This window comes from Euleptes europaea, chromosome 6 (genome assembly GCF_029931775.1).
Source record: "Euleptes europaea isolate rEulEur1 chromosome 6, rEulEur1.hap1, whole genome shotgun sequence".
NCBI lineage: Eukaryota > Metazoa > Chordata > Lepidosauria > Squamata > Sphaerodactylidae > Euleptes > Euleptes europaea.
In genome coordinates this window covers 6,739,675-6,882,877 of record NC_079317.1, presented here as the reverse complement: position 1 = coordinate 6,882,877, position 143,203 = coordinate 6,739,675, and the positions used below count along the sequence as shown (strand labels likewise).

The 143,203-nt window shown below is 46.9% G+C and overlaps 3 protein-coding genes across 3 annotated transcripts; 2 read left to right on the top strand and 1 right to left on the bottom strand.

Annotated features, from left to right (window-relative positions):
* Positions 1-26,785: 26,785 nt before the first annotated feature.
* SOCS4 (suppressor of cytokine signaling 4) lies at positions 26,786-28,121 on the bottom strand. The gene has a single exon (XM_056851374.1). It carries the CDS (start codon positions 28,091-28,093, stop codon positions 26,795-26,797), a length of 1,299 nt encoding a protein of 432 aa, XP_056707352.1. The 5' UTR covers positions 28,094-28,121; the 3' UTR covers positions 26,786-26,794.
* Positions 28,122-47,592: 19,471 nt separating this feature from the next.
* Positions 47,593-99,385, top strand: WDHD1 (WD repeat and HMG-box DNA binding protein 1). The gene is made up of 26 exons (XM_056850915.1): positions 47,593-47,674; positions 53,453-53,564; positions 57,436-57,587; positions 60,481-60,592; positions 63,531-63,581; positions 64,723-64,818; positions 66,463-66,555; positions 68,626-68,732; positions 74,181-74,322; positions 75,127-75,328; positions 75,506-75,693; positions 77,422-77,606; positions 79,485-79,726; positions 80,697-80,834; positions 82,482-82,638; positions 85,803-85,917; positions 86,990-87,121; positions 87,964-88,184; positions 89,079-89,218; positions 90,417-90,425; positions 90,775-90,816; positions 92,505-92,548; positions 93,314-93,475; positions 94,556-94,686; positions 95,961-96,096; positions 99,182-99,385. Exons 1-26 carry the CDS (start codon positions 47,598-47,600, stop codon positions 99,383-99,385), a joined length of 3,390 nt encoding a protein of 1,129 aa, XP_056706893.1. The 5' UTR covers positions 47,593-47,597.
* A 14,007-nt stretch (positions 99,386-113,392) lies between these two features.
* On the top strand, positions 113,393-141,150 carry GCH1 (GTP cyclohydrolase 1). Its single transcript, XM_056851160.1, has 6 exons — positions 113,393-113,666; positions 126,415-126,524; positions 130,123-130,178; positions 136,648-136,679; positions 138,298-138,382; positions 140,999-141,150. Exons 1-6 carry the CDS (start codon positions 113,393-113,395, stop codon positions 141,123-141,125), a joined length of 684 nt encoding a protein of 227 aa, XP_056707138.1. The 3' UTR covers positions 141,126-141,150.
* Positions 141,151-143,203: the final 2,053 nt, after the last annotated feature.

The window sequence follows — 143,203 nt, the reverse complement described above, 5'->3', positions numbered from 1 at the left end:
CATCAACAGAAGTATATTGTCCAGATCACGCGAAGTGATGGTATCGCTATACTCTGCTCTGGTTAGATCTCGCCTAGAATATTGTGTTCAGTTTTGGGCACCACAGTTTAAGGATGTAGACAAGCTGGAACATATCCAGAGGAGGGCAACCAAGATGGTGAGGGGTCTAGAGATCAAGTCCTATGAGGAAAGGTTGAAGGAGCTGGGGATGTTTAGTCTGGAGATGAGAAGACTGAGCGGGGATATGATAACCATCTTCAAGTACTTGAAGGGGTGTCATATAGAGGATGGTGCCGAGTTGTTTTCTGTTGCCCCAGAAGGTTGGACCAGAACCAACTGGTTGAAATTAAATCAAAAGAGTTTCTGTCTAGACATCAGAAAGAATTTTCTAACAGTGAGAGCGGTTCCTCAGGGGAACAGGCTTCCTCAGGAGGTGGTAAGCTTCCCTGGAGGTTTTTAAGCAGAGGCTAGATGGCCATCTGTCAGCCAGGCTGATTCTATTATTTTAGGCAGATGATGAGAGGGAGGAAATCTTGGCCATCTTCCAGGCATGGAGTAGGGGTCACTGGGGGTAGGGAGGAGGTAGCTGTGAATTTCCTGCTTTGTGCAGGGGGTTGGACTAGATGACCCTGGTGGTCCCTTCCAACTCTGATTCTATGATTCTATGAACAATTCATCTGCCATAGAACAACCCCCGAAGAAGAAAACAGCGGTTACCCAGACCTTGTTGCTGGTTGCGAAGGGGCCCCCATAATAGTCCGCCACTGAATGCCATAGAGTCTGCCCTTCCAAAGCTCCCACTTCCTCCAGGGAACTGATTTGTGTCGTCTGATCTCCAGGCCTCACCCAGAGGTTGGCAACCTTACTTTTAGGTAACGTCACGGACTGTGAACTGATTTGACTCTCCATGGTGTGTTTTCCAAATAGACTTTTGCTAAGGTGATATAAATAACCGCAAATCTTCTATTTTCCTTTTCCCCTTTCCCTCTTTTGGGGGATATTAATGACGACAGCTACAAATCCACTGAATTCCACGGAAATTGCCTAATTCTTCCGAGTCGCGGGGCTATTAACGTAATACCAGTCCCCATTTACCAAAAGAGGAAGAGATTATACCGGAGAGGATCTTTTTGTACGATTACAGCCAATCTCCCTCGGGGAGTTTTATAGATGTTTCAGTGATAAATTAAAAGATGAGTCTCTCTCTCTCTCTCTCTCTCTCTCTGCACGCAAGCCCCCATTCAATGAAAGGGGCCAAGATCAGGTTGGAAATTGCTGCTGGCTGTGGCCAGAGAGTGGATTCCTGCCGCCTCTTGAGCATTGGTTCGTCCTGGCCTGCCCTGCCCTGCATCCTGCCCACCCCTGTCTTGGACGCTGACCATAACGGAGGATTTGCCAACACTGAAGTGGGGAGCCGCGGAAACGCTCTACCGGCCGTGGGCGACATTTGAGGAAGTCAGATTGTATAATTGAAGCAATCAATCTCTTCTTCAGCTCTGGAAGGGAGCTGACGGCACCGCTAAGTTCATTTCCATCATCGCTCGCCAAGCCCATTTTCATCATTATTCTTCTCCGGCGCTTTCTCCCCGTTGGATGATAGATGTGGAGGACTTTCCTCCCTGACCCAAGTGTTTTATGTCTCTTCCTCTTTTGGCACCAATGAAAGTTTCCGGCTTTGTGCTCGGTTTTGTTTAAAGATATTTATTCGGAAGCACCTTATTGCATTGTCCCACTGGCGGCAATTTCCGGCTTTCCAAACATTCTGGAGGTCCCTGTGACCATACCCACAGCTGGGGGTGGGAGTGACAAAGAGCAAACCTGGCCAGAGCGTGTTTGCATAGACTACGCCAGAGCTTTCCACGTTTCTGGTCAGTGAATGACAATTTTGTTTCCAGATTTCCAAATTATTTATTTGTTTATTCATTTAATTTATGCACTTTGGAGCGGTGGACTCTGATCTGGAGAACCGGCTTGGATTCCCCACTCCTCCACATGAGCTGTGGAGGCTAATCTGGTGAACTGGATTTGTTTCTCCACTCCTACACATGAAGCCAGCTGGGTGACCTTGGGCCAGTCACAGCTCTCTCAGCCTCACCTACCCCACAGGGTGTCTGTTGTGGGGAGGGGAAGGGAAGGTGATTGTAAGCTGGTTTGATTCTGCCTTAAGTGGTAGAGAAAGTCGGCATATAAAACCAACTCTCCTCCTCCTCCTCCTCCTCCTCCTCCTCCCCCCCCCCCAATGGGGGCAAAACATGGTTCACATCATTATGGCGGGGCAAGGCTCAGTTTGTAGAGCATCTGCTTGGCATGCAGAAGGTCCCAGGTTCAATCCCCGACATCTCCAGTTAAAGCAGTGGTTCCCAACCTTTTTGACCAGGGACCACTAGGACTTTTTTGTTCGGTGCAGGGACCCCAAGGTTCAAAATAAAAAATTCAGAGAATTTGAAAATAAACTTTAATCATAACTGTTAGTTAAACGTTAAACTTAGAATAATATTTGAATATATATTTTTATAATAGAGAACTTTTAATTGAAAATATTAATTTATTATGGGTTTATAACTTTGTTTAGCGGACCTTAATTTAGTTCTCGCGGACCCCTGGGGGTCCACGGACCCCTGGTTGGGAACCAGTGAGTTAAAGGGACCAGGCAAGTAGGTGATGCGAAAGACCTCTGCCTGAGACCCTGGAGAGCCGCTGCCAGTCTGAGTAGACAATACTGACTTTCATGGACCAAGGGTCTGATACAGTATGAGGCAGCTTCTTCAGTTTATCCTCACAACAACCCTGTGAGGTAATGATGTCGGTCTCCAGTAGAACAGCTAGAATCCAGCTGCACCTTAGAAGAAGAAGAGTTGGTTTTTATACTCCGCTTTTCTCTACCTTTTTAAGAAGTCTCAAAGCGGCTTACAAATTGCCTTCCTTTCCTCTCCCCTCAACAGACACCCTGTGAGGTCGGTGGGGCTGAGAGAGTTCAGAGAGAACTGTGACTAGCTCAAGGTCACCAAGCCGGCTTCATGTGGAGGAGTGGGGAAACCAACCCGGTTCTCCAGATCAGAGTCTGCCGCTCATGTGGAGGAGTGGGGAATCGAACCCAGTTCTCCAGATTAGAGTCCACTGCTCCAAACCGCCTCTCTTAACCACGACACCACACTGGCTCTCTACACCACACTGGCCCTCCACTCATTTAGGGAGTGGCGGGACCTCGGTAGGGTATAATGCCATATGCGGTCCACCTTCCAAAGCAGCCGTTTTCTTCAGGAGACGTGGAATAAATGTTTTAAACAATGAATGAATGAATGAATGAATGAATGAATGAATGAATGAATGTATGTATGAATGAATGAATGAATGAATGAATGATGTAGTCTGGAAATCAGTTGTAATTCCAGAACATCTCCAGCCCCCACCACAGCGAAACGTGTCAAAACGATCTAGACAACGCGTTCCAATGCATTTCGTGCCTTCAATCCCAAGCGCAAAAAAACCTTTTTTTGCCTGGTTGCCATTGTGCCAGAGGAATTTGTATCTATGCTCTTTCATGTATTTACATGATATTTCTTATGTAACACTGCTGATGCATTTTCTATTTCGCATTGCTGTACTGAGATTTTGTATCTAGCTGTTAGGATTTAGGCACCGGGGTTACACTGGTTAGCGTCCCTGATGATTTATTTTCCTTGCCTATAGGTGTTCATCGTTTGTTCGTCTGTCTTTTCACGTTTTCACCATTGTGCCTAGTTGTATAGCACTTTTGTTTATATATTAATACATTTTGTGTACATTGCTATATTTGGATACTGTTTCTTTGTTTCCCACCTGGAGGTCGGCAACCATTCGTGCTGCCATTTACCTATCGTTACATATGAGCAAGTTACAGCTCCACCAGGAAGCAGCCTAATCTAATTGTGTCCCCAATTACAAACCAAAATTGGATTAGTTTGTGGGCAGAGATCTTTTGTGTCATTTTCTTTCTTTTTTTCTTCCTCTTTTTATTTTTTATTTTTGTGGCCTGTCACAAACCGCCCGCTCAAAACAGAACGGCATCAAAGAGCCAGCGGTGACCCGCGGTGATCAAAATAATACATTTGCCGAAGATCAAACGGGGGTAATAAAGCCTTGCTGCAACCCCCTTGTTAGGCTAGATAATTTGAAATTGCCTCTTGGGCATTAAACAGTTCATTATTTGTGTGGGGGACGCCGGGCGGGGGAAAGAAGGGAGCAAACAGTCCACGGTGGGGGGAAAAGCGTGGTTCTTTTAATTGATATTTAAACCCTGACAAATGGAGGCAGCCCGCTACAGCCGGTTGAAAAATCAATCGGGCTCCGTGGGTTGCCGTGGTAGGTTGCCGTCACACACACACACACAAAAAAAAAACCCCGGACTTTCGGTTCAGTTGCCATGAGAGATGAACATGTTCGTCCATCCATCAGGACATCTGACTTTGCGCATTGCCAAGAGGCAAAATGGGGGTCGAGATGTGGCACATTTTACCCATCTTTCACATTTTAATCCCATTTTCCTTCCTAGAGAGCCCGCGTGGCGTAGTGGTTAAGAGCAGTGGACTCTAATCTGGAGAACCGGGTTTGATTCCCCACTCCTCCACATAAATGGCAGACTGCAATCTGAAGAATCATGAAGCCAGCTGGGTGACCCTGGGCTAGTCACAGTTCTCTTAGAGCTCTCTCAGTCCCGCCTACCTCACAGTGTGTCTGTTGTGAGGAGGAGAAGGGAAGGTGATTGTAAGCCGCTTTGATTCTCCCTTAAGTGGCAGAGAAAGTCCGCATATAAAAAACCATCTCTTCTTCTTCTAGGACGGTTATCCTCACAACCACCCTGTGAGGTAGGTGAGAGTCTGGATTGGGAAACTGCTGGAGATTTGGGGGTAGAACCTGGGGAGGACAGGGTTTGGAGAGTTAAGTTACTCCTCTAAAATTGGTATTTCTGCTAGAATTGCACACTTACCTGCATGGGACTTATAGAAGAATGCAGCACCTTGCCAAAGACCTTGCATTTTTGTGAATGTTGTTAGTGTCTGTGTCACCATCCATGTGGACTTGTTTGGTTGTGCTTGTTATTTTTGTATGCTTGTACATAACACTGTATGTTTATATGTATAGTTGTATTTAGACACCATAGGACAGTGATGGCGAACCTTTTAGAGACCGGGTGCCCAAACTGCAACCCAAAACCCACTTATTTATCGCCAAGTGCCAATACGGCAATTTAACCTGAATTTAACCTGAATTCTGAGGTTTTAGTTTAGAAAAAACTACTCATACATTCACATATTTTGCGTTAAAAGAAAAACACAATAACAGAGCTTTCAATGATGCAAACTTTTACCTTTCAATAAAAAGTTGTTTGTATTTGGCATGCATCTCTCCAGGACTCGTCCTATGCTCAGCCACCGGACATTATTGCTAGGGTTGCCAGGTCTCCAGCCACCACCTGGAGGTTGGCAGCCCTAGTAGAGGAAGGGAAGGGGGAGGGATGGAGAAAGGAAGGAACTGAGAAAGGAAAGAGATTGAAGGAACTGGGGAAGGAAGGAAGGAAGGAAGGAAGGAAGGAAGGAAGGAAGGAAGGAAGGAAGGAAGGAAGAAAGGGGGAGGGATGGAGGAAGGAAGGAAGGAAGGAAGGAAGGAAGGAAGGAAGGAAGGAAGGAAGGAAGGAACTGGGAAAGGAAAGAGAAGGAAGGAACTGGGGAAGAAAGGATGGAAGGGAGGAAATATGGAAGGAAGGAAGGAAGGAAGGAAGGAAGGAAGGAAGAAAGAAAGAAAGAAAGAAAGAAAGAAAGAAAGAAAGAAAGAAAGAAAGAAAGAAAGAAAGAAGAAAGAATCAAACCTGCTTACAAACCTGCTTTAACCACTACACCATGCTGGGGAAGGAAGGAAGGAAGGAAGGAAGGAAGGAAGGAAGGAAGGAAGGAAGGGGGAGGGATGGAGGAAGGAAGGAAGGAAGGAAGGAAGGAAGGAAGGAAGGAAGGAAGGAAGGAAGGAAGGAACTGGGAAAGGAAAGAGAAGGAAGGAACTGGGGAAGAAAGGATGGAAGGGAGGAAATATGGAAGGAAGAAAGGAAGGAAGGAAGAAAGAAAGAAAGAAAGAAAGAAAGAAAGAAAGAAAGAAAGAAAGAAAGAAAGAAAGAAAGAAAGAAAGAAAGAAAGAAAGAAAGAGTCCTGGGTCGGGCCTCAAGCCCCACCCAGGACTTGCTCCAGGGCACACATCCGAGGTTCTCCCCCCTTACCGGTAGCTCTGGGGAGGCGATGGTGCGGGACGGCGGAGACGTTGGGCCCCGGCGCAGTGGCATCGGGTGCCTCCCAGCTGGCTGTCAGGGGCGGCGAGAGAGAGGGCGAGCGCGCCAACACTCGCGACCCGCCAGCCTGCGGGCGACCTTAGGGGCCGGGGAGGGAGAAGGCAGAGGCCACGCAGCCACTCCCGAGCCAGAGGACTTGAGGGTGGCTCCGGCTACCCCACAAGCTTACTGCAGGAGTCATGGATGAGCGGGAGAGGGGGAGGACGGCGGGAGACGGCAGCCCTTTCTCTGGCGGATACGCGGCTGTTGAGGGGCCGCCTGGCCCTCCGCAATCGCCCTGAGAAGGAGGAGGCGGCGGGCGAAAACGGCAGGGGGAGAGGCACCTGAGGAGGAGGTCGATGGCGGCGGCAGCCTGGAGCTGGACCTTTGGGAGCTGCTGAGGGGGACGAGGAGGAGGAAGGCGGCGAGGAGGAGCTGCTGCTGGAGCCTGGAGGAGGAGGCCCGGCCTCATTGCTGCTGGCCTCCCCGCCACCTATTGTCGCCCCTGTACTGATTTCCTAATCTCCTGATAGTAGTACAGTGGTGTCTTTTTCTCCTACCACCTGGAGGCTGGCAACCCTAGCTCAGGGTCACCCAGCATGCTTTATGGCTAGGATTGCCAACCTCCAGGTGGTGGCTGGAGATCTCCTGCTATTACAACTGATTTACAGGTGACAGATCAGTTCACCTGGAGAAAATGGCCACTTTGGAAGATGGACTCAATGGCATTATATCTCACTGAAGTCCCTCCCGACCCCTCCCCAAACCCTGCCCTCTTCAGGCTCCACCCTCAGTCTCCAGGTATTTCCCAAGAGGGAGATATTTATCGTAAACCATATTTATGGCTTATGGGGGATCTGAATACAGATTGAATACAGACACCCTGTGTGGCAGGTGGGGCTGAGAGAGCTGTGACTAGCCCAAGGTCACCAAGCTGGCTTCATGTGTAGGAGTGGGCAAGCAAATCCAGTCCACCAGATTAGCGTCCACCACTCATGTGGAGGAGTGGGGAATCAAACCCGGTTCTCCAGGTTAAACTCCACCGCTCCAAACCACTATACCATGCTGGCTCTCTCAGCCCCACCCAGCTCAAGGGTGCCTGTTGTGGGGAGGGGAAGGGAAGGGGATTGTAAGCCAGTTTGATTCTCCCTTAAGTGGTAGAGAAAGTCGGCATATAAAAACCAACTCCTCCTCCTCCTCTTCCTCTTCTTCTTCTAAAATAACCAACGTAAAAGAAAGGCTATGAGAAGAACCACAGGTTTGCACTCTTCCTTTTTAAAATATAGCAAAATAAATAATAAAATCAACTATACAAAAGGATCCTGCATTGAACAGGGGGGTTGGACTATATGGCCTTTATGGCCCCTTCCAACTCTATGATTCTAAGTAGGCCCAGCTAAGCCTGCATCTGATGCCAATGGACTTTTAATCTTACCTGCTGGATTTCCCAGGGACAAATTTACTCAGTCTTCCCTTTTTCGTACATTTAAAGAAAACCTTGAGGGGAAAATAGCAGAAGTCTCTTATTAGTATTATATATCCAAAAGGTTAAAAAGCCCCCAGATTTCATGGGTAATTTTGCTCCATTGAATCAATGTCTAGGTTCCTTATTGGATTTTTATTACGGCTCGAATGGACCAAGAAAACGACTTGGGAGAGACTTAAAAAATGGGAAGGAAATGCAGGTTCCTAATAAATAGGTCATCGCGGGTCTCCCGTTTCATAGGAAGGAAGCTGTCTCTTGTATTACGCAAGCGATAAAAAATGATTAAAACTGGAGCGAGACAGGAAGCTGATAATTTGATTTATCGTCTTAATGGCTGCGGTTCATGAATAAATAATCGGATGGGTTATGTTATCCCTCGCAAAATAAAGGAAGGGCGGGGAGGAGGGGGAAGGAGAGCGGAGGGGAAGGAAAAACCGTTTCTCATAAATGGCAACAGGGTCTTGGCTTGCCACATTTATTCTGTTTAAAAAGGTTAAAAGGTGGGGGGACACCTGTTTTCTCATTATTTAGTAGATTGTCCCCTGGCTTTATTTCTGGGGGTCCAGAAAGCGTAACTAAAAGCCATGCGCCTCCCATTAGCAAGCATCCAGGAAAGAACATGGGATTGATCACAAGGTCATCAATAAACCTGCCCAAAGGCTGGACTAAAAGCTTCCTTTCTTCCCCCCCTTCCTACCTCTTCCCTCCCGTCCACCCCCAGGGCACCTTTTTCCAAACGGCCTCCCTCCCCCTTCTAAATTATTTAAAAGCATGTTAGCTTTACAGTAAGGTCATGTATGAATGCATCATATAAGGATTACGCCTTTGAACTGGAAAGGGGATCGATTTATTTAAAGAGGCAAACCGCAGATTTCGTTTTAGATTGTGCTTGAGTCATTTTATGTATGTATACACGCACACACAACCACTGTGAGTAAATATATATGTGGGTGTACATCTATTTACAGTGGTTGTCCGAAAATGATCTGACATCTATGAACAAAGATGATCTGACATCTAGCAAAGATCGATCTGCATTCCCCCCTTCATTTTCAAACAACACTTGTGGATGCTTTGGGCGTTGGATAGTAGGGGTAGGGTTGCTAACCTCCAGGTGGGGCCTGGAGATCTCCCAGAAATACAATTGATCTCCAGATAGGGTTGCCAACTTCCAGGTACTAGCTGGAGATCTCCTGCTATTACAGCTGATCTCCAGCCAACTGAAATACGTTCACCTGGAGAAAATGACCGCTTTGGCAATTGGACTCTATGGCATTGAAGTCCCTCCCCTCCCCAAACCCTGCCCTCCTCAGGCTCAACCCAAAAAACCCTCCCACCGGTGGTGAAGAGGGAGCTGCCAACCCTATCTCCAGATGACAGAGATCAGTTCCTCTGGAGAAAATAGCTGCGTTGGATGGTGGACCCTGGCATTATACCCAGCGGAGGTCCGTCTTCTTCCCAAATCCCTGCCCTCTCCAGGCTCCATCCCCCCAAATCTCCAGGAATTTCCCAACCCAGAGTTGGCAACCCTACGAGTGGGGCATTATTGAGCGTTCACAAAACATTTTCTGGGCTTGGCAATGTTCACATGGGAATGTCGGCATACAACAAATTTCAGACATTCGCTATAACAAATCTGAAAATGAAGCACTGGTTTGATTTGCCTTTTGGTTACAGTTGTGCAGAAGGATAGTAAGGTTGAGAGCTCAGTAATGTATTGACATATATTACAGATCCCCCTGAAGAAGCCTGTTGGTGAAACGCGTAGGGAATTTTAACTGAGTAATAAAACATATTTTTACTTTACTTACACCATTGGCCATGGCCTTATTTTTTTTATCTTTTATACTGAATTAGCCCTGACCTGGATAGCGCAAGCTAGCCCGACCGATGGTTGCCAACCTCCAGGTAATAGCTGGAGATCTGCTGCTATTATAACTGATCTCCAGCTGATAGAGATCAGTTCACCTGGAGAAAAATGGCCACTATGGCAACTGGACTCTATGGCATTGAAGTCCCTCCCATCCCCAAACCCTGCCCTCCTCAGGCTCCGCCCCAAAAACATTCCACTGGTGACAAAGAGGGACCTGGCAACCCTAGCCTGACCAGATCTTGTCAAATCTCAGAAGCTAAGCAGGATCAGCCCTGGTCAGTATTTGGATGGGAGACCACCAAGGAATACCAGGTTTGCTAAGCAGAGGCAGGCAATGGCAAACCACCTCTGAATGTCTCTTGCCTTGAAAACCCTACAGGGTTACCATAATGGGAGAAAAAACCTGAATCAGAACATCAATATAGCCTACTCAGACTGGTAGCAGCTAGGGGTTTGCACCATTTTTTCCCAGTCTTTTTCTAGTTCAAGTTTAATAGACCTGGAAATTTTCAAAAAAAATCCGAAAAAGCCAATCCCCATACTGGCTTTTTTCGGATATTCAAATTTTTTTGGGTCTATTAAACCCAGACCCGAAAAATTCCAGCTGCCTCCAAACACGTTGGTCTCAGAGGCGGCAGGTGGTGCAGAAAATTCAGCATTATTTGGGACCCACTTTTTTGGCTTTCTTAAATCGCTCCCATTTTTCTGGATAAAAACCCCCTGAAAAATACCAATAAGGTACTTTTCTGGGGTTTTTTTCGGTTTGGCTTTGCCGAATGCACACCCCTATCAGCAGCTCTCCAGCCTCTCAGGTGGAGGCCTTTCATACCACCTACTACTACTTTTTAATTGAAGATGCCGGGGATTGAACCTGGAACTTTCTGCATGCCAAGCAGATGCTCTGTCACTGAGCCGTAGCCCCTCTACGGCACCTGTCTCTATGGACTACGAGTGAGTAGTTTCTCTGATAGGCAGGGCCCAGTTCAGAAAGAGTTTTGTAGGTAACCACTTGGTTGAGACACAAGCAAGTGACGAGCACAATTTCTGAAATGCGAGTCAAAATAAATTATCTCGTCTCTACACCTGCCAGAAAACATGCGGTACGATTCTGCTGCCGCTCAAGCTCCCAAGCTGTTTTCAAGGGCAATCCCCCATCGAGCGCATTACAGTGATCAATCGCCGAGGTTACAAATGCACGGATGACGGCCGGGAGCGTCCTCGTTTTCCAGGAAAGGATGCAGACAACAGAATTGAAGCCGCTGAGAAAATGCCCTTTTAGTCTGTTACCGGATAGGAGAGCTTTGCTCCTCCGCAGACTACGGGCAGAATTAATTCGCCCGGAACATTTCCTGCACGAGCCGCTACGAAAGTGAATGGGGTTTGTGCACAAGCATGAATGAATGCTTTCGCAATTCCCCTGTTCAATTCGGTGGGCTTTGTGCGAATGGCCGAGGGGCATCTTGCTCAGTTGCTGACCCCATTTGTGGGTGCTTCCGCACTAGCAAAAACTCACGAGTCTGGTTTTGGGTTATGCGCACCAGGCTGCAATTTGGCCTGTTTGAATGGCGTCAGTGGCATCGGGTGCAGCTGCTGCATGGTTTCATGCAGGGTTGTTGTTTTGTTATGCGCAGCCAGACAAAAAAAAGGTACTACTCCAAAAGAACATTAGCGCTCTTTGTGTGTGTGTTAAATGCTGTCAAGTCACTTCCGACCTATGACAACCCTATGAATCAATGTCCTCCAAAACATCCTCTCATTAAAAGGTTGAAAGATCTGGGTATGTTTAGCTCGAAGAGGAGAAGACTGAAAGGTGATATGATAACCGTCTTCAAGAACTTGAAGGGCTGTCATATAGAGGAGGGTGCCGAGTTGTTTTCTGTTGCCCCAGAAGCTCAGACCAGAACCAATGGGTTGACATTAAACCAAAAGAGTTTCTGTCTAGACATTAGGAAGAACTTTCTAACAGTTACAGTGGTTCCTTGGTGGAACAGGCCTCCTCGGGAGGTGATAAGTGCTCCTTCCCTGGAGGTTTTTAAGCAGATGCTAGATGGCCATCTGTCAGCAATGCTGATTCTATGACCTTAGACAGATGATGAGAGGGAGGGCATCTTGGCCATCTTCTGGGCATGGAGTAGGGGTCACTGGGTGTATGTGTGGGAGGTAGTTGTGAATTTCCTGCATTGTGCAGAGGGTTGGACTAGATGACCCTGGTGGTCCCTTCCAACTCTATGATTTTATGCTTCTAATAGACTTGCTCAGGCCTTGCAAACTGAGGGCCATGGCTTCCTTGATTGAGTCCACCCATCTTAAATTGTGCCTTCCTCTTTTCCTGCTGCCTTCGACCTTTCCCAGCATTGTTGTCTTTTCTATTGACTCTTGTCTTCTCATAATGTGACCAAAGTACGACAGCCTCAGTTTGGTCATTTTAGCTTCTAGGGAGAGTTCAGGCTTGATTTGATCTAGAACCCACTAATTTGTCTTTTTGGTTGTCTATGGTATCTATAAAACTCTCCTCTAAGCTTAGCTTAGTTCCCAAGTAGTGTCCAAACTGGTGTGAAGAGGAAAGGCTGTGCTACTGCAGAAGCCAAAAAATCAGAGAAACCCAATCTGGAAAGGCCAGAGCCAGGAATCTGTAGAACCACATGCGGTGGGTGTTTGGTTGCACAGACAAAGCCTGCTTTCAGGCAGGAGCTGTTTACAGAGGAACAGGAAAAGGTGACGCAAATCTGCAAGAGAGACACTATTAAATAATACATAATTGTTATCTGACTCCGTGCAAAATTGTAAGAGACACTGTCACTCACAAAATACTCAAAATGCAAAATGCCCTTTGCCGTTTTACCATATGTGGTGGACATGTCCTATTATGGAAATGTAATGAAAGCATTTTGGGGGCCTCATGAACACATGAAGCTGCCTTATACTGCGTCAGACTCTTGGCCCATCCAAGTCAGTATCGTCTACTCTGGCAGCAGCTCTCCAGGGTCTCAGGCAAAGGTCTTTCACATCACCTACTGCCAAATCCTCTTAGATGGAGCTGCTGGGGATTGAATCTGGGACCTTCTGCATGCCAAGTAGATGATCTACCACTGACCCACAGCCCTTCCCTAAATTATGGGGGGGGGCACACACTAGGGAAACCCCTCTCCATAGGGCTGTCCAGGGAGGGGTTGTGGCTCAGAACACGGGGGTTCCATCCTTGGCATCTCCAGTTAAAGAATAGCAGTTGTAGGAAAAGATCTTTCTCTGCCTGAGATCCTGGAGAGTGCTGCTAGTCATGAGAACATAAGAAAAATCAATGCTGGATCAAGGTCCATTGAGTCCAGCAGTCTGTTCACACAATGGCCAACCAGGTGCTTCTAGGAAGCCCACAAAAAAGACAACTGCAGCATTATCCTGCCTGTGTTCCACAGCACCTAATATATTAGGCCTGCTCCTCTGATCCTGGAGAGAATAGGTATGCATCATGACTAGTATCCACTTTGACTAGTAGCCATGGATAGCCCTCTTCTCCATGAACATATCCACTCTCCACTTCCAGGTTGGCAGCCATCACCACATCCTGGGCAGTGGTGGACCCACATTTTTGGGGCCCTGAAGCTTGAACTGTTATGGGGGCCCCTTCGTAACCAGCAACAACAGGGCAATGTCCAGCAAGGTCCTAAGGGCCTTGCTGCCCTTGCAAGGACCTTGAGGCCCAAATGGTGGAGAACAGGGTGGTGTGGTGGAGTCCTTGAAAATGGGCCATACAGGGATGAAATAAAACTATAGAACTATTAAGCTGTGCACCAATAAAGGATTCGAGGATCCAGCTGCCAAAATGTAGGCAATGAATAGATTCTGGGGAGCTCAGGGAGCCCTTACAGCTGGGGGGTCGAGCGCTGCAAGCCCCCGAGAAAATGGTGAAATCTGACCAATTGCAGGGACATTTTCAGGCCGTATGAAATGGGTATTAGAGCATATTCTAAAGTCAATATTAAGTACTTCAACCCATTGGCTTATTATTCTGTCGCTAAAAAACTCGGTCAATTTTGTTGAGAAATTCACTCATTAAAAAAGCTGCTTCAGGGGGGCCCCCTCTGGGGTTAGGGGCCCTGAAGCTTAAGCTTCATTAGCTTAATGGTAGATCCGCCTCTGATCTTGGGGCAGGGAGTTCCACAATTTAACTGTGTTGTGTGAAGAAATACATCCTTTTATCTGTTCTGAATCTCTCACCCTCCAGCTTCAGCAGATGACCCCGTGTTCTAGTAATATGAGAGATGGAGAAAAGCTTCTTCCTGTCCACTGTCTCCAAACCATGCATAACGTTACAGACCTCTATCATGTCTCCCCTTAACCTCCTTCTTTCCAAGCTAAACAGCCCTAAGCGTTTTAACCGCTCCTCATTGGGCAGTTGCTCTGGTCCTCTGATCATTTTGGTTGCTCTTTTCTGCACCTTCTCATGCTCTGCAGTCGGAAGCGACAACACCAGGTCTGTTAGATTAGAGTCTAGTAGCACCTTAGAGATCAACAAGATTTTCGGGGTATGAGCTTTCGGAGTCAACGCTCCGTGAGATACCAGTCTGTGTTCATCTAGGTCTGTGCATCTGGAAAGTAACTGATCAAACTCCAAACTGGGCATGTGTTGTTTGTGGAGACAGTGTGGTGCAGCTGTTAAGAGTTTCGCTCTAGGATCTGGGAGACCCGGGTTCAAATCCTTTGCCATGGATCAAACAGAAAAATGATGTACACCATTTTTGGTCCCCATTGGGGTGAAAGGTGGGGCATCAAGGTAGTAAACAAGTGAAACCTTACAAGGGTGACTAATCTAAATGAAATGGTCTTCAGTTTGGGGAGGGGGTGTCTCAATTTTGGGGTCATTTTTTCCCCTAGTGGTACACATTCTGTAAGTGTAAGGATGTGTCACTGGCCACCAAGATCAAGTTAATTCATGCCGTCGTATTCCCTATTACTATGTATGGGTGTGAGAGCTGGACAATGAAGAAAGCTGATAGGAAGAAAGTAGATTCCTTTGAAATATGGTGTTGGAGGAGAGGGTTATGGATACCGTGGACTGCCAAAAAAACTGATCAGTGGGTTATAGATCAAATCAAGCCTGAACTGACCCTAGAAGCTCACATTACTAAACTGAAGCTATCATATTTTGGTCACATTATGAAAATACAAGAGTCACTGGAAAAGACAATCATGCTAGGAAAAGTTGAGGGCAGCAGGAAAAGAGGAAGACCCAACAAGAGATGGACTAACTCAATAAAGGAAGCCATGGCCCTCAATTTGCGAGATCTGAGCAAGGCTGTTAAGGATAGGACACTTTGGAGGACTTTGATTCACAGGGTCACCATGAGTCGCAAGCGACTTGATGGCACTTAACACACACACACATTCTGAATGGCCACATCCTGGTGCCCCCATATCCCAGGCAGCAAGATGCAAGAGAGGAGGAGTGTTGAAAAAGAGTGATTCATCAGATCTGTACCTGACAGATGCACCATCCAACCAGAGCACTTAGCCCATGCTCACACCACACAGCATCATCCTTAATTGGTGGTTTTGTACATAGCATTTCCCTAATCCTTTTGCTGGCTCACTGAGTTGGGAAAGGCTCTCATTATATATAATAATCAGGAATACTCTTCACTGGAGCCATTCTAACTGCTGGTCAGACTGGAGGAGCATACACATGTTTTGATTGCACACGCTGGGAGAAGGTAGGGTGGAGGGATAGAGGCAGCTTTGTCCATTTCCCTCCCTAAGCTGGCATCTTCAGTGTAATCTTCAGACAGGCCAAGGCTTTGGTTGTATTCTAAGAACATAAGAACACAAGAAAGGCCCTGCTGGATCAGACCAAGGCCCATCAAGTCCAGCAGTCTGTTCACACAGTGGACAACCAGGAAGCCCACAAACAAGACGACTGCAGCAGCGTTATCCTGCCTGTGTTCCACTGCACCCAATATAATAGGGATGCTCCTCTGATCCTGGAGAGAATGGGTATGCATCATGACTAGTATTCATTTTGACTAGTAGCCATGGTTAGCCCTACTAGCCAAAATGGATACTAGTCATGAAGCACACCCATTCTCTCCAGGATCAGAGGAGCATCCCTATTATATCATGTGCTGTGAAACACAGGCAGGATGCTGCTGCTGCAGTCGTCTTGCTTGTGGGCTTCCTAGAGTCACCTGGTTGGCCACTGTGCGAACAGTCGGCTGGACTCGATGGGCCTTGGTCTGATCCAGCAGGGCTTTTCTTATGTTTCTTATGCTCTTAACACAGGCAGGATAATGCTGCTGCAGTAATCTTGCTTGTGGGCTTCCTAGAGGCACCTGGTTGGCCACATGGTGAACAGACTGCTGGACTTGATGAGCCTTGGTCCGATCCATCGTGGCCTTTCTTATGTTCTTATGACATGGAGGCAGGAGATGGGAAGCCACCTCTGAACGTCTCTAGTCTTGAAAACCCTACGGGGTCTCCATAAGTCAGCTGTGACTTGGCGTTACTTTCCACCACTCGCTGTGTACTAGCATTTTGCTTGCCACCCCCAGCTGCAAACTGAAACTGCTGCGTGGGATGATAATGAGGTTTAATGACCATTAGGCATTAGTGACCTAATTTGCCGCTCTGCGTTTACTAATTAAAACAAAAGGATGTTACTAGATGTCCATTATTAGACTCAGATGCAATCAGCCTCACTGGAACTTGTTTCCTTTGCCCTACTAACAGGCTGGGCTGACCACAAATTGCCAGGTTAATAAATTACAAGCCTGGCCCAGCTGGACTGGACGGCCATCAGATGATCTTCCTGGCATTTCTAACATGGAAACAGCTGCCAGGTGAGGCCCTGATTCAGTTCAAGGCCACAATTATGGTTGTCAGCGCTAGGCTGGGAAATTCCTGGAGATTTGGGGGTGGACCCTGGTGAAAGATGGGGTTTGGGGAGAGGGAGGGATCTCAATGGGGTATACTGCCTCAGAGTTCAATCTCCAGAGCAGCTGTTCTCCAGGGGAACTGATCCATGTAGTCTGGAGATTAGTTATAATTCTGGGAGATCTCCAGTCCCCAACTGGAGGTTGGCAACCCTAACAGCCTCTGCTCAAATTCTTTTTAAAAAACCTCAGACACACACAGATGGCCAACAGCCTAGCAAACATCTAAAAATTGCAAGGGAAATGCATATGAGCAACCAAGTTAAGTGAAGAATGTCTGAAACCTTGGCTACAGCTATTACAAAGTCCTAAAACAATACACCCTCAATCAATGTGATTCTCATCTCCTTCAATCTTTCACACAGTTTTCCCTTTGGACTTTTAATTAATAATAATAATTATTATTGCTCAAGCAGTCGGCTTCTCCTGTAGTTTGTTTTTCATTTCAAAGTATCTTCTTGGTCCACAATTGCATTTTTATCTGTATCTATATATACCACGTCAAGATGCAGTGAATAATTAACTTATGGAATTATCCGCTGCAGGATGTAATGATGGAGGCCAATTTAACTGGATTTAAGAGACAATTAGAAGGGAAGGTGGCATGGTGTAGCCCGATCACGTCAGATCTCAGAAGCTAAGCAAGGTCGGTACTTGGAAGGGAGAGCACCAAGGAAGACTCTGCGGAGGAAGGCAATGGCCAACCACCTCTGCTTTCTCACTGAGTTTGCTGTTGCTTGCTTCTGCGTCGCGACCCTGGTACTCCTTGGTGGTCTCCTATCCAAAGACTAACCAAGGTCAACCCTGCTTAGCTTCTGAGATCCGGCTAGCCTGGGCTTTCTAGGTCAGAGCTAGTACATACTATACACTGTAGCATAGTCCACAGTCTCTCTTAGGGTTGCCAACCTCCAGGCACTAGCTGGAGATCGCCTGCTATTATAACTGATCTCCAGCTGACAGAGAACGGTTCCCCTGGAGAAAACGGCCGCTTTGGCAATTGGACTCTATGGCATTGAAGTCCTTCCCCTCCCCAAACCTTCCCCTCCTCAGTCTCCGCCCAAAAAACCTCCCGCCAGTGGCGAAGAGGGACCTGGCAACCCTAGTCCCTCTGCCTTTATTAAAGCATTCTCCCTGAATCATACCATTATAATAACCCCCTATTAAAAGGTAAAGGTCCCCTGTGCAAGCACCGGGTCATTCCTGACCCGTGGGGTTACGTGACATCCCCAACATTTGTTTACGGGGTGGTTTGCCAGTGCCTTCCCCAGTCATCTTCCCTTTACCCCCAGCAAGCTGGGTCCTCATTTGACCGACTTCAGAAGGATGGAGGGCTGAGTCAACCTTGAGCCGGCTACCTGAAACCGACTTCCGTCAGGATCGAACTCAGGTCGTGAGCAGAGCTTGGACTGCAGGACCGCAGCTTCCCACTCTGCGCCACGGGGTTCCTAACCCCCTATTACCTTTGTACAAATGCCCCCCCCCCGAACAGTTCTGCTTTGCAAAATGCCAGGAGGCTGGTGGGAGCCTTCCTGACCTCATCAGGCAGGCCATTTCATAAGGCAGGGGCCACAACAGAGTAAGGCCCTGCTCAGAGAAGCGAAGCTGTTGCGGCGGAGCGTGGAAGGAGAGGCAGTCCCTGAGACTAATATAAAAGAGGGGTCTTTCTTGGTGACATGATTAAAGGGAATGGGTTAAAGGGACTGGTTTAAATGGAAAGAGAATCATAATTGATATTGATTTATTAGAATATTAATGCTTAAAATAAAGAATGGGCAAATCTTGTTGGAAATTATATACTTCTTTTAATGAATGGAAAGAGATGTTAGGTGTTTATATAATAATAATAATTTAAAAATTACCCAACGATAATCTATAATTTTTTGGGGGTAAGGAGGCGTTTTGATGGATCAATTTAAAGGATAAATTTTGATTTAATCCCATGCATGTATTTTGTACAATGGCTAACTAGGATACCATAAGATTTGTATTAGATAAAACAGGGAAAGGATGCATTTTTTATATAGATGGGGATTACGCTGTTAGCAAAAATACTGACAATTTATTTTCAGACGGAAGAAAGTGAAGGGGGAGTCATTTTTATTTGTATTAGACATTTTATTAGACTTTAATTTACATTTACTATTTTGTTTAATACCGGGTAGTGATGTATGTATGAGGTATTAAATGAGAAAATAATAAAAATTCTTTATTAAAAAAAAAAAAAAGGAGAGGCAGTCCCGCAGATATAAGGGCCCAAGGCCATGGCAGGCTTTGTACGTGGGCAGCAGGAGAGTCGCTGTCTTCCCCCGCACCATTGCCGGTGACCTGTTGGTCTGCTGAGATGGGTACCGTGTGATGGGGCGGCTGTCTGCCGTCGGCCGCTGTTGTGGAAACAGTCGCCCCGGCAGAGGATGCGGCCTGAAAATGCGCAAATATTGTAGTGAGCTGGAGGTCTATCCCGTGCATGGTCGCTTTTAAGAAAACAGTCGTGCTTTCCCTCCCTTGCAGTGAAAAACAACATTAGCAGGTTGTTTGAAGAGGCGGGCAGCCAAGCATGAATCATGCAATAGCCGTGGCCCCAGGATAATCGTGGGGGATTTCCATACCTGGCTTTTGTTCTAGAGGTCACATCGTCTATTCAGGCAAAAACTAGAAATGGCCAGGGGGTGGGTAGAAGAACAAGAAGAGAGTTGGTGTTTATGTGCTGACTTTCTCTACCACTTAAGGGAGAATCAAACCGGCTTGCAATCACTTTCCCTTCCCCAAAACAGACACCCTCAGAGGTAGGTGGGGCTGAGAGAGCTGTGACTAGCCCAAGGTCACCCAGCTGGCTTCATGTGGAGGAGCGGGGAAACCAGCCCGGCTCATCAGATTAGCGTCCGCCGCTCACGTGGAAGAGTGGGGAATCGAACCCGGTTCTCCAGATCAGACTCCACCGCTCTTAACCACTATACCACGCTGTGTATCATAGACAGCCCTTCTGTGTGTGTGTGTGTGGGGGGGACTATCAGAAACAAGGGCCCATTGGGAAAAGGCCTAGTTATCTTGGGGTTGTCTCTTATACCCAGCAGCTGGGAGGAGAACTGTTTGGTCATGAATGTTTGTTCTGACATAAATAAAAGTTATCATTGTATTTATTTACTTCGTGTATACCCTGCCTTTCTTCCCCAAAGTGACTGAAATCATTTTCTTCTCCATTTTATCCTTACAGCAACCCTGTGAGGTAGGCTAGGCTGAGAGTGCATGACTGGCCCAAAGCTCACCTATAGAGCTTCCATGGCAGAGCGGGCCTTCGAACCTGGGTCTCCCAGATGCTAGTCCAGCTCTCTAATTGTGGCACCACACTGGGTCTATTCAGATTTAATTGAAGAAGAAGAGTTGGTTTTTATATGCTGACTTGCTCTACTTTTTAAGGAGAATCAAACTGGCTTTCAATCGCCTCCCCCTCCCCACAACAGGCACCTTGTGAGGTAGGTGGGGCTGAGAGAGTTCAGAGAGAACTGTGACTGGCCCGAAATCACCCAGCAGGCTTCATGTGGAGGAGCGGGGAATCGAACCCGGTTCTCCAGATTAGAGTCCACCGCTCTTAACCACTACACCACGCTGGCTCTCAAATATGTGAGCGTATATGTACAAGGGAAAAAATGGTTATGGCAAGCTTGAAAGACCTTAGCCAAAATCCCCGTGTCCCTATCTGTGAAATCCATTGTCTCCTGTTCTTTTCAGATCCACCCCCCCCTAATATACAAGCAGTTGCTCCAAAATCGGTGTGTACCAATGGTGGAATGGTGGAGGAAACAGGACTTTTAAATATTAAAAATATGCTCCTAAAAACTCACTAAAGGCTCCTGAGCAGGTGTTTTGATTACTTGCCCGTGGCACCTACACGTCTCCCTTTCCGACATGCCCTCTATGTCTCCACTGTGGACACACTGGAAACATTTTCCTTGCAATGTTTGAACTAGCCTTTCTGTTTCAGGAGTGGGTAGCTTTTTCAGCATGGCTCTCAACCCACTACTATTGCCTATGAGCGGGATGCTGGCTCTGACCCATAGAATCATAAGAGTAGGAAGGGACCACCAGGGTCATCTAGTCCAACCCTCTGCACAATGCAGGAAACCCCCAGTGACCCCTACTCCATGCCCAGATGATGGCCAAAAAAAATCCTCCAGGATCCCTGAGCAATCTGACCTGAAGGAAAGTTGCTTCCTGATCCCAAAGTGGCGATTGTCATTTCCCTGAGCATGGAAGAAAGGGCCACGAGAGCCAAACACTGACGCAACACTTCCTGCCCTCCCTCTCATGATCTACCCAAATTCACAGATTCAGCATTGCTGACAGATGGCCATCTAGCCTCTGCTTAAAAACCTCCAGGGAAGGAGCGCTTACCACCTCCTGAGGAAGCCTGTTCCACTGAGGAACCGCTCTAAGTGTTAGAAAGTTCTCCCTAATGTCTAGACGGAAACTCTTTGGATTTAATTTCAACCCGTTGGTTCTGGTCCGAAATGGTTCCCTCTGTCTCTCTTGAGCACAGGAAGTTGCCTGATTCTGAATCAGATCCTTGGTTCATCAAGGTCAGTATTGTCTACTCAGACTGGCAGCGACTCTCCAGGATCTCAGGCAGAGGTCTTTCACATCACCCACTTGCCTAGTCCCTTTAACTGGAGATGCCGGGGATTGAACCTGGCACCAAGCATGCCAAGCAGAAACTCTACCACTGAGCCATAGCCCCTTCCCTGACCATCTTGAACACATGAAGCTTTTTCTTCTGAATTAGATCTTTGGTCTATCAAGGTCAGTGTTGTCTACTCAGACTGGCAGCGGCTCTCCAGGGTCTCCGGTAGAGGTCTTTCACATCACCTCCTACTTGATCCTTTCAGATGGAAATGCCGGGGATTGAACCTGGGACCTTCTGCATGCCAAGCAGATGAGCTACCACTGAGCCAAGTCCTCGCCTTCCTCTTCATAGCCCTCAACCTGCTTAACAAATTTCTGGGAGTATTGGCCCATGAGCCGGTGCTCTAGCATAGCAAGTCAGTGCTCCCGCACACTATAAAGCAGCTTGAGGATCAGATGAAAAACTCCAGTGGGCCAGAGGTGGTTCCCCCCCAGCCATAATTTGCCACCTCTCTTCTATTGCTTCCGGGAGAGGCTCTGCTCAAGCCGACCTGGGAGTAAAAAGCCCAGAGACAGACGCCGCTACTGAGAATATCTTCCTGCCCAGACTTCTTGTTCACACTGCATCGCGTCCTCTTGGGACCAGAAAATGAGAGCTGTTAAGTGGGGAGCAGATTTCCGAGAAGACGGTCCTTTCTTCTTATAAAAAATTAAGCCCTTTGGGAGTGGCTAAAACAATGCTTTGAACAGAAAGAGGATTAGAGCATCTTCCTCAAATGCAGCAGAAGATCTTCCTTTCTCATCAGGGGGAAATAAGCAGCTGTCACCTTCCCTTTGTATCCCCTGTGCAAACAGCATATGAGGAGAAGCCAATGTAAAGAGAAAGTAGTTATGAGGTCAGAAATCATGACAGCGTACAAAAGAATAAGAAGAGTTGGTTTTCATACCGATTTTCCTTACCAAAAGGAGTCTCAAACTGGCTTACAATCACCTTCCCTTCCTCTCCCCACAACAGACACCTTGTGAGGTAGGTGGGTCTGAGAGAGTTAGGAGAGAACTGTGACTAGCCCAAGGTCACCCAGCTGGCTCAGTGTGTAGGAGTGGGGAAACCAACCCAGTTCACCAGATTAGCGTCCGTCACTCATGTAGAGGAGTGGGGAATCGAACCCGGTCCTCCAGGTTAGAGTCCATCGCTCAAAATCACCACTTTTAACCACTGCACCACAGGGCTAGAACCAGATCTGTTTTCTCAGGGGCAGGGGAAAGAAGTGGACATAAGAGAGACACAATTAAGATCTGGAATCTGTTAAGAGCTGGATTAAAAAATAAATTCCTTCCCATTCCTACCGTTAAAACTAGGAAGATTAGCCTTTTTATGAATAAAACAGTGACTGAAATGGAAGGAAGTGATCAATAAGAACATAAGAACATAAGAAAGGCCATGCTAGATCAGACCAAGGCCCATCAAGTCCAGCAGTCTGTTCACACAGTGGGCAACCAGGTGCCTCTAGGAAGCCCACAAACAAGACGACTGCAGCAGCATTATCCTGCCTGTGTTCCAGCATCAGAGAGTTGGAAGGGACCACCAGGGTCATTTAGTCCAATCCCCTGCACAATGCAGGAAATTCACAACTACCTCCCCCCCACACCCCCAGTGACCCCTACTCCATGCCCAGAAGTTGGCCAAGATGCCCTCCCTCTCATCATCTGCTTAAGGTATAGAAACATGGGAACACTTGCTCTCACCAATCTAGCATTCTACAGTAAAACATACAACCAAAAATGTGGTGTTACAGTTGGTATTTCAACATTTGGTTCCCAAAAAAAATTAATAAGCTCTTATTAGCATGGCCAATAGGAAATAAAATGCTGCCATTCAGAAGAAGAGTTGGTTTATATATGCCGATTTTCTCTACCTTTTAAGGAAGATCAAACCGGCTTACAATCTCCTTCCCTTCCTATCCCCAAAACAGACACCTTGTGAGGTAGGTGGGGCTGAATTTGGAGACAACTGTGACTAGCCCAAGGTCACCCAGCTGGCTTCATGTGTAAGAGGGGGAAAACCAATCCGGTTCACCAGATTAGAGTCCGCCGCTCATGTGGAGGAGTGAGGAATCAAACTTGGTTCTCCAGATTAGAGTCCACACACTCCTAACCACTATACCACGCTGGTTCTAAGTAGTTTATCGCCACTCTTTAGCCAATTCAACCATGAAACGTTTCGGGCTGTTCTTCAGTGTGGTTTATGTATTAAATAAAGCATTAGGCAATTAACAGGGAATGAATGCTGGAACAGAAACTTCAGTAATGAATTTCAGATCTTTCTATAAAGATTTCAGAAATTAAGCCAAGACTGTGCTGAAAAGTACAAGCGAACAATGAAAAGCCAAGTGCTGAAAAGTACGAGCGAACAATGGACAATCCACCAAGAGCTATTCATAAAATTCTACATATGGAGTGCAGAGTCTCATATAAGCAGCAGCAATGTCCTACAAGCCTATCCCGGGGAGATCTTCCGAGCAATTCTAAAGCAATTTTAAAATAGAAAGCGAGGGGAAAAGCCTGCATTTCAGTCCTCAGGGCGCTCATCCTTTACCACAAGGACAGCACTTTGTGTATATCTATGTAGCTGAATGTAATTCTTTTTGTTCAGAGCCTCATGCCTGAGAGGATGGGTTCCTCCCGCTGTAACTTTGGTCTTGACAATAGGCATCTCCTTTATTCATCAAGAGTAATGGAACTGTCCTCCAGCACAATTATATAATGAGATATACGTATATAATGTGTATATGGGTATGTATCTGCACACAAGGATATAATGTGAATACACACAAAGCTGCCTTCTGTTGAATCAGACTATCGGTCCATCAAGGTTTGTATTGTGCACTCAGACTAGCAGCGGCTCTCCAGGGTCTCAGGCAGAGGTCTTTCACATCAAATACTACCTGGTCCTTTCAACTGGAGGAGAAGAATAAGAAGAGTTGTTTTTTATATGCCGGCTTTCTCTCCCACTTAAGGAAGAATCAAACCGGCTTACAATCACCTTCCCTTCCCCTCAACTGATACCCTGTGAGTTAGGTAGGGCTGAGAGAGCTCTACAAGAGCTGTGACTAGCCCAAGGTCACCCAGCTGACTAGGCAAGTAGGTGATGTGAAAGACCCCTACCTGAGACCCTGGAGAGCCGCTGCTGGTCTGAGTAGACAATACTGACTTTGATGGACCAAGGGTCTGATTCAGTAGATGGCAGCTTCATGTGTTCATGTGTTGTGGAACCTCATATGTGGACCACTCTTTCCCTGGTTGGCACCAAATACTTTTAGCACCAGGTTAAAACTTCTTTGTTTTGCCTAGGCCTTTGTGGTTTGTTGAAGTTTGCATAATTTAGTTGTTTGAATTGGAATGTGTTCCCCTTCAATATTTCTTTGGCAGCCCTGGATTTCCTTGATTGTACTGCTGTCGTTAATTGTTTTAAAACTTTTTTTATGGTTGCATCTTCTGAGCTGAGTTGTTTTTTAGCCTAATCTGAATAAGCAAATAGGGGCTTGATAAAATAGCCCTGACAGGCACCGTGCGTGCCTTCGGAGTACATTTTAATTGGTGCTTTTCTTTGGGATTTTAATAGCTTTTTTAAGCCATTAGAGAATTTTTTGGACTGGGGGACAAATTTCAACAAACTGTAAGGGGTGAGCAACAAGATTTAATTTGGGGTGTGATGAATAAGAAGGGCATAATTTAGGGGAGAAAGGTTACCTCTGGGGGAAGACTTGTCTTACTTGAATAGGAAAAGTGTGTGTGGGAGGGGACAACATAGGATCTATGAAAGTCATGCTACAGAATTTATGGTCAGGACTACTGCAATAACTACAGATTCCGCTGAAGAAGTCCCTTGGGTGAACCGTGTAGGGAATTTTTATTCTGAGTAATAAAAAAAATATTTTTACCAATTTTGCACCATTAGCCTTGGCCTTATTTTTATTTCCTGTTACCAGTGAGGCCCTTTTTATTTTCACGTTATGAGAAGACAACACCCCCTGGAAAAGACAATCATGCTAGGGAAAGTTGAGGGCAGCAGGAAAAGTGGAAGACCCAACAAGAGATGGATTGACTCTATAAGCCACGGCTCTCAATTTGCAATACCTGAGCATAGGTTGGAAGAAACTTGACAGCACTTTACACACACACATACAATCATGGGCAGGTTCACATACGGCTTCCCCAGTTGATTTGAATATTTGTTACAGTAGCGTATGTGGCAATTGGATTGTGCAGACCGCATGTTCAACTTCAATTCCTATCTTGTCTAAAGAAGAAGAGGAGTTGGTTTTTATATGCTGACTTTCTCTCCCACTTAAGGAAGAATCAAACCGGCTCACAATCACCTTCCCTTCCCCTCCCCACAACAGACACCCTGTGAGGTAGGTGGGGCTGAGAGAGCTCTAAGAGAGCTGTGACTAGCCTGAGGTCACCCAGCTGGGTTCATATGGAAGAGTGGAGAAACAAATCCAGTTCACCAGATTAGCCTCCACAGCTCTTGTGGAGAAGTGGGGAATCAAACCTGGTTCTCCAGATCAGAGTCCACCGCTCTTAACCACTACACCACGCTGGCTCCAGGTCTTGTAGTATAATCCTAAACAGCTCACTGACTTCAACAGATGTAACTCTGTTTTGGATTGCACTGTTAGTTCCTTGCAAAACAAGTACTAACTTAACTGTGCCCTGACCTGGATAGCCCAGGCTAGCCTGATCTTGTCAGATCTCAGAAGCTAATTAGGGTGGGCCCTGGTTAGTACTTGGATGGGAGACCACCAAGTAAGTCCAGGGTTCTCTATGCAGAGGCAGGCAATGGCAAACCACCTCTGAACATCTCTTGCCCTGAAAACCCTATGGGATAGCCATAAATCAGCAATGACTTGATAGCAAAAATTCAAAACTTCACTGTGATATCCCTTGATACAGTTAAATGATCACTTTGGGATTCTCAGTAGATATTCCCAAACTAAGGACATGCACACATTTAAATGCAAAAGAAAAATGCTCCAGAGCCAGATTGTCACATGGACTCTCAAAAGACAGGCAGCCCTCAGTCATAATAAAATGGAAAGATCTTTTCAAAATGTATCAGGGAGATTAAGAACTCACAAGGTTGCAGCCAGCATCATAAATAGACATTAATTTTACTTCTTATACAGAGGACAAAGTACTCATTTTCAAAGAAAGGTATAAAATACTAATTGGTCACTCTTGAGTAGCCATTGCATACAGTGTTTCAAACATGCCTGTACCATATTATAAATCACAGCATATAAAAGACAAATTCCATTTTGAATTGAGCTGAAAATCTAAAAGATTAGTCTTGAGTGAAAAGGTTAAAAAAAACTACTTGAAATTCCATAAAACCCTACAGGGTATTATCATCAATAAATCCACAGGTTTTGTGTCTTCACTAATAAACTGCCTGGAGGAGTCCATTTTGGTCATAAGGCTGGCACGGAGATCTGTTTGGACTATAAATACCTTTCCAGAAAAAAATGGTAGAGAGAAAAGACAGACCTTCTAATTTTCCAATGTGCTAATGAACAAAAATAAAACCCTCAAACTAATTTTTAGGTTTGTTGCTCTGGTACATCGATCCTGAGGACTCTAACTTTCGACTTGTAGTGATATTCCTTCAGATACAACTTCACAGACGGAGGAACGGGAAGGGCATCTATGCCGTCGTAAGTCGTATAGTTACAAATCACAGTCCGGCATATATGCTGGAGAGAAAAGGGGAAAGTCCTGTTCAAGGGAGTCGACAGCAGCGGTTCGAAGAACATACAGGAGCTGGGGTCTTTGTAATGTTCCAAGAGCCCAGTGATGTCAGGGGAATGGAAGACGCATGGGTCATGGGCGTCAAAGCTGAAGTTGTGATTCCACTGCTCAATCCTGGCGTGCAGGGAGCGACTGTAACGTCTAAAGCTCACCGAGAACAAGTAATCTTCCTGGGCAGAGTCTCGCAGCAAAAAAGTCCCTTCCGGCTTTCCGTCCAAAAGCGCTTCCGCCGCGTATTTATCCATCACTCCCCAGTAGCATGGATTGTTATTGATCCGAAGGAGGTCAGGGACGAGGCAATGGACGTAGTCGATCTGGGTGTGATATTTAGGAGGCGATTCCAGTTGCAGCAGCTCGTCGTCGGGATCCCACCGCGGCTTGTTCCGCTTCCTGGAGCTGGCGCAAAGCGTCACCACTTCGTCATCGGAGTCCATGTCGCTCTCATCTCTGCTCTTCACCGGCCGACCCGCGGCGGATTCACCTGGGGGGTCGCATCGGCAGGAAGCGCCGTCGCTGAAATCGCATGCCTGCAGAACCGCCGACCCGTCTCCGTCCACGCTCTCGACCTCCCCGTCCTTCCCTTCGACATGGGAAGACGCCACGCTGAGCCAGCTTTCCGACTTTTGTTTTATGGGGGCGGTGTGCCGTTTGATTAAGTGCCAGCGGAAAGCGAGCTCGGATCGGGGAGGGAAGGGACACTTGTCCAGCATTAGCTCGCTGATATGGATTTTTCGCTTGGATGGAAGCACCGAAGAATGGCGGCTGCTACAGTTCTTGATAGGGAAACACTGGCCCACGGCATCCTGAAGTTTCTGTTTCAGAGACCGGCCTAAGAATCTGTGGCCACACGAACGTTCCAGGTCTAGCTCTGACGAGGAACAGCTGTGCTTCCGCTCCTGGTTCCTCAAACTAAACGTAGACTTCCCTGAAGTACTTGCTGTTTCCGCATCAGAACCGCTGTCACTCCTTTTTGACCAGGAAAGCTTTTTTCTGCTCCACACATAACCATCCTTCCTGTCTGCACTTCTACTCCGGCTGGTTTTTGGTCTCACGTCTGTATTCTTACTATTCCTTTCTTTATTCTCTGCCATTTTTTGATGTGGCCGGCTTCTCAAAAGTCCCAGGACTACTGACGGCAAGTGTTAGTGTCTTGGTTCTCACCAAAGGAAGCTTCTGTTAGGCACTTTTGTGATGGATCTACAAAAAACAGAAATGGACAGGACTCCTATTAGTTATCAAGCACACATTTAGCAGATTAAAAGGATCTTTCTACTTGCCTTGTGTGTATAGCCCCGCCCTTGACAATTTTCTTTGGCTATCGGAGCTAGCCCAAAAATTGAGGAGCCACACTCCCAAAAGCTTTGCATTTTAATGACTGGATGTTCCAATTTCTGCTACCATGAAATCTAATCCTAACCTCTTCACAGTTTCTCGCAATTTTATTAAAACTATGGCAAAAGTGTTGTAATACTTAAATAAATATAGTGGTAATCTTGGTTGTCTTCACCACAATAAAAAGCCAACCTCTATCCTTAGTCTACCTTCTCCCCAATTTTTCCTAATTTCATTATTGCCTTGAAAAGCACCGTTTTTAATGGAATATTACAGCCAGTATAGGAAGCAATTGGTTAAGAAGTGGATTCATCCTCCACCACTGAATGGTGGAAAGTTAAACAAACAGTGAAAAGAACTTCATGCACTGAGAATTGCAGAACAGATGTGAGGCGCTTCCTTCTCTCCCCCGCCCGTCTGCCCTCTGCCATGGTGAAGGCCCCAACAGCTGCTACCCCCAAGTCTGCAGAAAGGGTCAGGTTGCTTCTCAGTCAAGGAGAGAATAGGTATGCATCACGACTAGTATCCATTTTGACTAGCAGCCATGGTTGCCCCTCTCCTCCACAAACATGTCCATCCCCTCTTAAAGCCTTCCAAGTTGGCAGCCATCACCACATCCTGGGGCAGGGAGTTCAACAATTTAACTTGGCTGCTCGGTTCTACCCCCAACAAATCTGCTCAGTCCTCTTCCTCCTCAGCCGTCTGGGCAGCGCAAGCATTTTAAAGGGTTAGCTCCTTCTGGCCCACCCAGAATTAGGTATTGATTTCATAATGTTGGATATGATAAGAATAGATAAATTAAAATAATATTGGGATTAGTTCTGTTAGCAAAAGATTATACAATTTAATTTTAGATGGAAGAGGGAGAGGGGGAAGTCATTTAATTGTTAATTGTTAAATTAGAATAATATTTGTTTTTTACTTTATTATTATTATTATTATTATTATTATTATATTGTTTTTTATGGATATATTGAATGAAGAAAAATAAAAATTATTAAAAAACACACACACACACATACATAAAGGCCAAAATTAATACTAAGTACAAATGATGTTCTGCAATTATTTATAATGAATTTATTACTTACAAAAATCAACAGCTTGTATATAGCCCTGTTATGGCCTCTATATTTATATTATAAATATGGACATAGAACACAGAATAACAACCAGACATAGGACCAAAACTGAGACCAAACGCGTTTCGGCCATGTGGCCTTCTTCAGTGGCCTAAATCAATTAAAATCCATAATACAATTATACCATTATACTGATATACAAATATATGCCAGTACAACAATCTTTATGACTGAGTAAAAGTGGTGTTTATAAAACATAAGGTTAAATACAAGGCTAGACGGCCATCTGACAGCAACGCGGATTCTGTGAGCTTAGGAAGATCATAAGAGGGAGGGCAGGAAGGGATGAGTCCGTGCTTGGCTCTCGTGGCCCTTTCTTGCACACCCAGGGTAATGCTGACTGCCACTTTGGGGTCAGGAAGCAATTTTCCTCCAGGCCAGATTGGCCAGGGACCCTGGAGGGTTCCCCCTCCCCTTCCTCTGGGCATACAGCAGGGGTCACTGGGGGAGTGGAGGGGAAGGTAGTTGTGAATTTCCTGTGTTGTGCAGGGGGTTGGAGCAGAAGAGTCTGGAGGTCCCTTCCAGCTCTATGTTTCTATATAATGCAAAAAAAAAAAAAAAAAAAAAACAACCAACCCTAGCTTTGCTAGCAAACAGAAGATAAAAGGCCTTAGAATAGGCCCGTCTGTCTGCCTTTAGACACTCTTTGGAAGAGTGCGCATCCCCATATAAAAGATAAGGTCAATGACAGGAAACCTCAGACAAGTACTAAAGTTCATACCATTATATTTTTTCTGCTCTTGAACCAAGGTACTCCTCCCCACACATTTTATTCTTACAACAACTCTTTTGAAGTTTCAACAGCGATGTGTTAATGAGAGCCAGCGTGGTGTCGTGGTGAAGAGCGGTGGATTCTAATCTGGAGAACTGGGTTTGATTCCCCACTCCTCCACATGAGCAGCAGACTCTAATCTGGTGAACCGGGTTCGATTCTCCACTCCTCCACATGAAGCCTGCGGGGTGACCTTGGGCTGCTGACCTGTCAAAACTCTCCAAAAATTTTTTTTATCTAACCCCACCTACCTCTCAAGGTGTCTGCTGCAGGGAGGGGAAGGGAAGGCGACTAAGCCAGTTTGAGATGCCGGAAGATCAGGGCCATGATAGAAAGCCGGCAGGAAAGTGCAAGGCTACAGGCTCTGCATAGAACACAAAGCAATGATGAAATCGGGTATGCCTGAATGCCTAATGAGCGACAGCTGGTCTGCATTAAGATAAGGCCTATTTAGGCAGGCAACGAGCTCAGCGTTACGTGGAAGCAACTTGTTCGCTTAGAGCCAACTTGTGTCTCTGTTATCCACTGGACTCCTGGACCTCTGTTACCGTGACCTTGGAACTGAACTTGACCTTGAATTCGGATTGAACATAAGAACATAAGATTGCCCCTCTGCTTAGAAGCTGGACTTGAACAGCACAGTACCTGACCTCAGACTGTTTCCCTGATGACGCTACCTGCCTCTGGCCCTTGTCTCTGCCAGCATTCCAGACATTATCCTTGCTTTCAGCTCTGTTCAGAGATCTGCTTGGTTCCAGATTTCTGCAATCCAAATCCTACTGCACTCCCATCCTGTTGACTATATGGACATACTGTGTGATCCTCCTTGAGTCTCAATGAGAAAAGCGGACAACAAATAATGTAAATAAATAAATAGAGCACTCTACTGGATCTGGCCCTGACCTGGATGGCCCAGGCTAGCCTGATCTCGTCAGCTCTCAGAAGCTAAGCAGGGTCAGCCCTGGTTAGTATTCGGATGGGAGACCACCAAGAAATTCCAGGGTTGCTGTGCAGAGAAAGGCACTGGCAAACCACCTCTGATAGTCTCTTGCCATGAAAACCCCCAAAGGGGTCGCCATAAGTCGGCTGCGACTTGACGGCACTTTACACCCACACATACACACACACACTGGATCTGACCCATGGTTGATTTTGTTCAGCATCCTGTTTCACACATAGGGTTACAGGGTCCCTCTCTGCCACCAGCAGGAGGTTTTTTGGGCGGAGCCTGTGGAGGGAAGGGTTTGGGGAGGGACTTCAGTGCCACAGAGTCCAATGGCCCAAGCGACCATTTTCTCCAGGTGAACTGATCTCTATCGGCTGGAGATCAGCTGTGATAGCAGGAGATCTCCAGCTAGTACCTGGAGGTTGGCAACTCTATTCACACAGTAGCCACAACAGTTACCCTGGAGGGCCAACGAACAGGACATACAGGTTTCCCCGACGTTGCCTCCTGGCACTGGGATCCAGAGGCCTGCTGCCTCTTTAGATGTGGGTTCCCTTTGCTTGCCATGGCTAGTAGACATTATTGGCCCTCTCCTTCATGAATCTGTGTAACACCCCCCCCTTTAATGCTATCTATGTTCATGGCCATCACTACGTCCACTGCCAATGAAATCCTCGATTTAATTACTGGGCGATTAAGGAAATATAACCTTTTGTATTTCCTGAAAATTAACAGCACTCAGGTTGAGTATTACTGGCAGAAAATAGCCAAGACTTGAAACGACTACTGCTGAAAGTTAAAAGGGAAAGTGCCAAAGCAGGACTACAGCTGAACATCAAGGAGACCAAAGTAATGACTACTGGAGAATTACACAACTTTAAGGTTGACAATGAGGAAATTGACATTGTTCAAGACTTTCTATTCCTTGGCTCCATCATCAACCAAAAGGGAGACTGTGGCCAAGAAATCAGAAGGAGACTGAGACTGGAAAGGGCAGCCATGAAGGAGCTAGAAAAGATTCTGAAGTGTAAGGATGTGTCGCTGGCAACCAAGATCAAGTGAATTCCTCCCATAGTATTCCCTAGTACTATGTAGGGGTGTGAAAGCTGGACAATGAAGAAAGCTGATGGGAAGAAAGTAGATTCCTTTGAAATGTGTGTTGGATGAGAGTGTTACAGATACAATGGACTGCCCCCCCCCCAAAAAAAACAAATCCTACTCCATGCCCAGAGGAAGGGAAAAAAAACTTCCAGGATCCCTGGCCAATCTGGTCCAGAGGAAAATTCCTTCCTGACCCCAAAGTGGCAATCGGCATTACTCTGGGCATGCAAGAAAGGGCCACAAGAGCCAAGCCCTGATGCAAACCTTCCTGCCCTCCCTCTCATGATCTGCCAAAGTTCACAGAATCAGCATTGCTGACAGATGGCCATCTAGCCTCTGCTTCAAAACCTCCAGGGAAGGAGAGCCCACCACCTCCCAAGGAAGCCTGTTCCACTGATGAGCCGCTCTGCCAGAAGTTCTTCCTAATCTTTAGCCGAAAACTCTTTTGATTTAACAGAGAAATCTTACATTTTAAAAACTAAATTAATGTTAGCATTTATAATAACAGTTGAAGGCTGTAATTGGTTTTTGTAATTAGCTCAAGTATCCGATAAAGTACAGTATCTCTTTGATCTAACAGAAGCTCAGTAATTTAAAAACACTTGACTAATACGTGACTGGGTCACATATTAGATTTGTCTATCTGACCACCCCACTATTCACAGAAGGAACCCCATCAGAAGTTATAACTAGCCTGAATTCATGGAGGAAAGGGGTATTCATGGCTGCTAGTCAAAATGGATACTAGTCATGATGCATACCCATTCTCTCCAGGATCAGAGGAACATGCCTATTATCTTAGGTGCCATGGTTAGCCCTACTAGTCAAAATGGATACTAGTCATGAAGCACACCCATTCTCTCCAGGATCAGAGGAGCATGCCTATTATCTTAGGTGCTGTAGAACACAGGCAGGATAATGCTGCTGCAGTCGTCTTATTTGTGGGCTTCCTGGAGGCCCCTGGTTGGCCACTGTGTGAACAGACTGCTGGACTTGATGGGCCTTGGTCTGATCCAGCAGGGCCTTTCTTAGGTTCTTATGAAATGACGGGGGCGGGGAGGGTTCATGAAGCATCTGGGTGTCCTATGGATCTATCAATGTTGTCACTGAGCCCTCACTGCCATTTTATTTCCCACATTTTTAAAACAAACAAACCCTGAAGGGCTCCTTGAAGCAGTTCTCCCCCTTTCTTTCCTCCACACATAGATTTTGGGGGTAGAATCATAGAGTTGGAAGGGAACACCAGGGTAATCTAGTCCAACCCCCTGCACAATGCAGGAAATTTACAACTACTCCCCCCCCACACACACCCAGTGACCCCTACTCCATGCCCAGAAGATGGCAAAACAAACAAACAAACAAACAAAAAAAAACACAACCCTCCAGGATCCCTGGCCAATCTGGGCTGGAGGGAGATTGCTTCTTGACCCCAAAGTGGCAATTGGCACTACCCTGGGCATGCAAGAAAGGGCCCCAAGAGCCAAACCCTGACACACCCCTTCCTGCCCTCCCTCTCATGATCTGCCTAAGTTCACACTGTTTTACTAGGTTGATACTTGCACACAGCTTATGTGGGAGACATATACAGCCCAGCATAAAAACCTAACACAATCTTACCAGATGTTGGTGTAATTGGTAATATATACAACCTATTACATGTCTGGTCTGTTTTATATTGCCTGTATATGTAAATATATTTGTAATGTGTGTGCATATTTTACGTGTGTTTCAAATAGACCACTGAGGAAGGCCATATAGGCCAAAACGCGTTTGGCTTGTGGTGACAGACATCAACCTTAGGAAATGCCATTGTGCTATTTTAATGATTTTTAAATCATTTTAATCTTGATATAGCGCTTCTAATAAATTATATATTTTCATTATTTATATTTTTTTCATCCCACCCAACCTTGAGTTCCCAACTTAAGTTCACAGAATCAGCATTGCTAACTGATGGCCATTTAGCATCTGCTTTTAAACCTCCAAGGAAGGAGAGCCCACCATCTCCCGAGGAAGCCTATTCCACTGAGGAACAGCTCTAACTGTTAGAAAGTTCTTTCTAATGTTTAGCCGGAAACTCTTTTGATTTAATTTTAAACCCATTGGCTCTGGTCCGACCTTCTGGGGCAACAGAAAACAACACATGAAGCTGCCTCATACTGAATCAGACCCTTGGTCCATCAGAGTCAATATTGTCTATTCAGACTGGCAGTGGCTCTCCAGGGTCTCAGGGCAGGGGTCTTTCACATCACCTACTTGCCTGGTCCCTTTAACTGGAGATGCCGGGGACTGAACCTGGGACCTTCTGAATGCCAAGCAGACGCTCTACCACTGAGCCACCATCCTCTATATGACAGCCCTTCAAGTACTTGAAAATGGTTATCATATCACCTCTCCGTCATCTCCTCTCCAGGCTAAACATACCCAGCTCCTTCAACCTTTCCTCATAGGACTTGGTCTCCAGACCCCTCACCATCTTTGTTGCCCTCCTCTGGAGCTCTGAATTGCACAAGGCAATTGTGCCTATTATAAATGTTGTAACAGTGCCTATTATAAATGTTGTAAATAAACGAAATAACCTACTTAACTTACAAGGGCTTCTTTCATTGTTGTCTGAATCAAACTGCAGATGAAACTCAACCCCATGCCCCTCCCAGAAACATCTTTCCCCCTTCAATTAAAAAAAAAAAAAGAACCTTAAATTTCTGTATGACTTGAAAACTCTCTCATTACCTTGTGAACACATGAAGCTGCCTTCTACTGAATCAGACCCTTGGTCCATCAAAGTCAGTATTGTCTACTCAGACCGGCAGCGGCTCTTCAGGGTCTCAGGCAGGGGTCTTTCACATCGCCTACTGGCCTAGTCCCTTGAACTGGAGATGCCGGGGATTGAACCTGGGACCTTCTCTATGCCGAGCAGATGCTCTACCACTGAGCCACAGCCCCTTGATGGGTCCTAATAAACGTATTGTTTTGCTGGCTGTACACTGGAGGGGTTTTTGCTCTGCCTCTCCCTGGAACAAATGCTACAGATTCATGTCAGTGAGGCGCTTGAGAGCAAAACCCCCAGAAGTGATCAAAAGTAGGTCAAGAAACATCACATGCTCAAAGATCCATGTAATCCTTGTTCAATATTAGTTCATATAAGCATGATCTTGAGAGATGCTATATTGCACTGACACTTTTAGGTCACTCTCAAGATGGGAATTAATTGAAAATACATAAGTCACAGACGGGGAATGTCTTGACGCTGTTGTCACTGGCTTATCAAAATGGAGTTGAGGGGAAAAAATCTTCCCCAAAGGCGTTTGAACTATCTAGGGCTTCACATACTGAAGAGGATTATATAAAACCCAGTTCCTTTACTAAGGGCAATTTTCAAAGTCTGTGATGGATGGAAATGCTTTTTTTATCTCCTGCAAGGGCGGGGGGGGGGGGGGAGAGAATCAAGAAGAAATTAAGCCTTTTCCCAAGATTTAACATATGTTCAGTGGATGCCAGGGTTTGCTTTACATAGCCTTTACTCAGAGACCCGTCAACTTATTGGTTCCAGATAATTATATTAAGAAGATACAATAAAAACAGTACCATCCTAATTGTGTATCTGCACTTTTGAGCTATCTTTAAACAAACATATTGTACTATTTACTATTAAGATGCTGCTGCACAAAAAAAATGTTAGTCCAAAACAGGGGCCCCCAACCTTTTCGAGCCTGTGGGAACCTTTAAAAATCTGACACAGGGTGGAGGGCGCAGCAACAAAATGGCTGCCACAGGAGGCAGAGCCAACCACAAAATGTCAAGGAGTGAGGTTAAGTATTGTAGCTCTTCTACAATACAGATTTTCTCTACATCTAAGGAGTCTCAAACCGGCTTACAATCACATTCCCTTCCTCTCCCCACAACAGACACCTTGTGAGGTAGGTAGGACTGAGAGTTCAGAGAGAACTGTGACTAGCCCAAGGTCACCTAGCCGGCTTCATGTGGAGAAGTAGGGAATTGAACCCAGTTCACCAGATTAGAGTCCACCTCTCATGTGGAGGAGTGGGGAATCAAACTTGGTTCTCTAGATTAGAGTCCCCCCCTCCTAATCACTACACCATGCTGGCTCCTAACCACTATGCCACATTGGGGACCCCTGGTCTAAACAGTATGTGTTAACTGCCGTCAAGTCACTTCCAACTCATGGCGACCCTATGAATCAAAGTCCTCCAAAATGCCCTATCTTTGACAGCCTTGCTCAGATCTTGCAAACTGAGAGTTGTGGCTTCCTTTAGTGAGTCAATCCCTCTCTTGTCGGGTCTTCCTCTTTTCCTGCTGCCCTCAACTTTTCCCAGCATGACTGTCTTTTCCAGTGACTCTTGTCTCCTCATAATGTGACCAAAATACAATAGCCTCATTTTAGTCATTTGAGCTTCTAGGGTCAGTTCAGTCTTGATTTGATCTATAACCCACAGATTTGTTTTTTTGGCAGTCCATGGTATCCGTAACACTATATTTTTTAAAAGAAGAAATACATGATGTAAAAACAAACAAACCCAGAAAGGCTTCATTTTAACTGTCTTTTAAAAAGACAGCAGAGTTGGTGTTAGCCAAGCTTCACTAAAGAAGACTGCAATGGAAAAAGCTGGGCTTCTTGCACAGTTCTCAAGAGATGCTGGAACTCTGTAAGTTGAACTTGGCAGTCAGTCTAGGACTTCAGCAGTCAAAATCTGACGGGTCTGGAAGCCAATTGGCAGGCAACACATTTTAGGGCGAGATGAGTGTCCTATGAGCAAAACAAGGCAGACCACTTAATTGTGTGTCGGCATTCTTTGGGGGTGGGGGTGGCCCCACATAGAGAGTCAAGCTTAACAATTGCTAAAAAGTACAGGATGGCTGCCAAATCCCCCCCCCCCTACTGGAAGGATGAATGGATGGGATCTGCTCTTGGCCAGTACTGCCAGCAGGACTTCTGACAATATGCCCAGATCCAGAAACACAACAGGGATTTGCACTTGGATCACTAATGAAGAAGAAGAGCTGGTTTTTATATGCCAACTTTCTCTACCACTTAAGGGAGAATCAGACCGGCTTACAATCACCTTCCCTTCCCCTCCCCACAACTGATACCTTGTGAGTTAGGTGGGGCTGAGAGAGCTCTAAGAGAGCTGTGACTAGCCCAAGGTCATCCCCACTCTGACACATGAAGCCAGCTTGGTGGCCTTAAGCTAGTCACAGCTGTCTTAGCCCCATCTACTTCACAGGGTGTCTGTTGTGGGGTGGGGAGGGGAAGGTAATTGTGAGCCAGTCTGATTCTCCCTTAAGCGGCAGAGAAAGTCGGCATATAAAAACCACCTCTTCTTCTTGAATAAATGAAAAAAACAACTCTTCTTCTTCTTCTTCTTGAACAAATGAAAAAACAGAGCTGGGGATCACCTGCACCTTTAGACACTGGATACTACCTCTCCAGATGAGTTCATCTAGCAGCTTCATTTAGATATTGAATACTTGAGGAAAGAAAGAGCTGTCCTGAGGGGTTCAAATCCCCAACTTGCCTGCCTAGAAAGGAACAAAACTTCCACAAGCAGTCCTGTTCAGTCTGTCGGATTCCCACGGGAAGTCCAAAAGATGTCATGATCTACCACAGGGCCCCCAATGTGGTGCCCGTCACAGCACCTGCCAGTACTTCCCTTGATGCCCGCCAAGCTTTTCAGGAAGTGGGAGGGGCCACTGTAAGGCAGGGCTTGTTATTGGCTGCCCTCGTTCCAACAAAAGGGGTTTTCCTCTGGAGGATCAAGAGGACTGGTAAACACCTGGGCCTTTTCTTAATCAATGTGTGGTTCCTTTCCTCCTTCAGGTTCCTTCTTCCCAGAAAGAGGGACGTATTCTATCTGGCTTTGGCTCCGCCTCTAGTGACAGCCATTTTCAGGGTGGCACTCACCAACCTGTCAAAATTCTAATGGTGCCCGCAGGACCAAAAAAGGTCAGGGACCGCTGATCCACCACGTTAAACTCCACTAAGGCCCAGGCATCTCCAAAATGGGATATCCAGGAATGTATTTAATAAACACCCCACTTTCCTTTGGGATAGGATGGACCATAAATGAAAATTAATTTTAAAACATCTTATGCTCCAAGAAGGTTGCTCAATGGAAAGTTGTTACATAACTCTGAAAGGTCTGGAGTCTGAAGAGACGGCATAAAATATCCTACAAGTAAACGCCCTTTTTTTGCAGATTTTTGGAGAAATTTAAGAAAACCAATTCCTTCCCCAAATGTATAATGTAAGCCTCAAATTTTAAAAAACACTCCCCGGAAATAAGAAGGAACTTGTCTAATTTTTAGATCCTAGAGATGACCAAAAACACTAGGGCTTTCTGAATGACTTTTAGAAAGATCTTAATCAAAAGCGTACATTGTTTCTTCTCCTAGCAATCTTTTTCATTCTTATTAAACCAGCAATGGAGATAAAAGAACGAGGCTCTTGGTTCTTCTCTCATTTAATTAGTCCACTCTCATTATTACAGTCACTACCGTAATACTGCTACAGCACGGCACCCGTTCTCTCTGCCCCATTCCCCCGAGGGCAGATAATACTGATTTCTCAGACATTCTCTCTTCCTTTTCAATCAGTGAACGAGCAAAAAAAGGGGACTGTTTATTCAAAGTGACGTCTAACATGCCCTGTTCTGAGTGCTGGCGGGAGGGCAAATAATAAACTGAAACAAAAGAAAAACAAGTCCATGATACAGAGTTATGAAAATATAAAGATACCTACAAATATGATTGCCAAGACTATCTTAGCTACTTAAAGCAAGTCCGTTTATGTTTTGAGAACACAGTTGGGAGACAGATAATTCCCAGACAAGTTTGGCTTAGGGGAAACATGCACACAAATTGGATTTATGCCAGCTGTACAGACTTGCTTAATACAATGCCTTAGTTTGTTCCCCTTCTCTTGGTGTTAGTGTGTATGTCTGTCTGTCTGTCTATATCTCTTAAAGTTCACTAATGCCAATGATACAGATAAAAATTAAAGGCAGCATAGATAGTATGTATATTTTTACCCAGAGGGAAACGTTAATGGAGGAGCGATTTGGTAAGTCAGTTCATGAAATCAGCTACGTGAGCTTTATTTTCACAGAAATGGAGCAGATGTGGCCGAGGCTGATCGCTCTAGCAAAAAGGATACTCAGCGTTTCACGTACCACTTACATGCTAGCGAGTACACTGAAGGCATTTTGAAAGCATTTTGCATTTGACAAAACATTTAAAACATGCAGCCAGCTTCCACACACTGACAATAAAACACAAGGGTTTTTGAGCCCTATAATTCTGCCACAAGTCATTGCCGCAAAAAAGCTGCTGTGGAGGAGTCTGATGGCACAGTCATCCATTGTTGCTTAACACAGGATTGTCTCTTCCGCTTCCTACACCTTTCATAAATGTCACTGAACTCTCCTCTTAGGGAGGGTGCACAACATTGGTCCCTTTCGTCACACTTAAAAATGACTGATTCTACACTTTCTCCTATGGGGATGACATAGGGTATTGACTCCCTTAGTTCATATAGGGTTGATCCTTCATCACACCAAACCCTGAAAAAACAGAAGATCGGTGAAGACTGAAATCTGTACTTTGGCCTGTGTAAAATATCTGAACTTTAAGGGGTTCAGGCCAATACTCTTCTTCTGAGCTAAAGTGGATGTTAGAAGAAGAAGAGTTGGTTTTTATATGCAGACTTTCTCTACCCCTTAAGGAAGAATCAAACCGGCTTACAATCACCTTCCCTTCCCCTCCCCACAACAGACACCCTGTGAGGTAGGTGGGGCTGAGAGAGTGTGACTAGCCCAAGGTCACCCAGCTGGCTTCATGTGTAGGAGTGGGGAAACAAATCCAGTTCACCAGATTAGCGTCTGCCACTCATGTGGAGGAGTGGGGAATCAAACCCGGTTCTCCAGATCAGAGCCCACTGTTCCAAACCAACCTACACCACACTGGCTCTCTATCAAATCTTTAATAATCCAGTTTCCTGAAGGCAGACCTGCCCTTACCAGTAATATGTCCGTTACAGTGATGAAGACAATTTCTTGCTCCCCAAAGACATAATAAGAGACTTGCTGGATCAGACCAGTCATCTACCTGGTCCAGCATCCTGCCTCACACAGTGGCCAACCAGTTCCTCTGGCTATAGGAATGCTTCAGATGATATTCCCCATCCCAGACTGATTTAGTAACACTTCAAAGACCAAACCATCACAAATGGGGCGCCACTGTTCTTCTGTGGCCTCTGCCAACATTTCCTCCCTCCACAATCCAGGGCTATTTCTCAGATGTCCTTACAAAGTCACAAGCAATCACCAGAAGATTACCTGTTACAAAAGCTTCCAGTCTATGAAGCATCTTATGCAAATTCTATTAATGGTACTGTGCATACCATAAACTAAGTAACTGTGAAAACTGGTTGCAAGTATCTTTTCTTTGTTTAAAAAAAAGTTTATTAAAAATTAGCCCCAGTAGCAGAAAGGGTAATAGAATATTCTTCTCTGTTGAGATATTTTGTATCTTTGTGCCAAAGTTCCCAGTTCTTATAAGAACAGTAAAATAGATTCTGTTTAAAATCTTGCTTATATTTTGAAACTGAACAGGACCTCCTTCAATGGTCCCAATTCTGCAAAGAACTAAATAGTCTCTTGCACAGGGAATTACACAGGAGAGAAAATTAACCAGCAAGCAACAGTCTGCCCTTGGAAAGTACAGTTTCCTTTGACGAATGGAAACTAGGTAAATGGAGTCTAGCAAAATCCAGGTGCTACAGCAAAGAAGACTTAGGGACTATTTACAGAACATATTTGTTGAAGGTTATTCACGTTGTGCGAATGATTCAAATGCAACAAACTGAGTTCTAGGGATCTTCAAACAGCAGTTAATCATGTTTGAGACATCACATTTGCAGACATAGCCACCTAAGGAAAACCAATATAGGACAGCCCTCAATGGGGTGGTGGTGGGGGAATCACATAATGCACACGTGCTTTGTGACTATTATTTTTGCCGAAAGAATATCAGCTTCTGTCCTGTGGAAACAGCTGCTATAGGTATAAAGTAGAAGAACTAAAAAAAAAAAAAGCTGGTGCATTCCTAGAAACAAGAGTAACTTGGGTTTTTTTTTTTTAAAGGGTATGTTGGTGTATCCTGAAACATAATGCCAAAATAAAAAGGAGAAAAATTCCACGAAAGTCAACATGAGATCTGAAGTATTTTCTTATGTACTGTAAACACTGCCAACAGACCATCCAGAGTTATTTTATGTTTTCGTAGGCCTCATTCTCAACAGCAACAAAAACAGGATTGAAAGTGAAAACTAGGCAGGTAAAAAAAAATTTTGTTTTGAGGACTGTTTAAAATTAGTTTTGTTTACCGGCATACCTCTCAAGACCCGTGCTTGCACAAATGGCATCTGGAATATTTTTAAACGCTCATTATTCCAGCGAAATAGTCCCAGGTTTTTATTACTCTTTGCACATATCTTTTAAGACGAGACACAGGGAGCAGTCCTAAGCAGTCTACTCAGAGGCAAATCTCATGTTATTCAATGAGGCTTTCTCCCAGGAAAATGCCCTTCGGATTGCAGCTCTACAAAGTGCAACTATAAGAAGCAGTGCTCGAAGCAGACTACATTTGGAAGCCTTATTTGGAAGCAAAAGGAATCTTGTTTAAAATTTGCAAAAAAAAGTGCAGCTAAAGTTGGATTTTTCTGTTGAACACAAGACACTTATGGAACTAGCAAAACAGCCAAATACTCGTACTGTCCTCCCTAAATACATCAGGTCAACAGTTGGGCTATCCAACAAAACCTGACCTCACAGCACAGTCAAGGATCTAAAATATTTAACCGGCCCCAGAATCTATGCACCGCATAATCAACCTGCAGAACTTCTTAAGGAAGCAAGAACATCCAGAAAAAGCTAAAGTGCCAGTTCGTCTCTGTTAAGATATTTTGTATTTTTGTGCCAAAGTTCCCAGTTTTTATAAGAACAGTATAAAAGATCCTGTTTAAGATCTTGTTTATATTTTGAAACTGGAACTCACCAGGATTGTCTTCAATGGTCCCAATTCTGCAAAGAACTAAATAATCTCTTGCACAGGGAATTACACAGGAGAGAAAATTAACCAGCAAGCAACAGTCCGCCCTTGGACTGTTTATTTGGCCCCAGAATCTACGCACCGCATAGTCAACCTGCAGAACTTCTTATGGACGCAAGAACATCCTGAATGAACCTAAAGCGCCAGTTCCAACGTTCAAGATACAGACCTACCCAAAAAGTTTTCCCTTCAGCTATTTTTTTAAAGTGAAAATGACTCTGAAGTCTAAGAATCTGAAAGCAAAGCAATCTATGAAGGGATGTTTCCCTCACACCACAAATGTAACAAACAAATACAGCTTAACGCCTCCAGCTCCAATTTTTCTCACCCCCAACTTTTAAGAAATCTGCACAAGAAGGTGTGACTTGTTAAAGCTGAATCCCTTTTCAGGGTAAAAAAAAAAGACATAGGTGTTATAAAAGGCTGCCACAATCTCCCCAAAGGTGAACACTTACCTGCTGCTTACCAGAAGGGGCGTTTTGAGGGCATCCTCCCAAAACAGGGTACCCAAAAGAGGCATCATCCCATGCAGCGGCCGGAGCAGCACGTTCCCCATCAGACACAAAGGCAGACTAGATGCATCGCACAGCTGGAGGAGAAAGGAGATGGACAGTGGTGGGCTGGGTTGAGGAAGCAAGTGATGGGGGGGGGGTAAAAGGGGAAGTGGAGAAAGGAAGATGTCATAATGGGGGGGGGAGGAGAATTTTAAAAGGGGGGCACTAAGACCTGATAAAGGGAAGAGAAGGAACTGGTGGGGAAGTTTTGTCTCTTTAAAAAACAGACTTTAAACAAGGATGACCAAAGGAGGGGAGGGAGGACAGGGAAAGAAGGATTTGTCTGAGTCAGAGCATTGAGAGGGTGGGGAGAGGATTTGGAGGGAGGGAAGCTAAGCCTGCTTGCTTGGAAGTCAACCCCATCGCAATGCAACTGACTTCTGATTAAACAGGATTAGGCTCCAGCTGCAAGAGAAGATGGGAGGGTGGGGAGGGAGGTTGAGTGGGACAGGCAGGAAAGGGGCTATTAAAGTGTTATGTGGGGGGAGGGAATCGGGATTAATGGGATAGGATGCAATTGAATGGGATGAGAAGAGAGAATTGTGCAAGGAGCTTCTGAGTGGGAGATGAGATGGGAAAGAAGAACTGTACAAGGAAAATCTCAACAGGAGACGCAATGGGATGGAAGAGGAAAACGGCAAGGGAATTCTGAATAGGAGAGGCAACGGGACGGGAAAGGAAAATTGTACACGGAAATTCTGAATAGGAGATGCAATGCAATGGGACTGGAGAGGAAAACTGAACGAGGAGATTCTGAATAGGAGATGGGATGGGAGAGAAGAATTGTACAAGGAAAATCTGAATGGGAGATGCAATGGGATGGGAGAGAGAAATTGTACAAGGAGATTCAGAATAGGAGATGGGATGGGAGAGAAGAATTGTAAAAGGAAAATCTGAATATGAGATGCAATGCAATGGGATTGGAGAGGAAAATTGTACAAGGAGATTCTGAATAGGAGATGCAATGCAATGGGATTGGAGAGGAAAATTGAACGAGGAAATGCTGAATAGGAGATGGGATGGGAGGGAAGAATTGTAGAAGGAAAATCTGAATGGGAGATGCAATGCAATGGGATGGGAGAGAATAACTGTACAAGGAGATTCTGAATACGAAATGCAATGGGATGGGAGAGGAGGACAGGGTAAGGAAAATCCGAATAGGAGATGCAATGGGATGGGAGAGAGAAACTCTACAAGGAGATTCTGAACCGGGGATGCAACGGGATGGGAAAGGAGAACCGTGCAAGGGAAATCTGAACAGGGAATGCAATGAGATGGGATCGGAGAGGAAAACTGCACGAGGAAATTCTGGTTAGGGGATGGGGCGGGAGAGGATTATCGTGCCGGGGAAAGTGGGGCGGAAGGGGTCCGAGGGAGAAAAGTGGGGTGGGCCTGGGGGCCCCCGAAGAGGAGGGGGAGAAATGTCGGGAGAGGCGAGGCCGAAGGACGGGGGGGGGGATGGCGGCGTCGGCGGCGTCTCCTCCTCTCTCCCTCCTCAGCCGCCGGGGCGAAGGCGCTTCTCCTCCTCCTCCTCCTCCTCCCCGCGGCCCGGCCTCCGACGCCGGCATCGCCCGGCCCCCCTTTCGTGGCTGGCGGTGACAGGATCCGGCCGAGGCGGAGGAAGGGAGGAGCGGGGGCTGCGGCCTAGCAGGCCCGGCCCGGCCTCCGACGCCGCCCGCTTTCCCGGCTCCGCCTCGGGCCTAGAGCGCGGGAAGCCTCGAAGCCGGGGGAAAGGGAGGCCGCGGCTGGTGAGGGCCGCGCGAGGGGGCGCGTGTGGAGAGGGGGGGGAGGGGGGATAATGGGGGGGGGGATAATGGGGGGGGCGCTGCACCCACACGTTTGAGACCCCCTCCTCAAGTTTTTTTTTGGGGGGGGGCTCGGCACCCACACGTTTGAGACCCCCTCCTCAAATGGGACCTCCCCCCCCCACTGGTCCCCAAATTCTTTCTCAAAGGAGGGGGGATTTTATCCTTTTATCTCCCACAGAAGGGACTCCGTTTGCCCCCCCCTCAACTTTCTCAATTTACTGGGAAAACTTTTTTTGGTGGGGGGGCTCTCAGCAGTCTTCACCCCCCATTTTACTACTGTGCGGGGGATGGGTCTTTTTTAAAACCTCAGGCTCCCTAATTCTTTTTTTGGGGGGGGGGGCTCTCAGCAATCTTCACCCCTCCCTCATTTTACTACTGTGGGGGGGGGAATGGGTCTTTTTTTAAACCTCAGGCTCCCTAATTCGTTGAGGGGGGGGTTTCCTTTTATCTCCCACAGAAGGGACTTTGTTTCCCCCCCCCTCAACTTTCCCCACTTACTGGGAAAACTACTGTGGGGGGGGGGAAATGGGACCTTTTTTTTTTACCTCAGGTTCCCTAATTTTTTCTGGGGGGGGGAGATTTTATCCTTTTATCTTCCACAGGAGGAACTTTGTTTGCCCTTCTATTTATTTCCTTCCTTGCCCCCCCTCAGCTTTCCCCACTTACTGGGGGGCAGTGCAGCAATCTTCACCCCCCCCCATTTTACTACTGTGGGGGGGGGAAATGGGACTGTTTAAACCTCAGGTTCCCTAATTCTCGGGGTGGGGGGAGATTTCCCTTTATCTCCCACAGATGGAATTTTGTTTGACCCACCCCATTTTCCCCACTTACTGGGGAAAAGTTTTTTCTGGGGGAGGGGCTCTCAGCAATTTTCACCCCCCATGTTACTGCTGTGGAGTAAAAATGGGACTTTTTAACCTCAGGTTCCCTAATTCATTGGGGGGGGGGATTTCCGTTTATCTCCCGCAGAAGAAACTTTGTTTGACACCCCCCCACACTTTCCTCACTGGGAAAAAGTTTCTTTGGGGGGGGGGCTCAGCAGTCTTCACCCTTCATTTTATTACTGGGTGGGGAATGGGACACTTTTTTTTAAAACCTCAGGCTCCCAAATTCTTTCTCAAGGGGGGGGGGAGATTTTGTCCTCTTATCTCCCACAAAAGGAACTTCCTTTACCCTTCTTTTTATTCTTTTATTCTTTTTATTCCCTTCCTTAGCCCCCCTCAACTTTCCCCAAAGTTTTTTGGGGGGTTTCGGCAATCTTCACCTCCCCACTTTACTGTTGTGGGGGAGAAAATGAGACTCTTTTTTTTTGTAACCTCAGGTCCCCAAATTTTTTCTCAGAGGGAGGGGAGAGATTTCCTTTTATCTACTATAGAACCAATGTTTTTTTTATGTGTTGTATGTATTTTAACCCCGGTGTGCAAGTATTTTAACTTTTTTTTTTAACTCTCCTTTGAAAAATTGTTTTAATTATGTGTGTTTGGGAGGGGTCTTTAATGGTCTTAAAATGTAATTTTATCATCATAATCTTTATTAGGCATTTCATAGAATCATAGAGTTGGAAGGGACCACCAGGGTCATCTAGACCCCCTGCACAATGCAGGAAAGTCACAACTGCCTCCCCCACGCATTTGTCACATCATGTTTATCATGCATGGTTTAAATTGTTAGCTGCCTTAGTGGCTCTTGCGAGTGCAGAAAGACTAGATGCAAATTTTATAAATAATTTTTGTCTCCCTCCCTTTTTATTCCCCACCCTCACCCCAACTTAATCTCTCCTCAGCTTCTGGATCCTTCCCTGAAAAAAACGGAGGCGAAAAAATACCTTTTTTTACTTAATCTGATTTTCACAGATGCAAAGAATTTGTGGTTCTCTAGGTAAGCTTTAACAGCCCGTTCAGACGTTGTGGGGCTGTAAGCCTGGGTTGCCCATGAGTGCAAAGCCCCACAAGGAACTGCAGCCAACCTGGTTGCCTGTGTTTCATTTCAGGCACACACCTTAATGTGTGAATTAGTCCTAAGTTTTAAAATGTTTGAATGTGTTTTATTTACACTGTAATCTGCCTTGAGCTCTTCAGAAAGAACGGTGGCTAATCAATATTCTAAATAAAGGAAATAAATAAGGGGCGTAGCGGGTTAGAGGTACTTTAAGGTGTACACCTGAAACAAATTGTTTGTTTTTATATCCCACTTTTTGCTACCTCTAAGGAGTGTCAAACATTCTTACAATGGCCTTCCCTTCCTCTTCCCACAACAGACACCTTGTGAGGTAGGTGGGGCTGAAAGAGTTCGGAGAAAGCGGTGACTAGCCCAAGGTCACCCAGCAGGATTCATGTGGAGGAGTGGGGAATCAAACCTGGTTCACCCGATTAGAGTCTGCCGCTCATGTGGAGGAGTGAGGAATCAAACCTGGTTCTCCAGATTAGAGTCTGCAGCTCTTAACCACTACACCAGGAGTAGTGGTTAGGAGACCCAGGCTTGAATCCCCAGTCTGCCATGTAAGCTTGACAGGAGACCTTGGGCCGGTCACACACACTCAGCCTAACCTACCTCACAGGGTTGTTGTGAGGATACAGTGGAGGAGAGGAGAATGATGTGAGCCTCTGAGTCCACAGTGGGATATAAGTGAAGTACTATAAATAAAAAAGTAAAATGTTTGTGACGCAAAACTGTGTGTCCAAGAAACAATAATCTGTCATTGTGCAATTGTGCCACCTTTCCTGCTTGGGATATGCACTCGTTTTTTTTGTCAAATCTCTTGTACTTGCTTGGTAAATTTCAACTTTTTTTTTTTTAACATAGCTAGAGAAAAATGCCTTTGTCCCAAAAGCCAATGAGGTATGGCCATACTGAAGGTCACACAGATGTCTGCTTTGACGACACTGGAAGGTAAGTGACTGAAGACCGCATTGCTCAACACAAATCCTTCAAAGAGAAGATGCGTATGTGTTAGAAAGGCATTGCTGATGCTGGCTTTCCACTGCATTTGTGATGCGCGGGTCCAGGAGAGGAATTCACAGAGTTTCCTACGTGGAAATGATCTGTGTCAGGAGTTTGAAATGACTGTGAGAGGTGGTGTTGCATAGTGGCTAAGAAAGCAATCCGAAGCAGGACTAATCAGAATCTGACTCAAGTTTATTCAATGGGGCTTACTCCCTGGAAAGTGTTGTTGGGACTGTATTGCAAAGAACAAGATTCCAGTTAAGACACTAGTTCACATCTCAGCCACTGGTTCAGGCAAGTTTCAGCGGGGGGTGGGGTGGGGCTGTTCATCTGCTGTAGAACAGCTAGATTAGAATCTAGTAGCACCTTAGAGACCAACAAGATTTTTTGGGGGTATCAGCTTTTGAGAGTCAAAGCTCACTTTGTCAGGTAGGTTTCGGCACGTCACTCTTCTTCAGCGCTCCCCGTCAGTGGTAATGAATATAATATTTGTCTCCCTTGCAGGTCTGTTGTAAGGAATTGTTTGGGTGATCTATGTTTACAAATGATAAATTACTGTTGTTATGGTTTACTGTTGTCCTGCCAGTGCTACAGCTCAAACTGGTGCTGTGCTAGTTTTGAGGGCCTTCAGTAAGGGCCAAACTACATGTTGGTTTGGTTTTTTTAAAGAGTTAGATAAGGGTTCTCCGCAACCACACAGCAGCTGGTTTTTTTTTTTTAAAAAAAGGGAGAACACAGCTCAGAATGCCGCTGTGTGGGACAGTGAAGATCCTGCTTCCCCCCACTCCCAAGCTGTTTTCCCATATGGAAACAGTGCTGGGTGGGAGTTATTTCCCCATTTTGCTGCTTTGTGTGCACAGAATACTCCACAAGGAGCAACAGAAATGGGGGGGGGAACTCCCCTCTCCAGTGCTGCTTCTGTGTGGGGAAGACTGCTTGAGTGGAAGGCAGGGGTGGTGTGTTCTAAACTCATTGGAGCTGTCTGTTTTTTTAAAAAAAATTAGAAGCTGCTGTCTGGCTGCGGAGAACCTGAGTTGGGGGCCAGGGAACCCAGACTCAGCTCTCAAAAAACCCGAACATGTTCTTTGGCCTTAGCTGCTGCCATTGTGTTGAATTTTTCCATGTCTACAACCCCCCCTTCTCAGCATAGTGAGCTAGGCTACCTATTTGCCATTTTCCAATTTGTCTATTTATTTGAGAATTATATTTTTCTATTTAAAAATTGAGAGCCAGTGCGGTGTAGTGGTTAAGGTGTTGGACTAGGACCCGAGAAACCCGGGTTCGAATCCCCACTCTGCCATGGAAACTTGCTGGGTGACTTTGGGCCAGTCACACACTCTCAGCCTTGACCCTGGCAGGTATTTGGGTGGGATACCTCCAAGGAATACCAGGGGTGTGATGCTGTGGCAGGCAATGGCAAACTACCTGTGAACGTCTTTTGCCTGGAAAACCCTACGGGATCGCCATATGTCTGCTGTGACTGGACGGCAGATTTTTAAAAATTATTTAGAGCAGACTACAAGATGATCTGCGTGTATGTTAAGTGCTGTCAAGTCGCTTCTGATGTATGGCAACCCTATGAATCAGTGTCCTCCAAAATGTCCTGTCATTAACAGCTTTGCTCAGGTCTTGCAAACTGAGGACCGTGGCTTCGTTTATAACAGCGGTTCCCAAACTGTGCTCCACGGAGCACTTGGTGCTCCACGAAACATCTCATAGCGCTCCGTGAAGAGATTGGAAATAAAAATACTACTGCCATTCGGTTTAGTATATAATTGCTAGGTGAAAATTAGTGCTCTGTGACAAATTTCTCTCCTGAAAAATGCTCCATGACTCAAAAGGTTTGGGAACCACTGCTTTATAGAGTCAAGATGATCTGTAAAATAAGATAAACCGTAAGCAGCAGGATAAAAATGAAACAGCAAAATGAACGCAGTAAGCAGCTGCAGTGAAAATTATACCCTGGGACGAGAGATGCCAGGCCACCAGCTGGCATCCTGAGAGCTGTGGGGGCAGGGCAAGCATGATGTTTCATGACGTGTTGACATCATGTGTGGGCAGAAACCTGGATGTGAAGTCAGTGCTTCGTCTGAAACTATGGTATTACCATAGAGTATCTAGTATCAGAGGAGTATGCCTATTATATTAGGTGCTGTGGAACACAGGCAGGATAATGCTGCTGCACTCGTCTGTGGGCTTCCTAGAGGCACCTGGTTAGCCACCGTGTGAACAGACTGCTGGACTTGATGGGTCTTGGTCTGATCCAGCAGGGCCTTTCTTATGTTCTTAGTTTTCAGAGCATCAGTTGATGCACTGACATGTTGAGGTTTCCCCCTGGAAGTGGCATTAACACTTGAGCAGCATCCTTTCCGCCCCCTACTGTCCTTCCACTGGTCCAGAGCCAAAGGCAGGTGGGAGGGCCCAGCTGGCAGGAGAATGCCCACCAGAAGTGGGAAAATGGCATGCCTGCCTGAGACCCATCCATACCTAATTTAGAACTTTAAACTGGTTGAAAGGGAAAGATAAAAATCAACAATATCAACAACCTCAAAGCATGTTAGAAAACAGTCAGCTTTTGAGGAGATGGTTTATTTAGGCCCTATTAAGCACCCAAAGAAATCAGAAGGAGGTTGAGACTGGGAAGGGCAGCCATGAAGGAGCTAGAAAAGATTCTTAAGTGTAAGGATGTGTCACTGGCCACGAAGATCAGGTTAATTCATGCCATCGTATTCCCCATTACTATGTATGGGTGCGAGAGCTGGACAATGAATAAAGCTGATAGGAAGAAAGTAGATTCCTTTGAAATGTTGTGTTGGAGGAGAGTGTTAGAGATACACTGGACCGCCAAAATAACAAATCAGTGGGTTTTAGATCAAATCAAGCCTGAACTGACCCTAGAAGCTAAAATGACTAAACTGAGGCTGTCGTACTTTGGAGACATTATGAGAACACAAGAGTCACTGGAAAAGACAATCTTGCTAGGAAAGGTTGAGGGCAGCAGGAAAAGAGGAAGACCCAACAAGAGATGGATTGATTCTATGAAGGAAGCCACGGCCCTCAGCTTGCAAGATCTGAGCAAGGCTGTTAAGGATAGGACACTTTGGAGGACATTGATTCATAGGGTCACCATGAGTCGGAAGCGACTTGACGGCACTTAACACACACACACACAAGCACCCAAAAGGTCAAGAAAGAAGAAACATACAAGGCCAAAAGTTATACAATTAAAAGTCGAACAATTAAAAGGTTATGACAGTCACAATTATATAAATTTATTACAGGTTAAAATCTAGTCATGCTCATATACGGCCCTGCAAAAGCCTACCAAATAAATATACTCATATAACACAATTAGACATAGAATCATACAATCAAACTCAGACCATACGCGTCTCGGCCATACGGCCTTCTTTAGTGGTCTAAACAATCACCACTACAGACTGCAAAATACACATCAAATTAATAAAAATCTTTGTGACTGTATGTGCGTTGTGTTTGCAGGATCACAATTAATATTTAAATTTGCAAAATATCTTCCTTTGTTTAAGGGTTCCTTACAAATGAAAATTACAGCCATGAATAAAACGTCGACATCTCACAGTCACAAAGTAGTCTTAAAGTCTGGAGTAGTTATCCAGTGTTATTGTTTAGGCCCTGGCCGGAAAAGAATTGTCTTGAGCGGTTCGCACAGTTGTGTCTGAGCCAAATGGAAACTACCGTTGGGGGTGGCTTCCTGCTGTGCCAGGTGGGACAGTGAGAAGCTTCAGACGGCAGGCAGGCAAAGAAGTTTGGCCCACCCATGAGGGCCATGGGAGCCAAAGGAGGAGCTAACTAGTAAGGCGTCCCCCCCTCTTTCCAAAGCAATGCAGCTGAGTCCTGCAAAAATAGATTTCAGTAGTGGCAAAGTCACTTCCCCAGTTGCTGGCTTAGACTGCAACAGCTGCAGTATACACACTGGCTTCCTGTCGTCCATTGGATACAGTTCAAGATTCTGCTATTGATCTATGAAATTCTCAGAAGCTTGGACTGTTTTCAATGTAACTCAAGAGAACTGGCTCTTTACGCACTGTTATGATCTCCTTGATCTACAAGTTGGCGTTTTGAGGTAACCAGCTGTATGCCGGTTGGGCTGCTTAACCGCCTCTCCTGATATGCCCCTCAGAGAGTGTTACAGTCGGCAAATAATAACCTGGTGGTCCCTGGCCCAAAGAGTGTCCGGCTGTCCTCGACCAGAGCCAGGGCTTTTTCGGCTCTGGTCTGGTGGAACTCCCTTACTAACGAGGCCAGGGCCCTGCGGGACCTCAAGCGGTTCCGCAGGACCTGCAGGATGGAGTTATTCCACCAGGCCTATGGTTGTGGGCAGCTATAGTTTTATAATCTGAGCTGTCCCCCCTACGTTTCCCCCCCTTGTAGAAGAAGAAGGAGAAGAGTTGGTTTTTATATGCTGACTTTCTCTACCACTTAAGGAAGAATCAAACCAGCTTATAATCACCTTCCCCTTCCCACAACTGACACCTTGTGAGGTAGGTGGGGTTGTGAGAGCTCTAAGAGAGTTGTGACTAGCCCAAGGTCACCCAGCTGGCTTCACGTGTAGGAGCGGGGAAACCAACCCAGTTCACCAGATTAGCCTCTGTCGCTCATGTGGAGGAGTGGGGAATCAAACCCAGTTCTCCAGATTAGAGTTCACCACTCCAACCAATGCTCTTAACCACTACACCACGCTACTATTCAGATTATGGGTGTAATTTATTTGGCGGTCCTGGCTTCTGGAAAACCGTGGCAGTTTTTGTCTTCATGAGCACCATCTGCTTTTATCTGCCCATTGTTTTTGGAACACTGCATATGGTTTTATGGTTTTATAATCAATCAAATTTTATTTTGATACAATATAAGCTCTGAATAAAAATCAAAGTTAGGTTAAAATAAGATTTTATAAGGACTGTATAGCATTTTAACAGATTTATTGTATGGATTGTTGTTGTGAACTGCCCTGAGCCCGGCTGTGGCTGGGGTGTGAGGGTGGGGTATACAACTAAATAAATAATAAAATAATAAGCTATTATTGAGAGCCCTTCCCAGCCACTCCAAAGTTGGGGTCTGCTGGGGAAGGCGATGCATGCGCTGGGCTTGCCAGCCGAGGCAGATACTCCTCAGTGCCAATCTGGGCTGGTGAGGTCGCTGCGGTACACATGGCCCAGCTCAACCAAATGACATTAATGTCATATCCAGCCCTCATAACAAATGAGTTCAGCATCACTGGTCTATATTGGCCACTCTGACTGGCAGCGCCTCTCCAGGGTCTCAAGCGGAGGCTTTTCGACCCCCTATTACCTGATCCTTTTAATTGGAGATGCCAGCGATTGAACCCGGGACCTCCCGCATACCAAGCAGACGCTCTACCTCTGAGCCACAATGCCTCCCTGCCTCTGACTTTATTCTACTGCTTAGAATAATCCATATGGTTTCATTCTGTAAACAGCCTTGATTCCGCGTTGAGGAAAAGGCAGTCTAAATATATAACAAATAAATAAATTCATTAGCTATTTTTGTGTGTGTGGGGATGACGACGAAGCACAGATCCTGCCAGCTCATTTACAGGTTGCTGCTGTGTTTGAACGGAAACATTATTTACCGTAATGAAAACTTAATAAATGTGAGGCTCAAAAATTTGGGTCTAGTTTTGCATGTGCAATGTCTAATGATGATTTTGTTTGGTTTTGATAGCTGCATCGTAACTTGTGGCAGTGACGGAGATGTCAGGATTTGGGAAAGTCTGGATGATGACGACCCCAAGTCCATCAATGTGGGAGAAAAGGCTTATTCGTTTGCTCTGAAGGTACCGTTGCTGTACTCATTGGTAAAAGTAGATGTATACTGAACAAGTCTGCATGTTAGGCAAGCGTTTTTCAAGGGCTGATTGGTTGCTGATGGACTGAGGTTACTATATTTTCTGAGCCACTTGCTTTCTAACTGGAAAGTTTGTTTTATCGTGTTTGTAATCTGCCTTCAGGACCCCAAAGTGGCACAGAGTGGTAAGCTGCAGTACTGCAGTCAAAAGCTCTGCTCGACGGAAGTCGGTTTCAGGCAGCCGGCTCAAGGTTGACTCAGCCTTCCATCCTTCCGAGGTCGGTAAAATGAGTACCCAGCTTGCTGGGGGTAAAGGGAAGATGACTGGGGAAGGCACTGGCAAACCACCCCATAAAAAAGTCTGCCTAGTAAACATCGGGATGTGACATCACCCCATGGGTCAATAATGCCCTGGTGCTTGCACCTTTATCTTTTAATCTGCCTTCAGTCCCAGTGAGAAAGGTGGACTAGAAATGAAATTATTATTATTATATGCTATAGTGGTTCAGCTGTGACTAGGCCGATCTCCTCAGATCTTGGAAGCTAAGCAGGGTGGGCCCTGGTTATTATTTGGATGGGAGATGACCAAGGAAGACCAGGGTTGCTTTGCAGAGATAGGTAACAGCAAGCCACCTCTGCTCAGCTCTTGCTTTGAAAACTCCGTGGCCCAGGGGTAGTTGGTTGCAACTTGATGGTGCACAATTATTATTAGAGCGGTTCAGAAATTTTTAGTACTGTGATGCTCTTGCTGCACAAGCTAGTATCTCAACCTTTAAACCTGAGTGGATTGTTTTATTTTAGCAACTTTATAACTTTTAATCCGTTCTTTGCTTTTGGGCGGAGTGGAAAAGCAGAATTGCAGCATTGACCAATGAAATAGGCATCGGCAGCTCTTTTCTGCAAATAATACTAATACTGGCACTGTGTTAAAGTGTTGCAATCTGATTTAAGAGGTGCTATCTTCAGACCTCAACACAATGTTCTTGTCTGCAAACGAGCGTTTTCGAAGTTAAAATTGGAGTTTTTCATAATGGCATTTTATCTGTGAAGCTTGGACTATGTCTGCCCTCTTGTGGCTATAGCAAGTGAAGACAAGCCTAACTGAAACTGCTTTCTGAAGAAAAGTTCCTCCTGGATCAGTAGTACTCAGAGAACCTCATTCGCAATTGGTGGTGGTGGTGCAAAGTGGTGTCAAGGAGTGGTGTCAAGTTGCAGCCGACGTATGGTGACCCTGTAGATTTTTCAAGGCAAGAGAAATTCAGAGGTGGTTTGCCATCGGCTGCCTCTGTGTTGCAACCCTGGACTTCCTTGGGGTGTCTCATCCAAATGCTAACCAGGACCAAATTGAAGACCAGCGGTCAGAAGGGCTTCAGGTGACATGCTGAAAGAGTCACATGTAGCTCCTGAGCCACTGAGTATCTCATTGCTGGCCCAAATGTAAACAACTTACCAGTGCATACCGGTTCTCTCCAGGATCAGAGGAGCATGCCTATTATCTTGGGAGCTGTGGAACACAGGCAGGATGGTGCTGCTGCAGTCGTCTTGTTTGGGGGCTTTCTAGAGGCACCTGGTTGGCCTCTGTGTGAACAGACTGCTGGACTTGATGGCCCTTGGTTTGATCCAGCATGGCCTTTCTTATGTTCTTTTAACTGTTCACCTTTTACTAAAGGTTTAGTTCAGGGGTTTCAAGCGTACGGCCTGCAGACAACCCCTTGAGAGCTCTTATCTGGCCCCCGAGGCAGCCACCCCCCCAAGGTGTCAATGATCAAAGACAGTTAAATAAAAGAAAATACTGTAAGAGTTATTGTTTTAAGCATGTTTGTATTTTAAGTAATTAACAATATGGGGAGGGGCAGTGGCTCAGTGGTAGAGCATCTGCTTGGCATGCAGAAGGTCCCAGGTTCAATCCCCGGCATCTCCAGTTGAAGGAACCAGGCAAGTAGGTGATGTGAAAGACCTCTGCCTGAGACCCTGGAGAGCAGCTGCCGGTCTGAGTAGACAATACTGACTTTGAGGGACCAAGGGTCTGATTCAGAATAAGGCAGCTTCATGTGTTCATATCATTAATTGACTTTGCCTATGTCTTCTATAAAGTGAATCTCTGGTACCTGGCATTAAATTTTATGGTACATGTGGCTTGGCCCAACCAAGTGACATTTATATCATATCTGGCCCTTGTAACAAATGAGTTTGGTGCCCCTGGTTTAGTGACTTCTGTTGTGTTTGTAGATTTCCCTGGAAGCCTGTAGCATCGAGAACTCATGCACGCTTGCACATTATTTTCTTTGTGCTCTTGTGTGTTCACTGCAATCATGCCGCCATTTTTCCCATCTCTTTTTAACTCTTGGTCTTATATTGTTTCATTCATTTCCCCCCACAGCAGTCCCCTGTTGAAACTGCGGGTTAGATGTTGGCAGGATTTATCCATGCATTTGCTACTGTGCATCTATATTCACACTATTGTTGTTCAGTAGCTTTGCGGGAGCAAATTGCCCTGTGGTGGTTGTTATACAAAAAACATGCCTGTGCATTTTTGTGGAGATAGGATTTTTTATGACTTGTAGGATAGTAGGGCTGGTAAGCCAGTATGGAATACTGACTTGAGCGATAGACTAGTACGTGGGAAACCCTGTTTCAAATCCACACTTAGTTCATTAGGTCATCTTGGGCTAGTTACTTTCTCTGTCAGCCTTACCTACCTCGCAGGATTGTTAAGAGGAAGGAGGAGACAACAGGAGGGAAAAGGGGATGATTAGCCCTGAAAATGTGTTCCACACTGTTTCCTCCATCCAGTGTCCCTTTTGATCTTAACATAAAAAGAGCCCTGCTCATAAAAAGAGCCCAGTGGTCAATCTACTCCAGCATCCTGTCTCACACAGTGGCTGACCAGTTCCTCTGGAGGTCCAACAACAGGGCATAGAGGCTGAAGATTTCCTCTGGTGTTGCCTCCTGGCACTGGTGTTCAGAGGTTGACTGCCTCTGAGTGTGGAGGTTCCCTTTAGTCAACATGGCTAGTAGTCCCTGATAGACCTCTCCTCCAAGAGTTTTCTGAACCCCTTTTAAAGCTGTCTATGCCTGTGGCCATCACCACGTCCTCTGGCAGCAAATTCCACATTTTAATCACTCCTTGAGTAAAGACATTTCCTTTTGTTCGTCCTGAATCTTTTGCCCAGATTCCCATCTTAGAGCTCAGATGATGAAAACATGAGCAAAAATTGTGTGTGTGTGTATGGGGGAGGCATTTGTGGTGGGGCAGAGGAAGGACTAAGTACTTCTCCTGTCTGCCAGTTTTTTCCCTTCAGAGCCCCCTCCCTTGAATTGACATTATGGGGCAAACAAAAGAGTGGGTTTCTTTGTGTTTGTTGTATAAGGTTGTTCTGCCTCCAGATTGCCTTGTATATTGACATAAATCACTTCATCTTATTTCATGCAGACCAGCAGCCTATCTAGTTTGTCTCTCCTACAGTAACCATCCAAATGCTCCAGAGCACAGGCACAGAGGCCAAAATTGTTTACACTGTTGCCTCTGCCCCTGGCAACTGGCATTCAGAGGTAGATTGCTTCTGAACATGGAGGTCCCATTTAACCGTTGTGGCTAAGAACCAGTGATAGGCCTGTCCTCTCTGAATTTGCCTACCCCGCTTTTGAAGCCATCTAAATAAGTAGCTGTTGCCACATTCTGTGGCAGAAAGTTCCACAAGTTAAAAATATTGTCGAAGGCTTTCACGGTCAGAGTTCATTGGTTCTTGTAGGTTATCCGGGCTGTGTAACCGTGGTCTTGGACCACGGTTACACAGCCCGGATAACCTACAAGAACCAATTCCACAAGTTAATTTGACTAAGTATTATTTTATCTGCAGAATGGAAGGTTGATTACTGCGGTATCGAACAATGCGGTCCAGATCCACACTTTCCCAGAGGGCGTTCCAGATGGTATCCTGACTCGCTTCACGATGAATGCCAACCACGTGGTTTTCAATGCTGATGGGAGCAAAGTCGCTGCTGGGTCCAGGTAGTTTGACCCAGAAGTGTGAGGGGGAAGTCCATAAACGCTTTGCATTGTGAACTTTGGATGCTGGCGAGGTGTAGTGGTTAAGAGCGGCAGGCTCTAATCTGGAGAACCGGGTTTTAGTCCCCACTCCTCCACTCCTTTAGTCCTCCACGCAGCCTGCTGGGTGACCTTGGGCCAGTCACAGCTCTCTCCAAACTCTCTCAGCCCCACCTACTTCACAGGGTGTCTGGTGTGGGGAGGGGAAGGGAAGGTGATTGTAAGCCAGTTTGAGACTTCTTAGAGGTAGGGAAAAGCAGGGTATAAAAACCAACTCCTCCTCCTCCTCCTCCTCCTGTTGAAAGCAATGATGAGGAGTGAAAATTTTTCCAGATTTCCCCCCCTTGATGCTAGATGTTTTCCTATAGAAAATTATCTGCCCCACATATGTAAATATAATCTGTGTTTTTATATATGTGTATTGTATAAGATATATATCTTATACAATATATATGATAAATACACATATATATGCATGTGACTACAACTGTATATATAGTTATATATTTATTTGTAGTAGACTATATACATATAGCCCTGACCTGGATGGCCCAGGCTAGCCTGATCTCGTCAGATCTCAGAAACTAAGCAGGGTCATCCCTGGTTAGTATTTGGATGGGAGACCACCAAGGAATACCAGGGTTGCTGTGCAGAGGAAGGCACTGGCAAACCACCTCTGTTAGTCTCTTGCCATGAAAACCCCATAAGGGGTCGCCATAAGTCAGCTGTGACTTGACAGCACTTAACACACACACACATATACATATAACTATATATAGTAGACTATTTACATATAATTATATATGTGTGTGTATATATATGTAGGAGCTGGAGCCCTGGGGTGTGGGTTCCCCTGCTCCTCTATTGCCTCTCCCCGGCGAGCCAACGGGGCTTCATCGGCCTCAGAACATGCGGAGGGAGAATCAGAGTCACTTTCTCCCCCCGATGCAGCCAGAGTCTCTCTACTGCCGGCAGACAGTCAAGGAGACCACTGACCTCTCTCCTCCCTGGCCTCCACTCTTCTGCCCTTTATAAAGGCCTGGCTGCGCTCCACCCCCTTCTAGGCCCCGCCCCCGAGACCTTATAAGGGATGAAGGGCCCTCCTCCGGAAGCAGGTCGCCATACCGGCTCTGCTTCCGGTCCTACCTCCCGGCCGGTGCCTCTCTTCCCCTCCCCCTTGTGAGGGCTGAGGGGAACCTGCCGGCCCGGGGGGCCTCGGGACTGCCGCGGCCTCGCCCAGGCCGCGCCCGCCCGCCTGTCAGCTGCTCGGAGGGCTGGTCTTCCCGGTGGCCCGCTGGGGCGGCAAGACCCCTGTGTGCTCCGTGGCCGCCCGGGGTTCCAACGCCGTCCCCCGTCCGTCGGCCCCCCCCTCCCTCTCTCGGGGGTCGGCCGTCTCTTCCCTCCCGGCCCGCCCCCCGGGCCGGGTCTTCCTTGCGGGCGGCTCCCTTGCCAGCTGCGGAGCCTGTGGGAATAAACACACGGACAGGTAAGGCGTCGGCTCCTTGGGTGTCCCCCACCCCCTCCTGAGTCCTCCCCTCCTGTGGGGTCCTAGAGGCATCGGGGCCCCGTAGTCCCGGACGGACCGAGCGAGGGGCCGTCTCGGGACAATATATATATAGTTATAGGTATATAGTTATATATGTATAGTTATGTATATAGTTATATACAGGTTGAGTATCCCATATTCGAAATGCTTACATAACCTGGAAAAAACTTGCATGCCCTTGAGGGATGGCACTAAACTTTGGGGGAAATGTGGGCACACGGTGAGTGAGCTCTGTCACCTAGCAGGCTTCTACGGCGGAGTGAGGGATTCGAACCCAGTCCTCCCAGGTCCTAGTCCAACACTAAACACTACGCCACGCCAATCTTCCATCTGCAAATGTTAAAAAAATATGGAGGGGGCATATGACCTTCAGTAACCTTGTGTTGGTAAGAATATGCAAGAGTTGAAATATTGCCCTATTCCACATATGCAGCAGCAGGATCCACTCTCGGGATGGTGGTGTGGGGCATTTAAAAATGGCTTAGCTGTACTTTCATCACACAGCAAGCAGAATTAATGTTAGGAACAGATATGGTTGTTCCTTCCGATTCTCCAAACCTGCATTCTACGCTACCTTGGTTTAATGTACCCCTAACATTAAATTTCATCACTGGCTGGAAAGTAACTCTCCACTTAACAGGACAGTGTGTTTAACCCTTGACTACTTCCATTAGCGCTGTTGTTCTCAAAAATTTGGCAAATCCTTCTTTAAACGTCCTACCTTGCTCTCAGTTGTATTCTGAAGACAGAGAACAGTCTAGGTGGTGTTTCTTTGACATTCCATCAGTCTTCCTCTTTCCTCCTCTGCTGTGCTCTTTGGCTAGTTCCTCATCTTCTACGTTTTCCTTGTGTCCTAGGTTGTGCTTTTCCATTCAGAAGTGAATTTGCCATTTCTCTTGCTGGTATCTCAGTTTGCCGCAATAGCCACATTGCCCCGGTTTTTAGCAGCTATGTTAGGAGAAGCCTTTCACGTTAGTTCATTGTGATCAACAAATAAAATGCACATTAAAAGGCTTAAGCTTATAATAACACACATTATATAAATAAACTATTTATATTTAGGAATAACACACATTAATATTTGCAGTGCACATGTTTGAAACAGAACTGGCATGCCCTTTGACCTCTGTGCTTTGTCTTTGGGAGAATGCCTTGATTGTGTAGATCTGGCCACATGTAACTTTTTAAAAGCGTCACCCTGTCTGGTACCTTTTGTTGTGTAATATTTTATATGGAGGGAATGCAAATTCAATAAAATGAGATTGTTCCACGGTGTAATACTGTTGTTTACATGGTCACGTTTCTTTCTAGTGACTTTTTGGTGAAGATTGTGGAGGTGGCCGACAGCAGCAAGCAAAAGACCTTTCGAGGGCACGACGCGCCAATTTTAAGCGTGTCATTTGATCCAAAGGATGCTTTTCTGGTAATAGGTTTTCCTTTAATGATTTCTCTTCACCTTTTTCCTGGCGCTCCGGTAATTGTGCGTTCAAAAAGCCGCAATTTTAAACATTTACATTTCCATACTTGCATGTAGCATCAAACGGCATGGCTTTTGAGGATACGCTGGCATACCAGTTGATACGTTCTGACCAGTTAACTTAAGCTTTACCGCATTAGTTTTTCATAGCAGGTATTTTGTTTGAATACATGGGAAGAAAGTAGGAGGCTGGAGCTCTTGAACAGTTCCAATCCGCTCAAAAGACTACACTTCACAGGATTCTTTTCAGGCAGCCATGACAATTAAAGTTTGTGTGTGTGTTAATTGCCGTCAAGTTGCTTCTGACTCATGACGACCCTATGAATCAGGTCTTGCAAATTGAGGGCTGTGGCTTCCTTTATAGAGTCAATCTTTTTTCATTTTGGATTGTTTCATCATAGGGTTTTCAAGGTAAGGGTTGGTAAGAAGTGGTTTACCATTGCCTTCTTCTGTGTAGTACTAACCAGGGTTAGCTGTAGTGGCACTGCCGTTGTCTACAAAAGATCCTCCGCCAGTGTCCCCTTCCACTACTGCTGCTGCCCAGTAGCTAACCTTCAAGGATTCCTCTGCCCCCCATCACCATTGGAACTGCCTGTTCTCTTCTGTGGATGTGGCCCTTGATCCCTGAAGTGGGTGGGCGCATCTTCATCGGGCGTCTCAGCTGTGACCATTCCGTCTTGAGTGACTCTGCTAGGAGTTTAGTCTCTTGATAGAGTCTGGACCCCATACACTACAGCATTGCTCCTAGCTTAGTTGACACACACAAAACCCCTTACCACGTTAAGGTGTGTATCCAGAAGGGGGAATTAAAACTTACAAAGCTGTTTGTAGTGTAGAGGTGCCCCCTTGAAAACAAGATTCCGCTTGCCAGGTTGTTGACTGGACCAACACTGTCAGCTCATACTACTCCAGTTTTGCAGTAGCTGCACTGGCTGTCAGTTATTGTCTCCAGATCCAATTCAAGGTGTTGGTGTTAACCTTTAAAGCCCTTAATGGTCTGGGACCCTCATACCTATGGGGGCCACCTCTCCTGTTACAACCCCCCCACTCTCCCTTCGGTCATCCTCTAGGGGCCTCTTTAAGGTTCCCGGCCCCAGGATGGCTCAGTTAGCTGTCCCCAGGGGAAGGGCCTTCTCAGTCATGGTCCCTACCCTGCGGAAATCACTCTCTGATGACACTCGTGCCCTGCCGGACTTCTTTAGTTTCCACGGGGCATGCAAGGCCCAATTGTTTAGGTTGGCCTTTGGCGTGTAATCCGTGTGTTTGGGTTGTTTTGTTAGTGGCATGGTTCTAGCCACATATTTCAATAGTTTAACATTTTGATGTTAATATTTTATATTATTTGCTTTTACATTGTTTTTAACTCATTCATACCGTTTTAATGTTGTAGGTCGCCATGAGACCCTTTGGGTGAGCGGCAGCTAAAAAATCGAACAAAAATATAAATAAATATGGGACAGCTTTCAAATGAAATACTTCATCGCTGCACAAAAGTGGTGTGGTGAAGTCACCCCATAAAAAAGTAATGTGTCAAGAAGCATTAGAATTTACGTGGGAATCGGACCTGATCTACTTGCTCAACAGTGAACTGAGTCTTTTGAACGGATTTAACACTCATTCAGCTGCCAGGGCCACATATGCCTACTGCAGTTCAAGAATCTGAATAGTTGAATACGCTTCGTGTATCACAGTGTCTGGGGAAAGACAGTTTCTGTCAGGAGCAGAGCTGTTGATTCCTGCTCTCTCCCCCTTCCCACCCTCCGGATTAGTCTGCTGATGGCAGGTTGATTAGTTGTTAGAATCTAAGAGTTGGAAGGGACTTCCAGGGTCATCTAGTCAACCCCCTGCACAATGCAGGAAATTCACAATTACCCCCTCCCCCCAGTGACCCCTACTCCATGCCCAGAAAATGGCAAAAAAAAACCCAAACCCAGGATCCAAGAAGGAGAGTCCATTTCCTGCCAAGGAAGCCTGTTCCACTGAGGAGCCACTCTAACTGTCAGAAAGATCTTCCTAATGTTTACCCGAAAACTCCTTTGATTTAATTTCAACCCTTTGGTTCTGGTCTGACCTTCTGGGACAACAGAATTAAACTGTTAATTAAACTGGCTTTAAATATTTGTGGTATTTGAAGATTTTCTGTTGTTGATTTCGTAAGCCACTGGAGCCTGCAGTGAGTGGAGAAAAGTGGGTGCCTCATTCATTCATTCATTCATTCATTCATTCATTCATTCATTCATTCATTCATTCATAAGAGATACCGTTTTGTAGATGTAAATGAATGAATGAATTCTATCTACAAAACTATCTCTTCTGTCAGTTTATATCTACAAAACTGTATCTCTTCTGTGAAATGACTACTCAAAAATACTTATTAACCATTTCACTGATTTTGGCAGTGCACAAAGGCAACCTGCAGTGGGGAGGGTATGGCCATTTCCATCAACTATGGCAATCAGGCCAAAATTTCTTCTCCAATTCCATAGTTTTGTTAATGGAGGAGGATATTTCAAGGTCTTTCCCCCCCTAATCCCCTTGCAGAAAGAATAATGTCTGAAAAGGCACATGTATTGACCCAAACCGTAGTTTAAAGACGCACATTCTTTTGAGATTTAGTGAGCTCTTCGTTAAGAAGATTCAAAGCACAAAAAGGGGCATAGATTCCTGCGTGTCTGCTTCGGCATTCGCCTCTGATGGTTTTTATAGGCAACATCCTGCTGTGTTTGTTAGATTTTTCTCTTGACCAGTGAGGCATGTTTCAAGATAAACATCTGCCGACATTTGGAGTATTTAGCAAATGTCAAAAGATACCAACTGCTGTGCTTTTTTAAACAAGCAATGCCATTGTAATTATGGGCTCTCTGAAAATGTTCCCCTTCTGCAGGCATCAGCAAGCTGTGATGGATCTGTCAGAGTGTGGAAAATTGCCAAGCAGGTAAAGTGCCATGTTCTTGGAATCAGACCTCGAAGTTTTGCGTTGAGAAATGCTTCGTTAGCTTTTTAAGTTTCCCATGTCTCAGCAGTGAACTGGTACCAATCTGCTAACGTCTTTGCGCTCTTACAAAGAGGACCCCCCTGCTCTTTTATAGCGCAATCGGGACTTTGCCACCAGCAGGATAGAGTTCCTTTATGGCAAAACAATGACAGGAATCCAGTAATGAGCATCTTGAATACCACATGCTCGTAGGTGTGCGCATTAACCAGATGGTCCAGATTAAGCAGTCCCATTTCTTAGAATTACTGTTTGATATGAAAATGGCTGTCCCTTGTTTTCAGTAGCTTGCACGTTCATAACTTCTTGAGAAGCTACTGAGATAAGGAGAATATGCTCCTTCATTCTACTAAGTGAAGTGTCTGATGTTTTGGAGTTCTCGTATTAGTGTCTGGTTAGTAAATGGAAATTTGATAACTTTTTCTGCATCTTCAGGTGAGGGAGCCCCAGTGCGCAGGTGTGGGTGGAGTAGCCAGCATGGTACAGTGGTTAATAGCAGTGTTTTGGAGCAGAGGACTCAGGTCTGGAGAACCGGGTTTGATTCCCCATTCCTCCATATGAAGCCAGCTGGGTGACCTTGGGCTCTCTTAGAGCTCTCTCAGCCCCACCTACCTCACAGGGTGTCTGTTGTGGGGTGAGGTGGGGGAAGGGAAGGTGATTGTAAGCCGGTTTGATTCTCCTTAAAAAGGTAGAGAAAGTCAGCATGTAAAAACCAACTCTTCTTTCTCTTTCTCTTCCTTCCTCCTCCTCCTCCTCTTTCTTTTCCTCTTCTTGATTCAGCATTCCTCCAGTCAAGGATTTTTGTGTTCGTGTGGATCTGTGAACACTTATATAAGGACCATTAAACTGCATTTTATAAGCAACAGTAGACCGAGGTCCGGTATTCCTCCCTAAAATTGTGCGGGTTAAGTGCCATCAAGCTCCCATTATTGTGAAAGCACTGCTATTAGCATGCTTTTGCTTCCAGATCTGTGAGAAAAGTGTTTTTGTTTTGTTTTTTGCTTCTAGATCTGAGAGAAAAGCTTTTTTTGTTTTTTGCTTGCTTGTAGAGATGTGAGAAAAGCGTTTTTGTTTTTGCTTCTAGATCTGTGAAAAAAGCTGGCCACTGCTCCAGAAGTGTAATGACGTGATAGATGCAAAATCAATATGTAGACTCTCCTGGCAGCCAAATAAAGGAAAGGCATGTAACAAGTTCTCTATTTTTTATCTTGTGATCACATTTTTTAATTGTAAATTTCTTCCAATGAGTTCAGGGCAGCACATTAAATCCACCCCCCACCGGTGAGATAGCCTGGCAGGGCGCAGGCCCTTAGGCCCAGCAGCAAGACTCACCTGGGTGGAGCAGGGTGGGACCAGGGGCAGACAGGTGTTCAGTCAGGATAGCCTGTGCAACAGGGCGGCCTTGGCCATCTCGCCCAGGGAAGCTGAAAGGGTGTGGAGGCAGTGAGCAGGCCTGGGAGGGAGGACCATGGCTCTCTGGGCCCAGGAGTTTCAAGGCAGGACAAGGACCAGGTTGATAATTGCACACATCTTATATGGGAGAGATGTACAGCCCACATCTTATATGGGAGAGATGTACAGCCCAGCATAACAATTTGAGACAATCATACCAGATGTTTATGTAATTGGTAATATATTATACAACCTATTACATGCCTGGTCTGTTTTATATTGTCTGTATATGTATATATATAGATCTGTGAATGTGTGCATGTTTTACATGGGTTTCAAATACACCACTGAGGACGGCCATATAGGCCGAAACGCGTCTGGCATGTGGTTATAGATATCAACCCTAAGAAATGCCATTGTGCTGCTTTAACATTTTAAAATAATTTTAATCTTGCTTCTAATAAATTATATTTTCATTATTTATATATTTTTTCTTCCCACCCAATCTTGGGTACCCAGCTGGAGAATAGAGCTTCCAGCTCCGGGTTGGGAAATACCTGGAAATTTTGGGGGTGGAGCCTGAGGAGGGCGGGGTTTGGAGAGGGGACTTCAACAACATAGAGTCCAATTGCCAAAGCGACCATTTTCTCCAGGTCAACTATTGGCTGGAGATCAGTTGTAATAGCCGGAGATCTCCAGCCACCACTTGCAGGTTGGCAGCCCTACCTTGGGCCCAGCAGCAATACTCACCTGGGTGGAGCAGGGTGGGGCCAGGGGCAGATAGGTGTACAGTCAGGATAGCCTCTGCAATAGGGCGGCCTTGGCCGTCTGGCCCAGGGAAGCTCAAAAGGCGTGGAGGCAGTGAGCCAGCCTGGGTGGAGGACAGTGGCTCTCTGGGCTCATGATTACAAGGCCCCATAGACTCCAGGTACGATGTTCCCCTGCCCCCTGAGAGCACTTTTAACTGGTTATGCTGGGCCAGAGGTGCCCGGCCTTTTTGAGCCTGTGGGCACATTTGGAATTCTGGGCATATCAACAAGATGGCTGCTGCAGGAGGCGGAGCCAGCCACAAACCGATCGCCGCCGTTTAACAACAGTATCACAGTGCTCTGGTGGCAGCTGCTGCACCCAGGTTCAAATCCCCACTGCCACGGAAGCTTGCTGGGAGATCTTAGGCCAGCGCTCAGCCTCACCTTCCTCATGGGGTTGTTTGCCCAGATGAAATGTTTGAAGGGAGACTGGTTTTTGTAAACCGCTTTGGATCCCCGTTGGGAGGAAAAGCAGGGTATAACTGTCTCAATAAAATAAATAAATGTTTCGTGTCCGCTCCTTGACCTGTTGGGGGTTCACAGCTGAATAGAATGAAGTATTGAAGCTTGTTTGTTATTTTAAAAACTTATTTTTAAAAAAATGTGGTTTCTCCTCTGAACAGATGCTGGCCATCCCAGTAGAGAAAGTTGTTAAGCTGTATGGGAGGGAAACATGGGAGCACCAGTTTGATCTGTCAGATGACTTCATCACCCAGGTAAGCATCTGTCAGATGGTTGTTAAGTTCAATCTTTATGTGTGGTAAAGTGAGCAGTAGTCTGGTGTGTGTGTGTTAAGTGCCGTCAAGTCGCTTCTGACTCATGGCGACCCTATGAATTAATGTCCTCCAAAAAGTCTTCTCGTTAACAGCCTTGCTCAGGGCTTGAAAACTGAGGGCTGTGGCTTCCTTTATAGAGCCTATCCATCTCATGTTGGGTCTTTCTCTTTTCCTGCTTCCTTCAAGTTTTCCTAGCATGATACTCTTTTCCAGTGACTCTTTGCCTTCTCATAATGTGACCAATGTACAACAGCCTCAGTATAGTCCAGGGGTGGGAAACTTTTTTCCGCCAAGGGCCATTTGGATATTTATAACATCATTCGCTGGTCATACAAAATTATCAACTTAAAAATTAGCCAACCAAGCCCCAAGCAGGCAGCTGCCCCAGATAACCCCCCCGGGGGCACGAGCAGGCAGGCAGGCATCCAACCGGTGGCGCACTCGCCCACCTGGTGGCACAGGATGGTCTGTTGCACCAGCCGGGCATAGCCGTCCAGCCACACGCTGGAGTTGCTCCTTCTCCTCATGGTCAGGGCTGGATTCTACAGCCTGCTCCTGCTACCTCCGCCTGCAGGGATGAAATGAGGACACATTGGCTAAGAACTCCCCCCCCCCGCGCATTCTGGCCCTGCCCCCTTTAACCCCTCCATTGTTTCCACTTCCGCCCCCAACCCTCTTGTAGTACATAGGGAATACGTTTCTCCATGGCCAGGGTAAGAAAGGGTTAATACAGTTTTTTGGGCGGTCCTAGCAGCTCCGTAGCTAACGACTCTTCTATAAGGGGGGGAAAAGGTTCCTTTTCTCGGCAAAACAAACTCACATCTGCCTTGAATAGAGGCTATTCCTGTCCGCGGGAGGGGGCGGATTGCCAGTCTTAGATCCTTCTGAGCTAGAGATCTGCCATGACCCACGAAGGGCCAGACCAAATGATTTTGCGGGCCTTAAACAGGCCCCGGGCCTGACGTTCCCCACCCCTGGTATAGTCATTTCAACTTCTAGGGACAGTTCAGGCTTGATTTGATCTAGAACCCGCTGACCGTGGGTGCCATGGTTCCTGCAGACACCTTTCCAGGTACCTGCCATTTTTTTTTTACAAAGGGGGTTGGGCCAGGTGGAGCTTTTGCCCAGCAAGGCTTCTGATTTGAAATTGGAGACTTGATCGGCTGTGCAGGTTTTGAAAACGTTGCTTCAGCAGTAGCTGCCACCACAGCACAAAAGTCTTCACTGTGGACTGAAGACAAAAGAAGACAAATTGAGGACAGGGAGAAGCTTTTCTCCCTCATAATACTAGAACACAGGGTCATCTGCTGGTGGGTGAGAGATTCAAAATAAATAAAAGGAAGGATTTCTTCACACAATATGTGGTTAAATTGTGCAACTCCCTGCCCCAGGTTGTGGTGATGGCTGCCAACTTGGAAGGCTTTAAGAGGGAAGTGAATATGTTCATGGAGGAGAGGGGTATCCATGGCTACTAGTCAAAATGGATGCTAGTCATGATGCACACCTATTCTCTCCAGGATCAGAGGAGCATGCCGAATATATTAGGTGCTGTGGAGTACAGGCAGGATGGTGCTGCTGCAGTTGTCTTGTTTGTGGGCTTCCTAGAGGCACCTGGTTGGCCACTGTGTGAACAGACTCCTGGACTCGATGGGCCTTGGTCTGATTTAGCAGGGCCTTTCTTATGTTCTTAAGATAAGCTATGTGTATGCAAGAAAATATTTTTAAACAATATGTTCATTGTAAAAGTCATCCTGTTAAACAGAGCTTCTGCCTGAAATGCTGACGAGTTACTCTTAAGAGTTTTTGCATGATCGTACTCCCTGAGATTTTGTGTTTGGCTCTGCCTCTTGTGGCCGTCATTTTGTCACTAGCTCTGCCTCCTGTGTCAGCCATTTTGTGGCTGCACCCACCATACAGTGTCAGAGTTCCAAAGGGTGCCCACAGGTTCAAAGAGGTTGGGGACCCCAGTTCAAAGAGTCCCACGGCTAACGATGTCTCTCTTCCTTGCAGCCCCTCAACGTCGTAGCCTGGTCTTCCTGCGGACGATTTGTGGCAGCTGGAAGTGTCGGTGGCTATATAGTCATTTGGAACATGGAGACCCGGGAGTGCCTGGAGAGGTGCCGGTTGTTTCGTGGTGTTTTTTATATCGATAGCGACCCCAGATTAGAAAATGCGTGGGATCCACTGGTCTTCGAAATGAACATTTGGCAGCTTTGTTGGTTTTATATGCAGTTGCCCGCAGTGATTTGTCTGTAGTAGCCCCCAGATAGAACAGTCAACTGGGTCTGGAGGAGGTTGAGGGCGGACATGATTGCTCTCTTTAAGTATTTGAGGGGCTGTCATTTAGAGGAGGGCAGGGAGCTGTTCCTGTTGGCAGCAGAGGATAGGACTCACAATAATGGGTTTAAATTGCAGTTGGAGTGGTACCGGCTGGATATTAGGGGGGTGGGAATTTAAAGTAGTTCGACAGTGGAATGGGCTACCAAGAGAGGTGGTGAGCTCCCCCTCACTGGCAGCCTTTAAGCCAGGAGTGGGGAACCTCCGGCCCGTGACATCATTGGATGCGGCCCGCAGACTCTCCCACGGAAGCTGCCGCCATTGCTGCCGCAGGGCTGCCCACCTGTGTGTGTGTGTGTGTGTGTGTGTGTGTCGGGGGAAGCCGGGAAGGCTTCACCCAGATCACGCTCGGCTGCTTGTGAAGCCAGGTGCGTGCGTACCTGAGTACTTCCTTAGGGTGGGGGAGAAGCCGGGGAGACTTTCCCCCATATCGTGCCCAGCCGCCACAGTGGCCGGGTGACCGCATGTGTGTGTATGGGGGTGCGGGAGAAGCCAGGGAGAAGCCGGAAGAGTTCTCCCCAGATTGCACCCAGCCGCCACAGCAGCCAGGTGCTTGTGTGTGCGTGCACGTGTGTGTGTGTGTGAGAAGCTGGGGAGACTTCTCCCCGGATTGCACCTGGCCGCCCCAGCAGCCTGGTGCTTGCGTGTGTGTGGGGGGGAGGGAGAAGCCATGCAGACTTCTCCCCGGATTGCGCCCTGCCGCCCCAGCAGCTGGGTGCTTGCGTGTGTGTGTGGGGGGGGGGGAGAAGCCATGGAGACTTCTCCCCGGATTGCGCCCGGCCGCCCCAGCAGCCGGGTGCTTGCGTGTGTGTGTAGGGGTGGGGAAGCCATGGAGACTTCTCCCCGGATTGCGCCCGGCCGCCCCAGCAGCCGGGTGCTTGCGTGTGTGTGTGTAGGGGTGGGGGGAGAAGCCATGGAGACTTCTCCCCGGATTGCGCCCGGTGTAAGCTCTAGCCCTGTGATCATTCCATGAATAAAGTCCATGAGATGCAAAGTCCAGTAAATCAGGTTTATTCAGAAAATTCAACAGGTTACAGAAGCCTAACAGTCCAATGGACTCTAATGCAGGCAATAAGCAGTTACAGAACATAAGTAGCTAAACTGAGATAAACGGTCAGGGCAACCATCGCCCCTTTCCGGAGACCAAAGGAGATCAAAAGGGGCATTGGTGTGAAGCCTAAACAGAACGAGGCAAGAGACCTTGAATGGGGAACAACAGCAGCTGCTTCCAACCACAACATACCATTCTCAAAACCTGTTCCTGACACCCGGCCGCCCCAGCAGCCGGGTGCTTGCATGTGTGTGTAGGGGGGTGGGAAGAAGCCATGGAGACTTCTCCCCGGATTGCGCCCGGCCGCCCCAGCAGCCAGGTGCTTGCGTGTGTGTGTGTGGGGGGGAGAAGCCATGGAGACTTCTCCCCGGATTGCGCCTGGCAGCCCCAGCAGCTGGGTGCTTGCGTGTGTGTGTATGGGGGGAGGGAGATGCCGGGGAGACTTCTCCCTGCATCGTGCCTGGGTGCTTGCGTGTGTGTGTGAGGGGGGGAGAAGCCATGGAGACTTCTCCCCGGATTGCGCCCGGCCACCCCAACAGCCGGGTGCTTGCGTGTGTGTGTGTGGGGGGGGGGAGAAGCCATGAAGACTTCTCCCCGGATTGTGCCCGGCCGCCCCAGCAGCCAGGTGCTTGTGTGTGTGTGTGTGTGGGGAGAAGCCATGGAGACTTCTCCCCGAATTGCGCCTGGCCGCCCCAGCAGCCAGGTGCTTGCGTGTGTGTGTGGGGGGGAGAAGCCATAGAGACTTCTCCTCGGATAGTGCCCGGCCACGCCATCAGCCGGGTGCTTGCGTTTTTTTGTATGGGGGAGGAAGCCATGGAGACTTCTCCCCGGATCGTGCCCCGCCCCCCCAGCGGGAATGCTGGAGAATTCCTTCTGAATCCTGCTATAGAAACCTAAGTGTAGGTCTACAGAAAGTGACACTGATGAAAGCTGGGCTGATGAAGCCGATTGGCGAAAGCGTTTCCGGATAGAACGTTCCCTTTGTTGATCTTCGGATCGCGGCTCTCCACAGCCGCGCCGGGACCTCCCAGTCTCCTGGTCTCTCCTCCACGGTGGAGGTGAAGACTTCGGGTAGCCTTTGAGCACATTCGGGATTCCGCTGTGATCTTTACTGACGCAGCCGCTCTTGCCTTTTGCGTCCTGTTTGAACTCATACTCACCAACTCGCTTTGGGACTTGTATTCTGTGGTCTCTTTCGTCTCATGGACATTTCCACAGCTTGAGAAATTTTGTGTTTGTAGTTTCATGAATAAGGCATATTATAGAAAGTATTTATTGCATTAAGAAACTTACCTTATAAAAGATAAGTGATCTGTTTGTAAAATATTGAGCTTGTGTGCTGTTTATTTCCTAACTACTGTATTACAACATTTTGGTTTATTTACTTGGTTGTAACCTCCAGGTGGTGGCTGAAGACCTGGCAACCCTAGCCTCTCCCCAAGATCTAGGCCTGGTATGGCCCCTGAGTGATGTTATAAATATGTAAATGGCCCTTGGCAGGAAAAAAGTTCCCCACCCCTGCTTTAAGCAGAGGCTGGACGAACACTTGTCAGGCATGCTCTAGGCTGATCCTGCATTGAGCAGGGGGTTGGACTAGACGGCCTCTATGGCCCCCTCCAACTCTTATGATGCTATGACCTCAGCAATCCTAATTCCCCTAATAATAACTGAGAAGTAGTGCTCTTAGCCACATTTGGTTTAAAAGAGTGATTGAATGCACTGATTGAATTTGATATGTTTAGATGAATCTTGTTGGATCTGGCAACGGTCTGCCCTCACGTAAATGAAAAATAATTGCTTTATTAAAATATATGATTACACAGCTGTATTAGGACTGATATTTAGCCTCAGTGTAATGATTCTGCAGTTGTTTAGTTTTCACCCTAATAGTTAAATTTAAAACCGGCTCTTCAAAGAAAGTGATACTTCTATTGCCGTCTACCCTTTGGGCTGGCCCTACTTGGTCTCTCCAAAACAGAAAGGGGAAGAAAATAAAACTTCAACCCAGAAAAACCAGGTAACCAAGATGGTTGTCAAAAGCCTAATAACAGAATAAATACTAATGAGTTACATGTGATAAAGTAACAAAACTTTAATATATTTTAAAAACGTCATGAAAACCAAAAGCGTTTTGGTCAGTAGGCCTTCCTCAGTGGTACAAATTGTTAAAATACATACCACAAAGTAAAATTTATTCATAATACAAAATACAGCATTCCTGACCACGCTTTAAAACACACACAAGAATTAGGGACAGTTGGTTAACTAGATAATCCCTTTTCATTACTGGAATAGATTAGTTCCATCAAGAATCAGATTGTTATATCTGGTCCAAATATCTCAATAAGCCAGGTTAGAGTGAATCGTACCTCTATGGTGTGTATTTCCATATTCAAGATATTTGTTTCCTGAATGCGGATATACACACCATAGAGATATAATAACAATCTGAAAAATGATTCTTGATGATCCTAATCTATTCCAACAATGAAGGAGGATGATCTAGTTAACGACCTGGCCCTACTTCTTGTGTGTGTGTGTGTGTGTTAATGCTTGGTCAGAAATGCTGTATTTTGAATAATTTTGAACACATGAAGCTGCCTTATACTGCATCAGACCCTGGGGCCATCCAAGTCAGTACTGTCTACTTTGACTGGCAGCTGCTCTCCAGGGTCTCAGGCAGATGTCTTCCACATCACCTACTTGCCTGGTCCCTTTAACTGGAGATGTCGTGGATTGAACCTGTGGCCTTCTGCCTGCCAAGCAGATGCTCTACCACTGAGCCACAACCCCTCCCCTCCATTTTACTTTATGGTGTGTATTTTAACAATTTGTGGGGTTGAGCTGAAAACTAACAATTCTTATAAAGTAATATGTTTATTTGGTGCACACAATAAAATAGATAAAAACACTGGGCCTGGAATACAGGCTACATATGAAACCACCAGTATGAACTGTTCTTAAAAATAATCAACACCTTTGATGATATACATAATATAAATGACCAATAGACCATACACGTTTTGGCCTCTGGGACATTCCTCGGTGGTCAAATTATAAAGGTAAAGGTCCCCTGTGCAAGCACCGGGTCATTCCTGACCCATGGGGAGACGTCACATCTTGACGTTTTCTAGGCAGACTTTGTTTGCGGGGTGGATTGTCAGTGCCTTCCCCAGTCATCTTCCCTTTACCCCCAGCAAGCTGGGTACTCATTTGACCGACCTCGGAAGGATGGAAGGCTGAGTCGACCTTGAGCCGGCTACCTGAAACCGACTTCCGTCGGGATCGAACTCAGGTCGTGAGCAGAGCTTTTGACTGCAGTACTGCAGTTTAACACTCTGCGCCACGGGGCTCCTTGATGATCCTAATCTATTCAAATTATACAAAGCATGTAATTAGAAAACACATCTGGAAGAGCACTTTACAAGGTATTATATCAGAAATATATAAAGCTTTTATCCTGTGTGGCTAGATGTAAATTAATAACCCCAATCATAGGTCTTTCAGCATTATAATTTGCTTACACAAGTATCTGGTGCAAAAAAAATTTATGTTTCTGGATGTAACATTAACAAGTGACGAAATATATTAGTAACAATTTGTGCCATTGAGGAAGGTCTATTAGCTGAAACACATTTGGTTTTAATGATTTTTTTTACTATTTCTAATGTATTAAAGTTTTGTTAATTTATTGCATGTAACCCATTAGTAAGAGCCCCGTGGCACAGAGTGGTAAGCTGCAGTACTGCAGTCCAAGCTCTGCTCACGACCTGAGTTCAATCCCGACGGAAGTTGGTTTCAGGTAGCCGGCTCAAGGTTGACTCAGCTTTCCATCCTTCCGAGGTCAGTCAAATGAGTACCCAGCTTGCTGGGGGTAAAGGGAAGATGACTGGGGAAGGCACTGGCAAACCACCCCGTAAACAAAGTCTGTCTAGGAAACGTCGGGATGTGACATCACCCCATGGTTCAGGAATGACCCAGTGCTTGCGCAGGGAACCTTTACCTTTAACCCATTAGTATTCATTCTGTTATTAGGCTTTTTGTCTTGGTGACTTTCTTGTCTCCCTCAGAAATTTTATCTTATTGAAGCAAGAATTTGCCAGAGTTCACTTTTTTTTTAAGTACACCTTGACTGTGTGGAAAACATACATTTGTGCTTTTTTGTTTGCCTGCTAAGGGTGAAGCATGAAAAAGGTTACACCATCTGTGGGTTGGCCTGGCACCCGAAAGCCAGTCACGTAGCTTATACAGATGCAGAAGGCAATCTGGGACTGCTCGAGAACGTCTGTGGTGCAGAAGGAAAGAAATCAAACCCCAAGGTAGTACAAATCCGAAGCTTTTGGGGCTTTTTCTGTGTATCCTTTTCGAGCACTGGCAGTATTGCTCAACCAGTTGCACAACGTTTGGTGTTTTGGAGAGCTCCGTGGCTTCTCGATGCTCATTGAAAGATATCCAGGAAAGATACTCATTGAGAGCCAGTGTGGTGTAGTGGTTAAGAGCGGTGGACTCTGATCTGGAAGGCCGGGTTTGATCCCCTGCTCCTCCACATGAGCGGCGGACTCTAATCTGGTGGACCGGGTGGGTTTTCCCCACTCCTCCGCATGAAGCCAGCTGGGTGACCTTGGGCTAGCCACGACTCTCTCCGAACACACTCAGCCCCACCTACAAAGTGTTGGTTGTCAGGAGAGGAAGGGAAGGAGATTGTAAGCTGGTTTGATTCTCCTTAAAAGGTTGGCATATAAAAACCAACTCTTCTTCTCATTGAGAGCCAGCATGGTTAAGAGTGGTGGACTCTGATCTGGAGAACCAGGTTTGATTCCCCACTCCTCCACATGAGCGGCAGAGGCTAATCTAGTGAACTGGATTTGTTTCCCCACTCCTCCACATAAAGCCAGCTGAGTGACCAAGCACCAAGCTGGCTTCATGTGTCGGAGGGGGGATGACCTTGGGCTAGTCACAGCTCTCTTAGAGCTCTCTCAGTCCCACCTAACTCCCAGGGTATCAGTTGTGGGGAGGGGAAGGGAAGGTGATTGTAAGTCGGTTTGATTCTCTACCTTAAGTGGTAGAGAAAGTCGACATACAAAAACCAACTCTTCTTCTGATTTGATAAACCTTGGCCTCAGGTATCTGCTCCTGCTCCCAAAGACTACGATGCCCTTTTCGATGGGGATGACAATGAGGACTTTCTGGACGGAGACTTCATTGAGCCCCAGTCGTCCCTGAAGGCAGTAACAAATTATGAAGATGAGGATGACGACCTGATGGTAGCATTGGGACGGCCCAGAAACCGAGGAGCAATAATAGAAGATGACGAGAACTCCATAGGTTCGCATTTCCCAAAATGAAAGTTTTTATTTATTTTATTGTACAACATTGATGTCCCACTTTTCTACCCTTACATGGGAAATTGAGTAACTGCGGGCACATCTGGGGTGGGGAAGGGGTTTCAAGACGGGCTGCTGTTTGCGATCCTCTGATAGTCAGTTGATCTGTCTCTCGCAGATCTTGGATTGCTGAAGGCTAATGCCGCTCTGGATAAGCAGGGTGAAGAGGATGACCAGGAGAGCCTTCCTCCTGTCCCGCCACGGTCCCCCGCGCAGAGGCCTTTCTATGACTGGCCAATGCCAACTCCTCGGCAGAAACCATTCCAGTCGGGCTCCACCCCGGTACATCTCACACACCGTTTCATGGTGAGTTCCGTGGTTTCTTTGCTTCAGTGTCTGACGCTTTTTTTAAAAAAAATCGTATGATTATTATCTTTTCTTGTTCCCTTGCCATCTGACATTACAACCTTTGGGTTTTTGGAGAAAAGGAGAGCGGGTCTATAAAAGAGGTTTATAAAATTATGCATGGCATGGAGAGAGTGTTTCATAATACCAGAACGCGGGGTCATCTGCTGAAGCTGGAGGGGTGAGAGATTCAAAACAGACAAAAGGAAGTATTTCTTCACACAACACGTAGTTAAATTGTGGAACTCCCTGCCCCAGGATGTGGTGATAGCTGCCAACTTGAAGACTTCAAGAGGGGAGTGGACATGTTCATGGAGGAGAAGGCTATTCATGACTGCTAGTAAAATTGGATACTAGTCATGATGCATACCTATTCTCTCCAGGACCAGAGGAGCATGCCCATTAGATTAGTGCTGTGGAAAACAGGCAGGATAATGCTGCTGCAGTTGTTTTGCTTGTGGGCTTCCTAGAGGCGCCTGGTCAGCCACTGTGTGAACAGACTGCTGGACTTACTTGATGGACCTTGGTCTGATCCGGCATGGTCTTTCTTATGTTCTTAGGATAATTTGAGTGTTAGAGAATTGTTATTTTTCTTGTCATAGTGTTGTAAATTTCTCTTGAATGCAGCTAGCATAACACTGAGAAGCTGCCAGAGACTTCAGTATTGATCATATTGATCTCAACGTTGATCATGCTTGAAAGAGTTTGAAGTATTGCACTAACATTACATTACGAGAGGGAATTACTTTAGGTCGTATGTAAATAGTTGCCCAGCAAATACGAGCCCTTCCATTTCCCAAGAGTCCTTCCGTAAGGGTGTTAAAGCATTTTTATGCGTACTGTAAAAATTAAATATTAATTTCAGTCCAGCCATTTTGAATCTTAATACCTTAATGAGCCTAAGCACTTAACAGTGCAACCCTAAGCAGAGATAACACAGTTCTAAGCCCATTGAAGTCAATGGGCTTAGAAGGGTGTAACTGTTTTTAGGTTTGTACTGTAACATACTTTGGGTTTTTTTATGGATACTGCTATATTGACCATGAGAACTGAACAGGCCTTCCTCGCTGTAAGCTTCCTATTATTGTCCTTCGTTCATCTCAACTTAGAGGAGGTGCCGTGGCTCAGTGGTAGAGCATCTTTGCATGCAGAATGGTCCCGGGTCCAGTCCACAGCATCTTGAGGATACTCCCAGTCGCAGTAGATCATACGGACCTTGATATCTGTATAAGGCAGCTTCATGTGTTCATTTTCTATATAACATCATCTACCGTAAAATATGATTAAAAAGTTGCCCACTTGTGATGTTAACCCATTCAGATGTACCATTTGCACTCATTAATGAGAGCCATTAATGAGAGCCAGCTCATTAATGAGAGCCAGTATGGTGTAGTAGTTAAGAGTGGTGGTTTGGATCGGTGGACTCTGATCTGGAGAACCAGTTTTGATTCCCTGCTCCTCCACATGAGCTGCATACTCTAAATCTGGTGAACCGGGTTGGTTTCCCCACTCTTCCACATGAAGCCTGCTGGGTGACCTTGGGCTAGTCACAGCTGTCTTAGAGTTCTCAGCATCACCTGCCTCACAGGGAGTCTGTTGTGGGGGTGGGGAAGGTGATTGTAAGCTGGTTTGATTCTTCATTAAGTGGTAGAGAAAGACAGCATATAAAACCAACTCTTCTTCTTCTAGGTGTGGAACTCTGTTGGTATTATTCGCTGCTATAACGACGAGCAAGACAACGCCATTGAGGTGGAATTCCACGATGCTGCCATACACCATGCGATGCACTTGCCCAATTCTTTGAGTCACACGATGGCAGACCTTTCCCGGGAAGCTGTTTTATTAGCTTGCGAGAGCACAGAAGAGCTGGCGAGGTAAAAACTCTCAGAGCTTTTTCACGGAGCACGGCTAATCAGGCAAGCTTAGGTGCTTCATCGGGTACTCAGTCATGAGCATTGTAGTGAATCAGACCCTTGGCCCATCAGGAACTGTATTGCCTACTCATACAGGCAGTGTTGTCTACTCATACGTGGCTCTCCAGGGTTCTCAGGAAGAAGTCTTTCACATCGCCTATTGCCTGGTCCCTTTTAACTGGAGATGCCAGGGATTGAAGCTGGGACCTTGTGCATGCCAAGCAGATGCTCTACCACTGAGCCATGGCCCCTTCCCTGACTGTCCTGAACCCATATGAAGCTGCCTTATATTGAATCAGACCCTTGGCCCATCACGGTCAGTATTATCTAGTCAGACTGACAGTGACTATCCAGGGTCTCAGGTAGGGGTCTTTCACATCACCTATTGCCTGGTCATTTTTAACTGGAGATGCTGGGGATTGAACCTGGGACTTTCTGTGTGCCAAGCAGATGTTCTGCACAGGCCACTGCCCAGGCTGGCATAGTGTGATCAGTTCAGAGCATGGGATTACAAAGGTGTAGGCCAGGGGTGTCAGACTTATTTCTTATGAGGGCTGGGTGTGGCATAAATGTCACTTGGTTGGGCCGGGCTATGCCTCGCCAGCCCAGATGGGGACAGGGGTGGGGGGGCTGGTTTGACTGGTTCTCGGGCTGGATAAGAGCTCTCAAGGGAGCGGAAGCGGCCTGCGGGCCTTATGTTTGACACCCCTGGTGAAGGCAATTCAGTACCTCCACTCGACTCCCGTACAAAGGTGCCTTTCTGGACTGTTCACACTGGAGATTTTGTTCTTTGCTGAACTGCAAGCAGACAGAAAAATAATGGAGGAAAAAATGGCATATTAATAAATCTATCAGATTTCTCACCACGTTTCAAACATCCGTGCTCTTCAAGGGGAGAGTACTAAACCTCTAAATCGGTAAAAGAGCAGTGCAAACCAATGCTTTGATATAATTCAGTCTCGGGCAGAGTTGCTGCCTAAACATGGGCAACACTGATGCAGCTATGACTTGCTGAACAGGGACGACACGAAGAAAGGCAGGATATAAATGTTCTAAGAAACAAACAAAAAGAAAAGGATAAGTGCAACTTTCAGTATTTGAAAGGCTGTCACTTAGAAGATGGCAGGGAGCTGTTTCTGTTGACAGCAGAGGATGTTATGTGGGGTAAGTGCCGTCAAGTCGCTTCCGACTCATGGAGAGTGTTACGGATACCGTGGACGGCCAAAAAAACTAAATCAGTGGGTTATAGATCAAATCAAGCCTGAACTGACCCTAGAAGCTAAAATGACTAAACTGAGGCTATCGTATTTTGGTTACATTATGAGAAGACAAGTGTCACTAGAAAAGACAGTCATGCTAGGAAAAGTTGAGGGCAGCAGGAAAAGAGGAAGACCCAACAAGAGATGGATTGACTCAATAAAGGAAGCCACGGCCCTCAGTTTGCAAGACCTGAGCAAGGCTTTCAAAGATAGGACATTTTGGAGGACTTTGATTCATAGGGTCGCCATTAGCAGAGGATACAACTGGGTTTAAATTGCGGACAGAAAGATACAGGCTGGATGTTAGGGGGGAAAATTACAGTAAGACTAGTTCAGCAGTGGAATTGGCTGCCTAGGGAGGTGTTGAGCTCCCCCTCTCTGGCAGTCTTCAAGCAGAGGCTGGAAAAACGCTTGTCAGGGATGCTCTAGGCTGATCCTGCATTGAGCAGGGGGTTGGAGTAGATGGCCTCTATGGCCCCTTCCAACTCTAGGTTTCTATGAACTCTGTTCTGGAGTTGCTAGGAATCGTGTTTACATTGTCGTTATTGTCTTTATTTTGTTTTTTGTTTGGGTTTTTTAGCAAACTTCACTGCATCCACTTCAACTCCTGGGATTCCAACAAGGAATGGACCATCGACATGCTGCAGGACGAGGAAATCGAAGCGATCTGCTTGGGCCAGGGCTGGGCTGCCTGTGCCACCAGCGCTCTCTTTGTCCGCGTGTTCACGGTGGGGGGAGTTCAGAAAGAGCTCTTCAGCCTCCCGGGTCCAGTGGTGTCCATGGCGGGACACGGAGAACAGCTGCTAGTGATCTTCCACAGAGGTACTCTTCCCTGCCCCACTCCTGTGCCCCTGCATTTTTTAAGTGTGTGTTACAGTTAGGCACAATCTTTTTTTGTTATTGTGGCTGCTATGTGTCAAAATAGTAGAAAAGAGCAAGAGTTCAGTAGCACCTTAAAGACTAACAAAATTCCTGACATAATTGAGCTTTCATGAGTCACAGCTCCCTTCTTCAGATACAGCTAGAATGTGAGTCCATCTGTCCTTAAGTAGAGAAGAGTGTCTTCTAGCTACATCTGTAGCTGTGTCTGAAGAAGTGAGCCGTGACTCATGAAAGCTCATAACCATGTCAGGAATTTTGTTAGTCTTTAAGGTAGAGAATAAGAGCCCCGTGGCACAGAGTGGTAAGCTGCAGTACTGCAGTCCAAGCTCTGCTCACGACCTGAATTCGATCCTGACGGAAGTCGGTTTCAGGTAGCCGGCTCAAGGTGGACTCAGCCTTCCATCCTTCCAAGGTCGGTAAAATGAGTACCCAGCTTGCTGGAAGGTAAAGGGAAGGCCCTGGCAAACCACCCCGTAAGCAAAGTGCCTAGTAAACGTCGGGATGTGACGTCACCCCATAGGTCAGGAATGACCCAGTGCTTGCACAGGGGACCTTTACCTTTTTAAGGTAGAGAAAGTTGGCATATAAAAACCAACTCTTCTCCTCCTCCTCCTCCTCCTATTTTTTAAAAAAGTATTTGGCCATTAATGCTAGCTGTAAGAGCCATCCAGCTTTGCATAGTAGGAATTATTTTATAAAAATGAAATTATACTTAAGGCTCAAATTCTAATACTCGGGTCTTCTAGGAATGCTTAAAAAATCATTGAGGGACTGGCCATACAGCAAATTCCTATAGGTTTATAGAAGAAGGCACCGTATAGGTATATAGAAGAAGAATGTCCACCAACTCCTTTTGTGCAGTTTATATTTGATCAGAATTGATAATTTCCACCCTTTTAAAAAAAACCAGGTACTGGCTTTGATGGGGATCAGTGTCTTGGCGTTCAGCTGATAGAGCTTGGAAGAAAGAAGAGACAGATTTTGCAGGGTGAACCCCTTCCTGTTTCCCGGAAATCCTATCTGACATGGGTAGGGTTTTCAGCAGAAGGTAAGATGAGTTTCTCTCTCTTTCTCTCTCTCTCTCCTTATTCCAAGATGCACAGATTGATCTGATTTGTAGTGAAGAGCAGACGGACTCTTCAGTGTGGTTTCCAGATCAGATAGTAACAAAAATATCTCCAGGCTGCTGAGAGAGGGGAGAGATCAATGTCCGTATCTCTGGAAACGGATCTGCTTATGCAGAGTCTTACATGCACTGCAGAAGAACTTTGGGGTTAGCCTATCTCAGGGGATACAGGGTATTGTGGGTACATGCATCTCCAAAGCTGAGGTTGTGCAAACAGAGCTTTGTGTGTATGTTGGGGCTTAGAGCCAGCGTGGTGTAGTGGTTAAGAGCTGTGGTTAGGAGCGGTGGATTCTGATCTGGAGAACCGGGTTTGATTTCCCCACATGAGCGATGGAGGCTAATCTGGTGAACCGGGTTGGTTTCCCCACTCTTACGCATGAAGCCAGCTGGGTGACCTGGGGCTAGTCTCAGGTCTCTTAGAGCTCTCTCAGCCCCACCTACCTCACAGGGTGTCTGTTGTGGGGTGGGGAAGAGAAAGGTGATTGTAAGCCGGTTTGATTCTCCCTTAAGTGGTAGAGAAAGTTGGCATATAAAAACCAACTCGTCTTCTTCGTCGTCTTCTTCGTCTTATTATTATTTGTGAGCTGGAAAATTCTCCAGGCCCACAAACAGGGAAAGTCATGACCTGTTAAGTCATTGCTTGTCGCCAAATGACAGTTTATTTTTATGGTATGTTTTTAAAAAGCTACACAGCTCTTACCTTAAGCCTTTCTACACTCCGTGTGTGTGTGTGTCCATTGCTAAATGGGAATTTGAACATAGCAACGCAGAGCCAGTGTGGTATAGATGCTCTGAACTGAACCCCTGGAATGCCTGTGTTAAGTCTCCTCTGAGCCACAAACTGTACTGGGTGCCCTTGGGTCAGCCACCATCTCACAGCCCAGCCTAAATTCCTTCTTTGCAACACCCCTCCCGCCTTCTGACTGGGATACAAGGGTTCAGAGGTCTCCGTTCTGACTGTATCTGATGAAGGGAGCTTTGACGTACACCCTGCAAATCTTGTCGGCCTCTAAGGTGTGGTGCAGTGGTTAAGAACGGTGGACTCTAATCTGGAGAACTGGGTTTGATCCCCCACTCCTCCACATGAGTGGCGGAGGCTAATCTGGTGAACCGGGTTGGTTTCCCCACTCCTCTGCATGAAGCCAGCTGGGTGACCTTGGGCCAGTCACAGTTCTATCAGAACTATCTCAGCCCCACCTACCTCACAAGGTGTCTGCTGTGCGGAGGGGAAGGGAAGGGGATTGTAAGCCGGTTTGATTCTCCTTAAAAAGGTAGAGAAAGTAGGCATATGAAAACCAGCTTCTTCTTCTTCTTACTGGACTCAAATGTAGCTGTTCATTTGCTGCTGACTACCAGAAGGTGGTGTCATTTTCAAAGCTAGCAAGCAGGCCCTCTTCAAAATGTTTTTGTAGGGTTTTTTTTAAAATTTTTGCAGGATGGTAAATGATGTTGCAGTTAATGTCATGAAGGGCAGCGAATCACCACAGCTGCTTTACAACCCCCCCCCCCAAAAAAAACCCACGTGGTTGGCCAACCCCTGTGCTTTTTGTGCGCCTGCGTGGTAAATAGGTACTCCGTCTTACGTGGATTCGGAAGGCATTGTGCGCATGGTGAACAGAGGGCTCGGCAATACGTGGACCCCAGTCTGCGACACGAGGGAGCATTGTAAAGGGAAGTCGGACCACTGCTGGATCGTTGGCATTCACGAAAATCCGCAGCAGCTGAGGTAGGGAACCAAACCTGCAGGGCCTTTTGGTTCATCCAAATGGCAAATACATCACGCTGGCTATGTAATAAAAATTAATCTTATTTACACAAAATGTATTCAGTAACACCAAGTAAATAACAACAAAAATACAGCTGATCTAGCTCCAAAGCACACACCTTGTTCAACTAACAAAACAACAACTAAGTTTAGGAATCCACTTCTTCCTTTAACACACAATTTTCTTTTAAATAATCCCAGTTCAGTTACAGGTCAACGTTCCAGGTGCAGGTCACAGCCAAAATTGGATCACCGATAAGAATCAAGATCAATCCATCAAAATCAGACGGAGATTTCCGATATAATTTTATCCGTTTACGCAGCAAGCTTCGTCAGTCAATGATTGTCCAATTTGCATATCTGTAAAGCTTTAAAGCATCGCCATAGGCATAAATGATCATCTGTTGGGTTCAGCCTTTGGGTTCAGCAGACAGTGTGTATTCTGTTCTGTACCACAGGAGGTATAGAAAAGAACATCTTTTGTTGGCCCCAGAGTCTTCGGGAAAAAAGACAAGAAGACCCCCTGCTCCCACATGCTTCATAGCTTCTGGCCAGAGCTTCTGTTTTCCTGTGATTGACAACTCTTTCGGCCCTTCTCTTTGTACGGGTTGCTGTGCTTTATACACACCCTGATAACTGTCAGGATCTTTATCGAGGGCCCCCAGTGTGGTGACCATGGGTGCCATGGCCGCCAACACCTTCCCAGGTGCCTGCCAAGTGCTTTTAGAAAGTGAACACATGAAGCCGCCTTATGCTGAATCAGACCCTTAGTCCATCAAAGCCAGTAATGTCTACTCAGACCAGCAGTGGCTTTCTAGGGTCTCAGGCAGAGGTCTTTCACATCAGCTACTTGCCTAGTCCCTTTAACTGGAGATGCCGGGGATTGAACCTGGGACCGTCTGCATGCCAAGCAGATGCTCTACCACTGAGCCACAGCCCCTCTCCATGGCTCTTCACCGTCCCAGGCAGAGGTCTTTCACATCACCTACTTGCCTGGTCCCTAACTGGAGATGCCGGGGATTGAACCTGGGACCGTCTGCATGCCAAGCAGGGGCTCTACCACTGAGCCACGGCCCCTCCCCCTAGTGGGCAGGGCTAGGTTGGGCCTTTCACCCAGCAGGGCTTCTAATTGGCTGTGCAGATTAAAAGGTATCCTGTTAAGCATTGCCTCTGCTTGAAATGTTTAAGAGTTAACATTAGAGTTACACATAAACTCGCTCCCTGACATTTTGTGGTTGGCTCCACCTCCAGCGTGGCATAGTGGTTAAGAGCAGTGGACTCTAATCTGGAAAAGCGGGTTTGATTCCCCCACTCCTCCAATTGAAGCCGGCCTGGTGACCTTGGGCCAGTCAGCTCTCTCCGAACTCTCTCAGCCCCACCTCCCTCACAAGGCTCCTGTTGTGGGGAGAGGAAGGGAAGGCGATTGTAAGCCTCTTGGAGACTCCTTAAAAAGGTAGAGAAAATCGGCACATGAAAACCAACTCTTCTTCCCCCACCTTGGTGTCCGAAGGTACCAACAGACTCAAAAAGGTTGGGGAGCCCTGATCTATATTGGATCCTACGTTCCCAGCAGGAAGCTCAGGGAAGTGTTCGTGGTTTTCCTTTCCCCGTTTTATCTTCACAACACCCCTGTGAGGTAGGTTAGGCTGAAAGAGAACGAGTCACCCAAGGTCATCCATTAAGCCTCATGGCAGAGTTGAAGATTTGATCCTGGGTTCCTTGTATCCCAGCCCGATATTCTAACTGCTACATCCCTCTGGCAAAGGAAGCTCTGCTTTGCTGCCAGTTCCACATCTGTGGATTTTCCCAGCCGCTCCCGAAAACAGTGTCTTACTCTGCTTCCTCTTCCAACTCATTCATTTCTAGGAAACCCATTGAAAACCACAGAACCACGTCAGACTTGCTGGGTAAATGTGGATGAAAGTCATTGTGGTTATTTCCCACCTCTTTCAAGATAAGGCATGACACATTTTTTATTCAAATACAGTTAAAAAAAACAACCTTTTGGCTGTAAAAATTTTCTAACAGAGCAGTTCCTCAGTGGCACAGGCTTCCTCGGGAGGTGGTGAGCTCTCCTTCCCTGGAGGTTTTAAAGAAGAGGCTAGATGGCCATCTGTCAGCAATGCTGATTCTATGACCTTAGGCAGATGATGAGAGGGAGGGCATCTTGGCCATCTTCTGGGCATGGAGTAGGGGGTCACTGGGGGTGTGAGGGGAAGGTAGTTGTGAATTTCCTGCATTGTGCAGGGGGTTGGACTAGATGACCCTGGTGGTCTCTTCCAACTCTATGATTCTAGGAGTCTTTGACCACTGCATTTTAGAGTTTGATTTATTTTTTTAATGTCGGTGATGTTAGATCTTTACATTTTGAGAACACTTTTTAGCTTTTTGTTCAGCTTTTTGTTCACTGGTGACCTGGAGCCAGTCATTCTCTCTTAGCCTAACATACATCACAGGGTGGTTGTTGCAGTGAGAATTAAATGAAGGATGGGAGAATGATTCTGTAGGCTGCTTTCAGTTCCCGTTGAGGAGAAAAGCAGGGCATACATTTCTAAATAAATGAAGCGCCTTGAACACAGGAAGTATGGAAGTCTTCTAGTGGGAACCAAAGTGTTCTGGGAATAGTTTCATAGAGGGAAGAGGTTTTGAGGAACAACAACAGGGTAATGACAGTAGGAAACAGAGTAATCCTGGAGTGAGTTGTTGGGGTAGCGTAAGGAGTAGGGGAGATCCAGGTATGCTGCCCTTGAGCCCCTTGGCGGAAGGGCAAGATTAAAAATTACAACAAGAAGAGTTGAGTTGGTTTTCATACCCTGCTTTTTCTCTAACTTTAAGGACTCTCAAAGCAGCTTACAGTTGCCTTCCCTTCCTCTCCTCACAACAGACACCTTGTGAGGCAGGTGGGGCTGATAGAGTTCGGAGAGAACTGTGACTAGCCCAAGGTCACCCAGCAGGCTTGATGTGGAAGAGCAGGAAATCAAACCCAGTTCTCCAAATTAGAGTCCACCGCTCTTAACCACCATACCACACTGTTTTTCTACATGTCAAGAGGTGTTAGTTTTTCTAAAAAGGTGGTGGTGGGGGAACACACAAAGACTTGGCTCACATTCTTTTCCCTTCCACAGATGCATCCCTTGTAAAGGAGCTCGATTCCCACCAACGCTTCCTCGCCCTGCGGTAGCTGTGTTGCCCTTCAAGCTTCCTTTTTGCCAGACTGCAACAGACAAGGGGCAGATGGAGGTACGTAGACCCCGACCGCAGCTCTGTTGGTTGGCCATCCCTTAGCGGTGGCGCGCAGAGACCTGATCAGATGGGCTGAACGTCATTTGGTCCCTGAAGCAGCCTCTAGAACAGGGTGTATCAACCAGCCACCTCTCGCCCATGTTTGAAATGCTGACAACAGCCCTTTCGGACTCCCAGTGGGCAAGGTGTGGTTCATTTAATAATAAGGTCGAGAGCTTTTCTTTGCCAAAGCCTTATCTCTCCGGCCTTCGGTTCTTCCCTGGGAAAGTTGCACTCGCAGCATGCACAGCTCCTCTCATTAGTTTTGTAAAACAGAATTTATTTTTAAGAAGATAAAGAAAACACTCTCAATTCATAACAAGCAAATCAAACCATCCTACTCACTAGCGAAGGCCTTCAGAAGAGAAAAAAGACGGCCGCCCCCAGGACGAGACTAATGCCTTAAAGAAAACCTCCCCCACCAATCAAGATTGAATACTTAATCACTCCACAGAGAAACTTTCAGTCTTAAAGTCAGACGCGTGTTACTTCCATACCAGGGGTGTTGAACTTAGATTTTACGAGGGCCAGATATGACATAAGTGTCACTTGGTCGGGCTGGGCCATGCCTCACCGGCCCAGATCAAGAGTAGGGGCGTGGTGCCTTCCTTGGCTGGCTTGCAGGCCGGATAAGAGTTCTCAAGGGGCTGGATCCAGGCTGCGAGCCTTACATTTCACACCCCTGCTCTAGAATGTTGTCAGGTGTTTGCTTTCACTTCTGCCTCTAATCTTGCTCGCAGTTGGTCATTTAAATAATTTTCCACCTCTCGTTTCTTTAGAGATGTATTTGAGTTTGGAGGTGATGAAAAAACATCTGAGGGTTGGAAGTGTGGGATTGAATAAAAAGAAGACCTAATGTAAATTCTCTTGTGGATGAACTTTGAGGGCACAGTGTTGGGGACCCGTGCTCTAGGCTACGTTCAGCACCTTTTGGTGCTCCTCCACAATTGTGGACATATGAACAACCCTGAATAAAGTAAATGGCAGAATTTATTGTGCCACGTTTTCTTCCTCTATCTGCATACTTCAGGAGCAATTCTGGCGTTCTCTCCTGTTCCACAATCACCTGGAGTATTTATCCCAAAGCGGATACGAATGCGATGAAAGCATGAAAGGCCGAGCCGTTCAGGAACAGCAGAGTCTCTTGATGAAAATGTTTGCGGTGAGTGGGCTGTATTTTAATATCAAAAGCAACTGAAGTAAGAACATAAGAAAGGCCCTGCTGGATCAGACCAAGGCCCATCAAGTCCAGCAGTCTGTTCCCACAGTGGCCAACCAGGAGCCTCTAGGAAGCCCACAAACAAGACGACTGCAGCAGCACCATCCTGCCTGTGTTCCACAGCTCCTCTGATCCTGGAGAGAATGGGTGTGCAAGGTATCCATTTTGACTAGTAGCCATGAATTGCCCTCTCCTCCATGAACATGTCCACTCCCCTCTTAAAGCCTTCCAAGTTGGCAGCCATCCCTACATCCTGGGGCAGGGAGTTCCACAATTTAACTCTGCGTTGTGTGAAGAAAAACTTCCTTTTATAGGAAGGGAAGGTGATTGTAAACCGATTTGATTCTTCCTTAAGTGGTAGAGAAAGTCGGCATATAAAAACTAACTCTTCTTCTTCCTAAGCAGTTTTTTAATTGCTGTTTTTATGTTTGTATGTATTTTCACCCTGCTTTATAATTGTTTTAATGATCTGTGTTTTTGAGAGGGTTGATTTTAATGGTTTTTAAACGTGATTTTTATCATGTACATTTTAAATTGTTAGCTGCCTTAGTGGCCCTTGTAAGGGCAGATAGGCGGGATAGAAACTTTGTAAATAAAATAATAATATTAATAAAATTGAGTGCCTCACCCTCAATTTTTATCTTTCAAAGAATGAATGCAACCCAAGGGAGTGGTCCTTACCAACGAGACGACGATAATGATACCTTTTCATTCCCTTCTTTTAGGGTTTTAAAGGGGAATTTCCCTTTGACGAGTACGTATTTTGTTTCATTTTCCCAATATAGCTTTCCTGTACGCTGGAGCGTGAATTCCGCTGCATGGAGCTGGCAGAGCTCATGACTCAGACTGCCGTGAGCTTGGCTGTCAAGTACGCCTCGCGCTCTCGGAAGCTCATCCTTGCCCAGAAGCTGAGTGAGCTGGCAGCGGAGAAAGCGGCTGAGCTGGCAGCTGTGGAAGAAACTGGCGAGGAAGAGGAGGAAGATTTCAGAAGCCACCTGAATGCCGGGTAAAAGGGACAAAATATCATTGGGGAAGTGATCCAATCTCTAGTGGACCTCATCTGTCAAAAGCACCTCATAAGAAAGGCCATGCTGGATCAGATCGAGGCACATCGAGTCCAGCAGTCTGTTCACACAGTGGCCAACCAGGTGCCTCTGGGAAGGCCACAAGCAAGACGACTTCAGCAGCATTGTCCGGCCTGTGTTCCACAGCACCTAATATAATAGGCATGCTCCTGTGATCCTGGAGAGAATGCATCATGATCAGAATCCATTTTGACTAGTAGCCATAGATAGTCCTCTCTTCCATTAACATGTCCACGCCCCTCTTAAAGCCTTAACATAAGAAATATAAGAAACATGAGAAAGGCTTCTGTTGCTTTGCCCCTTTCGTTCCCTGTCCTCTTTCTTTATTCTATTTCCTTCCTAGGGAAAGAAATACCTGCAGTTTGGAGTTGTTTCCTTCCCTGCCCAGGACCTCAAGCATTATTAATCCTTTAACATCTCTGTTTGGGTGTGTGTGTTTTTTCTGCCTACCAACTTATAAGGAAGGGTCCAGCGCCATCTAAATGGGGAATATTACACAACCCAGGCCCTTGATTATCCTCGTCGCTCTCCTCTGCACCTTCTCGGATCTGTTCACATCCTTTTTGGAGGCCTCTATAACTCATGGAGGTATCTGAAGAAGTGAGCTGTGGCTCACGAAAGCGCATACCTTGCCAGAAATTTTGTTAGTCTTTAAGGTGCTACTGGACTCTTGCTCTTTTCTCATGGAGGTTAGTGGCAGATACAGGATTGTGTCCTCAATCTAGTGTTGCGGTGTAGAAGTTTCAATTTTTCTTTCTTTTCTTTTTTAAAATGTGGTTAAAACCCACTTGCTTGAGTCAATCTTTTTGGTTCAGTTACAGCAACACTGCCACGGAATGGAGTCAGGGCAAAGTCAGAAGCCTCCAGCGCCAGCAAAGCATGGAAGCCAGTGAGGAAGTGGAGGAGGATGAGGAAGAAATCTCTGAAGAGGCAAAACCAAGTGAGACGCACGCGTGTGCGCACACATGATACATAGGCTGGACAGCCAGCATGCTTCAGGCAGTTCAAGTGTCGAACTAGGACCTGGGAGACCCAGGTTTGAATCCCCACTCTGTCGTAGAAGCTTGCTGGGTGACCAGTCACATACTCTTGAGCCTAACCTACCTTACAGGGTTGTTGTGAAGATAAAATGGAGGAAAGCAAGATGGTTGTGCAAGCCTCCTCGGGGTCCCCCTTGGGGAGAAAAGTGAGGTATAAATGAAGTAAATATACAAATAAAATATTGAGGGCAGAAGTTTGCATAGATGTTTGTTTCTCAGACCCCAAAGCAGGGGCGTCGAACTCATTTGTTACGAGGGCCAGATATGACATAAATTTTACTTGGTTGGGCCGGGCCCTGTGTACCGGCATGGTGTAGTGATTAAGAGCTGTGGTTTGGAGCTGTGGGCTCTGATCCGGGTTTGATTCCCCACTCCTCCACCTGAGTGGTGGAGGCTAATCTGGTGAACTGGATTTGTTTCCCCACTCCTCCACATGAAGCCAGCGGGATGGCCTTGGGCCAGTCACGCTCTCTCAGCCCCATTTACCTCACAGGGTGTCTGTTGTGGGGAGGGGAAGGGAAGGTGAGGGTAAGCCGGGTTGATTCTGCCTTAAGTGGTAGAGAAAGTCAGCGTATAAAAACCAACTCTTCCTCTTCTTCTACCATAAAATTTAATGCCAGGTACCGTAGATACAAACTTTATAGAAGACACAGGCAAAGCCGATTAATGATATTGTTTTTTACTTTATTTTTTTTACTTAAAATACAAACATGCTTAAAACAATAACTCTCTTACAATATTCTTTTATTTGATCATTGACACCTTGGGACTGGGGGGGAGGGGTGGCTGCCTCGGCTGACTCACAGGCCAGATAAGAGCTCTCAAGGGGCCGGATCCGGCCTGTGGGCCTTATGTTTTTGACACTTGTGCCTTAAACGATTAGGGCATTTAATTGTTTAAAACTGATTGAAAAATGCTGCTGAAACATGCACGGGAGTGGGGTGCGGCTGTTTCGGCACTTGAAATGGTGTGGGGGTGGGGGAACAAGAACGCCTCAGCCCACAACGCCTGGGGCCCTCGCAGCATTTTAAGATCTTTTAATAATGGTGTCGTCCACTGGTCTGCCCTGACCTGGATGGCCCAGGCTAGCCTGATCTCGTCAGATCTCAGAAGCTAAGCAGGGTCGGCTCTCCAAGGAAGTCCAGGGTTGCTACGCAGAGGCAGGCAATGGCAAACCACCTCTGTCTGCCCTGACCTGGATGGCTGAGGCTAGATTGATATCAGATTTCAGAAGCCAAGCAGGATTGGTCCTGGTTAGTACTTGGATGGGAGACCTCTAAGAAAGACCAGGGTTGCTACACAGAGGCAGGCAATGGCAAACCACCACTGAATGTCTCTTGTCTTGAAAACCCTACGGGGTTGCCATAAGCCAGCAGTGACTTAATGGCACTTTCCACCACCAACATAAATGGGCAACATTAATGGTTATACTGGTAGATACTTAAATCTCACCCTTTTTTTCCTTCTCTAGGTTCACCCATACTGTGCAGAAATGAACCCACTTCCAAATCTGGTAAGTCAAAACTGAGTTTATTTTAGGTGAGGAAGAATGCTTAATGGTTTGTTCTGTTATTATTTTGGATCCAGCTACCTGAGCGTCCTCCCCTTTGGTTAAATGGGCTAATGTAATATGCGGGTGATACATATATCATGATAGGGGTCCCTCACCTTTCTGAGCCTGTGGGCACCTTTGGAATTCTGACACAGGGTGGTGGGCGCAGCCACCAAATGGCTGCCACAGAAGGCGGAGCCAAACACAACATAGCTGCTGCAGGCGGCAGGGCAGAATCTGTTTAACAGAATGTCTTTAAAATGTGCACAACCAATCAGAAGCCCTGCTGGGTAAAAGCCCCACCTTGCCTCTCCCACATTCTAAAAGCACTTGACAGGTGTCCAGAAAGGTATCGGCAGGCACCATGTTGGGAACTCCTGTATTATGAACTTGTTCCTATTTCCTCAGACTTCCCGATTCTGTGCTGTGGAAATACGAACCCTCAACTCTGAATACACTTGCACGATGCATACTTGCCCCGTCGCCTTCCTTTAAAATCCTGATACGTAATCGCTGCACCGCTTCTGTTGCATAACAAGTGGGTTCTTAAACTTTTGGCAGATGTTACCTGTGTTATTTAGCCTGTTGGTGAAAGGCTAGAAGTGGTTAGGAAATAGGTGCAGAGGCAGATGTTCCGCTGCGACATCTGGAATTGAGGTGTTGCTCTAATTCAGAGATCTTTTACCCATGCTGTGATTCAGCTGCACCACACAAGATCCTACAGGAAGGTTAGAGCAATGGCATAGAGCACATGATAACCACCAGTATGAACTTCAAAACTGTTAAGTGCTAAGTTCCAAAGCCTGTAGCTTCCCCAAAGCAAGGTCTGATACCTACATGCTGATGCCTGAGAGTAAAGACAGTGAGTTGGAAATACCACAGATAGAAGAGTTGTTTTTTATACCCCGCTTTTCTGTACCGTAAGGAGTCTCAAAGCAGCTTAAAATCACCTTCCACTCCCCACAACAGACACCTTGTGAGGTAGGTGGGGCTGAGAGAGTTCGGAGAGAACTGCGACTAGCCCAAGGTCGCTCAGCAGGCTTTGTGTGGAGGAGTGGGGAATCAAACCCGGTTCCGCAGATTAGAATCTGCCGCTCTTAATCATAACACCAGAGCCCTCTGCTAATCAGGCTTGCGTTTGTTCAGATGCTGAAACAGCAGCAGCTCTCTGAAGACAGCCAGGTGATTCACGACGGGTAGCCGTGTTAGTCTTGTACGTAGCAGTAGAAAAGAGCAGGAGTCCAGTAGCACCTTAAAGACTAACACCATTTCTGGCAGGGTGTGAGCTTTCATGAGTCACAGCTCGCGGCTTCAGATACTTAAAGTGAGCTGTGACTCACGAAAGCTCACACCCTGCCAGAAATTTTATTAGCGGGTGATGGGGCTCTTAGATTGTCTCTGCAGCCTTGAGAGCTAGAAACTTAAAGAATAAAGTTGAGATTGCCAAAAGGGCCACTGACCCATCAAGCTTAATCCATGCATGGCAGCCATGGAAAGAGGTGAGTATGACCATAGTTCTGTGCCTAATTTTGTATTGCACATCCTCTTGGTGCCTTTTTTTTTTTTAAACTACACACACATTTTGTAATGGTTTTCACTGGTATTTTCTCCTCCCTCTCTCTTTTATTTTTATTTTTTTGTAGCAAAAGCAATAATTGTATCCTGCAGCCAAGGACGAGTCAATCCATTCAAGGTAATGTTTTTGTGGTTTAATTAACTCTGTTTTTTTTTTAAAAAAAAGATAGATTAAGAGGAGGAAGGGAAAAATCAGGAAAAGGTAATAAAGAATTACATACAATACACTCTTTTCTCATTTCTTCCTTGGCACCCAGAATATGTTGTGGTAAACTCACTAATACATTAAAAACTACCCACTAAAATAATATCTGGTTTTCAGCATTTCTTGCCCTGTCTTCTTTCTCCTTTTGTCTTTGTTTCTTCTTTTCTTAATGCACAAACTCAGTAATAACCCAAATAATAAACATAATAACACAGTAAAACATGCCTATCTATGTTAAATTGCAAATAGATATTTATGATATAATTTAAAATATGATTTAATATCTATGTTACTATAAGCTAATATCATTTTAAGATAATCATAATAAAATCAATAATGTTGATAAATCAGCTTCCATCTCTCTTGAAATAAATCAGACAGTTCCATATTTACTTGATTTGTAAGCTTGGCCATTAAAGCAAATTCATAAAGTTTATCCTTCCACTCTGATATTTTTGGTATTGTTGAAATTTTCCAGTTTCTAGCAAAGATAATTCTGGCCGCTGAAATTGCTTATTGATAAACATGATTCCACCTCAAACTGACAACTTGAGGAAAGAACTTTAACAACATATATTGTGGTTCTCACTCTGATTTTTAAAAGTAAATACGGTGGAAAACACTGGAAGGAAAAGCAAGCTCTCATCTAAAATCTCTCCCCAATGTTTGCTGCTCTAGGTGTCCAGCAGCCAAAAGGATCCCGTGTCTCACTCAACGAGCATCTTGGACAACATGGCCAAACTCCCTAAGAAGAATTCCGCACTGACTGGACGGACCCCTCCGAGCAAGGAGAAGGGCCCCATGATAAAGCCCCTGGTTCCCAAGCCCAAATCAAAGCAGGTGATGAGCTCCGCCTTTACTGCTCTTTATATCCCGCTTTTCTCCCTAGTGGGGTCCCAAAGTGGCTTGTTCTCTCTTCCTGCACTCTGTCTTCAAAACAAGAAGAAGAGGAGTTAGATAGATGAGGCTAGTTTGGGTCATCTAGGACAGGGCTTCATAGGACTGTGATGACAGAAATCTGTTTGTGTGAGAGAGAGAGAGAAGGAGAGAGAGACCATCAATTCGCAGCTGATTTACGGTGACCCCAGCAAGGGGCTTTCAAGGCAGGTGAGAAGCAGAGGTGGTTGGCCATTGCCTGCCTCTGCAGAGCCTTCCTTGGTGGTCTCCCTTCCAAGAACAGGCCCTGTTTAGCTTCTAACTTACGGTGACCCTAGCAAGAGGCTTTCAAGGCAAGTGAGAAGCAGGGTGGTTTGCCGTTGCCTTCCTTGGAGGTCTCCTATTCAAGTACCGACCCTGCTTAGCTTCCAACTTAGGGTGACCTCAGCAAGGGGCTTTCAAGGCAAGTGAGAAGCAGAGGTGGTTTGCCATTTCCTTCCTCTGCAGAGCCTTCCTTGGTGGTCTCCCATCCAAGTACTGATTCTGCTTAGCTTCCGAGATCTATACCACGCCACCTTCCCTCCTGTGGCATGAGAACTATATTTGGACAAAGGAGAACTATATTTGGACAAGTTAATGAAATGAGAATGATATTTGGACACGCTAATGTTTCATATGCTGGAAGCAAGGTCTCCTCTCTCTTCCTGGGATGTATTCAGAGTTGTCTTTTGTGTCTGAATTGGGGGCGGGGAATGGTATATGGCCAAACAATCTTCATCCTGCCCCATCCACAGTCTTTCAAGATCAAGAAGCAGTGAGTGTGTGCAGGCACAGAATGAATGTGCTAATGCCACGCATGTTTGCACACAGGTGATTCTCCTTTGAATCTCCTGGCCGGAAAAAAATTCTCCGCGAAGACACTGCCTTTCTAGAGATGTGTTTCACGCGGGTGGGGTGACAGGGGGCTTGCCCCAGAGAGCTTACGCTGTGTTTTAGTGCACGCATAACACATTGACCATAAATTTTTCAAAATATGTTGTGTAGGCTGCAGCAGCGGCGTTTTTCCAACCCCGAACCCCCAGCTCTGAGAAGAAAAGCGTTGGAGAGAGAGGAGAAAAAGCCGAAGCCTCGCCTTCTGAAGCCCAAACTTCAACTGAGAATGGTGAAAGTAAAAGGTACCCGAAAGGTCTTCTCCCATTGGCTCAGGCTATGATCTAAGAATGCTTTCCTGGAAATAGAACTAGATTTGAATCCAATAGCCCCTTAAAGACCTGCTGGTGGACATGTCCAAAAGTTAGTTTATTTTGGGACGAGATCTTGTGAAAGATAGAATTAATCATGCAATACAAAGTCCCTCATGATGCCTTAATTGTCCTACTAGAAAATTTGATATACAAGAACTCTCTACCCAAAAAAGGGAACTGATTTCAATACTGCTACTGAGTTCGATCCCAACGGAAGTTGGTTTCAGGTAGCCGACTCAAGGTTGACTCAGCCTTCCATCCTTCCTAGGTCGGTAAAATGAGTACCCAGCTTGCTGGGGGTAAAGGGAAGATGACTGGGGAAGGCACTGGCAAACCACCCCGTAAACAAAGTGTGCCTAGAAAATGTCGGGATGTGACATCACCCCATGGGCCAAGAATGACCCAGTGCTTGCACAGGAGACCTTTACCTTTTTACTGGCAGCAAAATTTCTGATTGCCTCGTATTGGAAAAAAGCAAAGATGCCTTCTACTAGGCAGCGGTATGAGGAGGTGTGGAACCTTTTAATTTCAGATAAGATATCTTCACAACTCAGAGTAGCAAATAACTATCTTACTCTGCAAACTTTTTAAGATGGCGGCCTTTTCTAGAATATGTGGAGAAGGGGGCATCACGAAGTAAACAATGCCCACGAAACTATCGTATGATTTGCATTTATTAAGTTCTGCTAAGTGAATACAACAAATGGTACGATTTCTGTAAAAAGTACTGATGTATAATATTGGAACATATATTGGAACCAAGTATTGAAACATATCTTGACTGTACAAGGATGTTTAACCTACCATTGTTGTATTTTTATTTTGTTGTTGTTATAAAATAAAATAGAGTAGAATAAAATAAAGACCAACGGGGTTTCCAGGGTAGAAGCTTTCGAGAGTCAAAGCTCCCTCGTCAGATGCTAAGACCTGCGACTCTCGAAAGCATATAACCTGCTGGAGACCTCATAGGTCTCTAAGGTGCTAATGGAGTCCAGTCTTCTACTGCAGACCAACATAGGTACCCCCCTGAAACTTTCCTGGAAGTAAGCTCCATTGAATGACATGGGAATTGCTTCTGAGTAGGCACACTTGGGATTGCTCCCTGATGCAGCAAGAGGAGCGCAGAGGAGCCTCCTTAAGAAAGGGGAAGATGCGTCGCTTCAGAACATTTCCCTGTTATCAGCAAACCTTTGTATTCTTCTTAGGCCGAAGACCGGATTCCAAATGTGGCTGGAAGAGAACAGAAGCATCATTTTGGCAGATAATCCTGATTTTGAAGAAACGGAGATCATACGGGAAGGCATGGGTCGATTTAGAGTGCTGTCTCCTGAAGAAAGGATGGTAATGGCGTCCCGTTGTCCAGGTTTTGTCTTTTGGTTGGTTGTGCGTACTTGGAAAATGCTGGTGTTTCAGTTGCCCCTGTATTATGACCTAGATGTAGGGTTGCCAGCCTCCAGGCAGTGGCCGGAGATCTCCTGGAATTCCATCTGATCTCCAGGCAACAGAGATCAGTTCCCCTGGAGAACACGGCTGCTCTGGAGGGTGGACTCTATGGCATTATAGCCTCCTTGAGCCCTATCTTGATTGGGAAAGGCGGGGTGGAAGTCTAATAAATAGAATTGTACCCCACTGAGCTCTCTCCCCAGGCTCCACCCCCAAAATCTCCAGGAATTTCCCAACTCAGTGCTGGCAACCCTACTTACATGCCACAGCACTGTAAAAACTGATTCCCCCAGTTATTATGTATTAGAGCCAGCGCGGTGTAGTGGTTAAGAGCGGTGGTTTGGAGTGGTGGAATCTGATCTGGAGAACCGGGTTTGATTCCTCACTCCTCCACATGAGCGGCAGAGGCTAATCTGGTGAACTGGATTTGTGTCCCCACTCCTACACACGAAGCCAGCTGGGTGACCTTGGGCTAGTCACAGCTCTCTCAGCCCCACTTTACCTCACAGGGTGTCTGTTGTGGGGAGGGGAAGGGCAGGTGATTGTAAGCCGGTTTGAATCTCCCTTAAGTGGTAGAGAAAGTCGGCATATAAAGACCAACTCTTCTTCTTAAAACATTTTAACGCCGTCTTTCTACTTAATCAGGGTTCCCAAGGCGATGCACGTAAAAAGCATTAAAATATTCTATCAATTAAAAACATTTAAAAGGATAAAACAATTCAAGAAAAACACATAATAAACAATACAAGAGGGAGGGCCAATAACCATTATTGGGAGTATGCCAAACGAAATGAAAGTCTTCACCTGCTGTCCAAGACAGCGATAGAGGGAAACAAATGAATCTCAAGATTTGTATAGTATATGTGCAGTGGTGAAAATTTGTGCTTTTTAAAGGGAGCCACCGTGGTGTAGTGGTTAAGAGCGGTAGTTTGGAGCGATGGCTGTGAAGGGAGAGCAGTGTGAAAATTCCATTGAGGCAAATCGTATGCAGAGTCACACCCAAATTATAGGATTTTGAGTTCCGACTTCCCCAGGAAGCTGAGCGTAATCAGTGTGGCAGTCCTGTGCCTCTCTGGCAGCTTTGAGCTTCTCCAAGTCTGGGCATATTCTCGCCAAGCGGTTGGGACCTGTGCACGGCCCTGCTTTCTCAGTGTCACTCCATCTGCACTGCATTTGAAGTCGGGAGAAGCGATGGTGCCGTGAGAGAAGCCCGGGCTAGTGTTAGTACAGGGTCCCAACCTGTGCTCTTCCTAAATAAGATGTGTCCATATTTTTTTAAAAAGGAGGGGTATGGGTATAATCCCGAATTCTGTGTTCGGGATTCTAAGAAAAGGGACTGAACACCGAATGGCCAGCATCATAATGTCCAGAGGAGGGCAACAAAGACGAGGGGTCTGGAGCCCAAGTCCTATGAGGAAAGGTTGAAGGAGCTGGGTATGTTTAGCCTGGAGAGAGGAAGACTGAGAGGGAATACGATAACCGTCTTCAAGTACTTGAGGGGCTGTCATATAGAGGATGGTGCCGAGTTGTTTTCTGTTGCCCAAGAAGGTCGGACCAGAACCAACGGGTTGAAATTAAAAGAGTTTCCGTCTAGACATTAGGAAGAACTTTCTAACAGGTAGAGCGGTTCCTCAGTGGAACCGACTTCCTTGGGAGGTGGTGAGCTCTCCTTCCCTGGAGGTTTTTAAGCAGAGGCTAGATGGCCATCTGTCAGCAGTGCTGGTTCTATGACCTTAGGCAGATGATGAGAGGGCCATCTTGGCCATCTTCTGGGCATGGAGTAGGGGTCACTGGGGCTATGTATTGGGGGAGGTCGTTGTGAATTTCCTGCATTGTGCAGGGGGTTGGACTAAATGACCCTGGTGGTCTCTTGCAACTAATGATTCTAATGCTCCTGTTTTATTTTTTATTTTTTTAAAATTTATTATTTAAACTTGCTACCCCCTCTCCCTGGCCGAAACTGGCGTTAGTCTGTGGCACAGTCACTTTTCGAACATTGGGTGCAGATTGGGGTTGCCTCTTCTCAAAAATCATACTGTATCAGATGTAGGAAAGGGCAAACAAAAAGGTCAAGGGATCGGAGCTCCTTCTCTGTGAGGAAAAGCTAAGGACTTTGGTTGCTTCCTGGAGCAGCTGAAGAAGAAGAGGAATTGGTTTTTACAACCCGCTTTTTCTTTACCTTTAAGGAGTCTCAAAGCAGCTTACAATCTTCCTTCCCTTCCTCTCCCCACAACAGACACCTTGTGAGGTAGGCAGGGCTGAAAGAGTTCTGAGAGAACCATGACTAGCCCAAGGTCACCCAGCAGGCTGCGTTAAAGGAATCAAATCCAGTTCTCCAGATTAGAGTCTGCCGCTCTTAACCACTACACCACGCTGGCTCTCTCACAGTGGTCTGGCTAGCCACTGTATGAAACAGGATGCAGGATTAGATGGACTGTTGGTCTGATCCAGCCCTGCTGTTCTTATAGCTCTGTTGCATCCTTACTCCTCATGATAACATAAGAAAGGCCATGCTGGATCAGACCAAGGTCTGTCAAGTCCAGCAGTCTGTTCACATAGTGGCCAACCAGGGGCCTCCATGAAGCCCATAAGCAAGACAGCAGCAGCAGCTTTGTCCTGCCTGTGTTCCACAGCACCTCGTAGAATAGGCATGCTCCTCTGATCCTGGAGAGAACAGGTATGCATCATGACTAGTATCCATTTTGACTAGTAGCCATGCATAGATCACTCCTCCATGAACATGTCCACTCCCCTCTTAAAGCCTTCCAAGTTGGCAGCCATCACCACATCCTGGGGCAAGGGAGTTCCACAATTTAACTGACTGTTGGGAAACATAGATGGCAAAACCTGACAATCCCAGTGTGGATTCTCTGCTACCTGCTGCGACTTAAAGCCCCCCCCCACACACACACACATTATCACAATAAGAGTTCACTGTTGTCTCTCTCCCCCACCCCACCCCACCGCCCGCCATTCCCTTCAGGCTTGGACGGAGAAAGCCAAAGGAAGAGACTCTGGTGACTCAGGCGAAGGGAAAAAGAGGAAGCACCCAGAAGATGTTAGTGCCGACGGGCAAGAAAATCCGGAACAAAAATCGAAAGAGAACACCAGCTCGGCCAAGAAACCCAAACCTCCTGACCAGACGGCGTGCATGAAGCTATCAGCGTTTGCGTTCCAGAAGAGCTAACCCGACCGTTGTTGCCTTAAGGGGTTCATATCGTATGAACAGGTCAGCCGGCAGGTAACCAACCACGAAGGAGAGGTGGTTTTGTTCCAGGCGTTCCGGCAAAGGAGCTCTTTCCGGAAATAGTACTGCATGCTTAGGTGGGTGTAGATGAATCTATACCCGTCTTGCATCAAGAAGTTGTTCGTTCAGTTTGCCATTGTGCACATTAGAGGGGTTACCAGTTTATGCTGTGCTACCTGCGGCGTTTGGTCTCAACAGGTCTGAATCAATCAGCCAACACCCATATATTTCCCCGCTGAGATTTTTCTTCGGGACGGGTCCTCACAGCAATGCAAAGCACGCAGGATCAAGGAGGAGAGGGGAACGGGACTTTGGCAGATGGGCCATGTGCTAGGTTGACATAAAACTGCTCTCCTGACCCTAGAGCTGTGCTTTGCACCTTGGGAACTGAAGCAGTCCCTCTGCAGAGGGGCTTCTTGCGCTGTTTCTAAAGGCAGATAGTACAGCAGTTCTTTTATGCCATTGCCCTGTTTGTTGGAGCTTGTTTTGATAGAGTAGAATCCATTCAGCCCACCCGAGGTTTTGTGTAGCCTGACCCTGTACCAGAGAAGAAAATGGGAAAGATTTACCGCCTTGGGTATACAGGAATATCGTTGGACATGCCTGTGTGCTATATAGCAAACAGACTCTCCTGGGCTCTGGTGGTGGGAAAACTTTCTCTCCCCAAACATAGGACGCTTGTATTTTTATATTTCCCGCATAACTAAATAAAGAAACCACGTTTTTGTATCTTGTGCGGATGCTCTGTTCTCATTTTCAGGACCTCACGCTAATGCCCCTCCAGGCTAACTCAGACACTAGTTTGTGTACCGCCTCTGCTTCTCGCCTTGCGTTGTATCTCTTGAGGTATCTTTAAATAGGTCTTTTAAATTTGCTACTCTCTGAGGTCAGAAACGAAACATTTGAGCAACTTTTCCAGCATTTCCTGCCCAACCTGCTGAGACGCTACAATCCGCCCACAGCCTTCCTGGCAGTAAGCCCTTTTGAGTTGGAGGAACTGAAGAAGAAGAACCACCTAAAAGTTGAGCTGAAAATTATAACATGTTTTAGGAACACATCCAGAAATACATATAAAGGAATGCTGTAAAGTGATAACCTGAATGGGGGAGGAAAAAAGGAGAATTTTTTTTAACACTCATCAATATACCTTCACTAAACAGAGTTAAAATCTGCCAATTGATACTCAAAACGTTAATTTTTACCTTCTGCCCGAGGGTGGGGCAGAACTTATAGCTAGCGAAAAAGCCCTTCTGAGTCTAAATGTAGATGAGCTCTGAGGAAAGCCATATTGAGAGAGAGAGAGAGAGATGCAGGTTTCAGTGGCGTAGATACAGAGGAAGTGTAGAGGGTGGGGACTTGGCACATTTCTTTTGCTCTCCCCTTTAAGGGATGCCAGCCTCCAGGTGGGACCTGGGGATCCCCTGGAATTACAGCTCATCTCCAGACATCAGATCCCTTGGAGAACATGGCTGCTTTGGAAGGTGGACTCTGTGACATTGTACCCCACTGAGGTCCCTGTCCTCCCCAGGCTCCACCCCCAAATCTCCAGGAGTTTCCAAGCCTGGATCTGGCAGCCCTACCCCCGTTCCTCTACCAGTGGCCAGGAGGGACCTGGCAACCCTAGCTACACTTGGCAGTGTTCAGGGAGCCAGCATATGGTATTGTCTCATCTTGTAACATGGTGGGTAGGAGTGCGAACTGTAACGCCCGCGGTTCCAATCCCTCCTTTGCCGAGTGGAAGCTGCACACAGGAGAGGAGAAGACTGAGGGGTGATATGATAACCGTTTTCAAGTACTTGAAGGGCTGACATATAGAGGAGGGTTCCGAGTTGTTTTCTGTTGCCCCAGAAGGTCGGACCAAAACCAACGGGTTGAAATTAGATCAAAAGAGTTTCCGTCTAAACATCAGGAAGAATTTTCTAACAGTTTGAGCGGTTGTTCTGTGGAACAGGTTTCCCCAGGAGGTGGTGAGCTCTGCTTCCCTGGAGGTTTTTAAGCAGAGGCTAGATGGCCATCTGTCAGCAATGCTGATTCTATGACCTTAGGCAGATGATGAGAGGGAAGGCTTCTTGGCCATCTTCTGGGCATGGAGTAGGGGTCACTGGGGGTGTGGGGGGGAGGTAGTTGTGAATTTCCTGCATTGTGCAGGGGGTTGGACTAGATCACCCTGGTGGTCCCTTCCAACTCTAATGATTCTATGATTCTATTCTATGACACCCATGTTCATTGTGAAGCATTTCAGACTAACTGATGTTTCCAAGTTGGCCTTCTTGGAGGAGGAAGATTGAGCCTAGTAGAGCTTCTTTTCCTCCTGTAAACACGATAATTATATCACAAACCACCTTTTCATGCATGTCAGCTCAGTTCCTTGTTCTTCAAGCCCTGGAGCAGCAGGAGCCCCTGTGCGCGTAGACCCATTTACTCACCCACAACTTAGCTACCGTATTTTTCGCTCCATAAGACGCATTTTTTTCCTCCTCAAAAGTGAGGGGAAATGTCTGTGCATCTTATGGAGTGAATGCCAGCTGGGCGTGCCGGCGTTCCCCGCCCGGACGGCCAGCTGGGAGGTAGGTGGGGCTGCACAGAGCCGCGCGTCGGGACGGCCCGAGCCGACGCGCACGCGCCCAGCTGGCTCTGTGCGGCCCCGCCCGCCTCCCAGCTGGCCGTCGGGGCGGGGAACGCCGGCTCACGCTGTCCCGGCGCGCACGCGCGGCTCTGAGCAGCAGCACCCACCAACTGGCCGGGGCAGGGAACGCTGGCTCACGCTGTCCCAACATGCACGCGCGGCTCTGTGCAGCCCCGCCCGCCTCCCAGCTGGCCGTCGGGGCAGGGAACGCCGGCTCACGCCTTCCCAACGTGCACGCGCCCAGCCGGCATTCACTCCGTAAGACAAGTTTTTAGAGGAGGAAAACAATATTTTTTCTTGTTTTCCTCCTCTAAAAACTAGGCGCGTCTTATGTCAGGTGCGTCCTATGGAGCGAAAAATACGGTAATTTTCCTCCGAGGCTGTAATGACAACCACTGGATTCTGTAAGGCTGTGGAAATTCAAGATGTCTGTTGCCAGGACACAGCGTTTAGATACAGATTGTATCATTGATCCAGTCAGAAGCGTAAGTGAGCAAGGAGATGCAATAGCATGCCTGTTTTGAGCCACAAATCAAAACTTTTTTTGGGGGGGGTTGCTGGTGTGGTATAATGGCTAAAAAATAAGCTGGGAGCAAGGAATTTTCCAGCGTGAAGCCTATCTCTTTTCACCCCAGTCAGAGCTGCCAACGCAGCTACCAACAAAAAACAGTGTTAAAGCACATCGTAAAAAAGTAGCTAAACACACAGGTACGCATACACACACCTGCATGTGTGTGTATAAAAAACAACAACATTCCTAACTCATTATATAGTTAATGAGCAGGTTCTCTGGTGTTTACTCCTTCCTGCCCTATGTTTGAATGGATGGTTCTGTGTATAACTTTTCCTAGCTGTAACTATTCCTAACTTAACATAAGAAAGGCCATCCTGGATCAGACCAAGGTCTGTCAAGTCCAGCTGTCTGTTCACACAGTGGCCAATCAGGTGCTTCTAAGAAACGCACAAGATGACTGCAGCAGCATTATCCTGCCTGTGTTCCAAATCACCTAATATAATAGGCATGCTCCTCTGATCCTGGAGAGAATAGGTTTGCATCATGACTAGTATCCATTTGGACTAGTCACTAGTAGCTATGGATAGAGGTATCCTCCATGAACATGTTCACCCCCCTCTTAAAGCCTTCCAAGTTGGATGGGCAAACGTATAAGAACATAAGAAAAGCCCTGCTGGATCAGACCCAGGCCCATCAAGTCCAGCAGTCTGTTCACACAGTAGCCAACCGGGTGCCTCTAGGAGGCCCACAAGCATTGTCCTGCCTGTGCTCCACAGCAAATAATATAACAGGCATACTCCTCTGATCCTGGAGAGAACTTATGTTCTAACCTGGATGGTCCCAGGCTAGCCCGATCTCGTCAGTGCTTGGAAACAAAGCAGGGTTGCCCTGGGTTAGTACTTGGATGGGCGACCACCAAGGAGATTGAGAGCCGCTACGCAGAGGCAGGCCATGGCAAACCGCCTCTGAACATCTCTTGCCTTGAAAGCACTATGGCAGGGGTCCCCAACCTTTTTGAGCCTGCGGCCACATTTGAAATTCTTAACACGGCACGGTGGGGTGCAACAAGAAAATGGCTGCCATGAAATGGCTGCTGCAGGAGGCGGCGCCAGCCACAAAATGATTGCCATAGCTTAACTTCAGTACCACAGTGGAGATCTTTGTGCTATGGTGGCAGCTGCTGCCAATGCAACATTTCAAAAAAATCTGCATGGCTGATCAAATCTCCAACAGTCAATCAGAAGCCTTCCTGGGCAAAAGCCCTACCTCGCCCTGCCCACATTGGGGACCTCTGCCCTATGGGGTCGCCATAACTCGGCTGCAACCCGATGGCGCTGGACACACAATCCTGATACATACGATCTGTAACTTCTACAGGTTGAATTTCATTTGAGTAGAACTGGTAGGAAAAACCACATCAATGAACACCGTAATCCCGTGACTTTTTCTCGGCGCCCTTAAAACACAAGAATTGTATTCCACGACGAAATTAAGATCCGTCTACTCAAAACAAGAGCCAGGCATACGTCGGGCATGGAAGATGGCTATTCCTTGTTGCAAGCCTCCAGCATCTGTTAATGAAAGGTATGCTGCTTTTGGATATGGAAGTTCCATCTAACTGTTTAGTCTATGGGCGTACCTATCTCCCCATGAAGTTAAGGCACATTAGGAAACTGAGCGTTTGTTACTCCCAGATTTAAATGGACAGATTTTTCCCTTTCAGCGGCATTTTCTGTCATTCATCACTGGCGCTTCGTGTAGAGGGAACTTTTGCTTTATTCTGAGCTTCAGTGTTTGCAGAAGTTTGCCTCTGTCAGCATGGTGCCTTCTGTTTGCTAATTAAACAAGGTGAAGTAACATGACCTCAAGTCAGATTTCACCCTGAGAAGGGCTCCAAAGTTAGCGATTATGACATACCACCTCTGCCACAGACAAAACCGCTCATTTCCCCCTGCAGTTAAAACTCTAGCAAACACTTATAGCTAGTGAGAGTTACAGGTAAGGTTTTTCGTTTTGCAAATGCAGCCTTGGGTCACGTCTCATCTGGGGCGGGGGGGAGCCATTTTTTCCTTTGCCATTTCTTGCTGAAAATAGATGCCACTGAGCTGCTTTTATTCCCATGAGGGGAATGTAGAGACTTTTAAGGGCCACATGAGACATGGCAGGGTCAATAGGTGCGATCATAGAATCAGAGCTGGAAGGGGCCAACAGGGTCATCTAGTCCAACCTCCTGCACAATGCAGGAAATTCACAACTACCTCCCCCCCACACACGCATAGTGACCCCTACTCCATGTTCAGAAGATGGCCAAAAAAATCCCCTCCAGGAAACCATTGAAAAAGGGCAATTAAATCTTGAATGCATACAGATTCTACATAACCTTGGACTAACCAGAGAATCCAGATAGGAAGGAAGATTACCCTTATAACAGACCTCTAACATAGATCAATTTGGCCGCATGTTTTTTTACATTGGACTACAGAAGAAGAGTAAAGGTCTTCCACCTTCAAATCTACATGTGATAGCTTCTGTTCAAAATGCTGGAGCCAGGGAGCCTTTTCTTCTCTACTTGCTACGCTCCAGTTTTGTTTTGTTTTATAGGGGCACCTGTTGGTTTTTATTGACTTAGTTTTTCTTGCTGGGTTTTTCCCCCCTATGAGTTTTAGCTTGCGGTTAATGTTACGACATGTTTGTGTTGTAAAAATCTATACTTTAATGTGTTTTTAAGTCTGTACTTTTCAGTTTTGCGAGCCGTTTGGAGTATTTCAGTAGAAGGGTGGGGCATAAATATACTAAATGCATAACATAGAATCATACAGTTGGAAGGGACCACCAGGGTCATCTAGTCCAACCCCCTGCACAATGCAGGAAATTAACAACTACCTCCCCCCCACATCCCCAGTGACCCCAACCCTCCCCCCGCCATGCAGGATCCCACAATCAAAGCACTCCCCACAGATGGCCATCTAGCCTCTGCATAAAGACGTCCAAAGATGGGGACTCCACCACCTTCCGAGGCAGCACATTCCACCGTCGAACAGCCCTCACCATCAGAAAGTTCTTCCTAATGTTTAGGTGGAATCGCTTTTCTATTAGTTTAAATCCATTACTCCGTGTCCTAGTCTCTGGAGCAACAGAGAACTCAAAATTCTGCACTCTGGGCCGAAGTTTTGCTGCACATCTAGTTGAAAGCAGCCTGTTTCCCATCATACTCCTGACACAATAAACCTAACAGTAGAAAAGAGCAAGAGTCCAGTAGCATCTTAAAGACTAACAATTTCTGGCAGGGTATGGGCTTTCATGAGCCACGGCTCACTTCTTCAGATAACAGCGACTCTCTCTTTGTCTGTCTCCTAGAGATCTGGAACAACGGAGCGTTTGCAGTTGATTATGGGATAGGGGAGGGAAGCTGACCTACTAGTACTTTGGTTGGCGTCTAATTTTAAGACAATCTTGTCATTTTCCAACAGCCGTTCAGATCAGAAGCTCAATGGTCATTCCCATTGGCATGGCTCCGTCATGGCTCTGTCATTCAATTCTGTTTCGGTTTGTTTAGTTTGGAGAAGGTTGAGGGGAGACATGATAGCCATGTTTAAATATTTGAAGGGATGTCATGTTGATGAGGGAACTAGCTTGTTTTCTCAAATGATGTCTGGGCCGTTGGGGGTGGGTACGGGGGGGAAGAATTCTGAAATTTCTCAAAGGCTATTTGGGTTTTCTAGCTGTTTCTGAAGAAGTGAGCTGTGACGCATGAAAGCTCATACCCTGCCAGAAATGTTGTTAGTAAGGTGCTACTGGACTCTTTCTCTTTTATAGTGAGATAGGAAGAAGAAGAAGAAGAAGAAGGAGAGTTGGTTTTTATATGCCGACTGTCTCTACTACTTATGGGAGAATCAAACTGGCTTACAATCACCTTGAGAGAGCCAGCGTGGTGTAGTGGTTAAGAGCGGTGGTTTGGAGCGGTGGACTCTGATCTGCAGAACCAGGTTTGATTCCCCACTCCTCCACATGAGCGGCGGAGGTAAATTTGGTGAACTGGATTTGTTTCCCCACTCCTACAGATGAACTCAGCTGGGTGACCTTGGGCCAGTCAACTCTCTCAGCCCCACCTACCTCACATGTTGTCTGTTGTGGGGAGGGGAAGGGACAGTGATTGTAAGCCAGTTTGATTCTTCCTTACATGGTAGAGAAAGTCGGCATATAAAAACCAACCCTTCTTCTTCCCTTCCCTTCCTCGCAACAGACACCCTGTGAGGTAGGTGGGGCTGAGAGAGCTCTAAGAGAACTGTGACTAGTCTAAGGTCACCCAGCTGGCTTCATGTGGAGGAGCGGGGAAACCAACCCGGTTTACCAGATTAGCCTCCGCCGCTCATGTGGAGGAGTGGGGAATCAAACCCGGTTCTCCAGATCGGAGTCCACCACTCCAAAACACCGCTCTTAACCACTACTCCACTCTGGTTCTCCAGCCAGGTCCTCAGAAAAATCACAACTCGGTGTTTCCTGTCTTCTCCTTGGTGGGGGGAAATGGAATGGGCAAGTGGAGCGCTGGGCAAATGTCAGACTGCATCAATCTGCTGCCTTCTTTCATCCATCTGAACAACTCCGTGGGAGACACGGCGGAGTCCAAACTCAGTGCGATGCCGTGCATGTTTGCTGTGACATAAACCCTACTGGGACTTGCTCAGAGGCAAGCATACATAGGGTCACGGAAGCCTTAATTCTTTGCTCACATCGTCTGTTTGCCCTTCATGCCACATTCCATTCCTGTGGTTCTCTGTTTCGAGTAAAACTACATTTGCAATTAATTCCTTTGAAACGGTCAAAATGTTGCAATCCTTACAAAGCCCCCCTCAGGCTTCTGAAGCCTCCGGACATCTCTTTTCAAGATGTTCTTTGCGATCGTTTTCTGGCGTAGAACCCTTGAATTTTATTACAAACAGGGTGACAAAGACTGCCGTGGCTAAGGAAATGTGTTTCATCTTCTCTCGAATGTCACACAGAAAATAGCAGATGTGGTATGCATACTGGCTCAGGGGTGGATGTGGATTTTCCTTACAAAACTGTAGCTTAGAAGCTGGGAACGGCCAGAGAACTCCAGAAAACAATCCTCCCTCTTCCTTCCTTCCTTCCTTCCTTCCTTCCTTCCTTCCTTCCTTCCTTCCTTCCTTCCTTCCTTCCTTCCTTCCTTCCTTCCTTCCTTCCTTCCTTCCTTCGTGTTGGGGTTAAGAGCAGTGGTTTGGAGCAGGGGACTCTGATCTGGAGAACCGGGTTTGATTCCCCACTCCTCCACATGAGCGGCGGAGGCTAATCTGATGAACCGGGTTGGTTTCCCCACTCCTCCACATGAAGCCAGCTGGGTGACCTTGGGCTAGTTACAGTTCTCTTAGAGCTCTCTCAGCCCCACCTACCTCACAGGGTGTCTGTTGTGGGGAGGGGAAGGAAAGGTGATTGTAGGTAGGTTTGATTCTTCTTTAAGTGGTAGCGAAAGTCAGCATATAAAATCCAACTCTTCTTCCTCTTCTTCTTCTTCCTTGTCTGCCTTTTTGCCGGAACTGAAGCTGTATTACACAGAATAAGACCATACAATCAACACAATGGTAGTAGGGGATGCAGAGGGATTTGACTTGTAGAAATCTGGAACCAACCAGAAATCTGAGACAGACGTAACACAAAGCAAAAGTATTAACATGATGCTTTCAACAATGCAAGGATTACGTAGTAGGAACCAATTTACAGCAACAGATAGAACAAACTATATACAAACTATATACAATGGTATCATCTACAGTCCCTAACCCTTTACACCATGGTTTTTTTTCTGATCCATTTTGTTACAGCACAGCCCAATTTTAGCGCCTAGATTTGCTGCACCATCCATTGGTTGGGGAGTAATCTATTTAAATCCTTCGACTTAATCTTCTTTTCATGTATATGCCTCAGATTGTTCTACTGCAGAGGTTTCCAACCAGGTGCCCGTATCGGGTTGCCAACCTCTAGGAACTAGCTGGCGATCTCCTGCTATTACAACTGATTTCCAGCCAATAGAGATCAGTTCACCTGGAGAAAGTGGCCGCTTTGGCAGTTGGACTCTATGGCATTGAAGCCTCTCCCCTCCCCAAACCCCGCCCTCCTCAGACTCTGCCCCCAAAACCTCCAACTGAAAGGCAACTGAAAGGCAACTGAAAGGCAGTAGAAGAAGAAGAGTTGGTTTTTATATGCCGACTCTGTCTACCACTTAAGGAAGAATCAAACAGGCTTACAATCACCTTATTGTCCTCAGCAGAAGTAAAAGCAACTTGGGAGTGGTGGTTCCCTGTGAGAAGATGGCAGGGGAGAAAAGTGTTAAGTGCCCCCCATTTCCTCTTTGATAAAGCAACCCCAATATTTCAAGATTTTTTTGTCTTGGTTGACAGGAATTTATATATGGAATGGCTGGGCTTCATGATGTCTAGTCTGAAAGGCTGGTTTATATCATCAACATGATTCCCCCCCCCCCCGGATTTCTTGGGGCCACTGATTTTTTTGGGCCACTGATTTTTTGGGGGGGAGGGGGACTGTTTGCATTCTCCTCCATGAAGAAATATATTCTTTTTTGGCGCAAAGCATCAAAAGTCCTGACGCTCTTCTCTCTGTCCGACGTAATTTTCCTCTGCCGAGATTCTCTGAGATTACATTGCTGAGAACTGAGACCGGGTTCTTTTTCTCACTCCTTCTGGTGTCCAGAGGGTAAAGAGGAAATGAATCACCACTGGGCATTTGTGACCAGTTTCCTTTACCCTGCTTTTATCTCCTTGACAGCCTACAATTTCCTCCGTTTTATGTGGCAAACGTTATTGTTGGGCAGCTAAACTGACAGGTGCACAGAGGGGCACCAACGCGAAATGGGTCTTTTCTGGTACGTGTCTGGTTTCGGCTTTTAATAAATGGTATGAATGTTGTTTTAATTGTGTCGTTCGCAAAGACAAAAACAGGAGGAACAGCCACGGTTTAAAAGAAATTGAAAGTATGAAAGGTCTCAGGCAGATTACATGCCCAGGGTCATGCCGATTACCTCTTGGGGGTCAGGAAGCTATTTTTCTCCAGGCCAGATTGGCCAGGGATTCTGGAGGGCTTTTTGCCATCTTCTGGGCATGGAGTAGGGGTTATTGGGATATAGAAGGGGAGGTAGTTGTGAATTTCCTTCATTGTGCAGGGGGTTGGACTAGATGACCCTGGTGGTCCCTTCCAACTCTATGATTCTATGGATGTTTTAACCTCCCTTGCAGAATCGTTGTTAGGGTCAAAGTCCAAAAATCGTAGAGGTGCTGCAGATTTCTAGTGTACTGCATTGTGGAATAGTGGTTAAAGTGCTGAACTAGGATCCAAGTTCAAATCCCCAGTCTTCCATGTGAAGCTCACTGGGTGATCTCGGGCCGGTCACACACACTCCGCCGAGCCTACGTCACTGGGTTGTTGTGAGATTAAAAAGGGAGGAAAAGAGAACAACGTAAGCCCCTTTGGGTCCTACTGGGGAGAAAGGCGGTGTCTAAATGAAGTGAACAAATATAGAAATGTGCAGATAGTTTAAGGTGGTATCTCTGTTGGTCTGCGGTAGAAGAGCAAGATTCAAGTCCAGTTAGCACCTTAAAGATTTCCAGGGTATAAGCTTCCGAGAGTTAAAGCTCCCTTCGTCAGATATGAATGTGAAGAAATCCATGCAAAAGAAGCATTTCTTAAATAAGTAGCTTTCATTACATGCCGTTGCAGTGTAGTGGTTAAGAGCGGTGGTTTGGAGCGGTGGACTCTGGTCTGGAGAACCGGGTTTGATTCCCCACTCCTCCACATGAGCAGCGGAGGCTAATCTAGAGAACTGGATTTGTTTCCCCACTCCTACACACGAAGCCAGCTAGGTGACCTTGGGCTAGTTACAGTTCTCTTAGAGCTCTCTCAGCTCCACCTCCCTCACAGGCTGTCTGTTGCGGGGAGGGGAAGGTGATTGTAAGCCGGTTTGATTCTTCCTTAAGTGGCAGAAAAAGTTGGCATATAAAAACCAGAAGGTGGCCAAGATGCCCTCCCTCTCATGAACTGCCTAAGCCGGTCATAGAATCAGCATTGCTGATAGATGGCCATCTAGTCTCTGCTTAAAAACCTCCAGTGAAGGAGAGCTCACCACCTCCCGAAGAAGCCTCTTCCACTGAGGAACCGCTCTAACGCTTCTTCTTCGAACTGTAAAGTCTCTAATTTGTGAAGGAGGATACTTTAAAAAAAAGTTGGAAGCATCCCTTATAATTGGACATCTGCCCACATTAGAGAAAGAGCGATAAGCATGCTTGTCCTTTTGAAATCAGACTGGTTAGCAGTGATTCATTCAGGTCTCATTGATTTCAATGGAAGGTAAAGCATCCTCTCTGTCTGGGCAAATACATTTCCAGTCCCGCACTGGTTCAAGGTCTTTTGTCAAATGAAGCAAATTTTGCTCTCCTGATCAGCGCTGCATGGAAAATACAGTTTTGTGGGATTTTCTTTTAAACAGACAATGATGGATGCTAATGAACAACAAAGGACGTTTCACGTTTCTTGAAGAGCCAGTACATAAATGCCGATTGATTCAAGACGTTTTATCATTTGTAAGGCTCCGCACAAGACTACAAACAACAGAGCTGGGGGCTGTGGCCCACACAGAAAGACGGTACATTTTGCAATGATATAAAGATGGCTAAAATGTGCTGGTCCCCCTCACATGAACACATGAAGCTGCCTAATACTGAATCAGACCCTTGGTCCATCAAAGTCAGTATTGTCTACTCAGACCGGCAGCGGCTCTCCAGGGTTTCAGGCAGAGAGGTCTTTCACATCACCTACTTGCCCGGTCCCTTTAACTGGAGATGCTGGGGATTGAGCCTGGGACCTTCTGCATGCCAAGCAGATGCTCGCCCACTGAGCCACAGCCCCTCTCCTCCTGGGTAGGATTGGGCTGCACATCTAACAGACCACACAGCCAAATATAGGTGCCCACATATTGGAAAAAAGCAATAATAATTATTATAAAAGCTAATAATATTAATATGAGAGCCGGCAGGGTGTAGTGGTTAAGGTGTCGGACTAGGATCCGGGAAACCCAGGTTCGAATCCCCACTCTGCCATGGAAACTTGCTGGGTGACCTTGGGCCAATCACACCCCCTCAGCCTAGGCTACCTTGCAGGCTTGTTGTGAGGAAAAACTGGAGGCAAGGAGAATGATGTAAGCCGTTTTGGGGTCCCTGTTGGGGAGAAAGGTGGGATATAAATGGAGCAAATAAAAAATACCAGGCGTCGAAGTTTCCCCCGTTCTCATCACTTGATCAGTGAGCACAGAAAAGGTTCTCTGCAGTTGCTCAGGGGCATCGTCATTCGTGTGAACAGACTGCTAGACTTGATGGACCTTGGTCTGATCCAGCAGGGCCTTTCTTATGTTCTTATGTCATCAGTTTGTTGGGTCTTCCTCTTTTCCTGCTGCCCTCAACTTTTCCTAGCATGACTGTCTTTTCCAGTGACTCCTGTCTTCTCATAATGTGGCCAAAATATGACAGCCTCAGTTTAGTCATTTTATCTTCTTGGGTCAGTTCAGGCTTGATTTGACCCACTGATTTGCTTTTTGGGCCGTCCAGGGTATCCGTCACACTCTCCTCCAACACCACATTTCAAAGGAATCTATTTTCTTCCTATCAGCTTTCTTCACTGTCCAGCTTTCACACCCATACATAGTAATAGGAAATACGATGGCATGAATTAATCTAGTCTTGGTGGCCAGTGACACATCCTTACACTTCAAAATCTTTTCTAGCTCCTTCATGGCTGCCCTCCCCAGTCTCCATCTCCTCCTGATTTATTGGCTGCAGTCTCCCTTTGGGTTGATGGTGGAGCCAAGGAATAGAAATTCTTCAACGATTTCAATTTCCTCATTGTCAACGTTAAAGTGGTGTAATTCTCTTGTAGCCATTACTTTTGTTTTCTTGACGTTCAGTTGTAGTCCTGCTTGGGCCCTTTCTCTTTTAACTTTCGGCAGCAGGCGTTTCAAATCCTCGCTACTTTCCGCCCATAATGCTCAATAACGTGGCCCAAATACGACAGCCTCAGTTTAGTCCTTTTAGCTTCTTTACATAATGTAAAGCTTCTTTACATTATTTAGCTTCCAGCTTCATTACATTATGTGGTTTAATAACGTATACGTAACCAGAAGTAGTGTTAAAAAAAAAATTATTTCGTACCATGAAAGTTATATATGGTACAAACATAAAGAATTGGTTTATTGGTACTTGGAAAGCCTCCAGCGGTGGTTTTGAATCCGAGTACCTGGAGGGTGGCAACCCTACCGATCCAGCCTGGCCTTCCTGATGTCCTGGTGGCTACAGGGATCAGTTTCCCCGGAGGGAAGGGGCAGCCTGGGCAGGGGGGGGGGGCTCCCTGGCGCTGCCCCCCACCCAGGTCCCTCCCCTCCCCAGGATCCCCCTCGCCCGGGCATTGCCCGCCTCCGCCCTCCCTCCTGCCAGCCGTGGCGCCCGGCCCCCTCGCCCTCCGGCCGGGTGACGCACGGGCAGGGCTACCAATGGGGAAGGGGGCGAGCGCCCTATAAAGGGGGGCGATCGCGGTGGGGGGGGGGAGCAGAAAGACCCGGCCGAGGGGGGCACCGGCGGCCCAGGAGGGGCGAGCTGCGCCAAGCTGTGCCAAGCTGTGCGCTCTGCCCGCCGGGCGGTGCCCAGGGAGCCCCAGGGGTTCCCCAACGCGGTGCCCGCCCGGGGGTGCCCAGGGCGCACTCCGGGCTGGGGACCCCCGCTGCCCCGCCGCGCCGATGGAGCCGGGGAGCCCCCTGCGCGCCGCCCGCTGCAACGGCTACGGGCCGGCCGAGAAGCCCCCGGCGGCGGCGGCGGCGGCGGGCTGGACGGAGGAGCGGCCGCGCAGCGAGGAGGACAACGAGCGCCACCGGCCCGCCCTGGCCGCCGCCTACGCCGCCATCCTGCGCGCCCTGGGCGAGGACCCCCAGCGCCAGGGGCTGCTCAAGACCCCCGGCAGGGCCGCCACCGCCATGCAGTTCTTCACCAAGGGCTACCAGGAGACCATCACAGGTGGGTGAGTGGGGTGGGGTGGTGGGGGGCAGGGACCCTGGCGCCCATGGCGAGGCCAGCTGCCTTCTGCTGCATCGGACCCCGGGTCCGTCCAAGTCAGGGGTCTCGGGCAGGGGTCTTTCGCATCACCTACTTTCCCAGTCCCTTGAACTGGAGATGACAGGGATGGAACCTGGCACCACCTGCACACCAAGCAGAGGCTCTGCCACTGAGCCTAGCCGCTCTCCAGGGTCTCGGGCAGGGGTCTTTCCCATCACCTACTTTCCCAGTCCCTTTAACTGGAGATGACGGGGATGGAACCTGGGACCTTCTGCGTGCCAAGCAGAGGCTCTACCACTGAGCCATGGCCTGTCCCCATGAAGCTGCCTTATACTGAATCAGACCCCGGGTCCGTCCAAGTCAGGATTGTCTGCTCAGACCGGCAGCAGCTCTCCGGGGTCTCGGGCAGGGGTCTTTCATATCACCTACTTTCCCAGTCCCTTAACTGGAGATGACGGGGATGGGACCTGGGACCTCCTGCATGCCAAGCAGAGGCTCGCCCACTGAGCCATGGCCTGTCCCTATGAAGCTGCCTTATACTGAATCAGACCCCGGGTCCGTCCAAGTCAGGATTGTGTGCTCAGACCGGCAGCGGCTCTCCGGGGTCTCGGGCAGAGAGGTCTTTCACATCACCTACTTTCCCAGTCCCTTAACTGGAGATGACAGGGATTAAACCTGGGACCTTCTGCGTGCCAAGCAGATGCTCTACCACTGAGCCATGGCCTGTCCCCGTGAAGCTGCCTTATACTGAATCAGACCCCTGGTCCGTCCAAGTCAGGATTGTGTGCTCAGACCGGCAGCGGCTCTCCAGGGTCTCGGGCAGAGAGGTCTTTCGCATCACCTACTTGCCCAGTCCCTTTAACTGGAGATGACGGGGATTGAACCTGGGACCTTCTGCATGCCAAGCAGAGGCTCACCCACTGAGCCATGGCCTGTCCCCATGAAGCTGCCTTATACTGAATCAGACCCCGGGTCCGTCCAAGTCAGGATTGTCTGCTCAGACCGGCAGTGGCTCTCCGGGGTCTCCGGCAGAGGTCTTTCACATCACCTACTTTCCCAGTCCCTTTAACTCAGTGGTTCCCAACCTTTTTTTGACCAGGGACCACTAGGACTTTTTTGTTCGGTGCAGGGACCCCAGGGTTCAAAATAAAAATTCAGAGAATTTGAAAACAAACTTTAATCATAACTGTTAGTTAAACATTAAACTTAGAATAATATTTGAATATATATTTTTATAGTAGAGAACTTTTAATTGAAAATATTAATTTATTATGGGTTTATAACTTTGTTTTGCGGACCTTAATTTAGTTCTCGCGGACCCCTGGGGGTCCACGGACCCCCGGTTGGGAACCAGTGCTTTAACTGGAGATGACGGGGATTGAACCTGGGACCTCCTGCATGCCAAGCAGAGGCTCGCCCCCTGAGCCATGGCCTGTCCCCGTGAAGCTGCCTTATACTGAATCAGACCCCTGGTCCGTCCAAGTCAGGATTGTCTGCTCAGACCGGCAATGGCTCTCTGGGGTCTCGGGCAGGGGTCTTTCGCATCACCTACTCGCCTAGTCCCTTTAACTGGAGATGCCCGGGATGGGACCTGGGACCTCCTGCATGCCAAGCAGAGGCTCGCCCACTGAGCCACAGCCCCTCCCCATGGCTCTCCAGGGTCTCAGACTGAGGTCTTTCCCATCACCTTCTTGCCTAGTCCCTTAGACTAGAGATGCCAGGGATGGAACCTAAGACCTCCTGCATGCCAAGCTGAGGCTCTACCACTGAGCCACAGCCCCTCTCCATGGCTCTCAGGCTGAGGTCTTTCCCATCACCTCCTTGCCTGGTCCCTTTAACTGGAGATGCCGGGGATTGAACCTGGGGCCCTTCTGCATGCCAAGCAGATGCTCTTCCACTGAGCCACAGCCCCTCCCCCTCATAAGGGGAGATATGATAGAGGTCTATAAAATAACACGTGGTTTGGAGAGAGTGGACAGGGAGAAACTTTTCTCCCTCTTTCATAATACCAGATCTGATGAAGCTGGAGGGTGAGAGATTCAAAGCAGACAAAAGGAAGTGTTTCTTTGCACAGCGCATAGTTAAATTGTGGAACTCCCTGCCCCAGGATGTGGTGATGGCTGCCAACCTGGAAGGCTTGAAGAGGGGAGTGGACATGTTCATGGAGGAGAGGGCTATCCATGGCTACTAGTCAAAATAGATACTAGTCATGATGCATACCTGTTCTCTCCTGGATCAGAGGAGCACGCCTATTATATGAGGTGCTGCAGCCATCTTCCTTGTGGGCTTTCCAGAGGCACCTGGTTGGCCACCGTGCAAACAGACTGCTGGACTCGATGGGCCTTGGTCAGATCCAGCAGGGCTTTTCTGATGTTGTTAAGTTAGGAATAGTTATAGTTAGGAAACATTATACACAGAACCATCCATTTAAATGTAGGGCAGGAAGGAGGGAGCACCGGACAACCTGCTCATAACTATATAATAACTATGAGTTAGGAAGGAAGGTTCTGCGTCACCCTGCATTTCTTTGAGGATAATGGTGGGATGGCTATGTGAAGGCTCAATGTCTGAGCCGGAGCTTTTGCGTGTGGAAGGCCAGCTGGTGTCTCTAGCGCCTCTGGGATAGATCTTACTCTGCCCGAGACCCAGGAAAACCAGCGCAAATAGCGTGAAGCTAAACTGACAGCTGCCTCGGTTGATTTCGGTGGGACGGTTGCACGTGCATTGAAAGCAGACACAGTGCGACTTAGAAGTTTACCCAGATTGTGCTTTCACTGGGTGCCACGACTGCAGGTGCTTGTTTCCACTCCTACACGGGAAGCCAGCTGGGTGACCTTGGGCTAGTCACAGCTCTCTTAGAGCTCTCTCAGCCTCACCTACTTCAAAGGGTGTCTGTAGTGGGGAAGGGAAGCGAAAGTGATTGTAAGCTGGTTTGATTCTCCCTTAAGTGGTAGAAAAAGTCGGCATATAAAAACCAACTCTTCTTCTTTCTCCACTGGTTCCCTAAGGAGCCGACCTTTTTCTGTCTTCCAGTCCACAGAAGTGCCAAATCTCTAGAATCATATAATAATAGAGTTGGAAGGGACCACCAGGGTCATCTAGTCCAACCCCCTGCACAACGCAGGAAATTCACAACTACCTCCCCCCACACACACCCAGTGACCCCTACTCCATGCCCAGAAAATGGCCAAGACGCCCTCCCTCTCATGATCTTCCTGAGGTCATAGAATCAGCATTGCTGACAGATGGCCATCTAGCCTCTGCTTCAAAACCTCCAGGGAAGGAGAGCTTACTACCTCCCGAGGAAGCCTGATCCACTGAGGAACCGCTCTAACCCCTTCTGGGGGAGCAGAAAACATCTCGGCACCATCCTGAAGTGACCGACAAGCATTAGGCATCATGTTAAACTTTTATTTTAATAAAGTAACGTTAAACTTTTATTTTAATGAAGTAACTTTAAAGTCATCAGCATCCCCTTACCTCCAGTGATGCTTCATTTACGGTGCCATCCTGAGCAGGGTGACCATCTTCCAAACCCACCTTTCCATGGCTGCAGGTCAGCTGGTGTAGTGCTTTATCTGGTGGCCGGGCTGCCTGTTGGGATAGCTCCACCTGTTGAATGTCTGTCTGAAATGCTCATAAAAGCTCATGCTGAAATAAGTGCGGTTGATCTTTTAAGGGCCCCCCGGAGTTCTGTCTCGGGTTAAATGCACCCCAAGTATGGCCAGCAAGGGTTGTGGATCGGCCAAGCGGAGGCAATAAACGCCCACTGGATCCATCCATTTTTGAGAGGAAGGGGGCAATTGTTGCTGCTCCCCCCCATTTCAGACACCCTCTATGTTGTCCCTGAAGGTCTGCTAAACCACCCCCAGCGTGGTGTAGAGCCAGCGAGGTGTAGTGGTTAAGAGAGGTGGTTTGGAGCGGTGGGAGTCTGATCTGGAGAACTGGGTTTCATTCCCCTCTCCTCCACATGATGCCAGCTGGGTGACCTTGGGCTAGTCACACTCTCTCAGCCCCACCCACCTCACAGGATGTCTGTGGTGGGGAGGGGAAGGGAAGGAAATTGTAAGCCCATTTGATTCTTCCTTAAGTGGTAGGGAAAGTCGGCATATAAAAACCAACTCTCTTTCTCCTCCCCCTCCCCCTGGAACAAAATCTCAAGGGCGCAAGAAGACCTGTTTGGGAGGAAGGAAACAGTGAAATTTGACACCCCCTCTAAGTTTTCTTAACTATGTGGCTGGATGCACCCTAATGCTTGTGAAGGTTCACGTTCTGGAAAAGCTTCAGAGGGTTTCTGTGTTGGTCTGCAGTTAGAAGATCTAGATTCGAGTCCAGTAGCACCTTAGAGACCGACAAGAGTTTTGGGGTGTAAGCTTTCAAAAGACAGTCCTGGTATGTGATGAAGGGAGCTTTGACTCTTGAAAACTTATATCCCAAAAATGTTGTTGATCTCTAAGGTGATACTGGGCTCGACCCTAGTTGTTCTGGAGTAGCTGTTTGATAGGGAAGGAGTTCCAGAGTACTCCCTTCCTGATACTCCCCTGATCCTGGAGAGAATAGGTATGCATCATGACTAGTATTCATGTTGACTAGTAGCCATGGACTCTCCTCCATGAACATGTCCACTCCCCTCTTGAAGCCTTCGTATAAAAAACATAAGAAAGGCCCTGCTGGATCAGACCCAGGCCCATCAAGTCCAGCAGTCTGTTCACACAGTGGCCAACCAGGTGCCACTAGGAAGCCCCCAAACAAGACAACTGCAGCAGCAGCATTATCCTGCCTGTATTAGGAACTTAAGAACATAAGAAAAGCTCTGCTAGATCAGACCAAGGCCCATCAAGTCCAGCAGTCTGTTCACACAGCGGCCAACCAGGTGCCTCTAGGAAGCCCCCAAACAAGACGACTGCAGCAGCACCATCCTGCCTGTGTTCCCCAGCACCTAATGTAATGGGCATGCTCCTCTGATCCTGGAGAGAATGGGTATGCATCATGACTAGTGTTCATTTTGACTAGTAGCCATGGATACCCCTCTCCTCCATGAACATGTCCACTCCCCTCTTAAAGCCTTCCAACTTAAGAAGCTTTGTGCCCAAAGACATTCTGTTTGCCTGTGTCTTCAGAGTCTATTTCTGTGTAGGAGAATCAAAAGCGAGCATTGGATAAATATTGGCTCTTTTCGCCCGGCTGCTGATTCCTTTCAGCATATTGGCCTATCCTATACTAATCCTGTGGGGAAAGAACTCATGAAGCTTGAAGTTGAGCTAGCTTGCTTAGGGATAAGTGTTTGTTCTGTTTGCGAAATGCTAGAAGGCAAACGCCAGGCTGATCTTCGAAGGGATGTCGCGGATTTGCTGCCCTTTTCAACTATACAGGCTTACTAAACAACACCAGAGAATCCAGGCGGCGAATGATTACATAGCGCAGTATGCCACCACGTCATGGTTGGTTCAGTATGAAGGAACTGTGGTTCTTAGAGGGGACGGGAAGGTGATTGTAAGCCAGTTTGATTCTTCCTTAAGTGGTAGAGAAAGTCGGCATATAAAAACCAACTGTTCTTCTTTTCCCCTTTTCTTCTTCTGTTCATCTTCTTCCTCCCCCCCCCCCATGGGGACCCAAGGTGGCTTACGTCACCCTCCTCTCCTGCATTTTATCCTCACAACAACCCTGTGAGGTATGTTAGGCTGACAGTGTGTGACTGGCCCAAGATCACCCAGCAAGCTTCCATTGCTCAAGTGGGGATTCGAACCTGGGTCTCCCAGATATCAGTCTGATACTCTAAGCACTACACCGCACTTGACTGCCAAACTCACCATTCGCCAGGTACATCTAATCAAAAGTTTTGTCGGATCTGGAGAGAGTGTTAAAATAATGTACTTTATTTACGTCATTTTTAGTCTCCCTTTCTCACTTGGACTCAAGGCGGATTACAACAGTGTCAACCTAATTGACAGGATGGGAGAATTAATAAGCAATGCAATAGGATTAGGGTTGTAGAACCAACCAGAAATCTAAAAGCAGAATTGAAGCAAAGCGCAAGTTCTAACATGACACATTAAATGATACAAAAATGAAAAATTAGGATCCTCGTTTCAGCAAGCTAAACACAGCAGTATAGGCCATAATCCCTAATAATTTATCTAAGTAACTTTGTGAATAATTCACTACAGAGCAGCTCTATTGCCTGTGTAGAAAAACTTTGTAACTTTGTCGTTAGGCCCTGAGAAATAGCAGAATAAGCCGCTGTTTTCTCTTCCCCCACGTCTGTATTCAGTTTTGCAGTACATCATAACGTGTATTAAATTATATTCCCCCCCGCCACTGTCCGTGGAAATGGTAGTGGACAGTTGATTCCGTTTGGGACCGGGTGCATGATCCCAGACCTCATTTGAAGCTGAGATGCCAGATCCCAGCCTGCCTCGCTTTTCACATCTTGTACTTCTCTTAGATGACGCGTTTGTCAGGTCGGGAGGAGACAGTTTGGACGCCGTCTGTCTGTCTGTCTGTCTGTCTCTTCTCTTATTGTATGTATCTTGCCCCCTATGATGATTTTATCCTGTTTATCTTTTTTTAATCTTGAAGCTATATTACAGCGCTTCATGGGCTCTGCTGCATACAAAGCAAAACAATTCCTTTCCAGAAAACAAATTTTGACATATCCGTGCCCCCCCAGCAAAAAATTAATGGTGTTTGATAAGAGCTAATGCAACAGTCTGCTCAGTCAGGTTTGGATATATGGGTGTGTGGAATCTGCCCGATTCTGCATGTGAGGCAGTGGGGTGGAGTGGCTAGGAGACCCAGGTTCGAACCCCCACTTGGTCATGGAAGCTTGCTGGGTGACCTTGGGCCAGCCACGCACTCTCAGCCTCGCCTGCCTCACAGGGTTGTTGTGCTGGCAAAATGGAGGAGAGGATAATGATGTAAGATGCTTTTTGGGTTCCCATTGGGGAGAAAGGCGGGGTAAACATGACGTAATCTTAATCCACAGATAATTATGCACCTGTTGTTTCCAATTTTACTGTCCTTCGGTTGGGATCAGTAATCCAATCCGTCAACCGAACTACTGCAGCTGCTTGATGATACAGCTTTCTATTTGGTACTGCTAAACCACCTCTTTTTTCAAAAAAATCTTGTTGTATTTTGAGTTTTATTCTTGGTTTTTTCCACTCCAGACGAAATTGTTAATCATAGAATCATAGAGTTGGAAGGGACCACCAGGGCCATCAAGTCCAACCCCCTGCACAATGTTGACTGATGGCCATCTAACTTCTTCTTAAAAACCTCCAAGGAAGGAGAGCTTACTACCTCCCGAGGAAGCCTATTCCACCGAGGAACCACTCTAACTGTTAGAAAATTCTTCCTAATGTCTAGACGGAAACTCTTTTGATTTAATTTCAACCTGTTGATTCTGGTCCGACCTTCTTGGGCAACAGAAAACAACTCGGCACCCTCCTCTATATGACAGCCCTTCAAGTACTTGAATATGACAGCCCTTCAAGTACTTGAACAATTGCTTTGGCAATTGGACTCTATGACATCGTTCTCTGTCATTCTTTTAAGGTCTTTTCTTCTATCTGATTTGGTAACATTTGGAATAAGAAGGTTAACTTAGGGAGGGATGTATTTCTAATCGGTGGTGGATGTAAATCACTGTACTCTCCTAGGGTTGCCAGATCTGGGTTGGGAAATTCCTGGAGATTTTGGGGGTAGAGCCTGGGGAGGGGAGGGTTTGGGGAGTTTCCAACCTCCAGGTAGTAGCTGGAGATCTCCCGCTATTACACCTGATCTCCAGCCGATAGAGATCAGTTCCCCTGGAGAAAATGGCTGCTTTGGCAATTGGACTCTATGGTATTAAAGTCCCTCCTTTCCCCAAACCCCGCCCTCCTCAGGCTCCACCCCAAAAACCTCCCGCCAGTGGCAAAGAGGGACCTAGGAGGGACCTCTGTGGGGCATAATGACAAAGAGTCTACCCTCCAAAGCAGGCATTTTCTCCAGGAGAACTGATCTCTGTCATCGGGAGGTCAGTTGTAATTCCGGGACATTTCCACGCCCCGCCTGGAGGTTGGCAACCCTATAAACCCGGGCCCTTCAGGCTTCATTCCCCATGCAACCTGAGCTACCCGCCCGCCTGTCAGGGTCGCCTGTTCAGGTTACCAGGAGTTGCCAAGTTCATCAGAGTGACATTAAAGCCATGCAAATAGTCTCTATAGCAACAGGCCCTCTTGCTTCTGACGCAGAAACCTCCAAATCGCCGGAGCCTGTTTTCTCTCCTCCAGGTCTTATCTTTCCCCTCTTCCTTCCTTTCTCTATTGTGCTCTTTGCTTTCGTATGGTGTTATTTCCGTTGATCGTGATTTCCCCTACCCCCCAGCATATTCCAGAGGCTTCACCATATACAGTCAAGAAGCTGTGACATCGACTGAATAAGAAAGTCCCGCAGGACCTTATTTATAGGTAGGGTTGCCAACCTCCAGGCAGTTTAGGAAACTGGCACGGGAAACAAGCAGTAAACTAATACAAAACTGTGTATTGTGTTTCAAAACATCTCAACAAGTACAAAGGACTACAACAGGTGACAAAAGACAATATATACAAATTATACAAGGCGTGTTAAATACAGTCTACGAATAGTACAGTCTATAAATAGTAGAATCTCCTTGGTATACAGAATCTCCTTGGTATACCAAGGAGATTCTACTATTTATAGACTGTACTATTCGTAGACTGTATTTAACACGCCTTGTATAATTTGTATATATTGTCTTTTGTCACCTGTTGTAGTCCTTTGTACTTGTTGAGATGTTTTGAAACACAATACACAGTTTTGTATTAGTTTACTGCTTGTTTCCCGTGCCAGTTTCCTAACCTGACGGTATTAGCACGGAGGTGCTTCCTTTTGTTTTGCCAACCTCCAGGCAGTAGCTGGAGATCTCCGGCTATTACAACTGATCTCCAAGCCGGTAGAGATCAGTTCCCCTGGAGAAAAGGGCCACTTTAGCAATGGGAAGCTATGGCGTTGAAGTCCCTCCCTTCCCCAAACCCCACCCTCCTCGGGCTCCGCCCCAAAAATCTCCAGGTGTTTCCCAACCCAAAGCCGGCAACCCCGTTTATGGGGCAAAAGTGACGTTGTCCCTGGAAGATGAGACGAGATTTAAGGCGTGATCCAGCCTAAATTCGGTGCCTTTAAGTTCTGTTAACTTGAACGGGAGAGCCAGTGAGGTGTAGTGGTTAAGAGCAGTGGTTTGGAGCGGTGGAGTCTGATCTGGAGAACCGGGTTCGATTCCCCGTTCCTCCACATGAGTGGCAGAGACTAATCTGGTGAACGGGATTTGTTTCCCCGCTCCTACACATGAAGCCAGCTGGGTGACCTTGGGCTAGTCACACGCTCTCAGCCCCACCTCCCTCACAGGGTGTCTGTTGTGGGGGGGGAAGGTGACTGTAAGCTGGTTTGAGTCTTCCTTAAGTTGGAGAGAAAGTCGGCATATAAAAACCAACCTTTCTTCTTTCTTCTTCTCCTTCTCCTCCTCTTCCTCCTCCTCCTGTGGAAACTAGTAGGGTTAGTTTCAGAGGTTAGCCATATTGGTCTGCAGTAGAAAAGCTAGGTTTGAGTCCAGAAGCACTTTAGAAGCCAACAAGGTGTTTGAGGTATGAGCTTTCATGAGTCAAAGCTTCCTTCGTCTGACAGTGGGGTTTAGGAGAATTAAGCACCCAAAGGTCAAGAAAAAAAATCAACATTCAAGGCCAAAGATTATACAATATAAAGATTATGTCAATACAAAATACGCCTGTATTTATTACTTTTTTATTACTAAAATCAATAATATATATATTATTGCAATAGCCTGCCGAACCATGCTCATGTAAGCATACAACGCAAATAGACATAAAATCACAAGATTAGACTTCGACAAGACCAAATGGCCTTCTTCAGTGGTCAAAACAATCACAGTTCCAGAATATAAATATACATAACTTTCTAAAAAACTTTATGGCCATACGTATGTTGCGTTTGCAGGATAACAATTAATATATATAACTGCAAGACTTTCTCATCTGTTGTTGGCTTCCATACAAATGGGAAACTAATGCCCATAAGGGAGACTCAAACCGGCTTACAATCACCTTCCCTTCCCCACAACAGACACCCTGTGAGGTGGGTGGGGCTGACAGAGCTGTGACTAGCCCAAGGTCACCCACCTGGCTTCATGTGGAGGAGTGGGGGAACAAATCCAGTTCACCAGATTAGCCTCTGCCGCTCATGTGGAGGAGTGGGGAATCAAACCTGGTTCTCCAGATCGGAGTCCACTGCTCCAAACCACTGCTCTTAACCATTACACCACGTTTGGGTGGTTTCTGCCCGCTTCTGTGTCTTGATGTTAGTGTGGGGAGGTGCCAAGTGGGTCTTCCGTAACAGACGTGGCTAGGGCATCCTGAGGTCTTAGCAGCAGCCTCCCACATAATCAATGGGTCAACTGGGCCAAACCACTGGCATCTCTGGTTTGGCTCCAGCATGGTGTAGTGGTTAAGAGCAGCGGACTCTAATCTGGTGAACTGGGTTGGTTTCCCCTCTTGCTACACATGAAGCCAGCTGGGTGACCTTGGGCTAGTCACAGTTCTCTCAGAACTCTCTCAGCCAGCGTGGTGTAGTGGTTAAGAGCAGTAGTTTGGAGCAGTGGACTCTGATCCGGAGAACCGGGTTTGATTCCCCGCTCCTCCACATGAGCGGCGGAGGCTAATCTGGTGGACTGGATTTGTTTTCCCACTCCTGCACATAAGGCCAGCTAGGTGACCTTGGGCTAGTCACAGCTCTCTTAGAGCTCTCTCAGCCTGTTGTGGGGAGGGGAAGGCGATTGTAAGCCGGTTAGATTCTTCCTTAAGTGGGAGAGAAAGTCGCCATATAAAAACCAACTCTTCTTCTGCTACCTCACAAGGTGTCTGTTGTGGGAAGAGGAAGGGAAGGAAGGCTAGGGCCATGGCTCAGTTTGTAGAGCATCTGCTTGGCATGCAGAAGGTCCCAGGTTCAATCCCCGGCATCTCCAGTTAAAGGGACCAGGCAGGTAGGGGATGTGAAAGACCGCTGCCTGAGACCCTGGAGAGCCATGGAGAGGAGCCATGGCTCAGTGGTAGAGCATCTACTTGGCATGCAGAAGGTCCAGGCTCAATCCCACCTCCAGTTCAAGGGACTAGGCAAGTAGGTGATGTGAAAGACTCCTGCCTGAGACCCTAGAGAACCGCTGCCAGACAATACTGATTTGATGGACCAAGAGTCTGATTCAGTATAAGGCAGCTTCATGGGTTTATGTGAGATCGTAAGCTGGTTTGATTTTCTGCAAAAGGTAGAGAAAATCGACATATACAAACCAACTGTTCTTCTTCTCCTTCTCCATCCAATGTGCGCAAGATCCACAGCAAAAGAGGTCCAGGAAGCATCTGCCGGGGCATTTGCTGCTTTGGTTGCTGGATGCCTCTGTGGCTTCCTGGAAATGCTGGGTTTGGTTGCCGCTGCCATTTTGAGTCTCTCTGCCCTTCCTCTCTTCTCCCTCCCCTCTCCGCCCCCCACCAGTCTCCCAAAGACCCTTCCTGGAGATGGAACAACAGAGTTGACATTGCGTCTCCGTCCCCGGTCGCCAGGGTTACCTACGTCTGTCTCGCGGAGCACAGGAAATTAAAACTCCCCGCGATAGCGATGCGCTATCGGCCGCAAATGGCAGTTCATAAGCCTGGGCGACTGGTGTTTGCACGGGAGGCGTCGGTGGATGTGTCAGAGGAAGCCATAAAAGATGAGATGGCCGGCACCAACGTTGAATTTGTATGTCGGCTTTTGAGTCACTGGGAGATCAGAAGGAAGCTTTTCACGAAGGGTGGGCTCGCCAGCTCTTCTCCCCCTTCGAACCCTTTGTTCTTATTCAGATTGGGGTTTTTAAAGGTATCCAGGAAATGAGAAAAATGACGTATCTACAGCTCACTCCCCCTTCATCTCGATGGGGGCAGGTAACGCAGGGGAGAAAAACCGCCCGTCTGATCCAGAAGGGCTCTTCTTATGTTGTGGGCTTCCTAGAGGCACCTGGTTGGCCACGGTGTGAACAGACTGCTGGACTTGATGGGCCTGGGTCTGATCCAGCAGGGCCTTTCTTATGTTTCTTATGGTAAGGCTTAAAGATGGGAGTGGACATGTTCATGGAGAAGAGGACTATCCATGGCTACTAGTCAAAATGGATACTAGTCATGATGCACACCTATTCTCTCCAGGATCAGATGAGCATGCCTGTTAGATTAGGTGCTGTGGAACACAGGCAGGATGGTGCTGCTGCAGTCATCTTGTTTGTGGGCTTCCTAGAGGCACCTGGTTGGCCACTGTGTGAACAGACTGCTGGACTCAATGGGCCTTGGTCTGATCCAGCAGGGCCTTTCTTATGTTAAGGCTGTAAGAGGGAAGTGGACACGTTCATGGAGGAGAGGGCTATCCATGGCTACTAGTCAAAATGGATACTAGTCACCTGTTCTTTCCAGGATCAGAGGAGCATGCCTATTATATTAGGTGCTGGGGAACACAGGCAGGATAACGCTGCTGCAGTCGTCTTGTTTGGGGGCTTCCTAGAGGCACCTGGTTGTCCACTGTGTGAACAGACTGCTGGACTTGATGGGCCGTGGTCTGATCCAGCAGGGCTTTTCTCATGTTCCGATTTCCACTAATCTCACTGGTTTAATTTCAGATGTACTAAACGATGCCATATTTGATGAAGACCACGATGAAATGGTGATTGTGAAGGACATAGACATGTTCTCGATGTGCGAGCATCACCTGGTCCCGTTTGTTGGAAAGGTAATTTCCCCACCACCGCCCCATGTAAACTGCAGTGAATTGGCCAGTGGTTTTAAACGTGAGCTTGCCGAAGCCAGTCCTTGGAGCCGCTACACCAACGCTAAATAAATTGTTAAGTCGATAAATGTTCTGAGGACTTGGGGGAAATGTTAAAAGTCTGGCCAAGGCATGGGGCAGCAGGGAGAACATTCACTCACGCGTCCGAGGAGGAAGGGTGGATTGAAGCAACCCCTACTTTGCAGGTAGCAGACGTGCCCCACTCCTTGCAGGAGGTGAATCTGTACACAATCCTGGTGTCTGCAGGGATAGGGCCAGTTCCAAGTTTTGGGGAGGATGCCCCCCTAGGTCCACTACTAGGCCCCCTATTTGCCCATCGACCCACCCATGTGCCCCCATCCCTTGTCCAAATTTCTGTTTTAAACATTTGTTCAAATTCCTGTTTTAAACCGTTTCTGGGAATCTCAAAAGGGCCTTGAGTGGGGAAATTGTGGAGGCAGAGACTCCGATGTCAACTAGCAGCTCTTCCAGACACAATTTCCAGAGACCTTTTCCCACCAAGCCTCCTGCTGTCCCCCGCCCCCCTGCATCGGCTGGGTCTCCATCGTAATCGGTTCTGACATTTCCTTTCCAAGCCGGCAGCGTGCCTTGAGAGCATTAAACGGGATCACTCTGGACGTAAGCTTTGATCTCTTACAGGTCACACGAGCCATAGGAAAAGAACCGTCGGTGCATTTGCGACGCACGTTAATTTCTATTTTTTCGCCCGTGCCGTATGCGTCTTCTCCCCTCTTTTTAATGAGAACCTTCTGGAAAGTGTGTGCTCTCGCTGCACAATGCTGGTAGTTGCATGGATGCTCGGCTTCCTGCCCCACACCTGACACCTGCATTCTTCCTGTCCCCCCCACAATAGGATTTGGGGAGAGGGAGGGGGAAATGGACCATAGGAGGAGAGGAAAGTTTGAAATTAGGGTTGCCAACCTCCAGGTACTAGCTGGAGATGTCCTGCTATTACAACTGATGAAAAGCCCCCTCAGGCGGATGTAGCCCCTGTACGGGTAAAATGGAAATTAATCCAATACCTTCTGTGGGGCAATATCCCAGCACTGGCTCGGTGCAGGATATTCCACCTGTTTTAGAGCAGCAGAGTTCAAAACAGCCAATACTACATATGTGGAGGAATATGAATAGCGCACGTATTAAAATTGAAGAAAACTGCCTTTAATAAATGTCCATAAAGTCTTTTAAAACAAGCAACATTTTCTTTTAGAGGTTTCTATAACAGTCACCTCATCTTAACTGAAAGTGTGTCATCTTGAGTGAGTGTGAGGCAGAGAGAGAATGACAGTTGGCAGCATCAGTTGGTTACAAGTAACTGTCACCAGAAGGGAGGGGCTGATTCTAGAGGAGCACAGAGCCCTCTGTCAATCAAATTAGGCTCCAGCGTTTAATCCAACAGCCCCCTTCCGGGTCACAATTTCCCGCCTCCAACTCTTTTCGCTACCAAATTCAAAACCAGAAAAAGCACAGGCAACTTTCCATCCAGCTGGCTTGGCTTTATAAGCTCCAACCAGCCGCACACCACATAGCCTACCATACAGGGTTGTTGTGAGGGGGGAAATGTGGAAGAGAGAACCACGTTTTCTGCCTTAAGTTCATTGGAACAAAGGAAAGATAAAAATCGATTAGTAGAGAACGTCTTTTTTTCTCCTCCCTTAAGTAGGCTTTGAAACATTGAGTCAAACATGGAGGGAGGGATGAAGAAGAGGAAAATGGCATTTATAGGAGAGAATCCAGGGCATAGCTGGGTTAAGCACACACACTGCTAGAGATGCTTTCCTTCCCCACAAAAACCCCCACATTTATAAATGCCAAGTAGGGTTGCCAACCTCCAGATACTAGCTGGAGACCTCCTGCTAATTCAACTGATCTCCAGCCAATAGAGATCAGATCACCTGGAGAAAAATGGCCGCTTTGGCAATTGGACTCTATGGCATCGAAGTCCCTCCCCTCCCCAAACCCCGCCCTCCTCAGGCTCCCCCCCAAAAACCTCCCGCCAGTGGTGAAGAGGGACCTGGCAGCTCTATTTGAAATGCATCCACTATTTTCTTAGTTATCAGTCCAAATCTTGTATTGCTGCTTTGATAAAAATGTATCATTTTAATGACCCCCCCCCCCGGTTTGGAATTTTTAAATGTTTTTTAAAACGAACGAACAACGAAAGGAAATATAAAGTACAAAGAAACGTCAAACACATAACCGTCCCTTTCTCCTTTACAACCATGGACGGTGTCATCCTTTATTAGCATAGGGCAATTATGTTATTAATTAGGGTTGCCATCCTCCAGGTGGGGCCAGGAGATCCCGTGCGATGTTGTTCTGCCCGTCTTTGCCCCTCCGAATGCTCCCGCTTCTGTACGGAGCGGTGCTCGCAAAGTGGTTGGCAACTGCATATCATTATATAAATATAACGTTCACCAGATTGTTATAGCAGGTTCTGTGAATTACCAGCTCTCCTCCCACCGCCAAAAAAAAAGGGAAACTAGCCCCTTTCATTGGGAAGATTATAATGAGGGAATTTCCATGGGAAAATTTAAAATGGTTGGGGGGCAGGGGTGGAAAAAATTGGGGAGGGGCTGTGGCTCAGTGGTAGAGCAACTGCTTGGCATGCAGAAGGTCCCAGGTTCAATCCCCGGCATCTCCAGTTAAAGGGGCCAGGCAAGTAGGTGACGCGAAAGACCTCTGCCTGAGACCCTGGAGAGCCGCTGCCGGTCTGAGTAGACAATACTGACTGATGGACCAAGGGTCTGATTCAGTACAAGGCAGCTTCATGTGTTCATGCTGTGTTTTTTTTAATGCATTCTCATTTTTATGCCCACAAGACTCTCTTCTCTAGGGAAAGCACATTCTGTGGTTTTTCCAAGTATTGGAGAACTTTTTTTTATCATTAAACAGTTCCAGCTTCTAGAAGAGGGGACAGCTCTGCTCTGCTCACTGTGATCCTCCCAAATGATCCCGCTTCTGTATGGAGCTGTGCTCACGAACCGGGCAGCAACTGAATATCATTATATCAAAATAACGTTCGCCTGATTGTTATATCGGGTCCTGTGATTTGCCAACTCCCCCCTCCCAAAGGGAACCTAGCCCCCTTTTAGTGGGAAGATAATAAAGGGAAAATTTAAAATTGTTGGGGGGCAGGGGTGGAAAAGACTGAGGTGTGTTTTTTTTTTTAATGCATTATCATTATGGTGTAGTGGTTAAGAGCGGTGGTTTGGAGCGGTGGACTCTGATCTGGAGAACCGGGTTCAATTCCCCACTCCTCCACATGAGTGGCAGAGGCTAAGCTGGTGATCTGGATTTGTTTCCCCACTCCTCCACATGAAGCCAGGTGGGTGACCTTGGGCTAGTCACAGCTCTTTCCAAACTCTCAGCCCCACCTGCCTCACAAGATGTCTGTTGTGGGGAGAGGGATTGTAAGCCGGTTTGAGTCTCCCTTAAGTAATAGAGAAAGTCGGCATATATGAACCAACTCTTCTCCTTCTTCTTCTTCTTCTCCTCCTCCTCTCTCTCTCTCACATGGCTTTTTCTCTTCCTGCCCTAGGTTCACATAGGATACCTTCCTAACAAGCAAGTCCTCGGTCTCAGCAAACTAGCAAGGTAAGAGCTACAGGTAATTAAAGTAATGCTGATTGCTCACCTTAATCCTGGGCAGCTAAGCTTGTTGTGCTTGAATAGTCTTGACCCCCTTGGCTGAATTCCAGCCAGCTGTACGGGTCGCCTGTGAAGCTGTCTGGGCTTGGCTGAATCTCCTGCCAGGGATGAACCCGTCAGCGGCTGGTACACCTGTACCGCACACGCAATTGAGCCGACCACGTCTAGGTAATTGTTAATCACGGTGTCCTTGATAATCTGCAGTTCTCTCATCCTTTCCCAGTTTTTCTTCTTCTCTTCAGGAGCTGATTGATTGTTTTGGAGTAGAAATGCGATTTCCGTGGTGTGGCCGGCATCCCTGCTTTCGTTCTAGTTAGAATCATAGGATCATAGAGTTGGAAGGGACCACCAGGGTCATCTAGTCCAACCCCCTGCACAATGCAGGAAATTCACAACTACCTCCCCCCACACCCCAGTGACCCCCTGCTCCATGCTCAGAAGATGGCAACAAAACCATTCCAGGATCCCTGGCCAGCATAGTGTAGTGGTTAAGAGCGGTGGTTTGAAGTGGTGGAAGAATTTTCTAACAGTTAGAGCAGTTCCTCAGTGGAACAGGCTTCCTCAGGAGGTGGTGAGCTCTCCTCCCCTGGAGGTTTTTAAGAAGAGGTTAGATGGCCATCTGTCAGCAGTGCTGATTCTATGACCTTAAGCAGATGATGAGAGGGAGGGGCTCTTGGCCATCTTCTGGGCATGGCGTAGGGGTCACTGGGAGTGTGGGGAAGGGAGGTAGTTGTGAATTTCCTGCATTGTGTAAGGGGTTGGACTAGATGACCCTGGTGGTCCCTTCCAACTCTATGATTCTATGTCCTCACGTAGTGACAGGGTGCTATAAAGTTGGCATTAGCTAGCTCATGTGTTTTAAAAAAAATATGTTTGCATGTTTGCAGGTGTGTGTGTTTTAAGAGGGAAAAGGAGTTGTCAAAACGAATTGCTAGTACAGTTTTCTTGGAGAATGGCTTGAAACACCTTCTCCCTCCATTTCTCAAGTTGTAAATTTTCCATTGGCTACAGCGAGTGGCTCAATTAAATCTGACTTTTGAATGTCTCTTTGTCACTTGTCGGGATCGAGCTCTGCGTGTGAATTTTCGGGTGGAAATTCAAAGCAATTATGATTCACTTCGGAAACGTTGGTCTGTCTCTTAAATGCCCCGAGGCCCAAAGGGGAAAGCTTAGTTGTAACTGGAGTGTCGGACACGCCACCGGAAAGCCGGCATTTTGCAGAGATTATACAGAGATGGTTATAAAAAGTGCCATTCTGACATGGACGGGAGGAAGCCGTTAATGCTAAAGAGGATGAGGCTTGCAGGGAATTGTTAGGAAAGGATCGGAAAATTGCTCATAATCAGAATGCCGGTCTATAAATCTTTGGTGCAGCTGGCTTTAGAGGTGGTTCCAGTTGGTTCATGAGGAAGGGGAGCCCGAATTATCAAGGGCTGAATCACACCTCCTTTGAAAAGGAAAGGCTAAAGACCTGAGTTCGATCCCAACGGAAGGTTTCAGGTAGCCGGCTCAAGGTTGACTCAGCCTTCCATCCTTCCGAGGTCGGTCAAATGAGGACCCAGCTTGCTGGGGGTAAAGGGAAGATGACTGGGGAAGGCACTGGAAAACCACCCCGTAAACACAGTCTGCCTAGTAAAAGTCGGGATGAGAAGTCACCCCATGGGTCAGGAAGGACCCAGTGCTTGCACAGGGGACCTTTACCTTTTAAAGGGTTTGGTATCCAGCTTGCTGGGGGTAAAGTGTAGACGACTGGGGAAGGCAATGGCAAACCACCCCGTAAACATAGTCTGCCTAGGAAACGTCAGGATGTGACGTCACCCTGTGGTCAGTAATGACCCGGTGCTTGCACAGGGGACTACCTTTACCTTTAAAGAGCTGGTGCTTTATGTTTAGATAACAACGTCAGAAGAGCCCTGCTGGATCAGACCGGTGGTCCATCTAGTCCAGCATCCTGTCTCACACAGTGGCCAACCAGTTCCTCTGGAGGACCAACAAACAGGGCACGGAGGCCTTCGCCTGATGTTGCCTCCTGGCACTGGGATTCAGAGATTGACTGCCTCTGAATGTGGAGGTTTTCTTTAGTCATTAATGGATCTCTCCTCCATGAATCTGTCTAGTGCCCTTTTAAAGCTGTCTCTGCCTGTGGCCGTCGCTACATCCTCTCGCAGTCAATTCCACATTTTAATCACTATCTTAAGAACATAGGAAAAGCCATGCTGGATCACACCAAGGTCCATCAAGTCCAGCAGTCTGTTCACACAGTGGCCAACCAGGTGCCTCTAGGAAGCCCACAAGCAAGACGACTGCAGCAGCAGCAGCATCCTGCCTGTGTTCCACAGCACCTAATATATTTAGCATGCTCCTCTGACCCTGGAGATAATAGGCATGCATCATGACTAGTATCCATTTTGACTAGTAGCCATGGATAGCACTCTCCTCCAGGAACATGTCCACTCCCCTCTTAAAGTCTTCCACGTTGGCAGCCATCACCACTTCCTGGGGCAGGGAGTTCCACAATTTTGTGTGAAGAAATCCTTTTATCTGTTTTGAATCTCTCACCCTCTGGCTTTAGCAGATTTCAGCAGTTCTGGCATTATGAGAGAGGGAGAAAAGCTTCTCCCTGTCCACTCTCTCCATACTATGCATAATTTTATAGACCTCTATCATGTCTTCCCTTAATCACCTTCTTCCCAAGCTAAACAGCCCTAAGCATTTTAACCGCTCCTCATAGGACAGTTGCTCTAGTCCCCTGATCATTTTGGTGGCTCTTTTCTGCACCTTCTCAAGCTCTGCACTATCCTTTTTTAGGTGTGGTGACCAGAACTGTAAACAGTATTCCAAGTGTGGTCTCACCATAGATTTGTACAAGGGCAGTATGATATCAGCAGTTTTATTCTCTAAAATAAAGAAGTCTAAAGAAGTATTTCCTTTTGTCCTGAATCTACAGCCCATCAGCTTCCGTGGATGGCCTTGAGTTCTAGTATTTTGGGATAGGGACAAAAAGTGTTCTTTGTCAACTCTCTCCACCCCGTGCATAGTTTTATAAACCTCTGTGATGTCCCCCCTTAGTCATGTCCCTGGTCACTGTTGAGAGGAAGGGATAGGTTCCCTGGTCACTGTTGAGAGGAAGGGATAGGTTGTGGCTGAGTGGAAGAGCCTCTGCTTTGCATGCAGAAGGTCCCAGGTTCAATCCCTGGCATCTCCAATTTAAAAGGACCAGGTGTAATGAAAAACCTCCACCTAGAGAGCTGCTGCCTGTCTGAGTAGACAATACTGAACTCGATCGATCAAGGGTCTGATTCGATACTCTGCAGCTATGTGTGAGAGCAAGGGGTAGGCCTACACGTATCCTTGGCCTGGTCCGGCAGGGCCGGTGTTACAGTGTTAAATGGCCAGCGGCATTCTGGGCTTGGACTTGGCTTTCCGGCCTCCCCGTTGCCTCCTGTGTTAATGCGTACCTTCCGGTCTTTTGGCATTTGAAGATTCACTTCCTTCGTGCAATGTATTGATGTTCCGGATGTAGGGAATTCGAGGGCAGCTGGGTTAATCGCTGGCATTTGTGTCTGTCCAGACGCCTGTCAGCAAACGCCGTGGCCGAGACGGTCCAGCGTCTCGCCTGCCTGAGCGGTGGCCGAATTATGAAGGGATGCAGACGGGGGCCCGTTCTCCACGTTGGTCCTCGCCTGGCAGGTCAATTGATGGGATTGCGTTGACTGCCTTGGCCACAATTACCTCTCAATTGCAGAGGCCTGGAAAAGGGCTTTAAACTAGAATTGTCGCCTGCATCCAATGACTCTCTTTTAGCAGCTAATGACGGCTCTGGAAGGCTGCAATTTTCTTTCCATCTCTCGCTGATCAATGCGTCACTTAAGTTAAGTGGCTCACGATGCTGTCCAGCTGAGCCTCCCGAGCAGGTGGTGAGCAGAGAGAGCGATAAATCTGTGTGGAGCCTTCCAGTGTCGGCATAATGGGAGTAACTAGAATTATGAAGCTGCCTTATACTGAACCAGACCCTGGGTCCATCAAAGTCAGTACTGTCTACTTAGACCGGCAGCGGCTCTCACCTGCCTTGCAGGGTGGTTGTGAGGACAATGAAGAAGGGAGAGCCTGGAACTCCTTGGAGGAGGGGCAGGGTTGAAAAAAGTGACAGGCAAATAATGCCGCTTGGGGACCAAATTGCGTGGTACACATTGAAGTCCGTCCCCTCCCCAAGCCCCTCCCTCCTCAGCCCCCCCCCAAATCTCCAGCTATTTCCCAACCCAGAGCTGACAACCCTACCCATATCCCCACCCCCAACCTCCCACTATTGCACATATTGGGGACCCCTGTTCTTAGGGTTGCCAAACTCTAGGTACTGAGAAAAATATGTACAAGTACTACTGGGATAGTAGTGAAAATATAGTACTAGGCTCAAACCAATTAATTTAAATAATACACAAGCAAACTATGCAAACATATATTGTGAACAATGTGTAACATCTTCAGACAAGTGAAAACAGCAGTGATAGTATGTACAAGCAAATCTAAGATGGAAAGTCTTTTTCAAGGTAAGTAAGAGTCTTATCTCTAGGTTGTTTTCTTCAAAAAGCAACACGAGGAAGGCTGAAAAAGTCCACAGTAACGCTGTCCGGATGCACACTAGCGTTTTCACTGCAAAATTGCAGCTTCATCAGCTGGAATCTTCATACATATTAATTGGTTTGTCTTTGTAGATGCAATAATAGCAATCTAATACAGAGAGAATAATTCAGTCTTGTTGCACCAAAAAGGCTGCTCAAAATGGCTATGGCTAAAGTTGCCAAAACTCTAGGTACTAGCTGGAGATCTCTTGCTATTACAACTGATCTGCAGCCGATAGAGATCAGTTCATCTGGCGAAAATGGCCGCTTTGCCAATTGGACTCTATGGCATTGAAGTCCCTCCCCTCCTTAAACCCCGCCTTCCTCAGGCTCGGCCCCAAAAACCTCCTGCCGGTGGCGAAGAGGGACCTGGCAACCCTCCATGTTCTAGGCAATCTTTGATCTGTTAATTGCTCAGCTTTTCTGACCAACTTCAGCTCCTCTTGAGTAATCCAAGAATGTGGCTTATCTCTGACCTGCATGTCATGGGCCTTGACAAGTCAAGGTGAAAACCATTTTAGGGCTCATTCATGTTTAACTTTTGTGTTGCAATCAGTGGGGTTTAACTTGAGAGAGAGTGGTTTCCCAGGAACTTTATAGCCTGTTTCATAGGGTAGGCATTGTTTTTGAGTGTTCCCTCCATTAGAGGCAAACCGAAAAGGTATTTTATTTTAATCACTGCAATTATACTCGTTGCAAAAAAACCCGAATTTAACTGTTGATGTGAATCAATGAAATTAACTTGACAATGAAATTAACTTGAAATAACTTGAATTATGGTAATGCTTAACAATATTAGCTAAGGTGATATAATTGAAGGGCTCTCATATAGAGGAGGGTGATGAGTTGTTTTCTGTTGCCCCAGAAGGTCGGACCAGAACCAACAGGTTGAGATTAAATCAAAAGAGTTTCCGTGTAGACATTAGGAAGAATTTTCTAACAGTCAGAGCGGTTCCTCGGTTGAACAGGCTTCCTCGGGAGGTGGTGGGCTCTCCTTCCCTGGAGATTTGTAAGCAGAGGCTAGATGGCCATCTGTCAGCAATGCTGATTCTATGACCTTAGGCAAATGATGAGAGGGAGGGCATCTTGGCCACTTTTCTAGGCATGGAGTAGAGGTCACTGGGGGTGTGGGGGGAGGTAGTTGTGAATTTCCTGCATTGTGCAGGGGGTTGGACTAGATGACCCTGGTGGTCCCTTCCAACTCTATGATTCTAGGTACTTGTAAATGGAAGCAAATTACTTAAACGGGCTGTTTCTCTTGGGCTTGAATCTTGGAACACCAAGACCAGCCTCCAGTTGTAATTTTTTTTTTAAAGACTAGAAATGAAAGTGAAAACAAAGTAAAGTGAGTGCATCTGCCAACTGCTTTAAAACTGGTTTTTATCATGACAATCTAATTCAATTTTTAAAACACTTGGGAGGCAGCGTTGCTCTTTCATGAAATTGATTGTTATACCAAATTGAAACTCACCTGGAATGTCAAGGCCCTGCCAAATTTGTGATTTGGTGGCTTCTCTCCTTGGGGGACGGGAGCATAGATATGGGTAGCTAGCTTTGCTCTAGCCTGTCTTCCAAAGTAACATCGATAGCACTTAGCTGAAAACTACCTGTCCGGGAGATCAGCTTTGACTGTGGCCAACTTATACATCCTCGCACCCCCTTGGATTGTGCCAGGATGTTTTTCTCTGAGGACTTTGTTTTGTGGGTGTTTTTATAAATTCCTGGATGTGAATTGCATCTACACCTAGAAGACGGTGCTGTTAACAGAGGATGCCTTCTCTCTCTCTTTTCCCTAGGATTGTGGAAATATACAGCAGAAGGTTACAGGGTAAGTAATCTCCTTTTCTGCCCTACTTAGAGGAAAATATAGCTTTAACCATGGAAGCAGGATTTGGCGTGGGATATTGCATAGCTTGTAAACAAGCCAGCTGCAACAGCAGCAACATGTAGTTTGGTAATCTGATTAAAAGCCAATTAATGAATTGGTGTAAACATGGAAGGAACTGTAATGTGTAGCTGAGTTCTTTGCAATGAAGTCTTCTGGGCGACGTTGGGGTCAGCCGTTCTCTCTCTTTCTCAGCTAAATCCAACTCAGAGGGTTGTAAGGAGGATAAAATGGAGGAGAGGAGAATATTATACGCTGCCCTTGGAGGAAGGGTGGGATAAAAACGGGCTACATAAGGGGTCCCCAACATGGGGCCCGTGGCTGCATGGCACCCGCGAACACCTTTCCTGGTGCCCGCCAAGTATTTTTTAGAAAGTTGGCAGGGCCAGGGGAGCCTTTTGCCCGGTAGGGCTTCTGATGGGCCACTGGAGATCTGGTTGGCCGTGCAGATTAAAAGGTCTCCTGTTAAACAGAGCTTCTGCCTGACGCGTTGGAGAGTTGATAGCAGCCATTTTGTGGCTGGGCCCACCACCCTGGGTCTGAATTCCAAAAGTGCCCGCAAGCTCAAAGAAGAAGAAAAAGAAGAAGAGTTGGTTTTTAGATGCCGCCTTTCTCTACCTTTTAAGGAGAATCAAACCAGCTTCCCGATGGAAGTTGGTTTCAGGTAGCCGGCTCAAGGTCGACTCAGCCTTCCATCCTTCCGAGGTTGGTAAAATGAGCACCTGGCTTGCTGGGGGTAAAGTTTAGATGACTGGGGAAGGCAATGGCAAACCAGCCCATAAACCACTGGTTCCCAACCAGGGGTCCGTGGACCCCCAGTGGTCCGCGAGAACTAAATTAAGGTCCGCGAAACAAAGTTATAAACCCATAATACATTAATATTTTCAATTAAAAGTTCTCTATTATAAAAATATATGTTCAAATATTATTCTAAGTTTAATGTTTAACTAACAGTTATGATTAAAGTTTATTTTCAAATTCTCAGAATTTTTATTTTGAACCTTGGGGTCCCTGCACCGAACAAAAAAGTCCTAGTGGTCCCTGGTCAAAAAAAGGTTGGGAACCACTGCCATAAACGTAGTCTGCTTAGTAAACATCATGATGTGACATGACTCCGTGGGTCAGTAATGACCTGGTGCTTGCACAGGGGACTACCTTTTTAAACCGGTTTACAATTTCCTTCCCTTCCTCTCCCCACAACAGACAACTTGTAAAGTAGGTGGGGCTGAGAGAGTTCAGAGAGAAGTGGGACTAGCCCAAGGTCACCCAGCAGGCTTCATGTGGAGGTGCGGGGGAATCAAACCCGGCTCTCCAGATTAGAGTCCACCGCTCTTAACCACTACAAAACGCTGGGACCCCTGTGCTAGATGCATAAATCAGATTACGACAAAAACTTTAAGAAACAAACAAACAAAAAACTTCCTCTCCTGCTTTGAGAATGGCTGCTTCTTGCAAAAAGCTCCGAGCAAATCAATTTTTCACCAGCAGAAAGAAGTTGTCGAGGGTCCCTGTAAAGTCGCTCACTTTTTTGGGGGGGGGGTGTCTTTGTGTCTTGCTACAGTCCAGGAGCGCCTGACGAAACAGATAGCTGTCGCCATCACAGAAGCCTTACAGCCCGCTGGGGTCGGGGTGGTGGTCGAAGCAACGTAAGTTTTCACATCCCGTGCCATGTTTCCCGGGGGCTGGGGTGAGTCCCCCTGCTCAGGGGCAGCCAATCCCAGATGCTCACTGCTGCCTGGAAGGCACCTTCCGGTTCGACCTTTCAGCGGCGATTGATGGGGCCAACAGCAGGAGATATATCCTGTTGTGTACACGGTTATGAAACCAGCCCCAATTGTGAAATCCTTGGGGGGGCTTGGCCCCCTGCTAGTTCTGGTGGCCAGATGTCCCCGGGAAGGCTGGATGAGGGACACAGCCAAGTCTGTAAGGTGACTGTCTGAGGGAGAGGCTTTGGCTCAGTGGTAGAGTGTCTGCTCGGCACACAGAGGGGTCCACGTTCAATCCCCGGCATCTCCAGTTAAAGCGACCAGGCAAGTAGGTGATGTGAAAGACCTCAGCCTGAGACCCTGGAGAGCCACTGCCAGTCTGAGTAGACAATACTGACTTGGATGGACCCATGGTCTGATTCAGTATAAGATTGCTTCATGTGTGTATTCATCATGCACTGAATATTCTTTGGGGAGGGGTCGTGACTCAGTGGTAGAGCATCTGCTTGGCATGCAGAAGTTCCCAGGTTCAATCCCCGGCATCTCCAGTTGAAAGGACCAGGCAGTAGGGAATGTGAAAGTCCTCTGCCTGAGACCTTTGGAGAGCTGCTGCCAGTCTGAGTAGACAATACTGACCTCGATGGACCAATGGTCTGACTCAGTGTAAAGCACCTTTGTGTGCTTTCTGAATATTACTTTGGGGAGGGGCAGTGACTTAGTGTAAGAGTCTCTGCTTTTCATGCAGAAGGTCCCAGGTTCCACCCGGGAATCTCCAGTTAAATGATCAGGGAGCAGGTGATGTGAAAGACTCTGCCTGAGACCCTGGAGAGCCGCTGCCAGTCTGAGTAGACAAGACTGACCTTGATGGAGCGATGACCTGATTCAGTATAAGGCAGTTTCATGTGTTCAAGATGGTCAGGGAAGGGGCTGTGGCTCAGCAGTAGAGCATCTGCTTTCATGCATAAGGTCCCAGGTTCAATCCCCAGCATCTCCAGATAAAGGGACTAGGCAAGTAGGTGACATGAAAGACCTCTGCCTGAGACCCTGGAGAGCCGCTGCCGGTCTGAGTAGACAAGACTGACCTTGATGCATCAATGGTCTGATTCAGTATAAGGCGGCTTTGTGTGTGTGTGTGGGACTGCTGCCTCAGTTAAATGCCAGTGTAGGAGCTGTAGAAGAGCCTCGTGGCGCAGAGTGGGAAGCTGCAGTACTGCAGTCAAAAGCTCTGTTCTCACGACCGGAGTTCAATCCCAACGGAAGTCGGTCTCAGGTAGCCGGCTCAAGGTTGACTCAGCCTTCCATCCTTCCGAGGTCAGTAAAATGAGTACCCAGCTTGCTGGGGGTAAAGGGAAGGTGACTGGGGAAGGCAGTGGCAAACCAATCCCTAAACAAAGTCTGCCTAGAAAACGTCGGGATGTGACATCACCCCATGGGTCAGGAATGACCCGGTGCTTGCACAGGGGACCTTTACCTCTAGGGTCTGTAGACTCTGCCTACATTTGAGGAGGAGCAGAGATGCATCTTCGGATGGTTGCTGCGCCAGCTACTTGGTGCCAGATGCAAATGTAAAAAGGTAAGGCGGGGAGAAACAACAGCTATTGTCAACAAGACCGGCGCTTCCTACCTGACTGTTGATCATTGAAAAGAGCGAGTCTGGCCTGCCAGGAGCGGAAGACAAATGGCAAAAGGACAACGGGAAAACTTCCGTTGCCCGGCCAACCACGTGTGCGAGACCACAATTGGACCATCTGCCCTTTCTGTATACTCTGAGGTATACCCTTTGCATATGCAGGGTTTGGACTGCTGATTCTGTGAATTTAGGCAGATCATGAGAGGGAGGACTGGAAGGGTTGAGAATGTAAGAGCATAAGAAAAGCCCTGCTGGATCAGACCCAAGCCCATCAAGTCCAGCAGTCTGTTCACACAGTGGCCAACCAGGTGCCTCTAGGAAGCCCCCAAACAAGACGACTGCAGCAGCACCATCCTGCCTGTGTTCCACAGCACCTAAGATAATAGGCCTGCTCCTCTGATCCTGGAGAGAATAGGTATGCATCATGACTAGTATCCATTTTGACTAGTAGCCATGGACAGCCCTCTCCTCCATGAACATGTTCACTCCCCTCTTTAAGCCTTAACATAAGAAAGGCCCTGCTGGATGAGACCCAGGCCCATCAAGTCCAGCAGTCCGTTCACACCATGGCCAACCAGGTGCCTCTAGGAAGCCCACAAGCAAGACGACTGCAGCAGCACCGTCCTGCCTATGTTCCACAGCACCTCATGTATTTGGCATGCTCCTCTGATCCTGCATCGGTGCTCGGCTCTCATGGCCCTTTCTTACATTCCCAGGGAAATGCCAATTGCCCTTTGGGATCACGAAGCAACTTTTCCCCAGGCCAGAATGGCCAGGGATCCTGGAGGGTTTTTCCCTCCCATCTTCTGGTCACTGGGTGTGTGTGGTGGGGAGGTAGTTGTGAATTTCTTGCACTGTGCAGGGGGGTTGGACTAGATGACCCTTGAGATCCTTTCCAGCTCTATGTTTCCATGTTTTCCCCTTAGGCACATGTGCATGGTGATGCGAGGGGTACAGAAAATGAACAGTAAAACTGTGACCAGCACGATGCTTGGAGTCTTCCGGGAAGACCCGAAGACGCGAGAGGAGTTCTTGACGCTCATCCGCAGCTAAAAGGAGGCCCTTCCGCTCAGCACTGCTCCTCCGGATTGTCTTGTCTGCTGCCGCTGTCGGGTCTCTGCCCTTCGTTCGTCTCTCTCTTTCTAAACTTTACCGTCACTTCTCATATTCTGTTTAAGCAGTTCTGTAAAAACCTCCTCTTCTGTTTTTTTTTTTTTTTTTAATGGTAAGTCCAAAGTCCTCAATCGCTCAAACTGTCCGTTGTGCTGAAGGTTTAGTGGTCTTCGAAAACGTTTTCTGTACCTTTTTGTTATGAGACTTAAACTAGTGTTCAGAGCAGGTTCACACCCCCTGGGCATGTTTGTGGTTTTGTGCCGTCTCTGTAGGGTCTCTTCAAAATCCGTAGTGCTTTTATGGTCATTTAAAACGCTTTAAGGAAATGTTCCGGTTGACGTGGTGAAAGGGGCGAAAGCCACCCCCTCCCAGGATGGCGAAAGCCACCCCCTCCCAGGATGGGGAGAAGAAGGGACTTGGCTAGAGGAAAGTCGGCACTTTAACACTAGAATCTGAGGAAGCCCCCCTAAGGAAGCACCGCCATTACTAATGGAGAAGCATACTCCTTCTCATGTGCCTCTAAGAACAGTCTTGATTACTTTCCTAATATATAGCGGACTGAAGGAAAACTACATTCATCTTCCTTTCCCCACCAAAACTAGGACCCGGCTATAGGAACTCCTAGGCACTGAGAAGGGGTGGGCCCTGCGGGCATTATTTTTCTTCCGAAGTGAGAACACCAGCGCCTTCTTTTGATTTTGTAAACTTTGCTTTTTGCATATCATAAAATTTTATTGGGGTCTTTGACCAGCATAACAAAAGCTATAACAGGATTTAACAAAAGTTCCGGATTTAAAACAATTATTCAAAACAACGAGAGAATAAAAGTCAGCAGCTTTACAACGGCTTTACTGTTGTTTCCTGAGTCTTGCATATCCTGAGGCAAAATTTAGCAACTTGTCTGGATACCCAGTGATTTTTATCGATAAGTTTTCCAATTTAATTTCATCGGATTTGCCCAGAAAGCCATCTAGCCCAGGCTGAAGGTATTTTAATCTGGCCTTCTTGTGATGTGGGCATCTCAGAATCATATGCTCGGTTGTTTCCACCTCTCCTAGCGAGCATGAACATAATCTTTCTGAGTATGGAATCTTTTTAAATCTCCCTACCAACACAGCAGACGGGAGTGGCATGCATCTTGCCAGATTAAATGCTCTTCTACTGTTGTTAGAGTCTATTTTAGTTAGATAGGCTGCCGGAGCAACCACGTATTTTATGCTCGACTGGCATTTACAATTTGGGACTCTGGAAAGGTCTGCTTGGTGCTCCAACTTTGCTTTTTTGCTTTCCACTTTTGCGGTGGAAACGCCGTCAAGTCTCAGCTGACTTACGGCGATCTCGTAAAGTTTTCCAGGCAAGAGACGAACAGAGGTGGTTTGCCATCGCCTGCCTCTGCATAGTGACCCTGGGGTTCCTCTGTGGTCTTCCAGCCAAGGACCAAGCAGGGCTGACCCTGCTTGGCTTTCAAGATCTGATGAAATCGAGCTAGCCTGTGCCATCCAGGCTAGAGTAAATAAAGAGCTTGCATTATTTACTAAGCAATGAGGATGATCGGGGCTTGGAGACCAAGCCCTATGAGGAAAGGCTGAGGGAGCTGGGAATGTTCAGTCTGGAGAAGAGGAGGTTGTTGGGGAGGGGGTATGGTTGCTCTCTTTAAGTATTTGAAGGGCTGTCACTTAGAGGAGGAGGGCAGGGAGCTGTTCATGTTGGCAGCAGAGGACAAGACTCGCAATAATGGGTTTAAATTGCAGGAGGAAAGGTACCAGCTGGAAACAATTTTTTTTACATTAAGCATTGTTCGACAGTGGAATCGGCTGCCTAGGGAGGTGGCAGTCTTTAAGCGGAGCCTGGACAAGCACTTGTCAGGGAAGCTCTAGGCTGATCCTGCATTGAGCAAGGGGTTGGACTGGATGGCCTATATGGCCCCTCCCAACTCTGATTCTCCATGAACAGATTATAGTAGAAGCGAACAGACACACCTTGAGCAGATTCTTGCAGTGCCTAGTTTTGCCTGTCCC

Coding starts and splice junctions, on each gene's coding strand:
- SOCS4 (XM_056851374.1), bottom strand. CDS start 28,093: ATGGCAGAGAATAAAGAAAGGAATAGTAAGAATACAGACGTGAGACCA.
- WDHD1 (XM_056850915.1), top strand. CDS start 47,598: ATGCCTTTGTCCCAAAAGCCAATGAGGTATGGCCATACTGAAGGTCAC. Junction 66,556..68,625: donor CAGATGACTTCATCACCCAG/GTAAGCATCTGT, acceptor TCTTCCTTGCAG/CCCCTCAACGTCGTAGCCTG. Junction 90,817..92,504: donor TGAACCCACTTCCAAATCTG/GTAAGTCAAAAC, acceptor TTGTAGCAAAAG/CAATAATTGTATCCTGCAGC.
- GCH1 (XM_056851160.1), top strand. CDS start 113,393: ATGGAGCCGGGGAGCCCCCTGCGCGCCGCCCGCTGCAACGGCTACGGG. Junction 130,179..136,647: donor GGTCTCAGCAAACTAGCAAG/GTAAGAGCTACA, acceptor TCTTTTCCCTAG/GATTGTGGAAATATACAGCA. Junction 136,680..138,297: donor ATACAGCAGAAGGTTACAGG/GTAAGTAATCTC, acceptor GTCTTGCTACAG/TCCAGGAGCGCCTGACGAAA.